At 51.2% G+C, this 137,021-nt stretch overlaps 9 protein-coding genes, 1 long non-coding RNA gene and 1 other non-coding gene across 18 annotated transcripts in view; 6 read left to right on the top strand and 5 right to left on the bottom strand.

The window, feature by feature from the left end:
* NR1D1 (nuclear receptor subfamily 1 group D member 1) overlaps positions 1-6,340 on the top strand; it is a 7,764-nt gene extending 1,424 nt beyond the window's left edge. The window contains exons 2-8 of the mRNA XM_047081241.1: positions 1,940-2,269; positions 2,525-2,613; positions 2,718-2,862; positions 3,231-3,871; positions 4,183-4,368; positions 4,916-5,126; positions 5,827-6,340. Of these exons, the coding sequence (XP_046937197.1) occupies positions 1,940-2,269; positions 2,525-2,613; positions 2,718-2,862; positions 3,231-3,871; positions 4,183-4,368; positions 4,916-5,126; positions 5,827-6,026 (1,802 nt within the window). The 3' untranslated portion in view covers positions 6,027-6,340. The remainder of the gene's footprint in view (positions 1-1,939; positions 2,270-2,524; positions 2,614-2,717; positions 2,863-3,230; positions 3,872-4,182; positions 4,369-4,915; positions 5,127-5,826) is intronic.
* A 1,818-nt stretch (positions 6,341-8,158) lies between these two features.
* On the bottom strand, positions 8,159-29,891 carry THRA (thyroid hormone receptor alpha). Its single transcript, XM_047081244.1, has 9 exons — positions 29,716-29,891; positions 18,976-19,317; positions 16,541-16,608; positions 15,847-15,947; positions 13,699-13,846; positions 12,881-13,086; positions 11,738-11,884; positions 10,581-10,839; positions 8,159-9,935 (listed from the first exon to the last, which is right to left on the bottom strand). Exons 2-9 carry the CDS (start codon positions 19,026-19,028, stop codon positions 9,685-9,687), a joined length of 1,233 nt encoding a protein of 410 aa, XP_046937200.1. The 5' UTR covers positions 19,029-19,317; positions 29,716-29,891; the 3' UTR covers positions 8,159-9,684.
* A 7,705-nt stretch (positions 29,892-37,596) lies between these two features.
* On the top strand, positions 37,597-61,655 carry MED24 (mediator complex subunit 24). 5 transcript variants are annotated; one of them, XM_047081238.1, is made up of 27 exons: positions 37,597-37,650; positions 38,036-38,221; positions 38,311-38,393; positions 47,588-47,626; positions 47,975-48,048; positions 48,400-48,632; positions 48,777-48,833; positions 50,273-50,384; positions 50,527-50,677; positions 50,981-51,094; positions 51,640-51,687; positions 52,074-52,156; positions 52,424-52,510; positions 52,940-53,051; positions 53,576-53,718; positions 54,352-54,389; positions 54,832-54,914; positions 55,267-55,445; positions 55,561-55,660; positions 55,977-56,152; positions 58,046-58,310; positions 58,702-58,883; positions 59,039-59,129; positions 59,428-59,527; positions 60,413-60,493; positions 60,776-60,924; positions 61,107-61,655. In XM_047081238.1, exons 2-27 carry the CDS (start codon positions 38,092-38,094, stop codon positions 61,221-61,223), a joined length of 3,027 nt encoding a protein of 1,008 aa, XP_046937194.1. In that variant the 5' UTR covers positions 37,597-37,650; positions 38,036-38,091; the 3' UTR covers positions 61,224-61,655. The 5 variants fall into 5 exon arrangements, with proteins under 5 accessions (XP_046937194.1, XP_046937192.1, XP_046937196.1 ...); XM_047081236.1 differs by having other exon boundaries at positions 38,020-38,221; XM_047081239.1 differs by having other exon boundaries at positions 37,611-37,650; positions 38,083-38,221.
* On the top strand, positions 54,650-54,753 carry LOC124513660 (small nucleolar RNA SNORD124). The gene has a single exon (XR_006962488.1). It is a non-coding gene; the product is annotated as a small nucleolar RNA SNORD124 (small nucleolar RNA).
* Positions 61,656-63,890: 2,235 nt separating the features above from the next.
* Positions 63,891-65,874, bottom strand: CSF3 (colony stimulating factor 3). Its single transcript, XM_047081504.1, has 5 exons — positions 65,778-65,874; positions 65,501-65,655; positions 64,966-65,073; positions 64,680-64,826; positions 63,891-64,322 (listed from the first exon to the last, which is right to left on the bottom strand). The coding sequence occupies exons 1-5, from the start codon at positions 65,788-65,790 to the stop codon at positions 64,158-64,160; spliced, it is 588 nt and encodes a 195-aa protein (XP_046937460.1). The 5' UTR covers positions 65,791-65,874; the 3' UTR covers positions 63,891-64,157.
* A 6,638-nt stretch (positions 65,875-72,512) lies between these two features.
* PSMD3 (proteasome 26S subunit, non-ATPase 3) lies at positions 72,513-87,391 on the bottom strand. The gene is made up of 12 exons (XM_047081235.1): positions 87,029-87,391; positions 84,621-84,811; positions 82,938-83,075; positions 80,771-80,907; positions 79,848-80,038; positions 79,604-79,707; positions 75,337-75,451; positions 75,114-75,233; positions 74,866-74,969; positions 74,443-74,598; positions 73,177-73,227; positions 72,513-72,968 (listed from the first exon to the last, which is right to left on the bottom strand). Exons 1-12 carry the CDS (start codon positions 87,240-87,242, stop codon positions 72,891-72,893), a joined length of 1,599 nt encoding a protein of 532 aa, XP_046937191.1. The 5' UTR covers positions 87,243-87,391; the 3' UTR covers positions 72,513-72,890.
* Positions 87,392-87,777: 386 nt separating this feature from the next.
* On the top strand, positions 87,778-117,692 carry LOC124513598 (uncharacterized). Of its 2 annotated transcripts, none has more exons than XR_006962457.1 (4): positions 87,778-87,920; positions 93,261-93,572; positions 96,200-96,396; positions 116,475-117,692. It is a non-coding gene; the product is annotated as an uncharacterized LOC124513598 (long non-coding RNA). The 2 variants fall into 2 exon arrangements; XR_006962458.1 differs by having other exon boundaries at positions 93,261-93,583.
* On the bottom strand, positions 90,611-100,790 carry GSDMA (gasdermin A). The gene is made up of 11 exons (XM_047081723.1): positions 100,577-100,790; positions 100,216-100,396; positions 96,793-96,958; positions 95,901-95,997; positions 95,328-95,375; positions 94,896-94,919; positions 94,365-94,385; positions 93,572-93,726; positions 93,030-93,144; positions 91,868-91,941; positions 90,611-91,146 (listed from the first exon to the last, which is right to left on the bottom strand). The coding sequence occupies exons 1-11, from the start codon at positions 100,788-100,790 to the stop codon at positions 90,904-90,906; spliced, it is 1,338 nt and encodes a 445-aa protein (XP_046937679.1). The 3' UTR covers positions 90,611-90,903.
* Positions 113,883-115,916, bottom strand: LRRC3C (leucine rich repeat containing 3C). The gene is made up of 3 exons (XM_047081724.1): positions 115,725-115,916; positions 115,298-115,347; positions 113,883-114,929 (listed from the first exon to the last, which is right to left on the bottom strand). The coding sequence occupies exons 1-3, from the start codon at positions 115,731-115,733 to the stop codon at positions 114,128-114,130; spliced, it is 861 nt and encodes a 286-aa protein (XP_046937680.1). The 5' UTR covers positions 115,734-115,916; the 3' UTR covers positions 113,883-114,127.
* A 9,610-nt stretch (positions 117,693-127,302) lies between the features above and the next one.
* ORMDL3 (ORMDL sphingolipid biosynthesis regulator 3) lies at positions 127,303-133,833 on the top strand. Of its 3 annotated transcripts, none has more exons than XM_047081234.1 (4): positions 127,303-127,405; positions 130,696-130,895; positions 131,615-131,766; positions 132,186-133,833. In XM_047081234.1, the coding sequence occupies exons 2-4, from the start codon at positions 130,722-130,724 to the stop codon at positions 132,319-132,321; spliced, it is 462 nt and encodes a 153-aa protein (XP_046937190.1). In that variant the 5' UTR covers positions 127,303-127,405; positions 130,696-130,721; the 3' UTR covers positions 132,322-133,833. The 3 variants fall into 3 exon arrangements, with proteins under 3 accessions (XP_046937190.1, XP_046937187.1, XP_046937189.1); XM_047081231.1 differs by having other exon boundaries at positions 127,334-127,405; positions 130,701-130,895; XM_047081233.1 differs by lacking the exon at positions 127,303-127,405 and adding an exon at positions 127,878-127,956.
* A 2,384-nt stretch (positions 133,834-136,217) lies between these two features.
* Positions 136,218-137,021, top strand: part of GSDMB (gasdermin B) — a 10,746-nt gene continuing 9,942 nt past the window's right edge. The window contains 1 exon segment of the mRNA XM_053722188.1: positions 136,218-137,021. This exon segment is cut by the window's right edge and continues 93 nt beyond it. Within this exon segment, the coding sequence (XP_053578163.1) occupies positions 136,880-137,021 (142 nt within the window). The 5' untranslated portion in view covers positions 136,218-136,879.

Below are 137,021 nucleotides of genomic sequence, written 5' to 3'. Positions count from 1 at the left end.
GGCGTTTGGGGCCCAGCCCGGGACTTGGAAGCCCAGGAGGGGCGGGACGGGGGCGGGGCTGATGCTCCTGATTGACGGGACGGGGAGGGGCGGGGCCTCGGGTTCCGGGGTTCCTCGTTGGGGAGCCACGTGCAGGAGGCACACGTGGAGTGAGGACGTGAGGCCGGCTGAGGGCCCGGCTCCCGCCCCGCCCCGCCGAGATCTGGGTGAAGCTGGGCTGACTCACCGCCCCCGCCTGCCTCTTTTTCCTGTCCGCCTGCCTGGGACGGGAGGGGGGTGGGGAACCTTCTCCCCATCCCTGAAGCAGAGTAAGCTGGAGCTATCCCTGACCTCTCATGGCCTCGTGTTTACACTCCTCAATGGTACCTCACATTTAGCCACTCTTGTCTCCTCGTTCCTTTTCTTTTTATTTTGTTTGCACCTACTTCATTTTACTGCCTTTAGACTCAGTTTCGCCACATTCCAAATTCTCTCTGTTCCTGGAGCATCTCTTACTCCTGCAAACACTGTCTTAACTCCCCACCCCCACCAAACCAGCAGCAGTCTGTCAGAAAGGACTTCCCCAGAACAGCTACATCCCAGAATCATTACTGAAAGTCTTTTTTTTTTTTTTTTTTTTGGTCACAGAAAACTGAGACCCAGAGAGAGAGGGAAGGTAACTTCCTCTAGGTCACAGATCAATTTGGTTCTGATAGATCTGGATCTAGAACTAGACTCTTTTGAGCACCCCCCCTCACTTCCAGGTTAGAATCATCTTTGGATGAAAGTCTTACTCCCTTTTAGGGGATGGGTGAACTAGGTCAAGTTCATTTACCACCAAATGATATCCCATCCCATCCTCCCCCCACCCAGCTCTGAAACTGTAGGAGCTGACCTGTTGTGCAACTATTTTATTGGGAGCTGGGTTCACCCTGACCAACCTTGAGCTATTTTAGGGTTGCCCTGCCCAGCTCAGTGTGTGTCAGTGGGTGAGCAAGACATGTGCCTCTGGATACACGGTGACATGGCTTGTGTTGGCTCACACGTGTCCTAGGATCCTCCCTTTTCCCACCCCACCCGTGGCAGGCCAAGCTAGGTGCTTGGCAAAGGTGTGGCAGGCAGGTCACCTTTTCTCCTGCTAATGCCACGGGAGCACAAACACCTGGTTGACAATGTAACCAGAGGGTCGAAGTCCCTTGAATGGCTGAGAGCCAAGGTCGTTGTCACCTGGCTGAGAGATCTAAAAGGGGAATTCCTAAGCCCCAGGCTGGACAATTTGTTTTTCATGTCCACCACCTGCAATGGGCATTGCTAAGTCTTCCCTGGACGAGGAGGGAGAGTCCACTCTGACTCTTGCTTTTGGAGGCCAGGGGAACCAGCCTGGGTAGTTTCAGTACCTTTGGAGAAACGTCTTCCAGTTTTGGGGGAATGTCACTGTCTTACTCTTGTAAGACCCTTACTCTCCTCACTGTTGGCTAGCTTGCCCCAAATAGTCTCATCCCTGGAGTGGTCTTGGTGTTAAAATTGGCAGCTTTTTTTTTGGAGGGTGAAACTGGGCATTCTGAATGGGTCTCAGCTGCTCATCCCATCCTCACATCTGCCACTAACGATGAAGTCATTAGCTAGCTTCAGTCCGTATTCCCAAGGAAGGCTTCCAGGGTAGCGGGGTACATATATGAGATGCCTGCAGAGGTCATGCCTTTAGGGAGGCACCTCACACCCAAGGCAGAAGTTGAATGTACCCTGCAAAGAGCCTTGGGGTGTCGGTTGGCCCTGTCATATCTGGTTTGCATTGGGGAGTTGCTTATTGTGGTTCTTCCTGGGACTCCAAGATTAAGGGTTCCACAGTTAACTTCCGAGCATGCAACAGTGGGAGGTAGATGGGGGATGAGCAGGAGTGGTGCCCTAGGACCAAAGATACATGGTGCTGACACCCCCTTCCCTTGTGTTCTCCTGCCAGGTGGTGTCATCACCTACATTGGCTCCAGCGGCTCTTCCCCAAGCCGTACCAGCCCTGAGTCTCTCTACAGTGACAGCTCAAATGGCAGCTTCCAGTCCCTGAGTCAAGGCTGCCCTGCTTACTTCCCACCATCACCCACTGGATCCCTCACTCAGGACCCAGCTCGCTCCTTTGGGAGCATTCCACCCAACTTGAGTGATGATGGCTCCCCTTCTTCATCTTCCTCCTCCTCCTCCTCCTTCTATAATGGGAGCCCCTCAGGGGGTCTACAAGTGGCCCTGGAAGATAGCAGCCGAGTGTCCCCCAGCAAGAGCACCAGCAACATCACCAGTGCGTAAATTTCCAGCTGATTTGGGGGAAGTCGGCCAGGACTAGGTTGGGACTTGGTGTTCAGATGACACGGTTATTCCCAGGGCCTACCCTGGCCTCAGGGATTTCTCCTAGAGTTGCACCAACCGCTGTCCAGCCCAGTCTGGATACTGGAGGAGCTCCTCAGCTTTTCCCCTAGAATTTCCAGCCCAGAAAACCTCCACATCTCTGGCCAGACAGCCCTCCTGCTCACCTGCTGCCCCTCTCTTCCCACAGAGCTGAATGGCATGGTGCTACTGTGTAAAGTGTGTGGGGACGTTGCCTCGGGCTTCCACTATGGCGTGCATGCCTGTGAGGGCTGCAAGGTGAGGCAGGTTGGGGGTAAGGGCAGAGAGGTATGACCTCATTCCCCCGGACACATAGGCCTGGCCTGGATGGAGATGCTCACTAGCTGCCCCCGTCCTTCCAGGGCTTTTTCCGTCGGAGTATCCAGCAGAACATCCAGTACAAAAGGTGTCTGAAAAATGAAAACTGCTCCATCGTCCGCATCAATCGCAACCGCTGCCAGCAGTGTCGCTTCAAGAAGTGTCTCTCCGTGGGCATGTCTCGAGATGGTAAGGCAGCACTGTTGCCCCACAAAGCATCCCCACAACTTCCCCCCCACTTCCTTCCACCCAAAGTTTGAGTTAATCCCTCCCTTAAAAAAGTCCCAACAGAGACACGTCAGACTGTGAGTCTCCTCTGTGTAGGGGATGCCCATCTTTCATCTTTTTGGATAAACACACTTCTTTACTATTCGCTCCTCTGGTCCCCTCATAGGGCAATCCCTACTTGGAAAACTCCCTCAAGGGGCGTGGCCTTGGTTTTAGTTTTGATGTCGAACCCCAAGCGTTCAGGGCCTTGCCCTTTCAAGAGGAAGGAAGGAAGAGAAGCGTGTGAGTGTGTAGGAGAACTTCCTGACGCTGCTCTCATCCTGTCACAGCTGTGCGTTTTGGGCGCATCCCCAAACGAGAGAAGCAGCGGATGCTTGCCGAGATGCAGAGCGCCATGAACCTGGCCAACAACCAGTTGAGCAGCCAGTGCCCGTTGGAGACCTCACCCACCCAGCATCCGACTCCAGGCCCCATGGGCCCCTCACCACCTCCCGCTCCGGCCCCCTCACCCCTGGTGGGCTTCTCCCAATTCCCACAACAGCTGACACCTCCCCGATCCCCAAGTCCTGAGCCCACAGTGGAGGATGTGATATCCCAGGTGGCCCGGGCCCACCGAGAAATCTTCACCTATGCCCATGACAAGCTGGGCACCTCACCTGGCAACTTCAATGCCAACCATGCATCGGGCAGCCCTCCAGCCACCACTCCTCATTGCTGGGAAAGTCAGGGCTGCCCGCCTGTCCCCAATGACAACGTTATGGCTGCCCAGCGTCATAATGAGGCCCTGAATGGTTTACGCCAGGCTTCCTCCTCTTACCTTCCCGCCTGGCCCCCTGGCCCTGCCCACCACAGCTGCCAGCAGCCCAACAGCAACGGGCACCGTCTATGCCCCACCCATGTGTACCCAGCCCCAGAAGGCGAAGCACCTGCCAACAGTCCACGGCAGGGCAACTCCAAGAATGTTCTGCTGGTGAGGGCACTGGGGGTGAGGTGGGCAGGGGGCCTGGGAGACTGGATTTAGCATAGGGCAGCTGGGTGTGCCTGGAGGCTAATGCAGGGATATCCTCTTCCCAGGGGGGAGGATGCTCAGCCTTGCAGTAAGGGCTGTGCCTGCAAATCCCTGATCTCCACCTGGCACCTGATTGCTCCTTTACCTAAAAGACCGATCCTCTAGGGCCACAGCCTCTAACCTGGGCAGAAGCTGGGGTCCAGCCCTGCTGGGGGAACCCACCTGAGCCAGTCTGGTTGATATTCCCCTCCCCAAATCCCTTCCTCCCCCAGGCATGTCCCATGAACATGTACCCCCACGGACGCAGTGGGAGAACCGTGCAAGAGATCTGGGAGGATTTCTCCATGAGCTTCACACCTGCTGTGCGGGAGGTGGTAGAGTTTGCCAAGCACATCCCCGGCTTTCGTGATCTTTCTCAGCATGACCAGGTCACCTTGCTTAAGGCGGGAACCTTTGAGGTGAGTGACCCTTTGTGCTCCCTGGTCTTGACCTTGGGAAGGATCCCGCAGAAAGACTTGGTATCTAGGATAGGGAGGGACTCTGAAAGGCTTTGGAACCCCAGTATCTTTGTCCTGGCAGCCTCTGACTGCTGAAGGAAGGGGCAGAATCCCTCCCCTTCCTGCGTCAGGTTGGCTGGGACTTCTGTAATCTCAGCTGGGGTCTCAACACATCCCATTACCTGGAAATAACACCTTAGGGCACATTGCTACCCCCATTCTAGACTCAAATTAATTTTGGTGAACTTTTGCGACCTTGTCCCAGGTCACGGGTAGTGACAAAGTTAAGGCTCAGATTCAGCCCTGCTGGATTCTAAAGCCAGGGTGATGTTCCCCATCCTTCCATCTCTCCCCCACCCCCACCCCACTGCCCATTCAGAACCCACCCCCACTCTTTCCCGAGAAACCTAAGGCGGTGCCAGTAAACCCTTTGGAAAACTTTAGGGGCAATTTGGCAAATGCTCCTCCCACCCCACCAGGGTGACTGTCCCTGTCCCCTCTCCCTTAGGTGCTGATGGTGCGCTTTGCATCGCTGTTCAACGTGAAGGACCAGACAGTGATGTTCCTGAGCCGCACCACTTACAGCCTGCAGGAACTTGGAGCCATGGGCATGGGGGACCTGCTCAATGCCATGTTTGACTTTAGTGAGAAGCTCAACTCCCTGGCGCTTACCGAGGAGGAGCTGGGCCTCTTCACCGCGGTGGTGCTTGTCTCTGCAGGTAGGTCAAGCTCTCTCCTGAGCCTGACCCTGGAGGGGGGTGGGGGGGAGGAGGCGGACGCAGTTCGATTCAACACACCTTTTATGGAGTACCTACTCTATGCCAGGCCCTGCACCGGGCACTGGGGATACAGACATGATTCAGACACAGTCTAGCTGGGGAGACAGACTCATGCCCGACTAATTATAAAACAGTGAGATAAGTGTCACAGTAGAAGCATGAACCAAGGGCTTTGGAAGCACAGACAACTATTTCTGCCTGGGGGAGCTGGGGAAGGAGGTGACACTTGAGTGGGGCCTCAAAGGACAAGTAAGGTATTGCCAGGCAGAGAGGGGGAAGGGCATCCCAGGCAGAGGGAACTACAGAGCAAAAAGCAAGGGAGCCTGGACACGTTTGGCCTGTTCAGGGAAGGAGAGTGGCCTTGTGGGATGGGAGGTGACCAGCCCTGCTGAGCCCATGCTCCCAGCTCTCAGCTGCCTCCTGCTCTCGGGGCAGAGGCCTGGGAGAAGGAGTTGCGCTCCTCTCCTCCTCCTTCCCCCGTGGGCCCTCCGAGGGGCTTCAGGGAGAGGCTGCACCGGTGGCTGGGTCCTCCTCCTTCTTCTCCTCCTCCTCCTCCTCCTCCTCCTCCTCGCAGACCTCCTCCGGTTCCTCCTCAGAGGAGCTCGGGGAGCCTGCCTCACTGCTGTCGTCTTCCCCACAGACCGCTCGGGCATGGAGAATTCCGCTTCGGTGGAGCAGCTCCAGGAGACGCTGCTGCGGGCTCTTCGGGCTCTGGTGCTGAAGAACCGGCCCTCGGAGACTTCCCGCTTCACCAAGCTGCTGCTCAAGCTGCCGGACCTGCGGACCCTGAACAACATGCATTCCGAGAAGCTGCTGTCCTTCCGGGTGGACGCCCAGTGACCCGCCCGGCCGGCCTTCTGCCGCTGCCCCCTTGTACAGAATCGAACTCTGCACTTCTCTCTCCTTTACGAGACGAAAAGGAAAAGCAAACCAGAATCTTATTTATATTGTTATAAAATATTCCAAGATGAGCCTCTGGCCCCCCGAGCCTTCTTGTAAATAACTGCCTCCCTCCCCCATCACTGACCCTCCCGTCCTCCCCTATTTAAATCACTCTCCGCCCCCCCGCCCCCCGCTTATTCTCTAGCCCCCCGATTTGTTCTATTCCTGTCTCAAATCCAATAGTTCACAGCTGAGCTGGCTTCTGTGGTGTGTGCTCGTTTTGGGGGTGGGGGTGGAAATATTGCCAAGGCTGGGGCACACCTCTCCATCTGGTCAGTTTGTGGGGTGGGTATTCTGCCAGCAGATGGGAGGATACAGGGAAACAGCACACAAGTCTAAGGGGGGGTGCCCAAGGGGGTTATTTTCATCATATATTTATTACATAAATATATAGTAAAATAGACGAGCAACAATTACCATAAAAATATCTTTCTTTAAAATCCTGACCCAAAACACAACGGGGTGAAAAATCGCACGTAACAGACATACTGATTGTCAACGTGGGGCAGGAGTAGGAGCCCCCCAAGTCACCCCTGCCAGTCCCCCACCCCTCCCTGGGGAAGGGACCTACCTCTTTCCCTGTTTCTGGCCACAACCCCCCTCCCCCCACCCCAGCACCAGCTTCTCATACATTCAGTAGCGCCTCCAGGGAAGTGCCCCCTCCCCCACCCAGGAGATCCCGGGGCAGGAATTACTGTCCCCCTTATGGACGGTGTCTGTGTCACACGCCCCGCCCTCTCCCAGCCCTGTAGACCCGCCACCAGGGGAAGGGGTAGGGGCTCCTCCACCCCCACCCTCCCCAAGGCTGAGCAGGGAGGAGGCTGGATGAGGTATGTGTGTTCTGAGTGATGGGGGGTGGGGATACTGAGATGGAGAGGCGGGTGGTGGGCACGGGGGAGTGGTCATGGCTCTGGCACCCCCTTGTCCTGGCCTGGCCCATTCCCAGCAGTCCCTCCTCCCACCAATACTGCACCTGCTGCCCCACCCCGCCTGCCCTAGTGCCCCGGGCCAATACTGGGGGAGGCATACTAAGCACCCACGTCAAGGCCATCCCCCTCATTAGCACCAATGGCCCCCAGGAGAGGGCCCTGTCCCCCACTTCCAAAGCAGGGGCTGGGACAGCTGCCTCTCTAGAGCAGGTGCGTGGTGCTCCTGAGTCCCCTGGCTCCTGCCCCACCACATGTACTTGCTCACACATTCACGCAGAGAAACGCACACATACACCCCACATCACCTAGAGTGAGGGGGGAGGGGTCAGAGATGGGGGGGAGGAGTAGGGGATCACAGCTCATATGATTGGGGAGGTGAGGGGGGATTCCCAAGTGCCTGTAAGAGGCCAAGCCCCTTTAAGGCCTTTTCTCTACCATGTTCATGGCTGAGAATGGGGATGGAGGGGTGGAGGTGGGGATGCAGGGAGGGAGGGAGGGAGGGAGGAGACAGCAGACAGGTCAGGAATTCCACTGGGCCCCCAGGGGTGGTATACCCCCAGAGGAGGGTACAAGAGGGCTTACCCATGGGACTGGGGTAATATAGGAATCAGTACCCCAGGAGAGAGAGAGGATAGAGACAGACAAAGACAGCAGGGGCAGCCCACGAGCCCAAGGGGGGCAGGGCAGGCACATGCACAGGTGACAGCAGATGCTCTTCCAGGCCCTCCACCCCTGTCAGAACACCTGGACAGTGGGGGAAGGACATGCCCTGATGGGCAGCATAGCATTGCCTTCCCGTGTGTGTGTGTGTGTGTGTGTGTGTGTGTGTGTGTGTGTATGTAGGGGGCTGTGGCAGGCTGAGGGTCAGGGTGGGGTGGCAGGTTCCCCACTGCTTAAGACATTTTTGCCCCAATAGTGCAAAGCGCAGGAAGCCCTGGCACCCCTCCCCCTGCCCCTGCCCCATTCCCCATGGCTTCCGGGGGCATCTATGTCCACCCATCCATCCCTGCCGACATGCAGCCCTGAGCCCAGGGCCCTCTGGTCTGTTCTGTCCCTCCCCACCCTCCCCCCCCCCACCCATGGGAGGGCTACCTCCTCCCTCCCTCTCTCCCCTGTGGAGTGGGCAGTGGGCGATAGCCAAAAGGAAGAGGAGGAGGGCAGCTCACCCAAGTGCAGACCAACAGAGCACTCCTCACCAGGAGGGTGGGAGGTGGCTCAAGCCAAAGTCCCTGAATTAGAGAAAAGAAGAGGGGAGGGGGTCCCAGGGGCAGAGGGGTGGCTGGCCTAAAGAGCTTCAAAGAAAAAAGGAGGAGCACCAACCGCCCCCTCCCCTGGGGCCCCAACTAAGTGCCATTTATCTAGGCACCCCCATTCTGGTGCCTGCCTGCCCAGAGTATGGGTTAGTGCATTGAGTGGGAGTGGGGAAGGAAGAGGGCAGAGGTTAGAGAGAGCCCAGAAGACAGATGGGGACACGGTCCTAAGGGGGTAGAGGCTCTGGGAGAAACTCACACACACCCCCCTAACTCCCCCCCAGTGCAGCAGCATCTGGATTATAGCTAATACTGCAGGTGTGAGGAGGGCAGGAGCTTGAGCCACAGTTTTTCCTGTGTGGGTGCCAAGGTGTGGAAGGAGTGGGGGGGGCAGGGAGAGGCCCCTGGGGCTGGGCACTTGAAAGGGGAGCTGTGTGGGCAGCAGGGCAGGCTGGTGAGGGGCCAGCTGGCATCCAGCGTGAGAGGTAGATGGAACTCAGCGGGCACGAGTGGCAGAGAGCAGAGGGAGCACTGGGCGGGGGGTGCCGAAGGGGCACAGGGGGAGGGGCAAGGCAAGGAGGGATGGCCAGGACCCTGTTGTGTTAACTCACAGCTCTGATCCGCAGCCCTGCCCTTGGGGACCTGGTATGTGGGGCAGTTCTCTCTGATTTGTGGGGAGGAAGGGCAGCTCTCAAAGTGCTTAGGGGTGGTAGGGGGCCAGCCTCGGTTAATAACTTAATATCATCTCTCTCTCTCTCTATCTCTATCAATCGCTCACTCTTTTTTTCTTTTTCTCTCTGTCTAGTTTTTCTTCATTTATCTTCTCCCCTTGCCTGGTTTCCAAAGTGCAGTTAGAATGACTAATTTTTAACCTCCAGGGGGAGGAGCCAAGCCAAGCCTTTCTTTGCACCCAGGCTTCTGGGGAAGCAGAGAGGCCCTTAGCCTGGAGGGGGAACCTCTGTCAAGGAACTGTGCAGGGGGGGCTCTCTCTTGTGTGTGTGTAGGGGCTGAGTTGAGGGCATCTTCCCCCACCCCACATTCTTCCATCCCCTACGGTCAAGATGGCTTGTCCCCTCTTAGATCTCCCTCCCTTCCCCTACCTTCTCAGAGGATGGGGTCCTGGGAACTGCAGGACACGGTCCCCCAGCCTCCCACACTGTCTTTTTCATAGCAAGTTCATGTGTTTGCCCTGTCCCAGGGCTGGAGGTTCTGAGGAGGGACGGGCAGTGCGGGGGGGTGTGTGTGGGAGCTGAATCTATCCAAGGATGAGAGGAAGGAGAGAAGAGGGGTGGGGGGCCTCCCTCAGCCCCCCAGCTCTGCCCCTTCTCTCCAGGCTCCTCCCCACCAGCTCCGCACACCCTCTGGCCGCCTGAGGCTTTAGACTTCCTGATCCTCAAAGACCTCGAGGAAGAGTGGGGGGAACAGTTCGGTGGGGCACTCGACTTTCATGTGGAGGAAGCGGCTGGCGTGGCAGGCCCCGATCATGCGGAGGTCAGTCACCTTCATCAGCAGCTTGGGCCAGAAGTGCGGAATGTTGTGTTTGCGGTGGTTCACGTAGTGCTCGAACGCCAGCAGGTACGCCTCCTGACTCTTCTCGATCTTGTCCACACACAGCAGGCCCGAGCGGTCTGCAGGGAAAAGGGGCGTGAGCTTGAGTGGGTGAAGGGAGATAGACTCGGAGAGGCTAGGGTGGGGAAGGGGAGGGAAAGAGACTGCAGCGTGTGCATGGGAGCAAGAGCAGGGTGGAGGAGGGAGGAGTCTGAGCCGCTGGGGGTTTCGAGAGAGGTAGTGAGTAAAAGAAGACAGAAGGACTGAGAGGTGAGAAGAGAGGGGAGGCTTGGAGACAGGGCAGGACTAGGGGGCAAAGAGAAGAGTTGGTGGGAAGAGGGGCAGAGGGGGGATAAGGGGCAGGGAGAGGGGACAGAGGAGGGGTAGGGGATAGGTGGTTGGGGTTGTGGAACAAAGGCAAATGTGAGTGACAGAAAGTGGGGGGGGGGTGGTGGTGGGCAGAGAGAAAGAATACAGTGAAGATGGAATAAGGGGCAGAGGAGACATGGCAAGAGATGTGCTTGGACATCAGAACTGAGAGGGGATGGGTAATAGAACAAGGGACAGGGGACAGAGAATGGGCCCAGTGATGGAGGTAAGCTTGGGGAACAGAGAAGCTGAGGAATAGAGAAAGACTGTAGAATTCAGGGAAGAGGATAATGACAGGCGCAGGGCCCAGCCAAGCCCTGGAAGCTTCTGAGCCCTCCCAGCCAGTAGGCAGGTACCTGTTGACATTAGCAGCACAGCCTGCAGCAGAGCCACTTCCGTATCATCCAGGTTAAAGGCAGAGAGTGACTTGCCCAGTTCAAAGATGGCGTCGGAGACTACGCCCAGGCCACCATTCTTGAGCTGCTCCCGCTTGACGGCCATCTCCCCACTCAGCGTCAGGGTGTCGCTTTCGGGGTCATAGCGGACAGCCGCCCGCAGGGACATGATCTCCATGCAGCACCCCTTCAGGAGGATGATCTGGTCTTCGCAAGGCAGCTGCAGAGTGGCAGGGCCACAGGAACACTCAGCATGCCCTTCCCCATGAGTGTCTCTTGTGGATGCCCTTTGGGAGCTGTGAGGCCACCACTCACCTCAGCCAGTAAGGTATACTCTGAACAACTAGCCTTGCTCTGGGCCACGGACATGCCCCTATGTCATTAAATCTCAAAATTATGCCTATGAGTTCCCTCCCATCATTATCTCCATCCCCACTGCAGATGAGGAAAGTGAGGTACATGGAATTAGGTACCATGGCCAAGGTCACACAGCTAGTAGGGCAGCCTGTACCCAGACTTAGTGCTCTTTAAAATGAGAAATTTGGGGTGCCTGGGTGGCTCAGTCAGTTAAGTGACTGACTTCAGCTTAAGTCATGATCTCACAGTTCATGAGTTCAAGCCCCACCATCAGGCTCTGTACTGACAGCTCAGAGCCTGGATCCTGCTTTGGATTCTCTGTCTCCCTCTCTCTCTGCCCCTCCCCTGCTCTCACTCTGTTTCTCTCTCTCTCAAAAATAAATAAACATTAAAAAATATAAATAAATAAATAAATAAATAAATAAATAAATAAATAAAATGAGAAATTTGAAGCTGTTGGAGCCAGGATAGCCATGTAGATGTTGGGGGAGAAGGACAGGGAGGGGCTGGGGAGGCCAGGCACTTGGAATATCTTGGTTCCTTAGGCATTCGCTAGCTGTGTGTGTGTGTGTGTGTGTGTGTGTGTGTGTGTGTGTTGGGGGTGTTTGGGTTGTGTGTGTTAGATGTGTGTTGACCTACAGGGATTGCTCCCTGTCCAGAGGACCTTCTAAGGTCAGCATATGCTGACACTGGGTGACCAAGGGAGCAGCCCCAGGTTTCCCTCTAGGGTGGCACCATGCCTCTTCCCATTTGCCACTCACCTCGGAGAACATGGGCAGTTTTTTGGCAAAGTCCACCACACGGGTGATGGCCGGGGTGATGATCTTGGTAAACTCGCTGAAGGCCTCTAGGTCCACCTTGTCTCCATCCGGCATGGAGACGATGGGTGACTGGCCGATGTCATCCGGCTTTATAAAGAAAGAGACAGGGGTCAGCTGGGGCTGCAGACCCCTTTCAACCTCTCACTGAGGCTCCCTGCCCACCAGGGGGAGCTCCAAGTCAGCTTGGGGAAGAGGGGCGGCCAGTACCAGGGGACTGCCCTGTCCCATGCCTAAGGCTTCTCCTTCACCTTAGGGCAGAGAATAGATCAGAGCCAGAGCTGCAAGTTGGCTAATAATAACAATGACCGTAACAGTAGTAGAAGTAATCTCATAATAATAGAAGCTATGTTTACTGAATATGTAACATATTTAATACGCAGCCAGGCACTAGGCTACATGTTTTATAGATCCTATTGAATCCCCACCACAACCTTATAAGGATGTTATACTTAACACCATTTCACAGGTGAGAAAACTGAGGCACAGTGCAGCTGAGTAATAAGCCCAAGGTCACATGACTAGTAAGAGGTAGAACCAGGATTTGAACCCAAATAGTCTGACTCCTCACCATTATACACACATGTGCTTGGTATTAAAGGCTGTGCTCTTAACACTATACTGTTCCACCCGCTGGGACACTCCACCAGGAACCAGATACCAGGTTCCTGCCTTCACTCACCATATACAATCAACTGTCCATCTCCTCCCGAGCTGCCCATTCACTTAGCACTCAGTTTTGCCAGGGTCTACCATAATGCCTGGTACCCATCAGGTGCCCCCAAATACTATTACATAACTGTGTCCTAACCCTCTCCTCCCAGTCACTGTGGGCAGGAAAAAGAGGAGAGGTTGCCCCTGCTCTCTAGAAATTCAATGGGGAAGCCCCCAATCACACTGAATAGGCAGGGCTGTGACAGCAGCAACACATACGCAGGCATATGAATCAGGATCACCACGTCGTAGAGAGCATTAGCTGTGGGTCAGATTAAACCAAGAAAGCTTTCTGAAGGAGACAAGACTCTGAGCTTGCTCTTCCTCCTGGCCACGTGGCTGCTGCTCTCCCCATGCCCCCTCTCTCCTTACCAGGAATTTCCGTCTCTGCTTCCAATGGCTGCCCTGGGCATTCGTGCTGCGATGGGCCTCTGTGGCAACATGGATCAGGTCCCACTCTTCCGGAGTGGGCTCCGGTCGCTGCTGCAGTGATCGGATCATCTCTTCCTTTCGTCGCCGCTCCCGGTTCTGCTCGATCAGCTTGCGCTTGGCCACCCGCTTTGAGTCATCTAGAACCACTGTCAACGACAGAGAGACACGATGCTCTCTGCATGGCACTCTCCACAACCTACTCAGAAGCTACTCTTCCCAATGTAAGGTTAGGAAACTGAGGGCCAGAGACGTTAAGTGACTTCCCAAATATCACCTAGCAATTGGGTGGCACAACCTGGATCATGATAATCACTGGGCCCATGTAGACTATCACGTTCTGGTCTAAGTGGTTATGGTGATAGTGGTTACTAGAAGAGCCTGCTACCCAATCCCCAGCCAATGCAAGATGCCCACTCTCACCCAGAAGTGGGGTGTCTTCTCTGGTAGTCAGGAACACTGTGCTAGGGTGAAGTACTCAGGACTCCTTTCTACCCAACAACTCTAAGGCCTTGGAGTGGTGAAAGGCAGGTAGGCACTGGGGCCCATGTGCAGGGCCCATTCAGGGATCCTTTGTTCCCTTTTCCCCAGGGATGAGGGCAGCAGGGACCAAGATCCTGAACATTCATTCCCCATCATCCTGACCTGGATTGTCACTCTGCACTGTGGGCCCTAAGGATACTCTGGCAGGGAGCAGTCATATCTGAACTCACCCCCACCCATGGCTGCCTGGCTCGACACCCACCCCCCCATCCCCTTACAGTCCATGGCCATGCCCACGGCGATGCACTTCTTGAAGCGACACAGCTGGCACTGGTTGCGGGTGATCTTGTCAATGACACAGCAGCTGTCATATTTGCAGGAGTAGGTGGGATGGAGGTTCTTCTGGATTGTGCGGCGAAAGAAGCCCTGGGGTGGAGGGAGATGTAGCATGTAGTGATCATGATCTCTCCTTCATGAACCAACCATGCAACTCACTGGGCGGGCGGGGGTGGGGGAATTAGTGAGGGAACTTGGCATCCTCCCGACACCAGCAAGGCCAGGATCACCTGGTGGGGCCAAAGGACTTTAGAAATATGGAAATATGTGCCCTCAGCTCCCAGGCTGCTGAGGCGCAGGGGCACATGGGGAAGGGTGGTGGCAGGGGGGAGGATGAGGAACCCAGTACACAGACATGAGCCTGGGATGGTGTCAGGTGCTATGATGCCTGAAGGAATAGCAGCAGCTTTGGAGGTCCAACTGATACCTTATTTTCGATCCTGCTAAACAACTTTGAAAATAAAACTGACTCCCAAACCCACCCTTATACATGCTGCCTGTTGCTCATGCAGGTGGAATTCTCGAAATGGGGGGTGGGGGTGGGGGTGGAGGTGGAGGCTAAAAATCAAGAAAAGGCACTGTGTATGGACACTAGTAGATTTAAAAGAAAATTTTCAATTCTGTGTATCGGGTTTAGTCTTTGCCCTAAAGAAAAATCCTCAAGAATCAAGATGGCAGCAATAACAGGAAGAGCTAACATGTGCTGAACCCTCACTATGAGGCACTTATAAGCCTTTTCCATGTGTGCATCATCACATTTGATGCTTATGTCCACCCGTGAGGTAGTAATGTTACTATCTCTATTTTGAGACTAGGAAACTGAAGTTTGGAGAGATTAAGCAATCTGCCCAAAGTCATATGGCTAAATGGGCAGGAGAGCCAGAACTGGACCTGAGGTGTGGGACACCAGTTCCGAGTTCTCAGATTCAGGGGTGTATTAAAATCATCTAGTGCACTTAAAAATTAAAACAAAAGAGAATAAAATAGAACAGAATAGAATAAAATAAAACAAAATAAAATAATCATTCACTGCACTTAACAAAAAATGCAAAGTCCTGGGCCTCACTCTAGACTCAAGATATCAGACTCTCTAGAGCTGGGGCCAAGGCATTTCTGTCTTTCTGGGATGCTCCTCTGGGACTCAACTGTCCTTGAGGGTGAGGATCCTTGCTCTCTGTTGTGCTGCTTGTATTGCTTCCAGGAACACTGCTATGGGACTCTGAACCCCTGGTGGTCTGGGCTTTGTTGATACTAAGAAAGAGAGGAATGTGAAGCCTTACTATATTTTTAAATACTTTCATTTCTTGGAAAGTCTTACATTTTCAGGAGGTGATGATCCTGGAAAACCCTTGCAGGTGAAAATGAGCTAGGTGAGATGTAATTAAAGCTCCCCAAGTCTATGACCTTGTCCCAACTGCCCACGGAGACTGTGTCATCCTCTCCAACTCTGGGCCCCACTGTGCCCCTCCCCCCGGCACTGGTTCTCACTCTTCTAGGTGCAGGGGGAGTAACTGGGGACCTGTTCCAAGGCAGAGTCCACAAAGGCCTCACCACACAAGTTCTGACTGAGTAGGGTTGGAATGAGGCCTGGAGATCTGCACTGAACTAATCCTGCAGGTAGTCCAGGGACCACATTTTGAAAACCAGTATTTGTTTCCAGTGTGCCTCTCCGGTAGACTATGAGCAGCTTGAGGGCAGGACACATACTATCTCCTTCACATCTGATCCGCCAAGTGGATGGAGGATAGCTGGGATTTATTGAGTGCTTCTTATGTTCCTGGCACTGTTTTAAATACTTTATGAATTAGCTCATTTAATTCTCGCAACAGCTCTATGAGGTAGGTAATGTGATTATCCCCGTTGTATAGAGGAAGAAACTGAGGCCCAGAGAAATTAAGCATCTTACCTATGAGTGGCAGAGCAGAGATTGTAAACTGACAAATGAATAAGAGAGGAGAAATGGTGGTGCAACAGGTGGGGTTTAGGTTAGGTGTCTATAGGGCTGTCTTTGCCAGGAGCTGAGGGCCTTCAGGCGGGTGAGATGGGGGCTCAGGTGGGGGGAGGGGGGGCAGGAGCTGTCTGGTCCATACCTTGCAGCCCTCACAAGTGATGCAGCGATAGTGATAACCGGTTGCCTTGTCCCCACACACGACACACTGCTCGTCTTTGTCCAGGTAACTAGGGATATACCCTGGGAGGGAGGAAGGGAGGCAGGCAGGCATGGCTTGGGCCCCCAGCAGAGAGGCTCCTACACTTCCTTCATCCCCCCAACTTTTCCTTTCTGGCCCATCCCCTAGCCCAGCCTCCTTAAAGGATTCTTTGTGTCCAGGTAGAATCCTGCAGACACATCAGAGTCACCTTGTCCATCCCCTTCCCTAAGAATATGGAGAATCCCAGTTCTTCCGACTGCCCATTTGGGGATTTTTCTCTTGCTGCATCTGAGGGGCAGGGGATGCAGGACATGTCAGCAGCTCATCTCAGGGGAATACAGTCCCTTGGCCAATTAGCCCCAGACCCTGATTCAGGGGCGCAGGGGGGTGGGGCTCAGGGAAGGGGTTTATCAGGGAAGAGAAGAGGTCCTTCTTTTTTGAGGACTTGTCCTCAAAGGCTGGAGCATGCCCTTATCACCCCTCTCACCTCCAGACAAGTTCGTCCCAAGCTCTCTAGAAGACTCTCCCCAAGGGTCACAGGAACTGCTGGTCCATGCCCAGGCCCCCAAAGAGCTCCAGGCCTGGTTTGGTGGGGTTGAGGGTAGGGAAGAAAGGCACACACAACCAGGCTCACCTGACATGCTGGTTTTCAGGGAACATTGGCCGTTCTTTCTTTTTCGCTTTCCATCTGGTGACCTGGCACTGGATGGGGGTAGAGTGGGCAGAATCACAGGGCAGTCTTTGGGCAGCCCCCTTCTCATCCAATAGGTTTCTATAATCTCCCAGGCCTGACTCCCTCCATCTTGTGTCCTCATTCCACTTCCACCCCCAGGTCAGCTGATAAAACTGAGAAGGGTCCAGCTATCTAGAAGCTTTGGGGTGAGAGATAAAGGGCTTGGCTGGGGGCACAGGCATGTTCTAGGGCCCCAACACACACACACACACACACACACACACACACACACACACACACACTATAGAACTTTAACACCCATAATCCACAGGATATCCACATATTTAAACCTTCAATACATGGAACTTATGCAGAAAGATCTTCAGGACATGCTTACAGCTATATAACCTTTAGGGCACACACATATGTACATAACAGAAGACCAGAGCATCTGTCTGTCTTCAGTATAAACCTAAGGATTATAAATAAGCACCAGGATCTATATATCTATGAAATTTTCAGGGCATTCTCAAATGCATTCTATGACCTCTAGGATATGCCCATGTGTTACACAACCCTCTGGACAGACACCTAATAATACCACCCCCACCTCCTAGTGAACATGTGGCTTGATTCCCAGGTCATGTACATGGTAGATAACCCGAGTGATTGAAAACATATACTGACTAGCAACTATAATCTATAACCTGGAATAAGAAGAGACTCCTAGAGCCACCCTGTTCATGGCCTTCACTTAACAAAGCAACAAACCGAAGCTCCATTTGGGCCTGGTGACACTGTGCACTAGAGTCAGAACCAGGACAAGGACCCTCCATGCAAGGTGTTAGCAACCCTCAACCACTGCACATATATGTTACCAACCTCGACCCATACATGTTACATAACCACAGCACACACAGGTTACATAAGCCTCCACATACGTGCACGGATTGTATAACCTCCCACACCCACCCTGCATGTGGCATGTTGCAGGGCTCCTCCCCCTGGAGCCCGATGCAGCTCCCAACACACTGACACAGTGACCTTGGCCAGGGTCGCAGTCATAGACAAGTCTGTGTTCCAGGCCCCCTGGGGATTACCCCTGTCTGATTTCTACAACCATTGGAGAGTCATATCTCCCTCCTGCCTCCAGGAGGAGTGGATGTGGGAGAACTCCAGGCCACCCAGCCCCCAGTTGAGCTGGTGGTTTTCAGCAACTACGATTTACAGGGTGCAGTCCCAGGAACAGCCACAAGGTGGCAGAGAAACGGGGTGGGGGGAGGGGATGCTGCCTTGGAGGGAACCAGGAACCTGCATTCCTGCTTTTCTTTGAGTTAGGAGCAGGCTCGCCCAGACTCACAGAAGTCTGGGCAGGGAGATAGAGAGGCTGCAAGTGAGAGCTATGCAGTGACAGGCCATATCTTCTTTTTCAGAGCCCTCCCCCGATCCTGGGCTTTGGGGAGGGATACCCAAGGTGCCCTACTCAACTGCCAGCCTCATCCACTTCCTCCATCCCTCCAGGGACCCAGACATGGGCCCCAAGGCTTTGCCTGGCCAAGCCTCTGGCCTCCTGGCTCAAGATCTGGTCTCCAAGGCAACAGCCACACTTCTCCCCAGAGCACCCCCACCCCCACCCTCTCCCTGGCCATAGGCACAGGCTGTACCCAGCTCCTGGGGCATCATGCCAACTGGGACAGAACTCTGTGCCACTTGGGGCTGATGGGAGAAGCAGAGACCCTCTGGGCTCCTCAAGGGCAACGCAGATCACAGGTAACCCATCCCTAGTTGTGTATGCAGGGCTGATTCCTCCTCCACGTGTGAGCAAAACCTTCAGAGTTGGCATTTACTTCCACTTCCTGGGAGGAGCCCCGTGGCAGTGCCTGCTCTTGCCCATGAACAAGGAAGAGCTTGTGGGGCTCCCAATAGATTCCAAATATAAGCATGGGCTATGACCAACAGTGACTGGTGCATGTGCTCTGAAATGTCATGTCCCATGCTTCTGGACCACACACTAGTCTGGTAGGGAGAAGAGGAAAATGGCAAGGCTGTTTGGATTCCACATGCTCAGGTGAGGGTGGCTGAGAGCCACTGGGAAGGCATCTGAGATCTCCCAGCACTGTCAAGAGAAGGGCCACGTGCCTGCCGCCTGTAATTACTGTGTCCTGCATCACCTCCCCCCTCCAAAATGGACATCTCTCAATCCAGGTGCCTAATTCCCTGCCACATGTGGCCATGACCTCATCTCCTGGGCAAAGGTAGGCAGCAAGCTTGTTGGCCCCATGCCCAGCCCTCCAGAGGTGCTTAAAAGGCCCAGGCTCAGCTCTCATTTGCCCAGCCAGGAGATGACCATGCCTGCTGCCTAAGAACTGACACAACCTAGTTGCTGGAGCCATTACCTGTTCTCCTCTGGGTCTGACCCACACTCCACCTTGCTTGGCTTCTGTTCCATTCACTTCAATTCCATCCAGGATGCCCTCCAGCACGCCAAGAGACTGGGGTGGGCACGATGGCCCCCCCGGCACACCCACAGGCCGCCCACCCCCTGCCACCCAGGCCCTAGGGCACAGCACCCATGGTGCCCCCCTCAACACTTGGCCTTTCACACCATGCCCTGCGCCCCAAGGGGGGCGGGCGGTGAGAGGGGCCAGGGAGTGGCAGGTGGTAGGGCTGAGGACAAGCTGGGTCTGAGGAGGGGTCTCGGGCTGGGGGAGTAGCTTTGGAGTCTTGTCCAGAAGTCCCTGCAAAGAGAGGAGAGAGGCAGGGATAAGGCAGTGCAATGGTGGCGGTGAGTGGCTAAGATTCCTTTGGTGGCAACATTTTGGGCTCTTGGAGCTCATAACAAGATGGTGGCAGGCATGGAGGGCAAGCACAAACGGGATCAGGACAGCCTGTCAGTTAACAGGTGCAGGAGGCAAGACTGGAGATACACATCCTAAGCCCCAGACCTGGAAAGGTATGGAGGAAAAGAATCAGGTCATCACGTACCGTGTCTCAATCCTGACATTCAGTCAAGTGCCAATCCTGACATTCAGTCAAGTGCCTGGCCTTTTGATGTGTCCATTGAATGTAGCTATTGTTACCACCCGTCTAGCCAAGTTTTTCTAAAAGTTATCAGTATTATAGGGCAAGAGGGGACCCAAGATGAGCAATTTTCAGCTCACCTGTAGGGGGTACTTGAGAAGGAAGGGTGGGGCATGGGGGCAGCACGCAGGGATCATGAGTGCCCACCCAAGTGCATTGATGGAGAGAGACTGTTGAAAACAGTGGGGAGCTGACCTCTCCCCTGCTGCTGACCAAATAACCACTCCTCAATCCCAGCTCCCCAAGGACCCTAGAGCTTCCTGTACAAGGTCCCAAATCACACTTCCCAGTCTGAGGACCAGACTTCCCAGTTGTTTAGCTGTGCTACCACCCACCAGGACAGCAAGGGCAAGGGGAAAGGAAGCAAACATGTGTTACCTGGATAGATAATATGTGCCCTCTGAAGTGGGCATCAGAACTTTACAGATGAAGAAACAAGCTCAGAAAGCTTGATCATTCATTCATGTTCACACAGCTAGGAAGCAGGTGGCTCAGGGAAAAGAACCTAACAGCCTGTCTCAAATGCTAGCCTCAGTCCACCAGCTGGGGTCCAGGGCAGTGCCAGCATGGGGCCACCATTCCCTCCACACTGCCCCTCTGACCACAGGCTACAGACCTGAGGTGTACTGTCTGCACACACAGGCAGGTGTGGGCATGTGAGAAGGGGACAAAGGGTGCAGTTCCCCACACACAACCTCCATCACGTGGCTGCTGTACCAGAGACCTCACCCCTGGGCCCCCCGCCCCACCCCCAGGAACTGATAAGGAGCCAGGGTGGGAGGGGAGACAGATAAGTCAGGTCATTGGGCAGGGCAGGGCAACCGGACAGGGCCTCTGCACCCAGGCAAGCCCCCAGCATGACGAGCATGGCAGGACCATTATGCCTCTGCTACCCCCATAGACTGGGCACTGGGGGCTGGACAGGAGACTGGGGTGGGGGGGGCAATGAGCGGGGAGCCTTAGCCCAGGGAGCCGTCAAGAAAGTAGGTCAAGTTTTTCTTGGCTTGTGAAGAAATTCCTGTTATAAATTTATAATGGCGTAGCCAGCCCTAAGGGGTGGAGGTAGGGGGAGGAGAAGGAGTGGGTGGGGATGCCCAGGGACTGGGCACTGGGGCCTGCTGCCCTCAGTCAGGGCACTGAGGGGTAGGGGGCCAGGGAAGTCGTGGGGGTTGGGCCGGACAATAGAGGGCTATTTTCTGTCGCTTCTGTTTCCACTTCTATCTGTGCCCAGTGAGGCTTCCTTTAGTCCCTTTAGTCGGCTCTCTGCATCTGAATGTCTGTCTCTCTCTCTCTCTCTCTCTCTCTCTCTCTCTGGGTCTGGGTGTCTCCCTGTCTCCCCCCTCAGGCTGTGCCTCGGTGCTTGGCACACCCTGGCTGCGGTGCTGCCCCCGCCTGTCTCCTGCCCACCTGGCATGCTGCCACCACTTGTTTACAGAAGCTGGAAAAATCCACTCGCCAGCCGGAGGCCCAAGCGCCCCCAGGGATGGGAGGAGGCAGGCAAAGGAGTGGGCATGCTGAGAGAGGGGCAGCCCTGGGGAGCAGGCCCTGGGGGCAGGCAACAGGGCCAGGGTGTATGGGAATGGGTATTAGCAGCTGTGGGCCAGGCCAGGCAGGGAACACCAGCAGCAGCCACATGGCATGGGCAGCTCCTGCCCCGGGCCATAGCTATGGAGGACCCCCTCCTCCTGCACCCTGCCACTGCCAATTGCTACAGGGCACACCTGGGGCAGTGCCAACCTGAGCCACCATGTTTATTTTCCCTTCCCCCTCCCCAGCCCAGCCTTAACTCCAAATGTGTCTGGGCACTGCCAAGGGCTTGCACGTGCCTGCTGGGGGGAGGGGCAGGCTCCCTCTCTGCCCCACCTCTGTGCTGAGCTGAATGGTGCCCCAGTGCCTGTCAGTGCAACCAGGCTCCAATGACCCCTGGCAATGGGCAGAGGAGCGAGGTGCTGCCTTCATGCTCAGGGTACCCTCATGTGGCACCGAGCAAGAGGCTGGAGAAACCCTGGGGACCCCAGGTCTCTAGGGACATACCTGGGCCTCTGAGGCAACACAGAGTAAGCAGACGGCCCAGCATGCAGGGAGGCATAGACCATGTGCGCCTGTGTTAGCTGTGGGCAGCGGGGGAAGGGGGGGGTATGATAAGTATGCCCACCCTGAAGGGCAGCCTCTCTCCCCTCATCCTGGAGTCTGGCTCCTTCCTGGCATATGCCCTGCAGAGACAGAGGCTCAGCCTGAAGAAGAGAGGGTGGAGCTATGGGGTTCTGAGACTGGGCTGGACAGCCGGAAGGCAAGACGCACCTGTCGGGTGGGCTGGCCACCCACTCTCTTTGTCAGATAAGAGCTGTTGGGTGGCAGTATGGGCAAAGTGCCCATGGAGGGGGAAGCATTTCATTAAGTTTAAGTGCTTCTGCAATGGGGGGACAGAGGCAAGAGGCCAATGCGGTATCCATGGGCACCATGCCAGGTTCCCACTGCTGGACTGCCCCACTCCGCAGTCCTGCAGACCCAGCGGGATTCTCTGCCCCCAAAATCTAGCCCCAGATTCTACACATGCTACTCCTCTGACTGTCCGCTCTTGGCTTTGGCCCCATCTGTCTGGGGCCCCTGGACTTTGTCCTTAACGCTCTAAAGAAAGCCCAGCCCTCCTCCTTGCCAACCACAGAGGAAAAGACACACACATAGAGGGGGCTGAGAAAAGTGGAGAAAGCAGAGAAGGAGAGGGGCAAAAGGGATGATGGGGGAAGACAGGGAGAAAGAAAGGAGGGGTAAGAACAAAGAGATGGGCAGGGATGGGGGGGTAGAGCTAGGATGACAATGAAAGGAAAGGCAGCGATGAGATGGGGGATGGGGGACAGAAGGGGTGAGGTAGGGAGGAGAGAAAAATGAAGGAGAGGGGAGACAAAGAGAGAAAGGTAACAAAGAAAGATGGGTGGGGGGTGCTTCATGCCCCGCCTAAGTCCCACCCCATGGAGGCTGGGGGAGGGGGGGAGTAGAAATGGTTTCCACGGTGACAGCTGGTTCTTGGTGGCCTGGCATGTGGGCTATTAATAGTGCTGTGGGTAGGTTCACGCCTCCCTTTCCCCTTCCCCTTTGCCTGATGCTAGGGTGGGGGGAGATACTTCCTCCCTCCCTCAATAACCTGGCATTGATGCCCTGACTCCACACCATGGGCGCCAAGAAGGGTGATGCTAAGGGGCCCCGGTGGCCACTGTAGCCCAAACATACACAGGGGCATGCACAGGCAAACACAGGCATCTGTGCACACACTAGTGCCTGTGCCAACGTGGGCTCCCACGAGCAGCCACAAACACCAACGGCCCCTGGGAGTCTGGCGAGAGTGAAAGCTGCAGCACAACACAGGCCCCCACGTGGAGAGGTAGGTGCGTCTTAGAGCCAGGACCTCTTTCTCCTTTCCCAGGTCACCCTGTTCTATTCTCAGGTATGGACTGAGTAGGACTGCCCCACCCAACTCACTGTTATCCTAGTGCCAGGAAGGAGAAGGTAGCGAAGGCGGGAAGGAAGGTACTACTTGGCAGGTATGATGGTAGAGGAATACACAGACGCAGGCACCAGCTTGGCAAGCGGAAGGGAAGAGGAGAGTGAGGCAGAACTCCTTGGTGGGTTCTCCCTGCGGCCCCCTGAGATGGGATTCTGGAGCTTAAGGGCAGTGACCCTTAATTCTGATCTCCTAGCCACCAAGGAACCTTGGAGGCTAGAGAATGGGAGATGGGGGTGGGGGATATGACATAGGGGGCTGAATGATTAAACAAAAGATCCTCTGCCCCCAAAGAATATAACAGGAAACTCCCCCCTGCAGATCAGAGACAGAAAGACATAAACAGCAGCCTTGACTTGGGCCAGATGCCCAGTATTAACATCAAAGACTGCAAAGACTGTACATCCCCCCACCCCACCATAACCTTAACCACCTGCTGCTCTCCTCTCCCTCTTCCTACCCCAGGCCAGCTCCAGTCAGGCATCAAGGTGGATGCCCAGGTCTAGAGGTCAGCTCCACCCCCCCATGCCCACAACCATGCTCAAAAGCTCAGCCCCTTCCCTGGCAACCCACAGAACTTCTTGCCTCTGCCCCAGTTCCCCTCAGGAACGGAAGCGGGAGATCCAAGTAGCCAAAAAGGCACAGTTCGGAGCACCCCCAGGCTGGGCATGGCACATTCTCCCCACCCTCCCCCCAGCAGCCAGCCGGGTAGGGTAATCGGAGCTGGGAGCTAGGGCAGCTGAATGCTGGAGGCATGAATGTCACGGGGCCAAGGCACTCGCTGCAGATGGCATGGGCACAGAGCTTGGGGTCCTCCCTTCTCTGCTGCCTTCCTCCCAGGAGACCATAGAAAGGAGTAGTCTGCAAGCCCAGGGGAGCACAGCCCAGGAGGGAAGAGAATGGTGGAGGCGAAAAGAAAGGCAGGGATGTTCTCCCAGGCACCCCAGGGACGGGAGAGTTAGCCCCCACCCAGGCAGAACTGGCAGAGGCAGAGAGAGGGGGCGGGGAGAGGGAGGGAGAGTGAAAGAGGGAGGGGGGAAGGGAGAGAGAGAGGACGAGAGAGAGTGAGAGAGACAGAGCCCGCAAGCGCTAGAGAAGGGGGAGAGGGGGGTGGGAGGGAATGGGAAGAGAGAGATTGAAAATTGTGTGTGAGTACGTGTGTGTGCGCGCGAAAGAGACAGCAGGAGAGAGCGAGAGAGAGCGCGCGCGAGCAAGTGAATGCAGCTGAGTCTCCGGCACACACACGGACACGTGCAGACACACACACTCACTCCGCATGCGCAGAGCCACGGGCTGCGGGTGCCCAGTTCCAGGAGATATTCAGAGCCCTCCCCAGCCCACACATGCACAAAACATGCACACATGGATGCGCGCACAACACACCCACTCACTGATGTGTACAAAAACGCCGATAGCCACCAATAGCCGATAGCCTCGGGTCCGCTTTCCCCTTCCCCCGCCTACGCGCCTGGGTAAAAGAGAAAATGAAACAGGCAGCTCAGGCTCTGGGAGCCAAGAACTCATCTCTTCCTTACAAGAGGAAGAGAGGAGGAAGAAGGGGAGGTGGGCTTGTGCTGCTCTTTGCCACTGATGGGGGTGTGGCTGTGCCTTTGGCCCTAACCCTTAACCTCAGTCCCTGTCCCCAGACTAAGTGCTCATCCTTAAAGCACTAGAGCAACCATCGCATTTCCTGGGCACCAACAAGTTCCACCTTGCTCTTCTCCTCTACCCAGAGAACTTCTAAACCTTCCCTCTGGACCACCTCATACAAAAGCATACAAGAGGGAGGCCCCTTTGTTACCACAACCTTGGCCTGCTGGGGAGGAGGGCAGGTAACAACGCATGTCTGAAAACCATGTGACCCCCCTCACTGCCCCCCCACCACTAGCCCCAGATGCTTCTCTCAGAGACTGGGAACTGTCCCTGGTTCCAGGGGGCATGGGGATCCGCATCCTGGTGTGTGCCAGATCTGGGAAGAACAGGAGAATCCACAGGCGTTGCTTACCCAGCCAGCATGCAACGCGGATTGAACACAGGTGTCAGGCCACATTATGTTATTTACCCTCACTCGGAGTGAGGTAGGCATCATTGTCTCCAGATGACGAAAACCCAGGCCAAAGTCAGCAACTGGTGAATGGCAAAGACCCAGCCTCCAACTCCCAGCCAGTGCTCTTTCTGCCACAGTCATGCTTCCCTCCTCCCTAGGAGGCACCAATCCCCCAAGCACCTTTGCGACCGTGAGAACTGGAGTTGGGACTAGCCTCCCAGCCCAGAGGCTCTCCAGTGGCCCACCACGGGGCATCCTTCCACTGTCCTTGCTGCATCTTGAAGGGGAGGGGCTGAAGAAAAGGGATCTGGGGGAGAGAGGGAGTCTTATCACCAGACTCACAGAGGAAGACAGGCAACCTAGGACAAGACCCTGGCCTTCAAGATGTCACACCCACCCACTGTTCCTTACTCAGCACTACCACCCTTCACACTAATGCCCTCTCAGTGCAGGGATGGGGAATGTGGTATCTATCAGCCAGGGCTAGGTCCTGGGTGATTGATTAATGGTAGGTAGTAGCTGGGATGCTGGATCCCCAGGAGTGAGGTAGGGTGCTGCACTCTGTGTGCAAGAGGTAGAGGGGCTCCAGGTTGCAAAAACTTGTAGGGGAGACAGATGTGACATGAAGGGTAAGGAGGCTGGAGATTAGGGACCCACTATCCTCCCCATCCCCCATCCTATTTCTATGGGAGAACCAATTCTCCACCTGGCTTCTCCAAGAAATCCAGGGGACCTCGGACCTACAGGCTTCCTCACTGTAACTGCCTACATATACAGTGCTTGTTATGCACCAGGCACTTTTAAAAGCATTTTATATATTCTAACTCCTCTGATCCTCAAAAAGCTGAATGAGATAGGTATTATTATCCCCAATTTACAGATATCGCAAGGTTCAATAGATTGCCCAAGGTTATACAACCAGCAAGTGGCAGAGCTGGGATTCAACACCAGGCACCCCAGCTCCAAAAAGAAAAAAGAAAACAAAACAAAAAACAAAAACAACCAACCAAACAAAAACCCTGCTCTTAACCATTACCTGATAAAGGAACAATACCTTGTTCTTTGATCCAGTTACTCTTCCCTTTGACTGAGCCTCAATTTTCCCTTCTATAGAAGCCTATGGATTATTTAGAGTAGAATCACTAAGAATGCCTTCTCATCCAAATAGGTCATGGCTACATGGGAGCTTGGCCAGAAATGCTTAGTGCCCCGTGGGCTCTGGGTTCCCTGCCCCACTGCCCCCTGCTCAAATTCCCACTCTGGGCTCACGCCTGCACTCATGGAGCAGGGCCTCACTCAGCCCCCCACATAGTCTGGGCAGCTGTACCCTCAGAACCAGGCTCTGAGGCTGGGCAGAGGGCACAGCTGTTGGGCATCTCTGAGGTGGATTTCAGCTGCCAGGGGTGTGGAGAAAGACCATTGTGAGTCCTGTCACTGACCCTGCTCAGTGGGGCCCTGCCAACTCCCGCCACTGCCCACGGTGGAGGGGGGACTGTTTTCTGGGTGGGTCAGTGTGGTGGGGGGCCTCTTCACTGGTTTGCTTAGGAGCTAGCTGGCTGTAGCCCACATACCCAGGGCTTCCACTGAGCTGGTGTACCCTTGGCTGAGCCCACCGGGTCTAAGAGGTCAGCATGAGCATGAGCAGTAGCTGACCCCCCTTCCCTTTCCCCCATTCTCAGCCCCCAAAACTTGCTGCTGCAGCTGCAGCACTGAGGAAGTGCAGGAGGATGTCCTGAGCAGGCAGCTGAGCCCCCTGCCCCCCCACCCCAACCTCTCATTGACCCCAGAGGCAGGGCGGGCGGGGCGAGGGGCGGGGTTTGAGTATTAACAACTGGAAAAGTATGAAGCTCATCACTGCCAGTTCCCAGCTCTGAAAAAAGAGGCTGTGACAGAGACAAGAACAGGGGTAGACAGGGGTAGCGACTGGGGGAGAGTTCCAGACTGTCAGAGAAACAAGCTGAGGGAGAATCAGACACAGCAAGACAGAGCAAAAGAGAGACAGCATTAGAGAGAAATTCCAAGTCAAAAATACACATCACTCAACCAGACACTCACCAGCACACGGCCTCCTAAGGAAGGCTTCCAAGTTTAGACGGGAGGGCAGAGGTGGGAAAAGGGGCCAGACTCATGATGGGAGGCAGGAACTCCGCCCAGGGGGCAAGTCAATGGTCCCAGGAAAGGCTCAGACATATGACCCCAACAGGAGCTTCTAGAGCCCACATTTGCTTTTAAGGTGGCATTAGGGACCGCTCCCTGAAAGCTGGCTCTCCCCAACTGCCTCTCCCCCTACACACACACACACACACACACACACACACACACACACACACAGCAGCTAGGATAATCTCAGCTGCTGGAAGTCACTGGACATTGCTTCAGCCCCATGACTCGGCCCTCTGGAACCCCCCTGCCCCTGCTCTCTTTGCTCTTGTTTCTCTGTCCCTCAAAAAGAGAGAGAGAGAGAGAGAGAGAGAGAGAGAGAGAGAGAGAGAAAGGCTAAGCCTAGAGGAAGAAGACAGGAGGAAGCTTGAGGGGAAAAAAATCTACGACACAACTCTGTGTGCATCCAGCGGTGTGCCTGACTGCACAGCTACAGTGTACACATCTGGGGTTGTCTGGACGCAGCTGTCGGCATAGACCTGTGACTGTGTGTGGACCTGAGCCCTGTGAATGCCTTCTGCACCTGAGTCCCTGGGAGTATGTGCAAATGAGTACACCTGTGTCCAGAGATTTCAGTCAATCAATTAACAAGTATTTACAGAGCACTTCCTGTGCTAGGCTCTGGGTGGGATCCAGAGCTCTTGGAGTGATTCTCCCAGGTCTCAAGGAGCTAGCTCATGGTCTAGTGGGGGTGGGGGGTGGGGGATGACAAGCAATAGAGACTCAGAATATTATTATGAATGCATGCCTTGCACCATTATGCAGGAATGTCTTTTCACAGAGACAAGTTTAATTTTCTTTGGAGTAGAGGTTTTGTTGTATACAGAACCTTAGAGATCCACAGTAAGAGTCCAGGAAAATACTTGTTGCTAAGTTGTGTATACATGTGTTGAAATGTAACTGCGTTTGCTTTTGACTGAGTGACAGCCACTGTCACGGCAGGCGATGATGTCTGTGTGACTGGGCTCATGCTAGCACGTGTGTGCCTGTGAGTGACAGGGTCTTTTGTAATGTGCGGCTGTGTGCAATTGCTCTGTGTTCATGCATGCGTGCGATAGTGACTTTTTCTGTGTGGGTGACAGCGACTCCTCCTTGCCCCTGTGTGTGACAGCATCTCCGTGTGACCCTGTGCGTGGGTATGTGCATGGGTCGGTCTCCCTGCTCTTGGTCTCCTGTGGGTGTGTCCCACCCCTTTCAGCTCCCCGGTGCAGCAGCAGCCTGCCTCTTCCCTTGTCCCTATGTGGGTGTGTCCAGCAGCTCCTGTCCTTGAGTCTGCCTGGGTGTCCCTGGGTGTGCATGCATGTGGCTGTCTGTGTGGGCATATCTGTGTGTCTGCATGTCACATTTGCTTCCCCTCCCTCATCATGGACAACATCCCCCTTCATCCCTTCCCCCTGCTGGAGCCAGAGCCAGCATTGAGGGGAGGGCTCCCATCCCACAGGCTTTCCTTCTGCGACCTCCACCCCTGTAAACGGTGGCACTCTTCATTGGCCCTATCATCCCTGTCCCCCCCTCCCGCCCCAGGCCTTTCTTTCACACCGGACAAGGGAGGGCCCCAGGCATAGAAGGGGCACCAGAGACACGTTTCAAGGGGGAGGAAAACGGGGCGGGGGGGGCACACCACACAGGTCCCTTCCTCCCTCTTCTCCCTAACCACACTAGCTTGCAACTCTCCTGATCATCTAGGGACCCTCAAATACACTCCCCCCTACACACACTCCCTCCCTTCCAAGCCGCGTTTTTGCAATTAAGGAGTGTTGCAACCAGAGAGGCATGCTCAATTGGGGAGGCGGGTGGAATGGGGGGGGACTTCCCTCTCCCGGGGCCTGTGCAAGCCCACCCCCCCCCCCCACACACACACACAAGCCCTCTCATACTGCCCTCCGCAGCTGGAGGCGTCTTTGCAAAGGCCACTCGGCCTCGGCCTCGGCCTCGGCCTCGGCGCTGGGGGTGGGGGCTGGGGGGGGGCAGGCCTCCGGCGCACCGTAAACAAACCGCGGCGGGCGGGGGAGCTCCGGCGGCCGGCAGCGGGGCCGGGCCCCGGAGTGCGCAGCAGACGGGCGGGACAGAGGCCGGGCGGGCCCTCGAGGGGGAGGCCTGGACGCCATCTCTGCCGGCGAACCCCGGGGCCCACCGACCTCCTAGCAACACCTCCCTTCCCCAGGGCGTAAGTTGCGAGCTCCCGGAATGTGACAGGGTGACCGGGGTGCCGGGGAAGGCAGAGGCTGGCAGCAGGTACCCCCGGGCGCCCCCCAGCCCGCCAGGGAGCTGGCCCTAGAGCCCCACGGCTTTGCATAATCAATCGCGAGACATTTGCATATTAATGCCCCCTCGCTCCCTCCCCCTTACCTCGGCGTGGCGCGCTGGACAGGGCTGGGCAGCGACGCGGGGTCTCAGCGCCCCGTGCCGGGGGCGTCCATGGGGGGCCGGTGGGGCCCGGGCCGCCCGCCTCCTGCGCCCGGGTGTGAGTGCGAGTGAGCGCGGGGGGGGGGGCGGGGGGCGAGTGTGGCGGCCCCGCGGCTCCTCCGGCAGAGGCGGCGGCCGCTCTTGGCTCCTCCCTCCCCCGCCCCGCTCAGGCTGGGGCTCGGGCTCGGCGCGCCCGGCCGGCTCGCGGCTGCTCCCTGCAGGCCGCCTCGCCGCCGCCGGCCCCCGCCCCCCGCCCCCCGCCGCGCCCCGGGACCCCGGCCAGCCGCCCGGCCGCCCCTCGGCCGCCTCTGCCCCCGCCCCGCTCGCGCTCGCCCGCCCCACTCCAGGCGCCACAGACAGCAGTGGTGCTCGGTGACATATTTTAAAAAATAGCCTTGGCTTGCTGGAAGAATCCGAGGTTTTTGGGTTTGCACCGTGGGGATGGAGAAGGGAGTATCGATCGGCCGCCTGCACCTTATAAGTCGGGGAGAAAGTCTAAATACCAACCCCCTATAGGAGCTTTAGAGTTTGTTTCTGAGTTGGGGCCCTTCTTTGCCAGTAACTCAGTGTGTGACCTTGAGCAAATCACCACCGGTCTCGGGGACAGAGCTTCCTCAACCTTAAAATGTGAGGGTTGGGCAAGTGACCCCTCAGGTCCTTTTTACCTCAATCATCTCATGTTTTTAATCTTTTTGGAGGTTCACTCCCCATTACCTCCCTTCCCCTCTTATTTCTAACATTACCTGGTCCACTGCCTCCTCTTTCAAATGTCACCCTCTTCCAATATAGGCTTTCTATTCACCGTCACCAGCTATTTCCTCAACAGTCTGGTTCCCTGGTGAGCAGGGGAGGGGGCAAGGCTTGCCCTATCTTCTCAACTCTCAGTTTCACAGAGGTGGTATTTCCTCCCCTGCGTGCCCCCACCAAAATCCACATGGTACCAGGGCCCATCTAAGGAGGAGGGCAGGCTGCATAAAAATGGATCTCCTTCCCCAAAGGAGAGGTCTCCACCGTTCCAGCCCCACCCCCCATGTACACACACACACACACACACACGCACACACACACACATGCACACACCTGCATTCATGGACATAAAACCATCTCCGTGACGCCAGAGCCCCTTTCATCTCGGGATCTCCCAGCGCCAGGCAGAACCCTAATTACCCTAGCACCCCCCCTGGCCCCACCGGTTCCCCCACTGTCATTAGCCCAGTTTTACCAGCGGGGGCCATAGCCTTCTTTTGGCTCCCAGGGCGGGGCCCTGTCTCCACAGTCTGCTCTTGGGGAGGGGTGTGTGTGTGTGTGTGTGTGTGTGTGTGTGTGTGTGTGTTAAGGGAAACTGCTCTACCAATTGCCCAGTTTATACTGGGCAGAATCACTTGCTTATGTGTGGGGTTCTGGCCAACAGCCTTTCCTAGTTGGGCTGCCCTTGCTCATGTTAGTCTCAGGCTCCTGCATCCTCAGCTTTGCTGGAGCCTTTTCTCTTAGGGGAGGGGGAGTGTAACTGGGGTTTGTAATGCATGGGGGAGGGGAGGGTGCCTCCCTCGGGACCCCTTGGAATTATGGGGATGAGAAAGGTAGCTGGTATGAAACCCGTGGGATGCAGTGTGGGATGCAGAGTGGGTGGTGATGAGGGGTCTGCAGTGGGTGAAGAGAGCCTGTGGGGTGCAGTGGCAGCTGTCCTGGGGAGTCGAGGCTGCATGGTGCAGAGTCAGCATGCAGTAAGTAAACCTGTGGGTTCAGCCTGGGCTTGCAGTGGACATGCAACAGCTGCAGCATGGAGCAGGAGGCTGCATCGTGCAGAGTCAGGGCAGTGTGCAGTGTGAGGTGCACTGAGGGTGGCTGTCTGCCAATCAGTGCCACGTCCTCTCCTCGGTGATCATGTTTGGCTGAAACCCTGGGGAGCAAGGCTATGCTGTGCTGTGCAGTGCTTAGGGGCGCGTGCTGTACCCTGTATGGAAATAGTCTCGGGATTGGGCTGCCCAAGGAGTTGAGGTAGAATCCTGATGCATGGGATACATTTATGTGAGATGAGATACAATTTTACTCTGCATCCATCAGACAGAACCAAAGAGGCAATGAGGAAGTCTAGCAGTAATCTGGATTAGGACAGGGTGACTGAGTCCACAGGGGGAACACAAGAGTGCTACGGTTTTGTCTCCCTTACATTCTGGCTTCCCCCACATCTCTCTGACGAAAGGCCCTAAAGATATCTGGTGAGGGAGACTTTTTGAAATCCTAGACCCAAAGCCATAGAAAATGAAGTGCTTCCTGATCCACCTTCCTCCCCACCCCCACCCCCACCAGGGGCAGACTGGGGCACTTTGAACTCCAAGACAAGAGTTTACCATTCCCATCTTCTCCTTACCTCACTTCCTTGGCTCCCAGTATGGGCTGGTAACAGACCTAGGCAAGGGCAAAGTGAAGGGCACACACTCTCCAAAGCCGGCATCCTGCCAGATGCTGGGATCCAGCCCAGGTCTAGGCTTATAGCCCCTGCCCAGTGTTGCATCACCCCTCTTTCCACCCCACTCATCCTGCCTACCCCCATTTCTTGAAGCTTCTAGCTCCTCTCAGAGTCATTTCAGCCCCAGCTTCTGTTGTCTTCTTGCCAGGAAACCCCCACCCAGGCTGTCTCCTCCCACCCCCCCCCCCACCTCTGTTTCAGGGCTGAATCCCTGGGGAGAGCAGGGAGGTGGGGCACAAGTGAGTATGGATACAGACCCTCCAAGGGGATATGCCTGACAGCCCCTTCCCTCTCAGATTTTGGTTGCCAAGGAGGCAGCAGGAACAGCCTGTTCTCTGCGCTCTCATCAGAGCAGCTATGCCTGGGCCCCGCCCTCTCTCCCTTCCTCCCTCCTTCCTTTCCAGACTGTTGCTAGGAAGCACCCCAAGATTTCTCAGGGTCCCACCCCTAGAAACCAGGGGATCCAGATATCTTTCTGAAGAGCCTCCCCCAAAGCCTAGAAGTCAAGACCCCACACAGCATCCTCCACCCCTGCCAAGAAGCCCCAAAGGGTTTGGGGAAACAGGGGACAGGCCCTCTACCAGCCTGCCCTGGAACTACCTCTGTGGCCTGGGCCACAGTAATCCCACCCCTCCCCCATCCTGAGCTCCTGGGCTCTGGGTGATGTTAGCAAGTGATGAGGTGTTCAGCAGACACCCCTGGACTCTGGAGACATAGCCCCACTTATTGGGGAGGTCTGGAAAGACAGTGGAGGAAACCTAAAGAGAACCCAAAACCCAGATTTTTCTTCCTCTTAGAGATCTTTCAATCAAGAAAAGGTAGTGGAAATGGAGAAAAGAAAGGGGGGACAGTTTATGGAAGTTGGGGATCGAGTGGCTGGCAGAGATGGGAGACTGGGAAATTTACCAACAATTGCCCTCCTATGGGTAAAATGGCAACTTAATGTCCCCCTACCAATCATCTTTGTCCCATCAGGTACCCTGGGTACGGGTCACAAAACAGAGAGCTAGGGAAGGGACTCAGGCCTGGCTGAACCTGGCCCTTCGTAGCTGAGGCAAGAAGTAGAAAAAGAAACTGACACCTTCTCCAGGTTGTTTTTCAGAGTTTCTCCTACTTTTATTCATTCTTTTGATACCTTTTTTTTTTTAAAGCATTTAATATGTGCCAGATATTGGACCCCCTAAATTTTCCAGCTTTTGGTCTCACTCTTGCACTCATCTGGCCTTTGCCAGGAGAGAGGGGAGGAGAGGTAGGGGCGCAATGTCTTCTACCATAGAGTTTGGGCCTTACTGTATTGCAGCCCTCCCCCGCAATGAGAGGAGATAGAACAAGCTGGTGTGGAAGCCAGGAGTATAGAGTGGTTAGTATAGAGTGGTTCTCAGGGCCTAGAGGGAGGGGTGATGCAAAGGAAATGGCAGGCCGGCTTCTTTTCCCTGCTGCTGTCCAGGCCTCGGGATCACAGCACGTCTCTTCTCCTCTGACATGGGCGTGTAGAAAGGGAAGGCATCCTTCAGGGTGTTGGGAGAGGAAACTGCTCCAAGGATTCAAATGCTGCCTTCCATTGTCCTGGCTGGTCTCTTGCTGGACCTCTATGGGGCAGTGGGAAGACAGACACACGAAATGGTAGGAGATCCAGGACCTGTCCCTGAGGTGGGTCCTTTTGGTAGGCTTCTCCCCCATCCTCCTCTCCCCTAGATAAATAGAAAGTAGGGATTTTGATGTAGGGACTGGTCAGAGAAGGGAACTGGTTTGGAACCAGCTGTGTATGAGTGTGTAGGAACAACTCTTTCTTTGTCCATCCACCTGCTGCCAAGTAACTCCCCATAGTGGGGGGACCCAGGCAAGCTTCCAAAGGAAAATGGTTCAGCTGGGGAGGGGAATGACTCAGTTTCCCTGTGGAGAGAAAGGAAACTGAAACCTTCTGTGCCTTGTATGCTTACCAAGTATTTCAATGTTTCTGGGTCTAGACTCTTGTCATTTTTCCTTATACTTCTTTCTAGCCTAGATAAGGAATGTTCCCATCCCTTTGGGTACCCACACCCCTGTTCTCCACAGCCTTTTTTTTTATTTGAGAGCGCGCGCGTGCGCACGAGAATCTTAAATAAGCTCCACGCTCAGCTCAGAGTCTGACATGGGGCTTGATCCCGGGACCCTGGGCTCATGACCTGAGCTGAAATCAAGAGTCGGACATGCAACCAGCTGAGCCACCCAAGTGCCCCTCTCCACAGCCTCTTACCCCAGCCAAGACCCCACTCTGGCCTAGCTCCTTTTCTGCCACTGCTCCAGTGTTGCCATGTCACTCTGTCTGGCTGGCTTCCACCTGCCCCTTTTCTCCAGCCAGACCAGCCAACAAGATGAAGACATTGGGGCTTGGAACTAAGAGAGCAGGGTTGGGAGCTCAGCCTTCACTGGTGCTGAGGGGGAAGAAATGGACAGCAAAAGAAAGTGGGGTAAGAAAGGTTTTTGAGAAGAGTACCTGGGTGGCTCAGTCAGGTAAGTGTCTGACTTCCGTTTAGTTCATGATCTCAAGGTTCATGAGTTTGAGCTCTGCATTGGGCTTTCTGCTGTCAGCACAAAGCCCGCTTTGGATCCTCTGTACACCCCCCTGCCCCTCCCCCACTCGCAGTCTCAAAAATAAATAAATAAATAAACATGAAAAAAAGAGGTTTTACAATTTTTTTAACATATTCATTTTTGAGAGACAGAGAGAGACATAGTGCAAGCAGGGGAGGGGCAGAGAGAGAGGGAGACACAGAATCTGAGGCAGGCTTCAGGCTCAGAGCTGTCAGCACAGAGCCTAGTGTGGGGCTCGGACCCACGAACCATGAGGTCATGACCTGAGCTGAATTTGGACGCCTAACTGACTGAGCTACCCAGGTGCCCCAAAAAGGAAGGTTTTTGAGAAGGGCTGTGTGGAGGAAGGGTTTCCTTTATATCCAAAGGGGATGTCTCTTACCCACAGGAGGATTTTCATAGAGTTCCATGCTTGGGGAGAGAGGATCCAGCTAGGGAGCCTGTGGGTTCTAGAGAGCTAATGTGGTGTGGAGGAAAGAGGTGGTGTATGGAAAGGCTGTCTCTGATATTTACAGATCAGAGAGGCAAGACAGTCAAAGTAGGGAAATTGAAGATGGCCCGTGTCCACAACTAAGGGAGCCCTCCTAGTTCTTTAGGAGTCCAGTTCTTGGGGGGAATCCTGCCAAGCCTAGAAAAGGAGCTGCTGGTGAGAGGTGGGGGACAGGGAAGGCAGATGGCCTGACTACAAAAGCCGCCTCCCTGCCACTGTGAAGTGGGAAGGAGGCACCCCTCCATCCCCCAGAGATGTGCCAGGCTTCCTGCCAGAGAGGGATGGTTTAAGCTCAGAATACCACTATCCTCAGGGCCCAGATATTCCCCAAATGTACCCAACACCCACTAACTCAGTCACAAAGTTGACAGCTTCTCTCTAAGAGGGGCAGTTTGGCCTATGGGGGATGGGAAGGGAGCTGTAGGATCCAGGAATGGCCCAAGGTGGGGGCCCTGGGCTGCTGTAACCAGGCAGGAGTGAGAGGAAGGAGCAGGCAAAGGTAGAGTGGGGGCCTGGGAGAAGGGAGGTCAGGTTCATATGAGGCTGCAGAGTAACAGGGGTTGTGGTCATCTCAAGTGTGAGTGTATGTGTGTGTGGCTGGGGTCAGTTTGAAGGTTAAGTGTGAGGAGTCTGGGTTCTCCCTCCTTGCTGCTTCAGAAGCTTTGGCTCCATATATTTGGCAGCTGTTTTACAGAAACACTGTTTCCCAGTGGTGTCACTTGGATAGGCACAAAGGGGGCCAGAATGGGGGCGGGGTTGGGTATATGGGGAGGCAGAAAGGCCATAGGGAGTAATGACCTTAGAGAGATGTGATCTGGCCCTCCTTCAGCTGCACGCTACCCCTAAGAACAGGGATCCTTGTCTCCCTGTTGTAATTAGGCTCTGGATACCCAGGATCCTGTTATTCTCTGCCCCAAGGGCCACAAGTTTGCTTCCAGAGTCTGAGCACACTGCTGTCCCAGATTCATTACCCTGATGACGGATTTTGCCACTGAAAGGGTGGCCAAAGAATGATTGCTGGGGAATATGGGCAGAACTTGGCCTCATGGACTGGGATATCAACCCCCTTAGGGTATGGGATGGGGGAGCTGAAAGTAGGGGTGGCAGGATACTGGCTCGGGCCTTCATGTTTACTCTTGTCCTCGGTTATAAATGTTAGGGACGATCTGTCCATAGGACAGGGCAGGGACAAGGGCTATATATAGGAAGGGTCAGACATTGGAGCCAGAGGTGGATAGCACTTGCTTTTGAGCTTCTCACTAGAGGGGGGAAAGAAGGGCTCATGCCCAAAGCCCTGAACATAATTATGTACAATATTGTTCCATAGGATAAGCGAGACATCATATTGTTTTTAATAAACTTAAAGAAAAAAGAGAATAGTTTAGCTTTACAGGAAAACATTTGAGGATAGTAGAGGGTCCCTACATTCCCCATACCCAATTTCTCCTTTTATTAGCCTCTTACATTACATTAGTATGGTATTTTTTTTTACAACTAATGAACCAATCAATATTGATTATGTTGTTATTAACTACTGTCTGTGCTTTACTCAGATTTCTTAGTTTTCACCTAATGTTCTTCTGTTCCAGATGACATCTGGGATACCAAGTTACATTAAATACTTGTGTCTCCTTAAGCCCTCTTGGCTATGACAGTTTCTTAGACTTTCCTTATTTTTGATAACCTTAACTTCAGTTTTCCTTCTTACTTTCCTCTTTACTTCTTCCCATATTCAAGCAGTGTGCAAGGCCAGGAGATTCTGGGAGGACTGCCAGATTTGGGGGTTAAGTGGTGATGTGTGTAATTGATCAATCCCTAATGCCGCCTCTGGGATAAAGGTGTGGAAATAAGAACTCTGGTAGACTCAGGGGTGTAGGAACACCAAAAAAAAAAAAAAAAAAAAAAAAAAAAAAAGACCAGGAAAGAGAAAAACGTATTGCTTAACGAATGCCACGCCCCTGCTATGCCTAGTAACTAGCATGTAATGAAAGGGTGTCAGAATATCATTTAAACGCCTGGTCGACAGTGACGTCTTGGGGCTACGCCTGCTTGCTAGCGGTCTTTCGAGAGCTCTTCCCCCTCGGCTCCCCGAGTCTCTGTGATGCTTCAGCTCTTACATATTTTTCCCTACAGCAGAGAAACAATGAGGGCAGACTAGTTTTTAGTTTCTTAGCTTCCTCTCTAGCCCAATCCAAGGAACTACAATTCCCAGAAAACATCGTGGCGTGACCTGTCTCCTTCTGCGTTCTTATTGGCTCATGTTTGTTGCTCTCAGCCAATAGAAGTTAAGCTCTTTGATAAGTGCCAAAATGGCGATTCCTAGGATCTAGAACTAACTTGTACGGTAGGCTTAAAATTGGGAAGGTGGTGGATGAAAGGGAAATAGGGAAATATAGTTTTAAGGTTGGGGAAGGTGGAGGAGATGGAGGATTTGGGGTGGTAGGGGCTGAGGGACTTAGCCAGGGCTAAGGGCGTAATTAGGCAATCGGAATAGGCTTAACCCCTTGCTCCCACCTTTACTCTTTGTACTAAGCGCCTTTGACCCCCTCTTCTTAGTCCTCCAGTTTAAGGAAGGGATGGTTCAGGAGGGAGGAACTTGATAGAATCTCTACCTTGTCCTTTCTCCATTTTTATCGTAGTTCCTTTGTCTCCCTTAAATCTTCCTGGATCCCATTTCATTCTGTTCTGCCCTCCCCTGTTCTTTCCCTCACAGTCTCTTCTTCTCTTAGCTCAGTTTCACCCACCTCAAAGCTTACCTCCATCGGCCCCTTCTCAGAGTGAAATCATGAAGGTGGTGAACCTGAAGCAAGCCATTTTGCAAGCCTGGAAGGAGCGATGGAGTGACTACCAGTGGGCAATCAACATGAAGAAATTCTTTCCCAAAGGAGCCACCTGGGACATTCTCAACCTAGCAGGTCTCATATCAAGTAGGAAGGAAGGATGGGAGGGCTAAACCCAGAAAAGTTATAACCACTCAGTCTTGCTTTGTTTATTCCCCTTGCAGAAGCGCTACTGGAGCAGGCCATGATTGGACCTTCCCCCAATCCTCTCATTCTGTCCTACCTGAAGTATGCCATTAGTTCCCAGGTAAACTGTCCCACCTATTCCAGAGAGTGAAGATTTGAAGGTAAAAGTCTTGGAGTAACGTTGTCAGCTCACACTTTCTAGGCGAATTTGTTTGAACACATCACTTCTCTGAGCCTCCATTTTCTTTTGAAAATAATACTTCACTGGTTGTGATGAATGGTACACTAACTTATTCTATCAATAAATGTTCATGAATGCCTGTATGCATCAGGGAGTGGTGTAGGCCCTGGGGATATAGCTGTGAACAAGACCTGATCCCAGCACATAAGAAAGAACGAAGTTATGGGTAATAACAGACATGGAAATAAGCAGTCAGTCACAGGATGGATTTATGATGTAGATTAAGACAGTACTATGGGAGTACATGGGAAAGGCAAATAATTCAGTCTGAGCAATCAGGGAAGGCTTTCTGGAGAAAGTGATGTTTAAACCAAGACCTTATTATTAATAAGAGTTAGCCAGGCAGATTGGTGAGAATACACAAAGCAGAAAGAAAAGCACATACAAAGGCTGGGAGGCAAAAATCACATGTTTAGGAACCAAAAATAATTTGTATGGCTAGAGCAGTAGTTTTGGTCTCTGGACCCTTTTATGCTTTTAAAAACCATTGAGACTCCCACAAAGCTTTTGTTTGTATGTATTATATCTATCCGTATTTACCATTTTAGAAATGAAAACGGAGTAAGTTAAAAAATATTTATGAACTTATTTAAAAGCACCAAAAAGTAATGTCTGTTAAATAAAGCCTGTTATGTTACATGTTAATATAAATAACATTTTAATGAAAACTGTATTTTCCAAAACAAAAAAGCTAGTGAGGAAAGTGGTATTGTTTTACGTTTTTGCAAATCTATTTAATGTCTGGCTTAATGGAAGGCAGCTGAATTCTCATATCTGTTTTTGCATTCAATTGTTGCAATAGGCTATTTCAGTTGAAGTGTATGAAGAAAATCTGGCCTCACACATCAGATATTTAGTTTGAAAAGGACAGAGTATATTAATAAGCTTTTCAGATAACTGGATATTCATTGATGTACTAAAATTCAGCAGGTGATGTGAAACCACATCAATGAACTTTAAAAAAAAATCAATTATTTTTAAAATAAGCTCTACACACATGAGGGTTGAACTTACGACCCTGAGATCAAGAGTTGCATGCTCTACGGATTGAGCTAGCCAGGTGCCCCTCAATGAACTTCTTACACACTGTTAACATTAAGATCTATTGGTCTTTCTCTTGCACTTTTACTCATGAATGATTTTATAATATCATGAATTGATCATGTGGAAAATACCCATTACTGAATTACATAATTATTGAGACATTTAATTATATGATTTACATGTCATGGAGCCTCTGGAACATTCCATGTTCAGTTGTGAGAGAATGAGAGTAGAAAAAGCAAATAACATCTTAGCAATATTTAAAAACATAGTTTTTTAAAAAATGTTTATTTATGTATTTATTTATTTTGAGAGAGAAAGATAGAATCCCAAGCTGGCTCCCTGCTGATCAGTGCAGAGCCCAATGCATGGCTCGGTCTCACAAATGGTAAGATCATGACCTGAGCTGAAATCAAGAATCAGATGCTTAGCTGACTGAGCCACCCAGGTGCCCCTAAAAAATAGTTTTAATCTCACAGATTCCAGGGGTCCCTGGATCATATTTTGAGAACTGCTGGGCTAGCACTTCAAGAAGGAGGTAGAGAGGGCACAAAGGACCTGTGAGTGATGCTAAAGAGTTTGGACTTTATCCTAGGGTGACAAGTAATCATTTAAAGAGTTTTAAGTGGAGGAATGGTATGATAGTGATAGGATATGTATGTATGTGTTTGTATAGACATTTAACATGCAATAAAATGTACAGATCTTAAGATGAATTCAGTGAGTTTTAGCAATTGTAATATACCCATGTCACAAACATTCAAAATAAGATACAGAATGTTTCCATTCTCCCAGAAAGTTGCCTTGTGCCCCTTTCTAGCCCAACCTCTTACAACCACTAAATGTTTTTTGTCACTGTAGATTAATCTTGCCTATATTTGGATTCCATAGAAATGGTATCATCCAGCAATACCCTGTACTCTGTCTTCTTTTGTTTAACATAAATGTTTTTGAGATTTATCTATGCGGTTGTGTATGTTAGTAGTTCATTCTCTTTAAATTGCTGAGTAGTAGCCCTCAGTTGGCATGTATTTCTTATTTCTTTTTCCTCTTGGCTTATGTCTGCTTTCCATGTGAGCACGTGTTCATTTACCTTATTCTTTTTAACTGCTGCGTAATGTTCCATGTGTACTGTATTTTAGGTTGCTTTTAATTTTTTACTGTTCTTATTGATGCTTCATTAAACATTCATTCTTATACTTAGCCTGTCTGCACTTCTGGGAGTTTTCCCTAGGATAGATACCTAGAAATAGAATTGCTAGCTTGAAGCATTCCCACATGTTAAATTGCAGTAGATTCTGGGGCGCCTGAGTGGCTCAGTCGGGTAAGCACCTGGCCTTGGTTTAGTTTGTGAGTTCACAGTTTGTGGCCTTCACAGTTTGTGAGTTCGTGCCCCGTGTTGGGCTCCATGCTGCTGGTGCAGAGCCTGCTTGGGATTCTCTCTCTCTCTCTCTGCCCCTCTCCCACTCGTGCTTTCTTTCATTCTCAAAATAAATAAAAATTAACAAAAAATTGCAGTAGATCTTGCACATTGCCCTCCAAAAAGGATGGTATCAGTTTATACCCCCTCCGTAGTGTTTGACGGTGTTTCTCAACACCTTTCCAATGCTGGATAGAATAAGCAAAAAATTCCTTCACATTATAATTTGTATTTCCATAATTGTGATGTTGAGCATTTTTTCCATATTTACTGGCTCCCTGTATATCTTCTGGGAATTGCTAATGCATACCATTTGCCTGTTGTCCTAATTTTTTTGTTATTGTAAAAGCTTTATTGAGATATAAATCACATACTATACAATGTATCCATTTAAAGTATACAATTTATTGGGTTTTAGTATATTCAGAGTTGTACAGCCACTACAACAATCAATGTAGAACATTTTTATCAGCACAAGAATTCTTACTGCTTTTTAAGTGTCTTAATATAATTGATCTTTTAATCCTGTTATGGTTTTCTATCACTTTTTTTTTTTTTTTTTTACTTTTTGGTTTTATTTTCTTAGTATGCAGAAATTTTTAATGTTTTTGTTGTCAGATTTAACCATTTTTTCCTATATGGCTTTTGTCTTGCTTAAGGGCTTCCTTCCCTGCTCCAAGGATCAAAATATATTCTTCTCTAATTTCTGCCAACACTTCACTTTTGTTTTTTGTATTTATTTTGTTGAATCCATTTAGGATTTATTGTGGTGTGAGGAAGAGATCCAAATTTATTTATTTTTCCTAATAGGTGGACAGTTGTTTCAATTGCCTTTATTGAATAGGCCATTCATTGTCATATCCTAAATTCTCTTACAAAGTTCTATTTCTTTTTCTTTTCTTTTTTTTTTTTTTTTGACAAAGGTCTATTTCTTGGTATTCCAGTTTAATTCATTGATATATTTGTCCTTTCTTGCACTAGTATTTGACTGTTTTAATTACTATACCTTTATGGTATGTTTGATGTCTGGTTAGGCAAGTCTTCCCTTAGTTTAATTTTTCAAAAATTCTTTGGCTGTTTTCAGGCATTTTCTTTTTTTCTTTCTTTTAATGTTTATTTATTTATTTTGAGAAAGAGACAGTGCATGTGTGTGTGCACCCCTGTGTAAGTGGGGGAGGGGCAGAGAGAGAAGGAGAGAGAGAATACCAAGCGGGCTCTGCACTGCCAGCGAGGAGCCCAACACAGGGGCTCAAACTCAAGAAATATGAGGTCATGACCTGAGCTGAAATCAAGAGTTGGATGCTCAACCGACTAAGCCACCCAGGCTCCCCTAGGCATTTTCTTTTCCAGACATTTTCTATTTTTAATATTTATTTATTTATTTATTTATTTATTTATTTATTTATTTATTGTTAACTTTTTTTGAGAGAGAGAGAGGGCACAAGTGATCTAAGGGCAGAGAGAGAGAATCTCACGAGGGGCAGAGAGAAAGAGAGGAAAAGAGAGAGAGGGTGGGGCGCCTGGGTGGCGCAGTCGGTTAAGCGTCCGACTTCAGCCAGGTCATGATCTCACGGTCTGTGAGTTCGAGCCCCGCGTCAGGCTCTGGGCTGATGGCTCGGAGCCTGGAGCCTGTTTCCGATTCTGTGTCTCCCTCTCTCTCTGCCCCTCACCCGTTCATGCTCTGTTTCTCTCTGTCCCAAAAATAAATAAAAAACGTTGAAAAAAAAATTAAAAAAAAAAAAAAGAAAAGAGAGAGAGGGAGAGAGAGAGGTGGGACTCACCCAAAGTGGGGTTCGTGTTTTACCCTAAGTGGGGTACAGTCTCACCCGAAGTGGGACTTGAGCTCACCCAATGTGAGACTCAAACTCATGAACCATGAGATCATGACCTGAGCTGAAGTCAGATGCTTAAACAACTGAGCCACCCAGGTGCTCCTTTTCCAGACATTAAAAAAAATTTTTTTTTAATGTTTATTTATTTTTGGAGGTGAGAGAGATGGAGTGGGAGGGTGGGAGGGGCAGAGAAAGAGGGAGACAGAATCTGAAATGGGCTCCAGGCTCTGAGCTGTCAGCACAGGGCCTGACTTGGGGCTTGAACTCCTGAACTACGAGATCATGACCTGAGCAGAAGTTGGACGCACAACTGACTGAGCCACCCAGGCACCCTGTCCTTTCCCAGACATTTTAAAATCAGCTTGTTAAATTCTTGTAAAAATCCTATTATATTTTAATGGGGATTTTTTTGACTTTCTGGATTTGGGGAATTTGTGGATTAATCTTAGAAAGATCACACTTGTAAAAAAAAAAGATCACTCCGGTTATAGCTTGAAGAATGAGTTGGAATATACACGTGTGTGTGTGTGTGTGGAATATACACACACGTGTATATACGAGCTGGAATACACGTATATATACATATGAGATGGAATATATATATGTATGTATATGAGTTGGAATATGTACGTGTGTGTGTGTGTGTATTTTTAAGTTTATATATGTATGTATTTCTTTAAGTAATGTGTACACCCCGCATGGGGCTTGAACTCACAGCCCTGAAATGAAGAGTTGCATGCTCTTCCACTGAGGTAGCCAGGCGCCCCAGGCTTTTTTTTTTTTTTGCCCAAGGACCAAATAGTAATACTTTGCAGGCCATGTGGTGTCTGTCACCATTATTCTGTCATTATAGCTTGAAAGCATATATAGATGGTATATAAGTAAATGGATATGCCTGTGCTTTGATGAAACTTTGTTTAAAAAAAAAAAGATAATGGGTCCAATTTGGCTTGCGAGTCATAGTTTTCCAACCCCTGATTAACCCTTATTGCAGTAAATTCAGGTAAGAGATGATATTAGCATAAACATGGGAAGTAGCAGCAGAAAAAAAGATGAATTCAAGAACTGTTCAGGAGGTGGCAGAGAGGACTTGGTGATTACCTGGATGAGGCACATGAGAGAGAGGAAGAAATCATGGCTAGTGTCTAGGTTTCTGGTTTGGACGACTCGATGGCTGATGGGATCTTAAGGAGACAGTGGGAAAAGAGTAGGGCTGCTGTTAAGGTTGGGGTACCGCTGAGGGGTGGAGATGACACTGATTTTGGCCTTGTTAAGTAAGGTGCCTGTGTGGGCTAACAAAGAGAAGATACTCAGTAGGTCCTTCAACATATGTGTCCAGAACTTAGAAGAAGAGGCCTAGACTGGCACTGTTGATTTTGGAGTTGTCGACTGTAGATGGTGATGGAAGCTGTGCGCATTGACAGGAGTGCCTAGAGAGGGTGGAGAGTAAGTACAAGAGAGACCCAAGCCAAATCCCTGAGGAACCAATCACAGTCGTAGAGAACACGGCTAGGAAAAAGATGCCTCACAGGAGTCTGAAAAGAAGAGATCAGTGAAGAGGGAAGAAAAGCAAGAGAGCGTGGTATCGAGAGAAGCCAAGAGAGAAGAGGATCAAAGAGTGAAGAAGTGTTTCCTGGTGTTAGGTGCTGCTGAGAGGTCTGTGAGATTGGAACTGAGAAGTATCCATGGGGTTTAACCAGTTTGTTGATGAGCTCAATGAGGAGATTCCTACAGTGGTAAGGACATAAGTAATTGGAGTGGGTGGAATTGTGAACGGAAGGTGGGGAGGTAGAGACAGCGAGTGTGGAGAACTCCCATCTGTGGAGAGCAGGATAGAGAGAGTGGTGATTAATTGGAAATGGGGGGGAGGGGTGGTCTGCGGGAACTTCTTTTTTTTTTTTTTTAATTTTTTTAACGTTTATTTATTTTTGAGACAGAGAGAGACAGAGCATGAACGGGGGAGGAGCAGAGAGAGAGGGAGACACAGAATCGGAAGCAGGCTCCAGGCTCTGGGCCATCAGCCCAGAGCCCGATGCGGGGCTCGAACTCACGGACCGTGAGATCGTGACCTGAGCTGAAGTCGGACACTCAACCGACTGAGCCGCCCAGGTGCCCCCTGCGGGAACTTCTCTTAAAAATGGCAGAATCTTGAGACATGTAAACACTGATGGGGAAGGCAAGAAGGAGAACAAGGCCAAAGTAACAGTGAGAGAGAAATAAATATATATGCAGGAGTTTCACTACAATCAGCATTGTAAAGTGCTGTGCAAAATTAGTAATTGATTCTTCCTTCCAAGTCCAGAGGCTCTTCAGTTCAGTGCTGTGCATGGAGAGGGCACTTAGGAGTAGCTGAGGGTGTTGAATATGAAGAGGAGAGGAGAGAGCAGCCGCAGGGTCAGTCTGGGCTAGCCAGGTGTGCAGCGGACACATAGACGGTCTTCAGCCTCAGAGTCTGGTGGTAGCTTAGAGCTTCTACACTGATAGACACAGTAGACTGGAATAGGTTAAATCCTGCTGTGAAAAACAGTTCGCCGTGTGGAAAGTAGTTCTAGGTCTCAAGGGTAGCAGTGCTTTCTCGATATTGTTAGCTAAAATTTACTGGACAGAATTCTGAATTTGGAGACCATAAATACATTAGAACATACTGCATCTCTCAGAACGTAGAAAATTGGGGGTTTCTCTTCCGGGAGTTTGGGGTTAGTTTCAGTGGGAACATCCAGCTCCCTCTTCAGGTTGGTATCCAACAAGGTTCATTTCTCTGCCAAGCTCTTGCTATGGGGACATCAGTTATAAATAAACAAATACTTGTCTGGAACGTTATGGTCATTCTGCCCAGGCAGGCTCCCAACTTTCTGATCACCATCAGACACCAGCTATGGCTTCACAGAACATCTTGCTGTGAGTTGTACTAAACACTAATTGTGTATTTAAGTCCTCTGTGTATTTTGCTCTTGTTTATTTAAGAATACTAGTTAAATGTGTCTGAACAGAGAGCACTCTGTTCACATGATGGAGAAATTATACACAGAAGGCATTGCCATGCATGTAAAATTCACCATATTAAGGTCATTGAGGCTGACTTCACTTTCCTCTTGAATCTCTGGAAATTTCTATTCCTCTTGGGAAGACAACCCACGAAGCAGGTGATTATCCTGACAGCTGCTATCATTGTAATCTTTTTTATTACAGTGTATTTTGCCACTGATTTTTAACTACTTTCTAAAGTATTATTTATATTTTATCAGCATGCAATAAATTTTTTTTTAAATATGACAACTTAATAGACTTTCTCTAGGTTTTAATTTCATGCAGGACACATTGGTTATTTCTTTTCAACTACATCTCCAATCCTATGGATAGGTTTTACTAATAGAGATTTATTTTAAATACATTTTTTTTTCAGAATGCTAGTTCCTAGAATTCACCAATCCAAAGTAATAAAAGCTTACTGAGGACCTACTATGTGCTAAGCCTGGGCTACATTCTAGAGAAACAGATATAAATTCACCACTGTTTCTGTTCTCAGCTCACTGTTCAGATAGGCTTTCTCTTAGTCAGATAAGCTTGGAAAGTATTATTTACTGTTTCCATTTATCTTAGAGGTTCTCATTATATACAAGCATATTATGACTCAGCAAAGCTAAGCAAAGAAAGCTATTTAGTCCGTGGTTTCTTAAATTCATATCACACAAAAGCTGTGTGTGTGTGTAAAGTTTCTTAACATCTTGGGGAATCTTTGGAAGAACATCATGCAATAAATATTTCTACAGTAACAGAAGTGCTGTGTATCTGTGCTAAAACGGTAGCCACTAGCCACATGTGGCTGTTGGGCACTTGAAATGTGACTAGTCTGACTAAGGAACTGAATATTTAATTTTATTTAATTTAAACTTAAACAGCCACTTGTGGCTAGTGGCTTCCCTATTGGATAGTGCAACTTTGGAAGCTACTTTGAGAAATGCTGATCTAAAGGTGTGTTTTTACTTATTCATTCTACCAACATCATAGCAAGTTCATGGTGGTCACTGAGTAAAAGCATCCTTGTCCTCAAGGAGCTCCTAGTTTGGTGGGGGCAACAGGTACCTGCTGTGTAATGATGGGTATAAGGGGATTAATTACTTGGAGCACATGGGAAGGAGGTTGGGGTCGATCAGAGAAGGTGTCCTGGAGGAGTCCTAGAGAGTAAATCCTAGAGAATCAGAGTGTGTATCATGAAATTCACTACAATTTCAGTGTGCAGGTATTACCTGTTCATTGCAGGAAATGTTTCTTCATCTCCAGTTGTTGTAAATAAAAGTACTCTGAGGGCACCTGGGTGGCTCAGCTGGTTAAGCGTCCGACTTTGGCTCAGGTCATGATCTCACAGTTTGTGGGTTTGAACCCTGCACCAGGGTCTGTGCTGACAGAGCCTCTCCTACTCTATAGAAGCTGTAGGAGTAAAGTAACATAACCTCATTTCTATCCTTTCTTCTGCCTACTAGCAATTATTTTAACCTTGTATGTAGTGGACAATGAGTGGCATGTGAACATGAAACACGGCATTTTGGAATGCCCACCCTGATCTTAGTGGGTGTATGCTCATGGTGTCATTTATGGTGATTTTGATAGAAGCAGGGATGGGGACAATGTCTAGTTTTCCTGCCTCTCTTTTCGTGGGTTGAGGAAGGCCTGTTGAAGGGGTTGAACTTTTTGAGCTGCAGAAATTTGAAGTGTCAGTGTTTGATCCTGTCAGCTGTGACGCTAGTTGTCTGAACTTTATCTTTCTTCTTTCCATCCAGATGGTGTCCTACTCCTCTGTCCTCACAGCAATCAGTAAGGTATGACCATAGCCATTTATGAGCTAGGTGGAGGGCATGGGAGCAGAGAGATGATAGTGACAGATGGGACCCCCTCTGTTCGCCTGCGCGGTCACGTACACTCTGAGACTGGAGAGGCAGCACGTGATGCCTCTGGATGGCATTGCTGTGTTCCACTGGAGGGAGGGAGATCCTGGGAAGTGGGGGGCTGGCAATTAGGAGCCAACTTCCAATGTTGAAAGAATGCCGAGTCTGAAACCTGAGGTTGGAGGGAAGATGAGTAGGAATTCTGAATATGCCGTCTGCCTCATGTGTGAGACCAGAGGTCAACTGGGATGTTTGTGGTATCATTAACTGTTCTTTCTGCAGTTTGATGACTTTTCCCGGGACTTGTGTGTCCAGGCTTTGCTGGATATCATGGACATGTTTTGTGACCGGCTGAGGTAATGGCAGGGCTTGTTAACTTCCGGTATTATCCTAGCTTAAAGGAGAAGCTCCAAGCATGTAGACTGAGGCCAACTCTGTGGGTTCCCACACTTCTTTCCCCTCTGCTCTTCTGCACCCACCCACCCCCATCCTTTTCTACTTAGTCCCTTGGGATAAAAGACCTCTTCTCTTTGGAGTAGCTCATTTGAAATCTTGTCCAGTGGAAGTTGGGGCTGTCTTCCCTAGGACTTTGCTAGCTTCCCAGCTCTCTTCCCTCATAGGGGCGTGCCAGCCACTCTGGGGAAGATTGGTGTGGGTCATATTTCAGCCTTTGGAGCCAAGACAGATTTTGCATCCTTTCCCGGTAGCTGTCATGGCAAAGCAGAGGAGTGCATCGGGCTGTGCCGGTCCCTTCTCAGCGCCCTCCACTGGCTGCTGCGCTGCACTGCAGCCTCTGCAGAGCGGCTCCGGGAGGGGCTGGAGGCCGGCACTCCAGCAGCTGGTGAGAAGCAGCTTGCCATGTGCCTGCAGCGCCTGGAGAAGACCCTCAGCAGCACCAAGAACCGGGCCCTGCTCCACATCGCCAAACTAGAGGAGGCCTGTATGTCCCCTGGTTCCCCTGAGCCCCACCTTCCACTGTTCCCATAGCTGGTTCTTTAATTGAAAGGGGAGAGGCAGGATGCCATCCCACTTCTTTCCAGGAGGATCTGAAATCATCCCACTTCCTTTTTTTTCTCCCCATAAGCATTGCATACATCCCAGGGACTTGGGCAGGGTGGCACCCGAGCCAATCAACCAACAGGTATTTACTGAGCATTATTGTATGCCCAGCACTGTGCCAGGTGCTGGGGATGGGGGGTGGGGGGCTACCAAAGGAGCATGTGGCAGGGTCCCTGCCCTCAACAAGCATACATGCTAGTGGGGAGCAAGACTAGTATGTGATAAACATGGATGAAGTTAGAGACAAGAGAAGTACACCATCCATCCTTGTGTTTGTCTCCGCGCTACTCATCTCCTGAAAGTAAATGACTCTTGTTTTTGAGTGTTGCCTAACATGTCCCTTTGAACATGGTACCTGTCTGCTATCAGGCCTGTTGTATCCTACACCGCTTGACTCAAGTGCAGATGTTAACTCTTGAAACCCTCCAGAGCCTGAAGGAGATAGATCACCCGGTGGGAGGGAAGTACTGGTTTTCTGGACATGTTGCCCAAGACCACAGTCTTGTGGCTTGAGACCACCTAAGGATCTCTTGTTCTCCAGTAACAACAATGCTAGAATGGGTTACATCCAGGTCTTCAGGACATGTTTGGAGAACTTGTTATAGGATTAGTATATTTGTTAACTTTTCAAAGTATGTTTTATTGCCTGTGAGAAGTCCAGAAAGATGACCTGTCTATAAAAATGGGCCTTGTTGACAGTATCTTACCTATCTTGAACACTTGACCAATGTTTAGTGGCCGAAAAGTGAATGAATATTTAACTTAATTTTAATGGATCTCAGGTCTTATTTTTTTGTTTCTTTTTCCCATGCCACATGGAGGTTAACGGGCTAGTTGGTGCCAGTATTCATCATCATTTAACCCTCTGGAGTTGTAACTAGGATAAGTGACTCATAATTAAGTGCTAAATAATGTAGCGGAGACCATGAGTTCAAGCATTTAGGCAGAGAGGTTAGCGGGTTGGACCAGTTGGGTGTGTTGTCAAAGGATCCAGACATGAACAAAAGCTAGAGGAGAGTGGTTTGAGAGGTGGCGATGAGTTGGGGCACCACAGAGGGGGAGAGCCGTGAGAGCAAAGGCCTCGACAGGGTGTGGGTGAACCCAGAAGCCTGGTTAGGAATCTAGCTCGACTGGGGTAGAGAGTGATGGCCACTTGCAAGGCTGGCCACTCCTGATGCAATTTGTGGCCACCTCCCTGTTCCAGCCACTGGACTCCAACCCCCCTGTGCCTCTCTTTGCCACTGTCTGTGTTGAACTGTACCTAGGCTCTAAAGTCAGCCACGTGCATCCCCTAGAAGGCAGGCCTCTGGGAATAGTTTCTAGGGACTTCGGTGTTGGTGCTCACTCCCCTTCTAGAAACAGTGCATGCTGCCCTCAGGCCCCTGGCCTCCATGTCATCCTCAGGGGAAGCCTCTGTGCGTGGTTTTGAGGTCCCAGGGGGGCCAAAGTCGAGGAGCTCAGGGCCATTGTCTTCCTCTCTTCTTTTCCCATTGTGTGTCTGCATTTCCTTTTCTCTGCCAGCCTCCTGGACTGCCATTGAGCATTCTCTCTTGAAGCTTGGTGAAATCCTGGCCAGTCTCAGCAACCCCCAGCTCCGGAGCCAGGCTGAGCAGTGTGGCACACTCATTAGGAGGTACCAGGCTCCCAGGCTGATTGTAGTGGAAGGAGCAAGGAAAGGCCCTGGGTGTGGGTAGGGAGATGTGACCCCTGGCCCCCACCCTTCTGCTCACCTGCCCTCCAACTCTTTCTGTCTCCCATGTATCCGTTCCCTTCAGCATTCCCACAATGCTGGCTGTGCACTCTGAGCAGCTGCACAAGACTGGTTATCCCACAGTCCATGCGGTGGTCCTGCTCGAGGGCACCATGAACCTGACAGGCGAGACGCAGCCCCTGGTGGAACAGCTTATGATGGTGAAGCGCATGCAGGTTGGGGTTCCAGAGTTGTTTCTCTGCCAGCATGTTGGGCTGGCCACTTGGGGGCAGTGGGGAGGATTCTTCTGGTACTTTTTGGGAGAACTGGGTTTCCTCTGATCGGGGTGGAAAGCAGATGGCTGTCAAACGTGGCAGTGCCATTTCGCCTGACATCTCTTGTTCTCACACTGGGGTTGGGGAGCACCCTTCGTACACAGTCTCTGAGCTTACCTGATCAGCTCCTGGCCTCCCCGGGGCCTTCAGAATATGAAAGGGGATGGGCACCCTTTTAGGCTTCTCTCTTGGGTCTTCTCACAGCATATCCCCACCCCACTTTTTGTCCTGGAAATCTGGAAAGCTTGCTTCGTGGGGCTTATCGAGTCTCCTGAGGGTACAGAGGAGCTCAAGTGGACAGCTTTCACCTTCCTCAAGGTACCTGGGACAGGGGAGCAACAGAGAGCCGAGTCTAGAAATGGTTCTCAGGAAAAGCAGTGACACCCAGGATCTCTGTCCCGCATTTCTCCCCGCTGGCATTGTCTGCAGCCTGCTGGGTCCCCCAGTGCAAGTTCCCATTGATTCTTTTCTCTGAAAGTCCCAGGGCTATATTTAGCCTACTTGGCAGGCGCCCTCCATCTTTTAGCACACAGGTGCTGTTTAGCTCAGTCATCAACCAGATTGGTGCAGGGCAGTTATGGGAGCCAGGGAAGTGGCCCCGGCCCTTGAATCGAGTTCCCTTTTGCTTGTGGCATTTCCTTGTGGAACCAGCAGAAGTGAGGGGTCCCTGTGTCCTGTAGACTGGGGGGCACCGGGCACTTGGATGCCTTTCAGCTTTCTCATTTGGCCCTAAGAGTGATTTTATTTCCAGGGTGGGAGGGTTCCTGTCTCTCTACTCAGGGCAGGGGGATGGAGGGGATGCTGTTTTTCTGGGTGAGAGAAGAAATTCATCTTCCTGTTTTTCCTCTTGTCTCACCCTCTAGATTCCACAGGTTTTGGTTAAGTTGAAGAAATACTGTCACGGGGACAAGGTTGGTTGAAGAAATGAGATGGGGAAGGGGCACAGGAGCTGGTGAATCCTTGTTTCCACCCTGGAGACACAAGGGCAAGGGAAGGGCCAGCCTTGTGTTCTGGCCCCTGGGGGAAGGCTGGAAGCGTGTGGGCACCTGAGCGTCACGCCCATCCTCCGCGAGGCGGCCAGGCCGCACCAGGGGCAAGGTTGCCCAAGGTGTCCCGGGGCCGGTGGAGGGCCATGGTGCTCTACACTCCTTCCTGTCATGTCACTGGAAGCCTGTGGTGGGTACAGCCGACTTGTCGGTGTTTATATCCAGTGGGGTGTCCTTTTAAGTCTGCATCACAGGCTGTGGGGTGTAGTGGAGGACCTAGAAGCCAGATGGCACCTTCTGGGTCTTTGTAGGACTTCACCGAGGATGTCAATTGTGCTTTTGAGTTCCTGCTGAAGCTCACACCCTTGCTGGACAAAGCCGACCAGCGCTGCAAGTACGAGCTCCCCTGCTCACCCCCACTGCACCGGAACATGTTCTGGGCTCTCCCCCCTGCTCCTCTCAGGAGACTGTCTCCTGGTTTGCTCCCCTGGGCAGGAGGCGGCAGCCCTGTAGCTGCCGAGTGCCTGCGCCCCTCTAGCGTCCCTCAGGCACTCAAACATCCTTCATCCTGAAGGAGGGAGGACAGCAGGCAGGGGCCCATTGTTCCCACCCTTCAGTAACCCCTGCCCTGCTCCCCCGTCATCACCTTTTCTCCTCACAGCTGTGACTGTACAAAATTCCTACTCCAAGAATGTAGCAAGCAGGGGCTTCTGTCTGAAGCCAGCGTGACCAACCTCATGGCCAAGCGGTAAGTGTGCGCTCCCTTGGGCTGGCCCATGGGCCGCTTGCCCTCCTCCTCTCATGTCCAGTCCAGACTTCCCGGTGCCTTTTTGCCCTCTGTCTAGAGTTCGGGTTGCAGGTGCCTGGGGCCAGGCCTAGGGATCCCAGGAACAGCAGATGCTGGTTTCTGCACCCTTAGGTGCTGCGCTTGAACTCCCACCCTCCTTTGCAAGCAAAGTAAAAATCCTAAATCTTCCTTTAATATGAAGTGAGCTTTCAAAATTGAAGTAACGATCAGTGATAAGTTGAAGCAATCGTGGTCGTGAATATGCTTTCATAAAGATCACCCCGGCCACAAAGGTTCTCCTGTGCTCCCCACCTTCTCTGGGCCTTTGCTTCTGTAAGTCAGGAACTTACCTCTATTTCTTTTCCCTTCTCCAACTGCTTATGGCCGCAGGGCAGCAGACCGGGAACACGCGCCCCAGCTGAAATCCGGAGAAAATGCCAACATCCAGCCCAATCCTGGGCTGATCCTCCGGGCAGAGCCCACTGTCACAAATATCCTCAAGGTGAGTGTGCCCTTTCCTTGCTTCCAGGGTCACGACTTCCTTTTTTCCACTTTTGCTTCTACTTCCAGATAAATAAACAGAGGTCATAGACTTCTTTGTCTTCCGGCTTTTATACGTAGTTACTTTGGAGGTAGAGAAAGGGGGAAGGCGGGGAAGCTGCCATCGAAAATAACCTCTGTTGAGCTTGAGCATTACCTGTAAGCCAGGCACCCTGGTAGATGCTTTCACCTGCTCTTGCAGAAGCAATGGGGAATCTCATAGCAGTGACCTCACCCACCCCACCCCCACCATCACCACCATCACACCACCACCACCATGATCCCAGTTTAGTTGAGAGGGAAGGATTAGAGAGCAAGGATGGATTTGGGGAATGGTTTTCCAGAACAGAGTCAGAAAGATGTAGATCAAATTTCAGGTTGTAGTATCCCATTTAATGGAGACATACAGAGAGGGAGACTGTGGTTAGGCTGTATCTGGGGGGTGTTCAGTATTGTTCAGGACTTGATTTCCTGTCATATCCCCAGACGATGGATGCAGACCACTCCAAGTCCCCAGAGGGGCTGCTAGGAGTTCTGGGCCACATGCTGTCTGGGAAGAGTCTGGATCTGCTGCTGGCCGCTGCTGCTGCCACTGGGAAGCTTAAATCCTTCGCCCGGAAATTCATCAAGTGAGGAAGGCTGAGCCCCTGGCTAGGGTTGGGGAGGCATGTCTGAAGGAGGATGTAGCAGAATAGGGCAAGGCGCTGGAGTCTGGGTCTCCCTGGAGATGCCCAGGGCAAGGCAGGCCATCCCCACGGGAGATGCTGGGGGAAGGCCCAGGTCTCTGGATGTGAAGTGCTCTTTTCTCTGCAGCTGAGCATGTTGATGAGCTGAGAGGCATAAAATGGCAGGCGTGGAGGGATTCAGGTGCACCCAATCATTAAGAAGGAGTTCTCAAACTCTGTTAATTGTTTTGGTTGACCTGGAATTTGATATGTAGAACTTGGCTCCGTCCAGTGAGCCATTAACTGGGTCTTGGAAATCTTTTTTTTTTTTTTTTTTTTAAGATTTTTATTTTTAAGTAATCTCTACACTCAGTGTGGGGCTTGACTCACAACAGTTGCATGCTCTTTAGACTGAGCCAGTCAGGTGCCCCGCCTTGGAAATCTTTTAAAAACAGATAGGAAGAGTTCTTTTTTGTGTAGTGATGTTCATTTTAAGTGTAATCCCTAATTCAGACTCTAGTGACTGCCTTTCGGGACAGGTGTAGCCCCCTGACTCTTTGCCCTGCTTGGTGCAGCCTGTCTCCATTCCTCCCACAGTTTGAATGAATTCACGACACATGGCAATGAAGAACTTGGTAAGTCAGCTCTGTGCACCTCCAGACCCTGCACTGCAGGAGGGGTGGTGGAGGCAGAGAATAAGGGAGGGCAGAGGGCCTATTGCTTATCCTGGGGAGGCTGTTTTCTCCCCTGAACAATGACGGACTGAAGCTTTTGGGGAGCCTTGAAAGAGGGGAATGCTGGGAAAAGGATTCTTCCCAAACCACCTGTTTGTCTCTTGCTCTGCCCCTTTATGATTTGGTTGGGTACTGAGGAGAAGGAGGGTATCAGGATTCTTTGATTCTAAGGAAGGGATGATGTTCCAATCGACACTCAAGAAAAGGATTCTGAGCCTCAGAGCTTTGAAGAAGCCACTTGATCACTGACCTTCCTTGAGGCAAATCCTGATCCCCTCCCAACCCAGACAAGGGCTTTGGGCCCTGCCCTAGGCAGTGGGGTCAGCCTTCTCATTCTTCATAGCCAAAGCAGCCTCAGTGCGCGCCTTGCTCTTTGACATCTCGTTCCTCATGTTGTGTCACGTGGCCCAGACCTATGGTTCAGAGGTGAGTGAGAGGAAAGCAGCCAGGATTAGGGGCACCAAGTGGGCGGGGAAAAGGGGAAGGAAATGGCCAATAACTAGGGTCCCCTCTCTCCCACTGGTCTCCTAAGCCAGTTGGTTCTGCTGGCTGCAGAACTATGGTGCCCCCACCCCTGGTGGGTCAACGGATGCCCCCTTGGTCACATCCATAATCCTTCAGTGCGACCTCCACACCCACCACTAGGTGGCAGCATAGCCCCCTCATCTTTCTCCCTTAGACCAATTCATCTTCAGTTCTTCAGGCTGGAAAGTAGAAGCGGTGGGGTAGGAAACGGAGGGGCGGGGCACTGGCTGCTGATGCTCCCTTCCTTTCCCAGGTAATTCTGTCTGAGTCGAGCTCAGGAGCACAGGTGCCCTTCTTTGAGACATGGATGCAGACTTGCATGCCCGAGGAGGGCAAGATCCTAAACCCTGACCACCCCTGCTTCTGGCCCGACTCCACCAAAGTGGAATCCTTGGTGGCCTTGCTCAACAACTCTTCAGAGATGAAGCTGGTGTCAGTGGCCGGGTGCCCGGTCCAAGGGTGGTGGCGGGGGTAGGCCAAGACCCTCTCCCTCAGCCCATCCCACACTCCCCCGTGGTGATTTTCCTCTCACTCCCACCCCTTGCAGGCAGATGAAGTGGCATGAAGCCTGTCTGAGCATCTCAGCAGCCATCTTGGAGATCCTCAATGCCTGGGAGAACGGGGTCCTGGCCTTCGAGTCCATCCAGGTAGCCCCACCTTTCCAGCAGCCTTCTCTTCTCCCTGAGACACAGAGCCAGTCTTTGATAGCTTGTTACATTTTATAAGAACACGAAGACCCTTAATCCAGGAGCTCATGTTTGGATGTTGATCTTTCTTGTAATTATAGGCTTAGCCACTCCCTCCCACCCAGGCAACTTTGGAAAAAGCATATTTGTGGTGAAAAGAGGTGTGGGATGTGGTCCAGGACTCCACCTGCTGCACTTAGCTGCCCACAGAGGCTGGGGAAAGTGATGGTCAGGGAGGGGAAGATAGTGGCCTCAGTCACCCTTTCCCCTCCCCCAGAAAATCACAGATAATATCAAGGGGAAGGTGTGCAGTCTGGCAGTGTGTGCTGTGGCTTGGCTTGTGGCCCACGTGCGGATGCTGGGGCTGGATGAGCGTGAGAAGTCTCTGCAGATGATCCGCCAGCTGGCAGGGCCACTGTATAGTGAGAACACCCTGCAGTTCTACAATGAGAGGTCAGTAACCCGTCCCCTCGCTTCTGGAACTCTGTAGGCCTGTCGTGAGAAGCCAGCACCTCCAACAACCAATATCCCCCTCTTCTCTTACCTTCCCAAAACATGCTGCTCACTCACCCACGTTCTTATTTACGTGTTCACCCACTGACTCAGCAAGATTTAGTGTGTGTCTCTGCGCCTGGAGTGTTTATAATCCAGTACCTGCTGTGTCCCAGAAATACAGACCCCAAATAGCTATGATTCCTGTCTTCAAAGACCTCAAGATCTGGAGAACTAGCTTACCAGAAGAACAGAGTGGTTATCTTAGCTCTATCACTGTCTAGGAACTATGAGCCCATCTGCAAAACTATAAGCCTTCAGCCTGCCTACCCTCGTCATCCCCCTATCTGGCTATCTTTTGTGACATTGCCCTGCCTTGGCTTTTTAGAGGCTTGGAGGACCTCCCTGGTGACTTCAGACGTTGAGTTCAGTGGTGTTGGTTCCCCCTTCCGATAACCTTTTTTTAATATAATTGTGGTAAAAATGTAACCTAAAAAAATTTGTCTTAACTATTTTTAAGTATCTAGTTCAGCAGTGTTAGGTATTCACATTGTGGGGGGTGGGGGGTGGGGGGAGGGGGGCGGAACAGATCTGCAGAACCTTTCATCTTGTAAATCTGAGACTTTGTACCCATCATGTAACAACTCACCCTTTTCCCTCCCCCAGTTTCTGGTAACTACCATTCTACTTTGTTTCTATGAATTTGACTACTTTAGGTACCCCATGTAAGTGGAATCATACAGTGTTTGTCTTCTTGTGCCTGGCTTATTTCACTTAGCACAGTGTTCCCAAGGTTCATCCATGTCGTAGCACATGTCAGAATTCCCTTCAGAATAATATTCCATCATATGTATATGCCACATTTTGTTTATCCATTCGTCGGTTGATGGACGCTTGGGTAGCTTCGCCTCTTGGCTGTTGTGAACAGCGCTGCTATGGAATAAGCATGTACAAGCAGTAAGCTAGGAGAGAGGACTCACCAGGTGGCCCTCAGGATGCTCCTAGAGGGAGGAGGTGGAAACATTGAACCAAAACACGGTTGGAGAGGGTCTGTGAGATCACATCTTTTTTCCTCACATCATTCTCTATTCCTTTGTCCCTCACATCCATCCTCCCACAAGTAATGGAGGGTGTGCTCTGACGTAATCCACGCTAAGCACCCTGACTCCTATCTGGGTGAAGAATAGTCAGAAATCTGTGGGTGCATCATGCAGGTGGGAAAAAGTGGGCCTGAAAGTCCTAGCAGCTTTCCCAGAGCTGCCCAGCATTCCAGGAATAGTTAGCGCTCAGACTCCGGACTGCATTCACGGTTGAAGACTGTGTATGAGAAAATTCCTGGACATACGCTTCTATTTGCCCAGCTACCAAAGGCCGGGAAGAGTCTTGTGGGGCAGTCCTAGGGCCATTGTCCTGGAAGTAACAGTTTACTTTGGGAGGAGGCCAAGGCTGGGCGGGACCCCCCCCCCCCAGCACTCAGCCCAAAGGGAAGTGATCATATTTATTTATGTCCAGGGATTGGCAGGGCCCCAGCTCTGGGGGATGGGGGAAGTTGGAGACAATGAAAAGAGAAAATAGGAATATATCGTTGGAATAACCTGGGGGAGGAGAGCACCCCCTCCACGCACAGGCTTTGGTCCCATCAGGTGAGAGGCCTCCCAGGAGCAGGACTGGTAGGGGCAGGTCTGCTAGGGCTTTGTGACTTCTTGTCTCCTCCCTCAGCATAGAATGGGGTTAGTTCCCCAGGAATATTTCCGTAACTCGAGTCCTGGGAAAAGTCTGGCCTGGATGTTTGCTCCACTCTTGAACCTGATATTGCCCGAACCTGAATCTCACGTCCTCTCCCCCCTCCCCCAGGGTGGTGATCATGAGCTCGATCCTGGAGCACATGTGTGCTGACGTGCTGCAGCAGACAGCCACCCAGATCAAGTTCCCATCCACGGGCGTGGACACGATGCCCTACTGGAACCTGCTGCCCCCCAAGCGACCCATCAAGGAGGTGCTGACAGACATATTTGGCAAGGTGCTGGAGAAAGGATGGGTGGACAGCCGCTCCATCCACATCTTTGACACCCTGCTGCACATGGGAGGCGTCTACTGGTTCTGCAACAACCTGATTAAGGTACCTGGGGTGCAGCGGGTGTGGGCCAGACACCCACCCAGACCTAGGCTGGGGAAGCAGGTATCCTCGAGACTCAGGGAGACCTCTGAGAAAATACCTGGTAGCACCAAAGTCAGTCCTGTCCCCGCATTTCCCTGCACCCAGCCTGGTCAGCCGGGCTTCTCTGAGAGGCCTCTTAAGTGCTGTGAGAAGATTCCTTGGAACACAGAGGCAGGTCCTGGCCTCGGGGCTCCTGGGCTCTGAGGGAAGCCCCCTCTTCAGGGAGCTGTGGCCAGGGGCTGACGCGTAGTGAGGGATGGAGCAGTACCCGAGGCTTCCCCCTGTGTGCTCTCCCAGAGAACCCCGTGTTTGGAGCCCTCAGCTGCTAAATCTCCCTCCCCGGCCCCTCCAGGAGCTGTTGAAGGAGACGCGGAAGGAGCACACACTGCGGGCGGTGGAGCTGCTCTACTCCATCTTCTGTCTGGACATGCAGCAAGTGACCCTGGTCCTGCTGGGCCACATCCTGCCTGGCCTGCTCACCGATTCCTCTAAGTGGCACAGCCTCATGGACCCTCCTGGCACTGCGCTTGCCAAGTAGGATTCTCTCAGAGCCTCGAGTCCCCACAGCATGGGGCCCGGGGGGCTGGGCTGTGGGGAAGCCCTGTCAGCTGGGGCCTGATCAGCACCGGCACGGAAACCCTCTCTGGGGCCCTCTGACTTTACCTTCTTTCCCTGGAACCCTTTGCCAGGTTAGCTGTCTGGTGTGCCCTGAGCTCCTATTCTTCCCACAAGGGACAGGCATCCTCGCGCCAGAAGAAGAGACACCGTGAAGATATCGAGGTAGGGCGCATTCATTCATGTGCTCAGAGGACATTTACTGGGCCTTCTGTGGTAAGAGACACCTTCCTTGGGTGGCTGCGTCAGGGCTCAGTTGGCCGAGCGTCTGTAAGGGTGACTGTGTGAGGGGGTCTGTCACTAGGGCTGTGGGAGGGTAAGGGAAGCTGGTCCTGCTGGAGATGCCGGCTGAGGCCTATGGGGAGCTGACTCTTCCTCACTCCTATGTGAGCTGCAGCTCTCCTCCCTGATGACAGGGAATTTGGGGACTCAAGGGTGTAAAAGTGACTCTCCCGCCCTCCAGGATTATATCAGTCTCTTCCCCTTGGATGACATGCAGCCCTCGAAGCTGATGCGACTGCTCAGCTCCAATGAGGAAGACGCCAACGTCCTTTCGAGTCCCAGTGAGTCCCAGTGAGCGTGCGGACGGGGCTGGGCGGGCTGCTCCTTTCCTGGGAACTCACCCCCGCCTGGGAAAGTTGCTTGGTGTGGTCCGTGGCTGCCTCATATCTGCGGGTCAGAGAGAGTGTGGGGGAAGTTTGTCTCATCCCGCTCCCCACTGCGCTCTGTTTTCTACCTGCCGAGAGCCCAGGGTTGTTGGGGACCTCTTCCGAAGGACTGATGCTCTTCTGCCCAGACCCCAGCCCAGCCCCGCATGCACCACTGTCCCTTCCCCGTGCCTTACTCACCACAAGTGAGTTCACTGCCTCAGGCACAGTCTGTGCCATTGACTCACCAGCTCTGGCCTTCCTTCCCCTGAAACGGCCCCTGAGGTCTGGGCTGGGACACGGGGCTGCTCCCCACTCTTCCTGCCTGAAGAGCACCCCTTCCCCTCCAGGCCCCCTTTTCCAAGGGCTTCTCCTGTGGCACTTAATTTTTCCTGTTTCCAGAGATTTCTCTTGAGTCTAGACATTTCTCTAAGGCCTTTTAGGGATTAAATCACCAACTGTGCACTTGGGCAGAGGAAAGATGTTGAGGTCGCCACCTACAAACCCTGTGACCTTTGGCCACTCAGCAAACCTGAGTCTTGGTTTCTTTGTAAAATGGGATTGCGAGGATTAAGTGGCCTGATCCACGTGCAGGCCGCAGATGGGCGCCTGGCGGTGTTCACCAAATGTACTCTCTCCTCTCCCTGTGGGATGTCTGTATTCGGGGCCCCTCTGTGACTCTGGATCCAGGACCTTTCCCGGGCAGGCCCTCCATGCCTGACGAGTGAGGGCATCCCCTGGGAAGGGGGGTTTTGAACGCAGGAGGCCTTTTCCTCAGGCCCCCTCTGCCTGGCCCCACAGCCGACCGCTCCATGAGCAGCTCCCTGTCAGCCTCCCAGCTCCACACGGTTAACATGAGAGACCCGCTGAACCGAGTCCTGGGTGAGTCCTCCCACTGCGCTGCAGCCGGAGGGGTCCTCCTGGTGTCCCTTCACTCCTGCTATGTTGCCCCATCTCCCCGGCCGCTGGCTCTCCCGTCACCCCGACTCCCATTTAGTCCCGCTTCACTCGTTTTCCTTTCACGCTTCCTCTTTTGGACGCCCCCATTTGGGGGGCATCCTGAGCACTTCTTTCCTTTTGCTTTCTGGTGCCACCACCACCTCCCAGCCTGATTCCTCTCAGCCCCTTCTCACGGAGTGCTCACTCTCCCCCCATCCCGCACAGCCAACCTGTTCCTGCTCATTTCCTCCATCCTGGGCTCGCGGACCGCCGGCCCGCACACCCAGTTTGTGCAGTGGTTCATGGAGGAGTGTGTGGACTGCCTGGAGCAGGGCAGCCGCGGCAGCATCCTGCAGTTCATGCCCTTTACCACCGTGAGTGCTTCGTCTCCAGGCCCGGCCGGTCCCCACCTTCGGGCTCAGATGGGGCAGCGAGTCTTAGTGGAAGCCTGGGGTTCAGTGACAGCCGTCAGAGTAGGAGGGGCCTCCTTCCTCCCAGGACACCGGGGCCACCACCAGGTAGCCCCAGTGAGCGGCCGTTTGTCCGTCTGTGGCAGGTATCAGAACTGGTGAAGGTGTCAGCCATGTCCAGCCCCAAGGTGGTTCTGGCCATCACGGACCTCAGCCTGTCTCTGGGTCGCCAGGTGGCTGCCAAGGCCATTGCTGCGCTCTGAGAGGCTTGGAGTGGCTGCAGGGGTCAGCCGGGGGGGCCCACGGCTCCAGGCGCCTCAGAGGGGAACAGTGAGGAAAGATGAGACATCATTGCTCATATCCACGTGATGTAAGAACCCTTTGTCATTTCCAGATCATTCCCCTACTCTTGACATCTGACCTCTAAGACGTCTCCCAGTTTCTTTCTTTCATAATTTCCTCTCCCCCTGCCGGCACCTGAAGAATGTGAGCAGCCTGGCTCTTAGCCCAGGGCCCTCCACACCCCACACCCCTGCCCTGCCCGCCCCGCCCCCCCCTTCCAACAGTAGATGTACCTCTGAGGAATTTTTACAGGTGCAGAGTGTATATATACATATATTTTTGTAACACATGAGGGAAGTTCACCTCAGCTCATTTGTAAATAAAGATCTTTGTGGGTCCCTGTGTGACTCCAAGTGGTGTCAGTGTTTGTCCCACTGGGGCAGGGAACATCTTCTTGGAATCCCATATACTGTGCCCCAGGCAGAGACTCAGTCCTGTGGCTGAGGAGGTCTGGGCTCAGGTTCCTGTGTTTGTCCACTCAGCAGGGGCAGGCCTTCCCTTCCTCAGACATGCACTGGGCGATAAGGAGTCAACACACGCCCGCCGCCTGCCCCCACACCCCAAAGTCAGACTTAACTCTGAAAAGGGAGAGGTTTTGGCTAAAGGCCCCACTGTCCTGTCCTGATGCTCTCCCACTAGGCCCAACCCCACCCAGAGTCTGACTGGCCTGGAGTTTGATCTGTGCTTTCCAAAAGAGGACTGGGGGGTGAGGGCAGGATCTGTTTAACCCTTGCTTGTCTTCTCCACACATCTCAAGCCCCGATTTCTTCAGGACCAAGCAGAGAGGGAGGGCTCTGAGCCACGTGGCTGGGGACTCTGGCCCTGCTCAGCCAGACCTTTCTTTTTTTTAATTTTTCTTTAGTGTTTATTTTGACAGAGTGGCCCCGCTCAGCCAGACCTTTCTTTTTTTTTTCTTTTTCTTTTTCTTTAGTGTTTATTTTGACAGAGTGTGTGCACATGTGCACATGAGTGGGGACAGAGGATCTGAAGCGGGCTCTGCTGACAGCAGAGAGCCCAATGTAGGGCTCGAACTCACAAACTGTGAGATCTTGACCTGAGCTGAAGTCGGATGCTTAACCAACCAACTGAGCCACCCAGGTGCCCCCATCCTTTCTAAGGAGCCAGATGGGGAAGGGAAGTGAAAGATGCTCGAGGAGCCAAGGGGAAGCCTTGAGATGGGGGACTGGGGACCGGTTGGCCATCTGAACTTTCCTGAGTCTGGTGGAGGCACCCTGGAACCACATGCATCTTCAGCTGAGGACACAGGATTGCTTCCAACCTGCGGTGTGAAGCAGCCCCTCCAATCTCTGCATCTCTCTCTCTCTGTCTCTCTCTCTCTCACACACACACACACACACACACACACACACACACCTGCCCACTCACCCTGTGAGCTCAACAGCCCCTGAGGCTGAGACCAGCAGAGAAGTGGCAGCTGACCTGAGTTGCTCCCTGTCAGATCGGAGGCAGAACTTGAGGGAGAGAAGTACAGGGCCGGGAATTTGAGTTCTGACCCAGGTTGTCACCCTGAATTCAGATCCTAATCTGTAAAAGGCACTTACTCTATTGTTGTGGGCAGCTGTGAGTATGGATGGGCTGGAGTTTATGGAAGATGATAAACTGACCAGCTCTGTGCAGACATTAAATCCTCCCTTGCTTTGGGCCAGTGTCTGTCCATGTCTGGACTATTAAGACTCCCCAATCCCACGTTCTCTCCCAGTATGGTTGTCCATCTGCCTTCTGTCTTCCCACTAGGCTGTGGCTCCTTGAGGCCAGGGACCATACGTGCCTTGCCCACTGCTGTGTCCCTAGCACTTAGCTCAGTGCCTGCACAGAGCAGGTACAAGAGAAATCCATGCTAAAGGCGTGAATGTTGATGAGCTAGAGGACGGCCCTCTTCCTCCCTGCACCTCCTCTTTCTCTCCCTCTGGCCTCACCCCCCACTCAGCCCTCCCCCATCCAATCCCTGGCTGGGCACCAGCTGGACTCAAGAAAGAGGAAGAACGTTTACTGGAGACAAACAAAACACTTTATTATCACAGTTTGGCTACAGTGAGAAAGTGGGGGCAGAGGTGGAGGGTGAAGAGTTGAACGTTCCTCTCACTCCATCACACAGGCCCCGCACTCCCAGTCCCCTTCCAGCGAGGCCGGTAAGTGACTCTCTGCCCGGCCCTTGAGGAGTCAGAATCCTGACCCTGGTGAGGGTGGGGCAGGCATTAGAAGCCTGTCATTGTCGCTACGAGGCATCCAGAAAGATGAGAAATGTCAGCCATGCCTGGGCTCCCCATACTGGAAGTCAAAATATTCCCCAAAACATCTTGAAAACTAGATTCCCCAGCGAATTCGTGGGACCCCAGGGTCAAGCTTTCCGGCTCTGGCTGCCTCTGCGGGCTTTACTGTGTAGGAAGGGGACGTGAGAAGCAAGGCCTAGCCCACCTGGCATGCGCCAGCCACTTCGGTGAGGCCAGAGCGAGGGAGGACCCGGTAGGGGAACACTGCTGTTTAAATATTAAACAGGGTTGTCTTGTCTCCCACTTGGGAGACTTCCTGATGCTTCCGAGGGACTCAAGGTGGGTACCCTTGGGCTAAGGGGTTCACTGGGGTTCTTCCCAGTGCCCACCACAGAGCCAGGCCAGGGAGCAGTCATAGAAATCAATACGTGGTATTTACCTATCCGCCTCCCAGTCCCGGGGACAGATTTTCTCCCTGCTACAAGCAGGAGAATGAAACTCAGAGGTGGCAGGAAGGACCCAAGAGTCCAGGGCTCCTTTCTGCTCTTTCTTGTCTTTAAATACTAGGTTTAAATAAGCATAAATATTAAATAAAGATAAATACACTCGTGGGGGAGGGTTTTTTCAGGGCTTGGTGAAGTGGCGCAGAGCACGGTATGCCACCTCCAGGAAGCTCTGCAGGTTGGAGGCAACCAGGGTGCCTCCTGCCCGGCGCTGGAAGGCCGAGGTGAAGGTTGGCATGGTGCCCTGGGTGGGCGGCACTGCAGGGGCCATCCCCACGTCTTCCATCTGTGGGGGGGAAAGACGAGATCAGCAACCAGGCAGGCCCTGCTGCAAGCACATTATTAAATGAGGAAACGCAAAAGGCTGATGGGCTGTGGAAGATCACACGGTTAATGGTGGGGCCAGGCCTTGAACCCAGGTCTGTTTCAAGGTCCGGTGATCTGTCTCCCGCCCTCATCTAGAGAGTGGGGAAGGGCCAGCAGCGAGGGGAGCCTGGGATGAAGTGGTAGCTCCTTACACACATGCCTGGGAGTGCTCCCATCCCGTTCCTAAAGAAGTGGGATACCCAAGCCTTCAGCCCAGTCTTTGGGGACCAGCTCAGTCCAGGCCCCGAACACTTGCCATTCCCAGCGAGGCTCTCACCTGCTGCCAGATGTTGATAGCAAAGTCGGTGATGTCCAGCTGCAGCATGTCCAGGGTGGGGGCTAACTCGGGGGATATCCCTGCCAGGGCCTGCAGGAGGCCCTGGTAGAGGAAGAGGCCACTGTGGAGTTGACGCAGGCAGCCCGTCTGCGGGACAGAGTAGGGCGTCAGAGGTTGCTGCCCGGGATGCTCCTTTCGGGGCCCCAGATTGGAGCCTGGAGATCCAGGGAGACTTCCAGACCATCCTTCCCTCCCCTCATCGCCCTCCTCCCGTCCAGAAACTCACCAGCTGCAGGGCCTGGCTGGAGCAGCTGCTCAGGGGAGCCTGGGGGATGCCCAGAGCATGCCCAAGCAGCACCAGCTCCTCAGGGTGGCACAGCTTGTGGGCGGCGCACTGGGGACAGGAAGGATGCTGAGTGAGGGGGTCCTGATGGGGCTGGGCTGCTTCTGCTTCCCGAGTCCAAGTCCTCCCCGTTTCTCCAAGATCTTCCCCTCCCTCCTGGTCCTGCCAGGCTGCTCAGCCCCATTCTGCCCTCCTCTGTGATTCCAGGCAGCTGCTCCGAGAGCACCAAGAGCACCGTCCCCGCGACGTTCTCTCCCCCCAGTTCCTGGCCAGCCTTCCGTGGCTCCACCTCTCCCTAATTTTCTCCCCGTTCCCGCTGGGTCTCTCCTCTCCCATGTCCCTCCCTGATGATGTCTTCCTAGTATTCCCGTCCCCTCCCTCAGCTCTTGCCCCTTCCTCCCTCCATGCAGCCCTCTGGGTCTTCTTTCCTCCACCACCCCTCTCCAGCATCTTTGTCCCCTCCTGGCCTCTCACTCACCAGCCTCTCCTGCAGCACTGTGCCATCAGCCTGGACCTTCCTCACTTGTTCTAAGAACTTGAGCAGGAAGCTCTGGGGCAGGGAGCTGGTAGGGCCCAAGGGGGTGGCTTCTTGCACCATCCAGAGTGCGCTGTGCCACAGCAGCAGCTGCAGGGCTGAGGGCAGATAGGGGCTCAGGAGACATGCTGTCCACTCCCGCCGGGGTCCCTTTCCAGGGCCCAGGTTCCCCCAGCCCCTCTACTACTCCATCCTCCCTCCCTGGGGCTGGGACACTCACCGGTCAGCTTCATGGGGCTCTGGGCAGCAGGCTTAGCAGGAGGTCTGGGTGGGTCTGCAGGCTCTGGGCTCTGGCAGGGATCAGCTCCAGAGGGCCTTTATACGTAAGCCCATGGAGGCCTGGAAGGAAATTACCTGGTGCTACGACTAAGGCTTAGTAATAACTTTATGCAAATTTGGCGTTCAGGACAATGCAGGGGGGCTGGGACAAAAAGCTGTTTGCGAAAGTTTTGTGAAATTGTGGAATCTCTGATCCTTCTTTGACGTCCAGTCCCCTTCAAACTCCCTTCCTCCCCTTAGCCCCACCCAGGCCCGAATTGCCCCAGGGTGTTTGATCAGAACCGCTGAACAAAGGCCGAGCCACTGATAAAAGCCCTGGAGGCTGGAGGCTGGTCAGACTGACTGGGGAAGAGGCCAGCCTCTGGGCAGCCCCTCCCTCCCTCCCCTGGATCTGCTGGAGCAGTCCCCTGGCACTCTCCCTTGGGATTCTCAAGCCACCTGCTCCCTAGGCCCCAAATTCTGGGAGGGAAGAAGCTAGTTTTACCCCCCAAACTCCCAGGAGGCTGCCTTCCTGAGTCCCCTCCTGATGGGCCAGGGGCCTGAGATAGGGACATTGGGGTCTTGCCTCCCATCTCCACCCCACACTTTGATGGGCATCATCCCAGGCTCCTGTCACAAACTGGTTAGCTGGGAACCCCCCAATCCCCCTCCATGACTCATTCCTTTAAGCCCCCGGAATCCTGGCAGAAACCAGAGGAAACCGGATGTCTGTCCCAAATGAAGCAAGACCTTTGAGGCTCTGAGTCTCTTGGTTCACCTGACCCTGCCCTTCCTCCTCCTCCCGCACTATGCCTCCCTCCAATGGTGTCCACCAGCGCTTTGGAATTGGGGGCATCTGTGACACACGGCTTCCCAGGCCAGGTTCACTGCCAGAGTGTGTGCTGCCCTGAGCTGGAGAAAGGCTGGGAGTGAGAAAGAAGAAGCTGCCCCGGCCTCAAATCCTAGAGCCAGGCAAGTCTGGGAGTCTGTTCTGACCCCAGTGAACCGGCGCCAGAGAGGAAAGTGCCTTGCCCAAGGTCATGGATAGCAGAGTCAGACTCACAGTTAGTCTAGGCCTCTGCCTCAGGCTTGAGGGTTTCCCACAGGACTTGGGGCCTGACCAACCACACCCAAGGCTGTCACTTTCTGTCCCAATTTACCTCACCTCAGGCCAAGGAACAGATTTCTTTGGATGAGGAGTAGGTGTGTCTGCCTGGGTGAGGCCACCTCTGGGGCTGGGGTGCCCCCTGGTGGCCACCGCTGGCAGGGACTTCACGTGCCGATCTGTTCACATCCTGCCTCTGGTCTCCTGTCCACCTCAGGCTAGGCAGTTGGCAACCAAGCACTGACTGAGACCAGGTGTATGCCCAGCTCTGTGGGAGCAGAGGGGTGGGTTTAGAACTGTGGAGGTCAGGAGACTCATTTGCAAAACGTGCCCCTTCACCGTCCCCCAAAGAATCTCCAGAGGGCTCAGCTGGCTTCAGATGTTGTGCCGCACACTCTCCATACATTATTGAGTGTATTCCTTTCAACAAGCCCAGGAGGAAGGTACTAGAACCATTTCCCCTTTTACAGAAAATGAATATGACCTTGAAGAGGTTAAGTAACCTACCCAAGTAGCAGAACCAAGGTCTGCCCTGTGCCACAGTCTTAAACTCTTAACCATGGAATCTTTTTTTTAAAGCTTACTTATACTGAGAGAGAGTGAGAGCGAGAGCGAGAGCAAGAGAGCACGTGCAAGTGTAGGAGTAGAGCAGAGAGAGAGGGAGAGAGAGAGAATCCCAAGCAGTCTCCACCCTGTCAGCCTGGAGCCTGATGTGGGTCTTGATCTCACAAACTGAGATCATGACCTGAGCTGAAATCAAACACATAACCAACTGAGCCACCCAGTGCTTCAACCATCAAATCTCTTAATCAATGTGTGGACTTCCTCACCTGTGGCCAGGAAGTTCTAGACCCAGACTCCTGTCTTTATCGACAGTCCAAGTGTGTAGGGTGTTTGGTTGGGTGGCCAGAATGGTGAGAGGGCTCAAAGATCACAATTTGAAGAAAACAGGCTGTTTTGATTGGGGAATCAAAGGAGGGGGTTGTTGCCTGGTCTCAAGGGCTGGACGTGGGACAAGGAGTGAAAGCCACAGCCGGCTAGTTTCCAGATCAACAGAAGTGACTAGCGGTCACAAGTGTTAGAAGATGGAGCGGGCGGCTTCCAGGGGAAGTGAGTGGCCCATCCCAGGAAGTGTTCTGGCATCCATTCCACAGGGAGAAAATCCAAATGTTGGCTGGCAATCATTGGGTACCTCTTATCTGTCAGGTACCTTCCATTACACTTTTGTCATTTCATCCTACAAACCAAGTGGAAGGATGTGGATTATTCTCATTATAAACAAGGGACAGACTCAGACAAGTGAAGGGTCTTGCCCAAGATCACAGAACTGGTCAGGCGGTGGAGCCAGGCAGGATTTGCAGTCAGGCTTCCCTGTTGTTCCCATTACACTACCTTCCTGTTCAGATAAGCTGTACCTCTTGGAAAATGGCTCAGTCCAGACTTCGGCCTTACCCATGGGAGAATAAAGACCAGGTAGAGAGCCAGGGCTAGTTACTGGCCATGACGCACAGGCTGAGCTGGACCAAAACGATCTTGGGGCAAAGGGCCTGGCTCTGGAGACCCTTAGCTGTCATTCAGTCTTCCAGCTTCCAAAGGCTTTCCCTGGTGTTTCTTAATGGCCAGAACTGGCCAGCAACTTCCCCTCATGCTTCCTGTTTTCATCTGGTGCTGGACTTGAAGCATCTTTCTAAGGGCTGTGGAGTGACTCATTTGTTGCAGACTCGGCCTGTGAGCCAATTTATGTACACCTCGTGTCAAGAAGGGGTTTTACGTTTTTAAACGGATGGGCAACAAAAGAATATTTCATAACATGTATACATCATATGAAATTCAAACTCCAGTGTTCTTGAATAATTTCTTTACATATTATTTATAGCAGCTCTGAAGGGCAGAAGTGAATAGTTGTGACAGACTGTATGGCTCACGAGCCTAAAAAATGTGCTATCTGGCCCTTTGAGAAAAGGTTGCAAACCATGTGCACAGTGCCTATGTGCTAGGAGACACACAGTGATGTCCTCTGCGGCACTGTTAATATTAAACCAGTGCACATCAGTAGGGGAAGGGCTAAATAAACTGTGGTCCATCCATACCACATAGGCTTCCTTCCCCCCGAGCCCCTCACGGAATGAAAACTCAGTGAGGAAAGGAATTTATTGCTCTTAATAAAGCTGAATTGCTTTATTTAGTTGTTTCCCAGTGCCTAGGACAGTGCTGTGCATGGTATCACCACTAGATCTCAAAACCAATGGCGAGTGAAAAGAGCAAGTTACATTCATGTGATACATCATTTAAAAGATTTAAAAACACACAAAAATGCTGCAGCAACTTCTTACTCAACACGTTTCTGGAGGCAAGGGAAACAAAAGCGAAAATGAACTACTGGGACCTCATCAAAATAAAAAGCTTCTTCACAGCAAAGGAAACAATCAGCAAAACTAAAAGGCAACCGACAGAATGGGAGAAGATATTTGCAAACGACATATCAGATAAAGGGTTAGTATCCAAAATCTACAAAGAACTTATCAAACTCAACACCAAAAAACAAATAATCCAGTGAAGAAATGGGCAAAAGACATGAATAGACACTTCTCCAAAGAAGACATCCAGATGGCCAACCGACACGAAAAAATGCTCAACATCACTCACCATCGGGGACATACAAATCGAAACCACAATGAGATACCACCTCACACCTGTCAGAATGGCTAACACTAACAACTCAGGCAACAACAGGTGTTGGCGAGGATGCAGAGAAAGGGGATCTCTTTCGCATTGTTGGTGGGAATGCAAGCTGGTGCAGCCACTCTGGAAAACAGTATGGAGGTTCCTCAGAAAACTAAAAATAGAACTACTCTACGACCCAGCAATTGCACTACTAGGTATTTATCCAAGGGATACAGATGTGCTGTTTCGAAGGGACACATGCACCCCAATGTTTATAGCAGCACTATCAATAATAGTCAAAGTATGGAAAGAGCCCAAATGTCCATGGATGGATGGATGGATAAAGAAGATGTGGTGTGTGTGTGTCACACACACACACAAACACACACACAATGGAGTATTACTCAGCAATCAAAAAGAATGAAATCTTGCCACTTGCAACTATGTGGATGGAGCTGGAGGGTATTATGCTAAGTGAAATTAGTCAGAGAAAGACAAAAAATCATGACTTCACTCATGAGGACTTTAAGAGACAAAACAGATGAACATAAGGGAAGGGAAACAAAAATAATATAAAAACAGGGAGGGGGACAAAACAGAAGAGACTCATAAATATGGAGAACTGAGGGTTACTGGAGGGGTTGTGGGAGGGGGCATGGGCTAAATGGGTAAGGGGCACTAAGGAATCTACTCCTGAAATCATTGTTGCACTATATGCTAATTTGGATGTAAGTTAAAAAAAAATAAAAAATAAAATAAAACCACAAAAAATAGTGTATTTTGTAGAAGATAAAGTACAAAAACATAAAGCTGGAAGGCTACTTACGGAATTCATCAGAGCGGCTGCCTCTAGGGAAGTAAGGGAAGGGCCTGGGAAAGAAACAAGATGGGCTTCTGACTGATCTGTAATGGTTTTCCTTGGTTGAAAAAAATGACATGACAACCAAATGTCACCATTTATTAAACTTGGGTGGAAAAGTCCACGGGTATTTGTTAGGTCATTCTTTCTGCTTCTCTGTAGTTTTGTAATTTAAAGCAAAACTCAAAAATCAAAACAAAAAAAAACAAAAAAAAAAAGAAAAGAAAAAAACCCACCCAACCATAAAGTGGAGAACACAGTGAACTCTCCAAGCATAAAAAAGACACTAAGCTTCTCCAGGAAGAGAAAACCAAGCCAATGGGAACGAATTAAAAGAAACTTCCAGAAAGTGAGCAGAAAAATAGTCTATCATAGAGTCAAGGTGGGTGAGAACCAGGAAATCACGTCAAATGACCCCAACTCTCTGTAACAGGATGACATACTCTCCAATCTGTTACCAACCAGGAGAGGACCTGAGGCACTCTGGGCCAGGTGCTGACTCTGAAATTTGTTAGCATTGAGGGGCACCTGGCTGGCTCAGTCATTGGGCATGTGACTCTTCCCCACATTGAGTATGGAGACTACCTTAAAAAAGAAAAAAGAAAAAAAAAAAACCTTGGGGCACCTGGCTGGCTCAGTTGAAAGAGTGTGCAACTCTCGATCCTGGGGTTGTGGGTTGGAGCCCTACCTTGGGTGTAGGTTAGTCTTTTTTTTCTGAGAGAGAGTTTCATTACACTTGGGAGGTGGCAGAAGCTTCAGGGCAAGTGGGCAATGCCAGATTACTGTGATCAAGGCTGGGATGGGACCAGGACCCAAAACAAGGCCAGTCAAAAACATGCCTTTAATGGAAATTAGGGATACTGCAAGATGAAAATCTTCAGTTGGTAATGAACACACAAACAAGACTTCATCAAACCCAGTGTGCCAGGTACTGGGCAAAGCCCCGGGAGGACAGAAATGCCTCTTCATGCTCTCGAAGAACCTACAAGCTAGCTGGGAAGATAAGTCTTTCACACCACCTCCTGAGAGGATCTGATCTCGAGCGAGTGTTCCAGATGCCAGGGGGATAAATCACTGTGAGGCAGGAAGCCTGGGGGAGGTGTAGAAATCCTCGAGGTGGAGAGCCAGAGCGTGGCAGGAGAGGGAATGCAATTAAGCAGAGGCAGAAACCCATGAGGCCGTGTTCAGATAACAGCGTTTGGCAGGAACAGAGAACATGTACAGCAATGTCCCAGGCGCCAACAGAGAACAGCAGTAATTCAATGACCCGAGATGGGGAGCATCCCCGTCAGCGGCTGGGAGACGTCAAGACTGAGGCAGACACATTTCCCCACTATCTGCAGCTGGAGCCACAAGGAGGCCCCTCCGGGCTGACCCAACTCTCACTCTCAGGGAACAACCCGTCTCCCATTCAGTAAGGCCAGCTGGGCAAAACCTGCTCTCAACCTGCTGCTGCAGCCTCATCAGAGACCCTTCTCTCCTCTTGCAAACCTCCCGAGGGTCAGACCCCTGCCATTTCTTTGATCCTCTAGAGGTCTAGATTTTTTTTTTTTTTAATGTTTATTTCTGAGACAGAGAGAGAGAGACAGCATGAGCGGGAGAGGGACATAGAGAGAGGGAGACACAGAATCAGAAGCAGGCTCCAGGCTCTGAGCTGTCAGCACAGAGCCTGATGCGGGGCTTGAACTCACAGACCGCGAGATCATGACCTGAGCCAAAGTCGGTCGCTCAACCGACTGAGCCACCCAGGCGCCCCTAGAGGTCTAGATTTTTAACTTCAGAGCCAGGTCATGGAATCTTATCCTTTATTGGACAGATGTGGGAAAGGAGATGGAGAGGTTTAGTGACTTGCCCAATACTGGCCAGCCAGGTAGATGGGAGAGAGGCCCTCCTGATGCCAGATCAGCAGCTCTTCACCCTGCCCTTGGCCTCATTCTCATCCACAGTCACATCAGGTCCCCAGATTACACTGGGGCTGGCCCTCCCAAGACCAGGAAGGAAAAATCTGGGTCTGTCAATACTGTAGGTATGAAGAGTGCAGTCTAGTTATTAAATGATGCACAAAGAGCTTTGGAGAACTTTTTATTGTTTAAAAATCATAATTGAGGCTTCAAAAAACATACAACCCAACACATGTCCCGATTCCAGTCCCGGACTTCCGGGAGAGCACAGATTTCCTCCCATCTTGCTGCCCACACCACTAGCCAGGACCCTGCCCTGGGGAGGCTGCCTGCCCACCCTCCTGCCCACCATGTGATATGTCACTGGCTGGGGAGAGGTCCTGGGGTGAGGTGGGGGTGACTGGCTCCCTGCACCCCTCACCCCCTGCACATATGCTGTCTGTGAGACATGTATGGTAAAGGGGCCAGTTCCCTGGGCAGGGGGCCCCAAGGGGAAAAGATAAAGAGCCATTCCCGACTCACCCCACTCCTCCCCAGCCCCCCAGCTCAAGGGAAGCTGTCATCATCATCTTCGGCCATCTCCTTGGCAAACTCCAAGTCCTGCTGCTCTCGCTCGCGCCGTTCCTGGGGCAAGAGGTGGGGTGAGAGCTGGGCTGCTGGGGACCAGTGAGGCTCTCTCACACAGTGCTTCACAGAGCCCAACCCACCCCAAGGTCAGGGACTGCCAGAGCTTCAGAACTACTCCCAGCCCTTCCAGAAACTGCCCCCCACTCTTCCCTCTCTGTAGGGAAGTTTGAGCTTTCAGTCTTATCCAAAGCAGAAAGCACCTTACCTCTGCAGACTCCAAGTCCTTGTTGTACGATTTGGGAGGAAACCTCATGGCCTGAATGAAGCACAGTAGAGACAGGAGCAAGATAAAGACAAGGCATGCACTGAACATATGTTTATTGTGCTCCTTCTGTGTACTGGGCACCACAACATGAATTAGGCTATTCATTCTCTAGTTTAGTCTAGTGAGGAGCTAGACATAGAAGGTAATTACTACTATACCATGTGGCAAACACTGGAAATGAGAATCAAGACATTCTCACTGGCTAGGGAGGGGGACTGGCAGTGAGGAGGAAAACAGAGGAAAGGAACTGACTGCTTGCGGGAATGGAGGAAAGGCATTCCAGGCAGAGGTTTCAATGTGTGAAAAGGCCTGGCCTGAGTTCAGTGGGGCCAGCCGGGGGGTGGGGGTGGAGAGGGAGGAGAGGAAGGAAAAGTGGGTAGAGAGGAAAAGAGCACCTGGGAAGTGAGCCTAGAGACAAGGGGAACCAGGTCACAGAGGGCCTTTCATGTCTCCCCGAGAACAACATTTACCTGATTTTAAGCAAGGTAACAACATCCCTAGTTTCTTGGGGCAAGAAGAGGCCAGGAAATTTGGCAAACAGAGGGCACCTGGGTGGTTCAGTTGGTTAAGCATCTGACTCTTGATTCCGGCTCACGTCACGATTTTGGGGAGCCCTGGGTTGGGCTCTGCACTGACAGCACAGAGCCTGTTTGGGATTCTCTCCCTCTCTCTTTGTCCCTCCCCTCCCTGCTCATGTGTGCTCTCTCTCTCAAAATAAACTTAAAAAAAAAAAAAAATTTGGCGAACAGTACCAGCACCCAACTCAGTGCCTGCCACAGGATAAGAGCTTAACGACCTTTTGAGGAACTAGATACCCACCCTACCTTTTCCACAATTCAGACTTCACTAAGTGTCTTAAGACAGTGATTTCATTTAATGTCCTCAACCCTGCAAAACAGACAGGGCAGGTAATCTCCCCATCGGTTTCATAGATGGAGAAACAGAGGTTCAGACAAGGTGAAGGACTCAGATTTGGAAGCAAATCTGGAACCCTGTACTGTGAATCCATCTGGTTCCCTCCCGGGCAACCAGACCCTTAGAAGCAGGTGAAGGTCGTATAGGCCCACATGCCAAGTCCTTCATTCACTCTGGGACCCCCTGCCCTGCCATTCAGGGACTTTACAGAGATGGTCTGGGATCTAGGCCAACCTCCTCTGAGGAATTCGCAGGTGCTGCTAACCCCCCTCTACAGCCCCGGCTTCTCACCTTGACGGACATGTTGTGGATATCTAGACAGAAGGAGATGCGCTGGTGGAAGGCCAGCTGGGGCTCACGGGTGGAGTAGATATCAATCATCTCCTTGGACTGGACGTAGCCCTTCTCGTGGTTGATGCTGGCCTCAATGACACCATCCCGGATGGCCTGCCGGCCCCCAAATAAAGGAAAAGTCACCAGAAAGCCCATCTTCTAAATCTGAGAACATCCTGTCCTGTCCCTCTCCTCCTCACACTTGTACACTCACTCACGTACACACACTCTCTGGCAACTTCCTGGCCTCATTGTAAGGCCAGCACTCCCTGAAAAGACCATGCCACTACTGAACCCATTCCCTTCCTTGGCCAGTCTCCCATTCCCACCCCTTGAAATATGGCAGGAGGGTAGCAACTGCAGTCCCGGAACTGGCTCCACCTTGGCAACAATGAACTCTGCATCCTCTGGGCTATCCAGCTGCAGCTTCTGGGCGATGTCGGCCAGGGAGATTCGGGAATAGGAAAGGCTGATCATGCGCACACCTGGGAGAGGAAGGAGCACTGGGGTGGGCAGGGTGGCCACAGACCCTCTGCCCACCCATGGACACCCACAGGGTTGCCGCCATCCCTTGCAGAAGCTGATCTGGGTCCTGCTCTTCCAGCAGCTTCTCAGACTCAGATCCACACCTGTCTTAATGACGTTGTGCCGTAGTCGGATGATTAGGGTATAGGTCCCATCTGCTTGAAACTTCTCTCCAAACTGGTCCAGGACCTGGTTGAACTTGGCAAGGTTTCCGGTCCTGACAGCTGGAGCGGGGAGGAGTGGATCAGATGATGCAAACGGGCAAACCCACTGAAAAGGCCACAGCGCTAGGGGTCTGGCAAGCTCTGGGAGCGGGACCACCCTTACCTTGAGTAAGAAGGAAGTAGGGCATGAGCGAGCGCTTGAGAGATGGCTGACGGAACTGTAGCCGGTCTGGGATCTCCCCAAGCAGCAGCTCCACCACAATCAGAAGCTTGTGCACCTGGCAGTGTGTGACACAGGAACACAGTGGGCAGGGAGCCCCAGCAGGAGGGAGAAGGGAGAGAAATGGGGCTTCAGTGCAGTCAGACGCATTGGGAAACAGGGAAAATGGCGCTGCGATTAGGCCCATGCAGAGCTGGGCGTGGAATTGAAGATCTGCCTCCAGAGCCAGGTACTGGGAAGATCTGCCTTTTTGCCCACACTGAGCCCTAAATTCCAGTTAATCTGGCTAATCCATACACACTGCTCTGCCATGGCAACAATCTGGAAGTACAGGCCAGATGGGTATGTCCTGTGGCTCCGAAATAGTGAGAAAACAGGGCTTAGTGGCCTAGGGAATGGAGTGTGGGTCAGCCAAAGATGCTGGTTAGAGAGGTGGATCGTTCCTGGAGGAGAGGAGGTGAATGTGTAGAACAAGTTATCTGGGTAGAGGCAGAAGCTCAGGAAGGGGACTGGCAGAACCTCAGTGAATGACCCGGGTATGGATGCAGAAGGCTGGCTGGAAAATTTGGCCCTTCCTTCTCCATAAAACTGTGAGTACCTCTGTGCGCCTACCATGGATTCAGTACCATGGGAGGAAAACCGTAAGAGGGGTGACGCCTAGCAATTAAGGAGCTTCCTACCAAGTGGGACGAACAGGAACACAGACAGCTAGATCGTGTGATATCAAGAGTCACAAGAGAAGTAAGGGGTTAAAATGGGTAGTGGGCTGGGGGCACCCGGGTGGCTCAGTTGGTTAAGTGTCCAGCTTTGGCTCAGGTCATGATCTTGCGGCTCGTGAGTTCGAGCCCCACCATCAGGCTCTGTGCTGACAGCACAGAGCCTGGAGCCTGCTTCGGATTCTATGTCTCCTCTCTCTCTGCCCCTCTCCTGCTTGCTCTCTCTCTCTCTCTCTCTCTCTCAAAAATAAACATTAAAAAAAAAATGGGTGGTGGGTGATCATGCCCACACCCACCCATATAATATCCATGATGTTGCCCAGTTCCCTGGAGTAATCCATGAGTGAGGGGAAATGCAGGAAAAAGGCTAAAGTTAATATACGCCATAGGATTCTGATGAAGCAGAAAAAGGAAGGAGGTTGTTTCAGTCAAGGAAACAGATTAGAAAAGAGGTGGGTAAGTGTGAGGACACACCCCAAGAAAGTCTGGAAGGCAATGAAAGATGATGGGCCAGTCTAAGGACGTGCTGTTTTGAAAACCAGGCTGAGCTCAGAGTTTGGAGACAGTATGCTAGTATATACTCACTAGCTAGGAAATGCTGAGTAACGAAGTCCTTGGTATCCTAGTCCCTAAAATAGGTGGCAGTGGCACCGGACCGTAATGCCCAGCCTGCCTACCTCACGAGACTGTAATGCTCTATTGTGCAGGTAAGGCAGAGCAATGCAAGCTTTCTGGGCAAGGCAGGCACGGGCCTGGAGCTCTTTTTAGTTAGGCAGTTGTGTGGAAGCTGGGTTGATAAAGGGGAGGATGATGACCAGAAATGCTAGTGGCCTGAACAAGGGCACCAGTGATACCAGAGAGGAGACAAATACAAAAGACATGGGGACAAATCAACAGATAACTTAGTGATGTGGAAGGAGGGGTGGTGGTGGTGGTGAGTCTGGGATGATCCTGAAGCTCCTATCTTGATTGGGAGAGCAGAAGGAAGGACTGGTAAGGGGTACTCAGAGGGGTTTGCTTTGGACAAGCTTTGTGTGAGGAGTATCTATACAGAGATGTGTGGTGGGAAGCTGGATTTGTAGATCTGGTGTTCATAAGAGGGATCAGAATTAGTATCAAGCTGAAGTCTGAACCCCCAAACTCATATGTTGAAGTCCTTAACCCCTCAGGACCTCAGAATGTGACTACACAGGCACCCCTCAGCGATATCACAGGTTCGGTTCCAGATCACAACAAAGTGAGTATCACAATAAGGCGAGTCAAAGGACTTTTTGGTTTCCCAGTGCACACAAAGTTGTTTACACTGTACCATAATCTATTAAGTATGCAATAACATTATATTAAAAAACAAAAAACACTATATGTACCTTAATCTGAAGATACCTTGTTAAAAAACGCTATCATCTGGTCTTCCAACAAGTAGTAATCACTGATCCCGGATCAGCATAACTGATATCATAATGAAAAGTTTGAGGGGTGCTTGGGTTGCTCAGTCAGTTAAGTGTCTGACTCACGGTTTGTGAGATCAAGCCCTACACGGAGCTCTGCACTGACAGCAAGGAGCCTGCTTGGGATTCTCTTTCTGCCCCTCCCCAGCTCATGCACGCACTCTCTCTTAAAATAAACTTAAAACAAACAAACAAACAAACAAACAAACTTTGAAGTATTGTGAGGAAGACCAAAATGTGACACAGAGACATGAAGTGAGCAAATGCTGTTGGAAAAATGGCGCCGAGACACTTGCTCATTGCAGGGTTGCCACTAACCTGCAATTTATAAAAAAGCGTGTATGTGCGAAGTACAATAAAACAAGGTATGCCTGTATTTGGAGACAGAGCTTTTAAAGAGATAATTAAGGGGCATGAGGTCATATGAGTGGGTCCTAATCCAATATGACTGGTATCCTTATAAAAGATTAGGATACAGTCAGGCAGAGAAGGAAGACCATTTGAAGAGATTAGAAGATGACGGCCATCTATAAGGAAGAGAGGTCCTTAGGAGAAACTAAGCATGCGGACACATTGATGTTAGACTTCTGGCTTTCAGAACTATGAGGAAATAGATCTCTGTTGCTTAAGCCACCCAGTCTGTGGTAGCTTGGTGTGACGGCTCGAACAGACTAAGATAGTTAGAAATGGATTCTGGTGAAGCATCATGGAGGTCTGTGTTGAGCCATGCAAGCAAGGAAGCTCACCCAAGGAGAGAATGCGAGTTTCACTATGGGTGAATAAGCTTTCAAAGTGCTGTAGACCCCACTTTAAACCTGAGGCCTCTTTTTACACATTTTCCTTCTCTCTGCTTTACTTCAAGCTAGCTTCTCTTTTTCCATCCCTTCCTAGCTCCTCCAAGGCCTTGGCCCATCACCTGTTTGCTTAAGTCCCTCTGGGTGGAAGTTTCCCTAACTCTGCTTCTTCCTCTCTCAAGCAACCACTCCATCTCTTTCCTGGCCAAAGATCTCTCACTCTAGCCCTTTCTGCTCCTTCCTGCTGCCTGGCTCCACCACAGAAAACTCTGAAACCTTATCCATCTTTACCAGAGTAAAGTCTGGTTTGAGAATCCTACTTTACCCCACAATGTCTCTCTCCAGGACACAACAATTTATATGCTAATTACCTGTGTTTTCAGAAACTTTAGTGTATGTCCTATGTTGTAAGTAATCAACATTCTGCACATGTACTGTGTATGTCTGAAAAGCCATTCCCTTCTGGAAAATTCTACCAATTTGCAAGCACCAGATTAAATTTAACTTTTTAAAGATGTCTTTAATTATTTGACCAAAATCAAACCTGTCTTTCTTTGAACTTCTGAACAGAAACAGACCAAATCTCAACTACACTGACTTAATCATTGTACATTTTCATCCTCTCCTCTTTCAAGCGCACTAGGAGGTAGAGGTCACGTTGACGTGGGAACAGAGGTTTGTAGTCGAGAAACCTGGGTCCAAATTCTGGCTACCAGGCTCTGTGACTTTACAAAGGTTCTCAAGCCTTTCTAGGTCAATGTTCTTTACCTATCTCACAGTGCCTAATACCAAGGTCACTACTCAAAAAAAAAATACTAGGGTGACTGACAGCTATTAGGTGGCCAAGGTTTATCTCCACCCAAACCAGTCAGCCTTATGGAGATTTTCTGGATTCCCTGGCTACAGAGAACACTGCTCCCAAATGGGCATGTGAGAAACCAGAGAAGAGCCTGGGAATTGTCAACATAATCCGGGCCTGTGCCTGGAATGACTGTAAAGAGCGCTGGGGCAATGGGAATATTCTAAACCTATCTACCAAGGAGAATACTCTCTCTGAACATAACCACCAGAGGTGCAGCTAGTATCTGCTTAATGTGCTTTGACCAATGTTATTACCCATAAATGCACTATGCACAATGATACACCTTTTGGATAATGAAGGTTAGGGACACCTTCCTTGGCCTGTGTAGGGAAAGAGAACCAAAGCCTTATCAGATGAGTAAGTAGTGTAGGGATGAGAACTGCTGCTCACCGTCTGTTTGAAGCCGACAGCTGTGTGCTGAGGGGCCTTGCGAAGGGCATTGGTCATTGTTCTCCGGGCCTCTGAGTACTCCAACTGAATAGCTTTGATTCGCCCTGGGGGTAGAGAAGGGAGTGGGTCAAGAGAATGCCATCATCCAAAGCCCCTTGCAAACCAGTGTCAAATGGGTGTCTCATGCACCAAGTCAGCCTGAGACACCTTCTGATCTGACTTAAGGGTCGGGCCCATCGCTCACCTGTGTAGTAGAGGTACCTGGCCCACTCATTGTTGTTGGCCTGCTCGGGGAACACGGACTTGGACACCAGCTTCTCAGCCTGGTCGTACAAGCTGTAGTGTAGGTAGTTCCGCAGCAGGAGGTTCAGCAGGGTGGCCTGCCCATCCGCATCATGCCGAAGGGTGGCTGTCCGGAGCCGAGCATGCAAGAAGCTTCAAGAAGGAAAGAAAAGAGATATCAAAGGGCTCAAATAAGAACTCTTTGAATTGCTTTGACCTCTCCATTCTCTCTCAATTCCAAAAAAAGTGACACAGACTGCTTTTCTGGTTTTTCACTGAATACTCAACTATTGAGTGCCTGCGGCGTGAAGCACTATTCTAGGTGCACCAAAAGGACACAACTCTGCATTCTCGTGGGGGTGACAATGATCATGATAAGTAAGTGTATTACTTAGCATGATAGAAGGAGATCAGGGCTATGGAGATAATGAGGGTAAGTGTAATAGGGAACACAGGAGGTGAGGAGGATGGGGTTGCAATTTTAAATAGCTTGATCAGGGTAGGACTTGCTGAGAAAGGAACAATTAAACGAAGGCTTGAAGGAAGTAGGGAGAAGAGCATTCTCGGTAGAGAGAAGAGCGTGCCTGTCATGCCCCAGGAAGAGCAGGGAGGCCAGTGTGGGGAGTCAGGCGAGCAGAGGGTGCTGGAGTCAAGAAGGCAGTAACAAGGGCCAGAGCACATCAGGCTTTATGTGCTATCACGAGGACTTCAACTCTTCCCTGAGGAAAATGGGGAGCCACCACAAGCTCTAAGCAGGGGAGTGAAATGTTTTCTAGCCTGGCCTTCCACCCTTGACCTACCAGTCAGTACTCCCTTGATGTGGAGTAAAGGGAAGAGCCTGGGGGATAGTTCTTAACTTTAGGGTCAGACCTTGGCCACCCGTACCTGCGCACCACATCCAGCTTGTCCAGGAACTCATAGACCCGGGCATGATAGTAGTAACACTTTGCGGCCACAAGGTCCAGGGCCCGGCGGTTCTGAGTGCTGATCTTCTGCATTAGGTCATCAGAGATCTTCTGTGCCTGGGGAGGCAGCCAAAAGAGAATCTAGTGGCAGTTCCTCAAAAGCTTGGACATGGAGCAATCACATGAACCAGCACTCCCCTTCTACGCATAAATCCAGGAGAATTGGAAACATGTTCACATAAAAGCTTGTATGCAAATGTTCATAGCAGCATTATTATTACCAAAAAGTGAAATGATCCCTCCAAGTGCCCATCACTGGATACATGGATAAACTAAATGCAGCATATCCATACAATGGAATATTATTCACCCACAAAAAGGGCTGGACTACACATCCACACTACGACATGGACAAACCTACAATATGTTATGCTAAGTCAAAGAAACCATACATAAAAGGCCATGTATTATATAATTCCATTTACATGAGATGTCAGAATAGGAAAATCCATGAGCCAGAAAATAGAGATGAGTAGTTGCTGGAGGCTGGGGGGAATGGGGAATGACTATTAACAGCAATGGCGTTTCTTTTGGGGGTGACGAAATTATTCTGGAATTAGACAGTGATGATGGTTGTACAACCTTGTGAACACACCAAAACCCACTGAACTGTACACTTTATTTTTTTATAACTGTTTTTAAAGTTTATTTATTTTGAGAGAGAAAGAGCCTGAGTGAGGGAGAGGCAGAGAGGGAGAGAGAAGAGAATCCCAAGCAGGCTCTGTATTGTCAGTGCAGAGCCTGACACAGGGCTCAAATTCACAAACTGTGAGATCATGACCTGTGCTGAAATCAACAGTCAGACGCTTAACTGACTGAGCCACCAGGAGCCCCATAATTGATTTTATTTTATATCTTCTTTTTTAAAAGTTTACTTATTTTTGAGAGAGACAGAGAGACAGAGAGAGAGGGAGGAAGAGAGGTGAACTAGCAGGGAAGGGGCAGAGAGAGGAGACAGAATCTGAAGCAGGCTCCAGGCTCTGAGATGTCAGAGCAGAGCCTGACGCAAGGCTCAAACCCAAAGGCTGTGACATCATGACCTAAGCTGAAGGAGGATGATTAACTGAGCCATCCAGGCGCCCTTCATTTTATTTTAAGTACTCTCTGTACCCAATGTTGGGCTCGAACTCATGACCTGGAGACCAAGAGTCAGACGCTCTACTGACTGAGCCAGCCAGGTACCCCTGAATTGTACACTTTAAAGGGGGTGAATTATGGGGCACCTGGGTGGCTTAGTCAGTTGAGCATCTGACTTTGGCTCAGGTCATGATCTCACAGTTCATGGGTTGGAGCCCTCCCATAGGGCTCTGTGCTGACAGCTCAGAACCTGAGCCTGCTTCAGATTCTGTGTCTCCCTCTCTCTTTGCCCCTCCCCCACTTGCACACACTCTCTCTCTCTCAAAAATAAATATTAAAAAACTAAAAAAAATTAAATAAAATAAAGGGGTGAATTATATTTAGAAACAAACAAAAACCAACTCAAGGCAAGGCAAGGAAAAAACAAAAGAGGAAATTGAGAGGGACCTGTCATTTCTTAAGCATGCTCTTGGGACAGTGGCTGTGATGGAAAGAAGTCGGCCCCAGTCAGAGGGAGAAGTGGTAGAGCAGTATCCATGGAGTTGTTCAGTCCCATGAAAAGAGCTGCTACTTATTAAAATATTGTGAAAGCTTACTATATGCAGATCATTGTGCCAGTATTTTACTTAATGCCAACAATGATCTTGTAAATTGGGCACTATTTTCCCCATTTGACATAAGGCCAGGAGAAATTAATTTGCCTAAGGTATAGCTGGGATTTGAACGTTGGTTTCTATCTCCAAATCTCTATCCTAACAGAATCCACGACACCGGCACTATGCCACAGACAAGCACAGAATGGTGGCCGCCAGCCCCTTCCCATGGTGTCTGAATGGGAGCTGAGGGGGCTTCCTGGATGTGGAGTTAGGTGTGTTCCCACATGGGGTAAGAGTCTGGGGGGCTGTTTAAGAGCCCAGTGATCCTCTCCATTTCTTCACCAGAGACAATCTCTCCCACAAAACCCATGCACTGCTTGGGACATGTTAACCTTGCCCACTGGCCCTGGATACCTCTTTGTAGCGTTTGCTGTTCATCAGGAAGATGACCACGAGGAGCTGTAGATAGGCTTCCACCTCAGGCAGGAGGGGTGCTGATGCAGCTTTTCCTGTTCGGGGACGGAACTGTAAATCAGCTTCGGTGTCCATGGGCTAGGAGAAGACATGAATTACTGTGGAAAAGCTCAGTCAGATCAGCCAACCAAGAATTTACTAAACACTCACGATGAATGCCTACTATGTGCAAGATTTTTCTAGGTATTGGGGATACAAAAATAAAGATGGCACAGAGTCACCTTCTGAAAGAAGTCAAGGAGGCTGGCAACAGAAACAGGAAAAGGGTTACAGGAATGTAACAGACATCTTTACAGAATATAATGGGGACAGAAAGGATGATGTAAGGACCCCTCAAAAAACCTACAATCTAAGTAGAGATTAAACCACCACACCTGGAACCACTGCAAATTTGATCAGATAGGGTTTAATAAAGTAACATTAATTCTAGAGATGAGATCAAGAATAATGAGATATAATTTTTTTTTTGTGGGAACAAAGGAAATTTGGGGGAAGTGACATATACATAGTACTTATTATCAGATCTAGTCACCAAAGCTGGAATAATATGCAACAGCTCAAAAAGCAAACATGTTGGGTGAATTTAGAGATATAGGGTTAAAAAACATTCCAGGTGAGGTTGGGGGGAGGGTGCTTTCTTGTTCCCAGACAATACACTCTTCTTCATCATTCCACCTCAAGGGATTGAGTTTTCACATCTATGGAACAGCCTGTGAGCGTATAGGATTTTAGTGAGATGAAGGTGGCTGAAGGGACAACGTGGTTTGAGAAGGGTCAGGACCTGTACATAAGGGGGATTTTACAGCCGGAAAGGAAAAGGAGAGGTCTTTCGTGGCATGGAGACCACTGCCTGCACCAAATTTCATCACCATTCACTATGTGCCAGGGAAGGTTCTAAGACATTCCTTTACTCAGCCTCATCCCCCGAATCTGTTCACTACATTTAACAATGAAAATGAGGCATAAGGAGGTTAGGTCACTTGCTCAAGTCCCACAAGTACCAAATGGTATAGCTGGGGTTCAAATTTGACTCCACCTCCAAAACCTGTATTCTTTTTTTAACATTTTATTTTGGTTTTTTATTTATTTTTTGAGAGAGAGCACACTCACACAAGATGGGAAGGGGCAGAGAGAGGGAGAGAGACAATCCTAAGCAGACTCCACCTCACAAACTGTGAGATCATGACCTGAGTTGAGATCAAGAGTCAGACGCTTAACTGAACCACGCAGGTGCTCCCAGAACCTGTGCTCTTAACCACTGTTTTATACGTCCTCCTCAGTGAGGATTCAGAGGTGGTGGTGGTACCTTCTCCTAGGACAATGGAGACACCACCCAACTGGAGGAGAGTGCTCGTGCTGAGGAGCAGCGTTAAGTGAGTTTGGTTCAAAGGGTCCTGATTCCCAGTTTTTTCCCCTGACTCAGAAGAATGACACTATAGGGCAGAAAGATGGTTCCCTTGTTAGGGGACAAATGAGTCTTAAAATGGGCTGCTTTGCTTCACTACTCAGCTACAGCAGGTAATCAGACAGGTCTTCAGGATGGGAAACATTACATCAAGGGGTGGGGTGGGGGGATGTGGTCTGAGACCAAGCCTGCATCCTTTAAGCACCTGACTCACTCACCTCTTCCAGGAAGGGTAGCAAGAAGTCTCGAGTGGCATTATTTGAGGTGAAGAAGCCATGTACAGCCTTATACAGAACGTAGTGGTTGAGGCGACGTGATGTGGAAGGGAGCATCCGCAGGGCCCTCAGCACAAATCGAGGCTCCTTGCCCGAAACTGCCTTCTCCAGCTGTTTCACATGCTCTTTAATGTCTGTGGAGGACCACAGAAGAAAACAATGTTACTTCCAATTCTTCCTATTCCCTCCCACCCTCCAGGCAAGTAGTTCTAGGGAACCTCTTATAAAAGGGCAAGATGTAGCCAACCACTTCTTTTGCCTAGTAGGGTTAAGCAATACTTACAGATGCCAAATAATGATTTTAAGACATAACCAAGAGACAAAAATTAAAGCTGGGGTAGGGGAAAGGGTAGAGGGTGACAGAAAGAGGAAGGTAAAGAGAACAACAAAAAACAAGACAAACACATGGAGATTTAACAGATCTCTATACAGGAAAAGACTTTCTAAATGTAAACAATGGTAGAGGGGCACCTGGCTCAGAAGGCTCTTGATTTTGGCTGTCATTATCCCATGGTTTGTATAGGACTTGGCACTAACAACACGGAGCCTGCTTGGGATTTTCTCTCTCCCTCTCTCTGCCCCTCCCCCACCCTCTCTTTTTCTCAAAATAACTTAAAAAAAAAAAAACGCAATGGGAGAAGTCATACACATACACACACGTGCGCGCACACGCATGATGAACTCCACTCTAAAAAATCCTTCCGAATAACTGAACAAACAAAAAAAATATTTGCAACAAATGTGACCAGAGAGTCATGTTCTTATTTTACAAAGAACTTGCATAAATAATTAGGACAAGTAAAAATGAACACAAATGGGGCACCTGGGTGGCTCAGTCAGTTAAATGTTTGACTTTGGCTTGGGTCATGATCTCACGGTTTGTGGGTTGGAGCCCAGCATCGGGCTCTGTGCAGACAGCTCAGAGCCTGGAGCCTGCTCTGGATTCTGTGTCTCCCTCTCTCTGCCGTTCCCCCACTCAGAGTGTGTGTGTGTGTGTGTGTGTGTGTGTGTGTGTGTGTGTGTGTCAAAAAAAAAAACATTTAAAAAAACCACAGACAATACAAAAAGAAATATAGCTAACTGACATGAAAATACATTTTACTAGCTTCTGAATAATTGCAAATGGAAATGTTTTCAACTACCAAATTGGTAATATTTAAGAAATCATAACAGTTACCAGTGAACAGGATATTTCTGTTGGGATAACATAAATCAGTACAGTTTCTCTGGACAATACCTACCCAAACCTTAAAAACGCCTACCCTTTCAATTCAGGCATATTTAGAATCTATACTGAAGAAATAATTGTAAAGGTAGACTAAAAACCTGGTCACAAAGATGACTGTTGAAAAATTATTTATAACAGTAAAAAACTGGAAACTAAAGTGTCTAGGAATAAGGGAATACATTTCATTGGTAGTTTCTTAGTTACCTTTGTACACTTAGCATAGGGTGCCTGGGTCCCATCAATGACACAGTAATGATAACTGCTAACATTACAGAGGGTTTACTATGTGCCCATCATTAGAGAGAAAACCCAATGAACAATCTGGTTCCACTTGATCCAGAGCTGGGAAAATAGCACAAGGGTCACAGTGGGAAGCTCTCAGTCTACCCACTCCAAATGTGGACAGGATCTCTAAGAAAAATGTGAATTTGGAGGAGCAAGAGGGCTGTAAGAAACTGGAAGCAAGCACTTAGGAGAAAAGAAATGGAGGAATTGGTTCATATTTTAGGTCGAAGATATTAGGAACTCAAAGATGACACCTAAAAACTTGCAAGTCTGTAAAATGTTTAAACTCTTTAGAAACAGGAGTAAGGGAGCAGAAGTACATTGGGATTGTTGGGGAACCTTCGTTACAGAAACAAGAAAGCAAGATACTGAGTAGAAAGTCTTCTCTTAGGTGAATTTACTAGAGATAGCTAGCAAAAGAAAACTTTTGTAGTCTTAAAATTCAAGGGCCAGTATTCTGCGTCACCCTGACACCCTTTATACACAAATACAAACACTGGTTTCTGGTAGGATCAATCATATGCTGGGGGCGTTAAAATCAGTTCGGTGGATGTAAACAGAGTAGGTCAGAGAAGACCTAGAAGAGGGAGTCTACAGGCCCAGTGAGACCTACTTCTAGATGCAACTCAGGCAGAGGAAGGAGGTGTGTGTGAAGGGAGGAGTCCGGAACCTGGAGACAAGGTTCAGTTAATTGGGACTGGGGTCGGGAGTGTCAGGGGACTGGAGGTGGGCACTGGGGATATTCCTAAAGAACCGGGGATGGTGGAAGCTGCGCTGCGGATCCCGAGGAGCGCTGTCATCCGTGATCACAGCACGTCCCCGGCCCGGGCTCTCGTACCCTCCAAGGTGACGGTGTCCAGCTCTCGCTGGGAGTGCTCAGCCGCCGCCGTTTTGCTGTCAGCTTCTCCCGCTGACGCGCCACCCGCCGCCGCCTCCTCTTTCATCTCCACATCCTGGGGAGTCGGGGGCGGCGGTGGTTCTTGCTCCCCTCCGCCCGGCGGCGGCTTTGCCTTGTCCGCGCCGCGGCGGCGCCCCGAGCCCTCCTGTTTCATGGTGCCCGGGGTCGCGGCCTAGTCCGGGGACAGAGACCGGGGGTTCGCGTGAATCCTCGCACCAGAAATCAGGAACCGAGCCGGGCCTGCACACGAGCGCGGGCTCGCGACGGGCCGCACGATGACTGAGCAGCTGCAAACCCTTTCCCGGCGCTGGGCCTTCTGGGAAACGCCAGGCCCGGCGGGCCGAAAGCCGAGTCCACAAAAGGGAAAGAAATCAACAGCCGAGGTGCAGGATGGAGGCGGATCTTCGAGGAAGGAACGGGGAGGAGCCTGTATGGGTTTGCCCCGCTTTCTTTGGAGTGCTTCAGTGTGTTGATTTTCTTGTGTTCCTCTCGGGTGCATTTCCACGCACGTCCACGAGATGTCCCCTCAGCCTCCAATCTGGGTTACCGCGGACTCTTAACAGCGCCCGAACCGACGTGGAGTAGGTAGGGCCTATCGTAGAGCAGGGCGTGATGGCGTCATGAGTTGCCGGGCGGTTTCTTGCCCCCACTCGCTCAGTCTGCCCCCAGTTTAGGATAGCGATCGAGATTCTCGAGGCTCGTACTCAACCGCCGTCCAGTGCATCCAGCGCGTGGGCAGAAGCTACGAAAGAGATATGTGAGCCCCGAACTGGAGAGTAGGAGGAACTCAATGGGATTCAGACTTCTTGTCAGATTTTAGCTAGTGCCGAAAGTAAGGCATAGAATCTTTGTAGCCTGGGAAGGCGGATGGGGGTGGGGTGGGGAGGAGAGTACCCTTGTGTACAATCACTCCAGTATAAAATATACGGGACCACTCTATGTGTGGCACAGGGCCAGCATGTTCGGGGCGCGAGGTTATAAAAACAGCCCTAGAATGTAGTCTGCTAGAAGCTCCGCTCTGCCGTGTATTGTGAGGCGGGAGGAAAGCCGGTGGAAGCCCCTATTGGGAGAGGCTTCAGGGAGTCTGCGGGGTGCCTGTTTGCCTCCAGACACTGTAGTGAAACGGGGAGCAGAATAATAGTGTACCTAAAGAGAATCTAAGAATCCCCAGGGGGATGAAGTTGAACCAGAAACCCTGTCCACTTATTTTTCAAAGGAATCCTCCAGTGATTCTGCAGGAGGAGGATACAGGTTCCAACTTTTTAAGACAAAAAACAAACCAAAAAAAACCCTCCCTCCCTAACTTGGAACTTGTATCTCTTCTCTTGATGGAAGTCCTGAGGTGTTTGTTTGTTTTTTACAGAGCGACAGAAGTATATTAATAGTTAATGTTTAACTTTGTACATAAATCTAGTTTGAAAAAGATATATTAGTAAATAAGTACCTATTTTTTCCCAAACTTTAAAAACTTACACGAAACCTGGGATAAATGTACTGAAATTAGATTTCCTAGGCAGCACTAGAAAACTGTGTGGTGGAAGAGTATTTGCAAAGAGGAAAGCAGCTACAAAATGAGAATTTCAGAACTGGAGGATAATCGACTAAGCTGTCTTTCAGATACGATTTGTGTGACGCTCTTTTCCATGTTTTGGTCCCTTCCAAATTGTGTTATTTTCTAGAAAATCAGAATATAAGACATTACAGATAATGTCTTATATAAAGATGTCTTATATGCTGATTTTCTAGCAAATAATACAATTAAAAATTACTCCCCAGAGCAAAAATCTGCAATAAAATGTGTAATAGCTTGTGTATAGTAGCTAGTTTAATAAAACATTATCCAAATAATCAGTTACTACTGTTGAAAATTTATAGTAAGAAATATTAAAAACAACAAAAGACTATCTCTGTTCCAAATTTAGGCCTATTTAAATGATTTTCAATATAGCCTAACTCAATGTAGGGGTTACATTTAATAAAATCTTGCTGACCAGACTTCTAAGACTGTGATTATGTAGGTGGTCCACTAGGATCAGTTGGTTCCCTTGCTTAGCTGAATTATATTAGATTCCTACCACGTGTTTCTCAAATTGAGGAGAATCATTAGGAAAAGATCCATCCACATGCTCACATAAAGCCTCTCTCTCCACCTCGTACCCATGTCCCACTCCCTGTAATAAAAACTGTAAGTTAGTTGTGGGAAGTCCTGAGTTTTAAACCAAGTCAGACCCTACAAAACAATCTAGCTCTGTTGTAAGGTCATAGAGAGCAGAGGAATATGTTTTGACCATATTCTTTATATTCAAATGTAGAAAGGATATTGTCTCCCCCTTGTCATACTATTGCTGCAAATAGCTCCTTGCACTAAATGGAAAAACATGTCTGATTTTAGGGAGCATGTCTTGACCAATTCCTCCCTAACTGTCTCTGTGCTGCCTTGGGCTGTGGGATGGATAACAGAACTTTTGAATCATCACTGGAATAAACTCGTTAGAGCCTCTTCTTTATAACACCGTATCTGTCACTCAGGTGGGTGAGAAGGGTAAAGGAGAAAACAGACAAGCTTTGTTGTTCATCCTTGTGAAGTTACCTTTCTGGATAGTTAGGGTGTTAGATCATCTCTTTATTAAGTATACATCACAAGAGAAAAACAACCAGGTCAGCAGATAATTACTCAGGATGTCTTTGAGCAATGTAGTGAGGCATTGAAAGATGCCCCAGAATGGGGGAGGATGGCTTAACGCAAAGCTTTTGGCAGTTGATCATGAATTCTTGTTGAGTGAGGGAACCAGTCAGGGGAGGGGGGTGGCTAAGGAGGGGAGAGTCTGGCTCCTGGGGACAAAAACCTTGGAGAAATTATTCCACCTATAAAACTACTTTAAAAGAAATTGGTGAAAGAGGTTAAAACCCAGCTTCAGGCAGAGGAGGATGGTATGAACCCAGTAGTTATATAAGATTGCAGTGTCTATATTTGCAGGTCCATATTGTAAGCCCACATTACTTCCTCCCACAACCACCCTGAATTGAGGGCAGAAGAGAGAAAGGTGAAATAAGATAATATCACAATTTCTTTTTAAAAGTTATGGGTCAGTCTTATTCTTGGGTACTTTTTTCTTTTTTTGAAGACGCATCTGTATTTTCTATTTGGTACACTTGAAAGTTGTCCTACCCTTGTTTTGGGTTTGTATCATGAACAAGCCCGTCCCAGTCTCTCAACCCAAGTCCAGAGGACCCTAAAGCCTCCTCTTTGAAGACAACCTGCTTTGATGATCTTCTCACTTTAGAAGCTAGATTCCACATTCTATACCCTCATAAGTTGTTTTCTGGGCATTTCCCAGAATTATACTGCAGGCAGTATAATAGTATTCATGTATATATGATCTATATGTAGTGTGATAAGGTCTACTTTTTTTTCTTTGGCAGAAGTTAAAAAAAACACCAGAAGACATTTCACCCAAAGTAAAATAATATTTTCCATTAATGCCAGTAAAACTTGAGTTTTGGAAGCATAAGCAGGAGGGATTGGGATAAGAAATGAATTCGTTTTGGTTTTGCTGAAATGGTTCATGGTTCATAGTTTTAAAAGTTTGAAAGTTTCTACTTTTCGAGGATTTAAGCACCAGCAGATGGGTTGCGGAACTGCAGGGGGAAGGGGAGAGATAGAGCTGGACAAGTGGAAATTGCTTATCTTAGGTGATCAGCTAGGTTTTCTGTCATCTTCAGCCTGGTGGCTCTGAAATACCCTTGGGTGATAAGGACACAGCACAATGAGGTAGGGAGGCATTCAGGAAGCAGGGAGCAAGCGAAGAGGCAAGTTAGGAGGCCTTGGTCAGGAGCTGCAGGAGGGAGAGGCCAGCATAAAGGGCACAGAGGCGGGGCAGGGTGTCTGGGTCCCACATGTACTGGGGGCCCGATCTCTGCACTTCAAGTCCACTCAGCCCCACTAGGGCCTCTGTGAGGGTCAGTTCCTCCTCCCCAAGGGAGGAGAGCAGGTCAGGCTGCAGGGGGAAAACACCCTCTTTATCCTGTAGGAAATTCTGTTCCATTGTGCTCTCCACCTGCAAGGAACCAAAATAGCATGAAAAGAAAGAACTGGAAACGTCTCTTCCTTTCTCCTAACACATAACCACAAAGAGGGCTACCTTTTTCTTATTATAACTCCTTTCATTACATTACAACTCCATGTGGGCCTTTTTTGTTTTTTTAATGTTTATGTATTTTTGAAAGAGAGACAGAGTGTTAGCTGGGGAGGTGCAGAGAGAGAGGGAGACACAGAATCTGAAATGGGCTCCAGGCTCTGAGCTGTCAGCACAGAGCTCAATGAGGGGCTCTAACTCATGAACCATGAGATCATGACCTGAGCTGAAGTTGGACGCTTAACCAACTAAGCCACTCAGGCGCCCCTCCATGTGGGCCTTTTAAAAGCTCTGTACAGTGGCCAGTGCTTTTCTTTTTAGCCCTATTGTACACATTCAGAGACATTAAGAGATTTGCCCACATCACTTGGCTGTGAATAAGCAAAACCAGAGTTTTCTGACGTCTCAAGCTGAAAAACTTAGATAATGGCACAAAATTTACTCTTCTACTTCTGGTTATAAACTAGCAAAAAAAAAAAAAAAAAAAAGGGAGAACACGGAGAAAAATGAGCGTGGGCATGAGCCCCTGTGATACGACAGAGGCCCTTCAGGACAGTCTGTCATTAGGCTCAGTCTGTGTCTTTCCACTGGTTCTAGCTGACTCCCTCCCAAACTCTCTCTAGCACTTGCTGTTTTTTCTCACCAGCTTTAGCTGCACAGGTAGGATCTTTTTCTCCATCGATTTTACCAGCAGCTTCTGTTGGGCTTCACTTAGCTCTGGAGGGAAAAGAAAAGCAGAGAAACAAATGTGTGGTGTGGGTACGAAGGGGACTACAGACTCGAAATGGATGCCCTTCCAGAATGTCAGTGTTAGTTAATCCACACATTTATCCACGGTTGAATGCTTGCTGCTCTATGCTAGGCACCTTTGCTGGGTGTGTCAGCAAAGTCATACCCCTGCATTCAGGGAACTTGCAGTGTAGTGGAGAAGGCAAAGCCACGTGCAGTGACAATACAGGGTATTAAGGGAGCGATGGAACGATAGCCGAGGGGGTCTATTTTGGTCTTGGCATTTGAGGGCAGACTTTTTAAGAGGACAAACATCTCAGCTTACTCCTGAAGGACTAGAGCATTTTTCTAAGGGGCCATGTTTCATGCAGAGGGAAGAAGAGAATTCAGGGCAAGATCAGAAGATGTTACTCTCTGAAATTAGAGCTAACAAATTTCAGAGTGCCTGGATGGCTCAGTCGGTTAAGGGTCCGACTTCAGCTCAGGTCATGATCTCACGGGTGGGTTGGAGCCCCGCGTCAGTGCAGAGCCAGCTCGGGATTCTCTCTCTCCCTCTCTCTCTCTGCCCCTCCCCCACTCGCGCTTTCTCTCTCTCTCAAAATAAATAATAAAATCAAATAAAACTAACAAATTTTGATACAAAAGTGATGATCTTAGCCATATGTAGAAATTTTAAATACGTGGCTGGTAAAGCCAAGGTTACTTCCCAACTTCTATTAGCAAGACTAGGCCACCTTCCCAGACTATCCAAGGTGCCCAAGTGATGCCTTAGGAAGGCGAACAATTTTTTAAAATTTTTGTTATTTTATTTTATTAAAACAATCTCTGTGCCCAACGTGGGACTTGAGCTCATGACCCCGAGATCAAGAGTCACATGCTGTACCAACTGAGTCATCCAGGCACCCCTATAACCAAATTCCTTAAATGTAGGTATATACTACTTAACTGTGGTATAATTTGCCTGGCATTCATTCATTCATTCATTCATTCATTCATTTGTGTATCTGGGGATTCATTCAGTGATTCATTCCTATCGCCGAAAATGTATATAAATGAAGACCTTATTCTCCATTTACCTGTTAGGGCTCCAAGGAAATAGAGGATGGCACCCATAGCCTCCTTTGATAGCAAGACATCTTTTGGGAGTGCCTCCAGGGTCACTTCATGTCCTTTGTCTAGAGCCCCTTCAAGCTGTGGGGAAAGGTGGGCAACTAAGTAAGATAACACAATGAAGGGGCCAGACATAGTGCCTGGCACATAACAGTCCCTGGAGATGTGCTAACTCATGTCCTTGCTTCTTTATCAAGGTACAAAGTCATAAAAAGTACTGGACACCTTGGATTTCTTGGTCCCTGAGCCTTGGACTCTGCAAAGGAAATGTTCCAGTCCTCTTTCTAAGAAAAGGGCCTGCTGGCCTGCTGCCCACCCTCTGTCGTGCCTTGAGGGAATCTGCATCGTTTGCCCTTTTCCAGAGGAATGAGGGAGCAGTGGCCGCCTGGCAGTCTGGGGGGCACCTGGACATCCACCCACTGGAGGGAGACATCCACCTACTGTTGACTCCCCCTGCCAGTTGTGACACCCACACGTGTCTACCAGCAACCTTTCTCTGCGACCTCACCGTGAGTTCCAGGTCTTGTAGCTCCTTTTTCTTCCCGAGAAGTTTGCTGAGGGAGGTGAGCAGGGAGCTTTGCCCTACTTGGCTCAGCCTTTCCACTTCTTGGATCTCTCTTTGAACTTCTTCTTTTAGTGTCTTGAAGTCCTCATGTTCCTCCCCTATTGGGATAGTAAACATGGTAAACAAACCATCTGCCATCTGGCAGCCTGCCCATTCAGTCAGCATTCTGCCTGCGGGGCTCCTTCACTCAGCCTCCCTCAAGTCCCTGTGCTCTGCTCCCAGCCTGAGCCTCGCCTCTCTTTCTTCTTGACCAAGGAACAGGATTGTGAAGTTTCTGCTAGCCTTGACTTGTGGAAGGAGTTGTGGTGATGGTCTGGGCAAGGAGGTGGACCAGGACCCGCATTAATATCTAAGGGGGGAGTTGATTGTCCCTGGGCTCTCAAGCCCCATTCTGCAGCAGTAGACAATTGATTCCCCTTTCTTCAAAACTCCAGCTAAAAGTTGAGAAGGAAAGTCTATTTCTCCTTCTTATGAATTAGTTGACAAAGAATGACTTTGGTGACTGAGTGAAGGCTAGCATGGATGGGTCTATATCCATGGACGTGGGTAGATCAAGGTTAGCTTGAATCTTGGCCTGACTCTCCAGGGGCCTCGCATCCTAAGAATATGTCCTGGAGAGTGGCTTCCTGGAAGTAGCTCCAATCACCAGGACCTGGGACTCAGCACTTCCCTTTCCCTCCCTTCACCCCACTGTCTTCATGCCAAAGTCATGGGAGAAACTTACAAAATTCCTTACCAGCATCAGATGCCAGGATAACTGAGGGGGAAAACAAAAAACAAGAATGTACTCCTCCGAAACAGTAGCCATACCCAGGGGATGACACATTAATGGGGGTTAGGAAACGTGTCCTGTCTCCTGGGATATCCCAGCCATCTTAAGGCTCCACCTGCTCCATTTGTGGGAGGCAGGAATGGGGCAGGAGAGAAGCTAATGCAACGTGAAAAAGGGCTCCCGGATTGACTGAGTTGGCATCATGGTGACTCAGTGGCTCCCGTCCCGGGTGCTGGGTGTGGATGGCAGAGTTGCAGATGTGCGTGGGACAGGTTATAGCTAAGAAGGCCCTTTGAGGCATCAGACCACCTGGGTATCCTGCCCAAAGACTTCCCCCTTCCACCACCTTTTCCTAAGCTATTGGAATTTCTGCCACATTTCGGGGACAGTTGTTTGCCGAGACCTGCTCTGCCATGTTCCCCGTTGTCAGAAAAAGACTGGAGTTTTAAAAATCTGTGTCAAGAAGGTTGCAGCGAAATGAGAGGAAACACTTACGGGTGAGCTTCTCCTCTGGCTTTTCTGAAGACAGAAACAATGCACATATGTCAGTATAAAACCTATTTGTGCTTTTTTATCTAGAGTGGATGTCAAGGTGGCTTTATCAGTGATCATTATAAAAACACACAGAGATTATGTTAGCTCACCCCCCCCCCCAATTTGGGAACACACAATGCCTCCAAGTTTCATTTCTGCTTCCAGTGGTGCCTTCTGGTCTGTCTTTCTGGTTCTCTGTCTCTCTAGGGCCGTATCCATGTGCTTCTATCTGTCTTGCCTAAAGTTGGGGATAGATATTTTTGGGGACTTGGGAAACAAAACCAGGGGCTCCTTGGGGGACTATGGTATATGCTGTTAGAGGGTACAGGATTTTAGCAGATGATATCAGGGTTGGGCAGAAGATATGGGAAACCAGGTAGCAATTTCACTTACCTCCAGGAGGGAAGGTTTGCATGTTATCATTGTAGATATGTGGAATATCTGTAAAGGTGCAAGAGAGGGGAGAACAGGAGGACCTTTAACAGCTACCCACCTTCCTTTCTCCATTCTCAAGTCCATGGGCTCTGCTAAGGGCCAGGTAGGTCCCTGTCCCTAAATGCCTCACCTAACCCCCGATCTACCTCTGTTGCTAGAAGAACCCTTTTCTTTCTCTGTAAATCCTTTCCCATGACAACACTATTTTCTGCCTTGCATCCTAGTACTGGTGTCTATGGATGTTTCCTCCACTGGCCACAGACTTCTTGAGAGCAGAGGCTGTGCTTGTTCATCTCTGTGTCCCCTTTCCCCAGCTAACACAGTGCCTAGCACAGAGGAGGTGCTCAGAACCCAGGGATTCCTTCACTTCCTCTCCAGAGCAACCTCTGCAGTTCTGTCCCCGGCAGCTGGGCCACATTACAGTACACTCCTGCACTATTCCCTGACTTGCCACAAGACGGGACCGGGATGCCTTAGTACTAATGTGGGTAATTCTTGTCTTGAGGGGAGAATATGCCAGTGTCTGCTCACCCCACTCATCTTTGCCTTTGACCATCAGCTGTCTCACTCGAAAGGCCAGGATGCAGCCCTTGGGGATGGTTACGGCCTCCTTGTGGTTTATGGATCCCTAGGATCAGACAATGAGGATTTATGAACCTGCAGAGATTCTGAGACATGGGGTGGGGGAGGGGGAAATGAGGAGATAAGAAGTTGAAAACCCTTTACTGGTGTCCCAGATTGTCTTTCCACCAGTCTGGACTTCATGGAATGAGCTTCAAAGCTCTTTTGCATCATCCCACTAACAATCTCTATCTCTCTTCCTGGTTCAGACACATGAAGGAAGTGGCCAGACCTGCTCCGTCACCTGCCTGTGCATCTCTGTCCCACCTGAGAGCTTCCACAGGCCCCGGTGCCTTCTTCCTCTTCGCCATCTGTCTTGTGCTCATCTCCTCCGAGAAGCCTTCCATGACTAATCCTACTCTCAGCTCCAACTCATCCCTTGAAGATTTATACAAACTAGATTTAGGTATGTAGACCATTACTTATTTATGTCGAATTTTCTAAGCCTGTATTCTCTGGGCTTTAACCTGTGTGTCTCCTCCATGAGACTGAGAACTTTCTAAGAGCAAGGGTGTCTCTCCTGTACGTTGGGAGCACCATGAGGGAAAATCCATGACTATGAGTTTCCCCTTCCTTGATAGCTCCCTGTGGCATTTGGCACAGGGATCTGCCCACCCAGGGCACCCTTGCCAGAGAGAGGATTTGTGTCTGGCCGACAGGAGCCTGAATCTTGAAAAGCAGGAAGAACGAGGGGGTCCTTTTTAGTATCCTGAGTGGGCACCGATAAGGTAAAGTTAATGTGTTAACGCAGCCTCTAAAGAGAGGCTAAATGTAAGTGTGTGTGCGCGTGTGTGAACCAAACCTGTAGTCCCAATGGGGCGAAGAATGGGAGGGAGAAGCAACCCTCCGCCTTGCCAGCTCTCTCCAGAGTGACCTCCTGCACGGTCTCCACCACCTCCATCACCACATACAGGTTCTCCCCTCGGTTTCGCATCTCCTTCAGGAACGGGTGCTCAGCTGACAGCTTCCTGTGGCAGAGGAAGCATTAAGGAATCAGCTAGAACCTCTCCAGGCATGGGCCATGGGCTTCTCTTTTCTTCGGTCATTCCCAGGAGCTAGGCATGGTGGCGTCAGGGAAAGGGTGAGGACTCTGGAGTAAGACCGAGGCTGAAGCCCAGATCTCCCGCTTACTAGCAGAGCAGTTACTTTTGAGTCTTGGGCGCCTCATCTATAAAATGAGGATAATTACCCTTCCCTGCAGAGTTGCTGAGAGGGAAACTGGGAAATCAGCTGGCACAGCTTCTGGCCTGGAACAGGCCCCTCTGGTTGCCCTTTCCCCCTTTTCCCTCTGCCTTGGGGTGCCTTCCCCTCTTTCCCCCCACCCCGTTCTTAGCCCTGTTCATCTCTCCAGGGGTCCTTTGTCCCCATCTCTCATCCTGTCTCTGCTATTAACCCTAGTTCCTTTGACCCCATTTGCTTGCCCACATAAATGTGTGCTTTGATCTTTCTACTCCCTCAAATTACCATTCCATTTCTTTCCTTCACTTCTTTGGCAAGTATCTGGAAAGCTACGCCCATACACAGTCTTTACTTCCTGTCCACTCCTAAATTCTTTTATAATTTGGCTTCTGGTTCTCCTCCTCCACTGAAATCCCAACGACCTCCTGCCCACCAAATTCAAAGACCTTCCTTAACTCTGCACAACACTGACCCCTGCTGGCCAAAACCTCCCTGTGACTCTGTCTCCTCGGGGCTTCCAGTCCCACTGTGCCACCCCGCTTCTGCTCCCACCCTTTGGGCTTCTGATTCCTATCCGTTCTGTCTACATGTCCTGTGTTAGTTTCTTTGGTTCCCTAAAATTTTACATTCTCTAAGATTCTGTTCTCAGTTCTTTGCTGTCTGAACTCTCTCGAACATCCTCCCCTGCCCCCAACCCCCTTCCTATAGTTTTCATCTTTATATGGCTCACCACCACACAGGGATCTTCACCTGACTTCTCTCCTGAGCTCTGGGCCCTCATTTCTAACTGCCTTAAAATTTTTCTTTTAGGGGCACCTGGGTGGCTTGTCGGTTGAGCATCTGACTCTTGGTATAGGGTCAGGTCATGATCTCATGGTTTCGTGAGCTGACAGCATGGAGCCTGCTTGGGATTCTCCGTCTCCCTCTCTCTGCCCATCCCCCACTCACGCTGTATCTGTCTGTCTCAAAATAAATAAGTAAACTTAAAAAGTTTTTCTTTTAAACTTGAGATATAATTGACATATAACATCATATTGGTTTTAGATGTCCAACATATGCAATGCAGTGTCGTTAACTGTGGCCCCTCAGCTAATGTCTCACTGGACCCGCAAACTCAAAACGTCCAAAAGGGACTCACAATCTTTCTCTCCAAATACACTTCTAAAACCAGGCTTCTTGTTTCTGTTAATGTCATCACTTGGGTCAAATCTTAGAGTTATCTTTTTAAAATTCTCATGTATTTAATTCATTTATTTATTTTGATAAAAGTTGTATACGCTTAAGGTATATGACATGGTTTTTTTAAGTTTATTTTTTTAGTAATCTGTACACCTAATGTAGGGCTTGAACCCACAACCCCAAGATCAAGAGCTGCACGCTCTTCCGACTGAGCCAGCCAGGTGCCCCACAACATGTTTCGATGCATACATAGAGAAATGATTACTACAGTTGAGCTAATTAACATAACCATCTCCTTACATAGTTACTATTTTGTGTGTGTGTGTGTGTGTGTGTGTGTGTGTGTGTGTGTGTGGTGAGAGCACCTGAAATCTACCCTCTTAGCAAATTTCCAGTGTACAGTATAGAGTTATGAACTGTCGTCCTGCTGTACATCATATCTCCATCTTTGATGAAACCTTCTCCCTCACCCTGCAATCGGCTGTCAAGTCCAGTCTATTCTGTCACCCCAGAGGTCCCCCAGCCCCAACGGTTTCCCCCTCTTTATTCTGACTGCTCTTCCCTCATTTTATATCTCAGATCCTCATTTTGTATCTCAGATGGACAATGGAACAGTGTCTTGCCTAGTCTGCCTCCTTCCAACTCCTGTCCCTCCTCCTCTAGCTTCCTTTCATGTGGCCAGATTAATCATGACACATCAAGGTGTCATCAGGGTCCCCCTGAAGCCTACAGAATAGTTCCACCTCCTTGACCAGACACCTGGGCCCTCCATGGTCTAGGCCTCCCTACCACCTCCCACTTGCTCTACTCTTACCTTTTCTGCTCCTGCCAAACCAGCTCTTCATTCTCCCTAGAGGTTCTGAGGTTTCTCACCCATGTGCCTTTGTAATGTCCTTCTCCCAGACTTGCATGTTCAATTTCTACTCATCCTTCAAAGCCTAGATCATGGGCTGCCTCCTCTGAAGTCCTTCTTCATTTCCCCAGCCAGAAGTCCCTCTGGCCTGCCACAAAACTCAGGCAAAGTCCTCCTATGGCACTTACTACTTCTCACCTTGGATTGATTATAGTCACTGTTGTACATCTCTCCTGCCCCCAACTCCTAGATTGCAAGGTTCTTGGACAAAGATGTCCTAGTGCACCCTGGCACCTAGTAGGGTATTTTGCACTCAGTGAGACTATATAAATATTTACTGGGTGACTTTCTAAGCACCCCAGCCCTTCCTTCCTGCCTCCCCAGTCCTCATCTCCTTCTTTCAACCACTACTTAACTAACTTAAAAGTTAGTTCCCTGTCAAGCCAAACATCTGAGATGTCCAGACTACCACATCGACATGGCATCTGCCACACCCCTTGTGTTGCTGGGGCAGCATTCCCGAGGGCACCTGGTGTGTGGATGGGACTGAGCAGATGGCTTGATTTATGAGAGCAGAATGCTGTGCCCAAGCTTCACTAGGGAGCAGTTAAGACCCTTTCCTTTTTTAGTGTATTTTATAGAGTCATAGTTTAGGAAGGAGCCCTAGAGATTTTCGTCGAACCCCATCGTTTTTCAGAAAAGAAAACTGAGGTTCTGAGAGGACAAGTGATTTTTCCAAGGTCACACAGCAAGTTAACGTGACCATACGCATCCTCATGTGTGTATATGATAGTAGAGGGGTGGTACTGGAGGTAACGGAAGGATGGGGGGAATGGTTAGGGAGTGGCCTGGAGGCACTCATGGGCCAGAAGGGTCATCTTCAAGAGCTCTCCTGTGGTGACCACATAGGTGAAGGTCAGTGTGAAGGCCCTGCCCTTTAGCTCAGGGCCCAAAGCACCCTTTCCAGGCACCACCCACCCCATCCTGGTAGCCCTCCAGCCCTTTCACTCTCACCTCTCCTGGTGCAAGGTCTCCAGAGCCTTAGGAGCCACACTGAGTGTCTGGACCTCCAGGGTACTGCTTCTGGACAGCCCTGCAGTCCCCGTCACCTTGACTGTCTTTGGCATGTCCACTTCTCCCTCCACTCGGGCATCCAGCATATTCTTAAAGCTAAAGTTCCCAGAGTCTGTTGGATCTGCAGGAGAGAGAAGATGAAAGGGGCCAGGCTGGCAGGCATTCCTCTTCCCTCGCCTTCTGGGAGAACTTTGGGCTACAGGACACCAAACCACATCTGGGCAGAGGGAGCTTTGGGCTCCTCCTCACAAGCCAGTGCCTGGTCCCACCCCTCTGTCCTCAACCCCGTGTCCAGACTAACCTGAAGGTGAGCTGCCAGGCTCAAGCACATCCAGGAGGGTGTAGTCAGTGCGGACGTATCGGGCACCCCAGAAGAGAGTGCTCTTTCTCTTCCTCAGCACCAGGCAGAAGGGATGGAAGCGCTTGAAGTCTATGAGGCTGTCAAGAGGTGTCAGGTCCCCTCTAGGGTTTAGCTGTCTGGCCAGGGCCCGGGTGACATTTTCAAATATGGTCATTTTCTCTGTGGGGGGTGGGGGGAGACAGGAGAGTGACAAGTTGGGAGACCAGGACATGGGAAGGCCCCTGCAGAGAGAGATGGGGCTCAGGGTGTATGTGGGGGGTGGGGCTTCAAGATGCCTGGATTCTAGGAATGTCAGAGCTGAAAGGAACTAAAGGAGTCTTCTCTTTACGACGAGGAGACACAGCCCAGAGAGCTGAGACAACTTGCCCGAAGTCACAGGGCTGCTTAGAGAAGCCAGGCCTTCCCTCTGTTTGCCAAGGGCTCTTTGCTCACCCTGTATTCATTTTCTTCATGGACTCAGAGCCTGGCTAGAGCATTTCATTAGCGCTGCAAGTAAAGTTCCTCTCATACAGCTGTGCCCACCTCGTCTTCCCCAGAGAACTGTGACAGCGGGGACCTGGGATGCCAGGGAAGGAGGCAGCCACCACTGGTGCCGAGGGCCCGAGGAGGCAGATGCTGTTTACCTGCCCCGGTTGTCCTTCCTTTGGGTGGGGGGTCACTTCCCTGTACCCTGTACTTCCCTTGTGCCCACCTCCTGGTTCTTGGGCGCGAGTAGACCCACTTCCCTCCAGGTGCTACCCAATACACCCAGGCATTTGCCTTTGCTCCCTCTGCTTATAATATGCCCCCTTCCAATCCCTATTCATTAAGATTCATTTTGGGTCACCTCTTTGGTGACTCCCTTCTCACTCCTCTCCAGGCAGCTAGTGACTCTATCCTGTGTCCCCAAAGCACTTTGTACATGCCCTTCCGAAACACCTGCAATGTCATGTTGTTGTGATCTGTGCACCTGACTCTCGCCTACTTGATTGTGGCCTCCCAGAGGGCAGGAAATGGGTCTTAGTCATCCCTGTAGCATCAGCACCAAGCACAGTGCCTGGTGCAGACCTGGAGCTTGGCAAATGTGTGTGGAAACAATGAATGAAGAAATGAATGAATGTGGCCCTGGGAGGCACAAACTGGGGTGAGAGGGCCCTGGAGAATGTGGGGTTTGCAAGAGCCTGACCTTCAGAGTCTTAGGTTTCTGTCTTTGAGGTTCAAGTCCAGGTGCTTTGGCTGGGTGGCCAGCTGGCACAGCTGGATTATTCCTGTGGCTGTAAGAGGACACAGCAGCTGGCCTGGAACTGCCTCACAGCCCCCATGGGCACCTCACAGAGTCAGGGAAGCAGGAGGCACACGTACAGGTGCCTGGGACCAGCCTGCCAACCGCATGGGCTCCAGTGTGCCTTTTTTACTCCTCATTCCTGGAAGGGCCAGGCCAGGCCAACCTCCTGGGGCTAGCCAGATGCCTTTGGGAAGGGATCAGGTGAGTGCTGTCTCCTCCTCACCAGAGAGGAGCTCACAGGACCACTCCTCACTTCTCTCTCCAAGGCCTATGAAGACACCTACCCCCCAGGGCTCTAGGGGACTTCTAGGCCCTTCTCTTCCCACCCATGTTCTTGTTCATCCCTAGAACACCCCCCACCTCCCCTGCTGTCATCAGGCTCTTACCAGAGAGCAGTTCTAGGTTCTGTCCAGCAGCCGGCTCTCAGTCTGTAGGTTGAGAGAGTGACTGTCCCTCACCAGGACAGGCTGCCGCTTTATGCTTCTCTGGAGGCAAGGATGTAGGCTTCCAGGGACCCCGCCTGCCCCAGTGACCCCACCCCTATCCTGCTCTACTTCCAGGAGAACAGCATCAACCTGTTCCACGTGTGCCCTGCCCCGGGCCCTGGGCCCTGGCCTCCTGAGGGCTGAGGGGGTGGGGAGCTGCCAGACAGGTGCCAGCGTGGGTGGAGGGAGCCAGACCAGATAGAGGTGGCCACTGAAGGTTGGCTTCATGGGCTGAGAGGAGAGGAAAGAAGGCACGTTTGGGAGAGGGGCAATAGAGAGGCAGTGGGAGGTGTGCGCGCGCACGCACGTGTGTGTGCGTGTGCATGCAGGTGTGATGAAGGCAGCATCTCTGTTCTGTCATCATTGTGGTCATCAGGAAGTATGTAGGATACATGGTAAGGCCTTGTGGGCATGATAAAGGGATAAGAAACCCCGTGTGTCCACAGATCCCAGCAGAAAGAGCAGCTGAGAAGCTGTCCCGCATCTCTCTGCTGGTCTGCCTGCACATCACTCCCTCCCTCCCTTGGTTTTCGCTGCATATACATATCTGTGGCGCTGCTAGCTGCCCGTGCTTGTGTAGGCAGAGATGCAGATAGACCAAGGGGTTTCCTGCTGCTCTGTGTTCAGCGTGTCTGCTCCTCATGGAGTATCGTAACCACACTTACACGCACAGGCAGAGGCAGAGCGGAATTAGTGGCAAGGCTACAGAGCATGTCTGCCTCGGGAGTTGTTCTTAAGTCTGTGCCTAGAAGGAATTTCAAAAGGGACTTTACACACCTGGTTGGGTTTCTAGATGACAAATCAAGACATTTCCAAGCAAGACTCCTTTAGTGTTGGGACACGAGTCAACGTCTGCATGCGTATATAACCTGAATACTGTTTTCATGCTCTAACTTTGAGGCTCTCCTCAGTACCACTCATCCAATAGGAAATGCAGCCTTGAAAACCATGAAGGGAAGTTATATGTTTATTGAAAGTTTTCTTTCTTTTTCTTTAAAAAAAAACTTTTTTAAAAAGTTAATATATTTTGAGGGAGAGAGAGAGAGTGTGAGTGTGAGCAAGAGGGGCAGAGAGACAGGGAGAGAGAGAATCTCAAGCAGGCTCCATATGCTCAGTGCAGAGCTCGACATGGGACTCGAACCCATGAACTGTGATGTCATGACCTGAGCTGAAATCAAGAGTTGGATGCTTAACCGATTGAGCCACCCAGGCACCCACCCTGTCTGGAGGTTTTCTTGAGGGGCTGGTGGTTAATGGGGGAGATCAGACCACACCACACTCAGCAAAACTCCCTAAAAACTGAATTACAACTCTGTCTCCAAAGTCTCATTCAATATGACAAATGCTCCCAAATCTCTCTGTGTCATAAAACAAAACCTTCTGGGTCTCTAGTCCCTGCCCCCTATCTTCTGGCTCACCTTCCTTCCTGTACCCCAGACCTCTCTTGTGGGGCCATCTACCACTTCCTCCTTCAACAGCTCCAACCAAGGGCTTGGCTGTGTGGGAAGGCTGTCTTTAGTCATTCAGTCCCTGTCACATGGGCGCATGTGTGCAGAAATAGGTGTATGTGCTATATTCTTTCCATCTCTACCTGTTTTCCTGGTTCTTCCTGGATTTCCATCTCTTCCTTTCTGTGGCTCTTAATCACTGCATTGCTGTGACTGATGCCACTGCAATCCAGCATATAGTCCTAGGCTGTGCAGTCTCTCAACCTTTATTTTTATTTTTTAAAAGTTTTTTTTTTTAATTTATTTTGAGAGAGAGATAGAGAGCAAGTGGGAGAGGGGCAGGGAGGGAGGGAAACAGGATCCCAAGCAGGCTCCGTGCTGTTAGCACAGAGCCCAGTCTGGGGCTTGAACTCACAAACCATGAGATCATGACCTAAGCCAAAGTCAAGAGTCGTAGGCTTAACTGATTGAGCCACCCAGGCACCCACCCCTCTCATCCTTTAGATGGCCCCCTCCCCATCTTCTCACTGGCCCACCATTGCCTCAGTGAGACTTGGGAGTTTCTTGTTGGTGTCTACCCTCTTTCCACTGGCTGCAGGGCAAGGTTTCCAGTCCAGGCCATCCTCCAAAGATCCGGAGGGCAGTGATTTCAAGAAGCCACATGTGTATCTGCTCTCTCTGAGGACCTCAAAAGCCATTTGGCCAGTTTTCTCTCCTCTGACCTGGAAGTCTTGCTCCTTTCATTTCTCTTGCCCTCCTTCATTCATTCTGGACTCTACCAGACTTGCCCTTGTTCTCCTCATGCCACTCCATTCCACCTCTGTCTCATTGAACCATCCGGCAAACTGCCTAATGGCATTCAGAAAGGGTGGCTTTGAGGGTTCAATGCAAAGAGAAGAAATAAGGGCTTGCGGGGTCAGCTAGGTTAAAGATCTTGTGCTTTGAGAATAAAAATAACCATGTCAGGCTTGTTCCTGTGTTGCTCCTCACCCCCCCCCCCCACCTCCACCCCCCACCCCCTCCATCTGGATGCTTTGTAATTTTTGTTATTTTCCCGGTCCCCCTGCCTCATAGTCTTACGGATCAGGCCTCTTCCAGAGGCTCCTTTTCCTCAGAGTCCTGGTTTACAATCAGAGGTATCTGGGATATAATTTAAATTGTGCTGGAAGAGATTTAATTTAGACTAATTTGTAAGAACTCTTTAGGTGAATTTAAAATGACTTACTGAAAACAGGAGGCTGGGTGGTGCTTGGTGCTGTTTTAGGCGGCAGGCTTTGCTCTCTATCTCCCTCTGGTGGTCACTCAACAGAGGTAATGGCGATAATCACCCTTACTGTGGGCACCAAGCTTGTAATTTGCATGTAGTTGCTAGGAGATGGGGATGAGGGAAGGGAGCTGGCCTAGGGGAGGAAGCCACCTGTTCTCTGGGAACCTGAATGCCTCTCTGACCCATAGAGTGCATTGCAGACACAGACATTGGGACAGGTTGTTATTTCCTTACCCATTTTCCTTTTATTATTGTTGATTTTCTTAAGAAGAGGTCAAAGAGGACAGAGATGAGGTAGGCTGGTGGAGTTCAGAAGGGTGGAAGGTACTGATCCTGGCAAGAATGGGAAGAAGCTGGCACAGACATACTGCCAGATCTTCTCTGAGTAGAAAGAGGTGAAAGGGCTAGGGAGGAAGGCAGGCTGAAATGGAGGTGTAACCCTCTGGTAGAAGGGCAGGAAGAACATGCCTCAGAGGCATTGTATTTTATATTTCCTATGGGAGGTTGGAAGTTTTCGGGTGTAGATTGCAGACTGGGAGCTATACTTCCATAAATTCTCCTTTCTGAACAAAGTAAAACCCCCATAATTCTTTCTTATCCCCTAAAATACTTTGAGGGTTTTTCCCAAATTCCCAAATCAGCTTTGGAGCCCAAGACACCTCCAAACTCCTGGCTGAGTAGACATTGTTCAGGGTCTTGTGACACTTCCTCAACCCAAAGTTGTACTGAAGAACTACAAAAGTGTGTCAAACTTCAAGGTGTCAGCCCTCGTCGTCCCCAGCCCTCCGCTGCCAACCCCTCTATGAGGTTGGTTTGGGCAAGGAGGCCACTGCCAGCACCCAGCCCAAATCCAGAGATGCCTCCTCTGTCAGCTGATCACCCCCAGCGCCCCAGCTCTTCCTGAGTCCCTCAAGATGTACCTGGGGTAGGTGTTGGAGCTCCTGTTCATGTCATGGTTGACAGAAGAGAAGCTCTCCTCCTTGGCTGTGATTGCTAGGCCCCTCCTGATAAGACAGAGCCCCCAGATCCTTGTAAAAGATACTGGGTGCCAGATGGAGCCTTTGAAGGTCTGCCTCCAAGAGAACTTGGAGCTGAAGTGCCTGTCCATTTCACCAGCTCCCCTGGGTCTGTGCAGAGCCCCACTCTGCTTTCCCTAGCCCTGGTAGGGGAAAGCGGATGTTCAGGCCTTTCAGCACTTGAAAGACAAGAGGCATACAGGGCACAGAGTGGTGACAAGGCATTGTGGTCTCTGGTATAGAGGGGTCCATCCCTGGTATGTCAAGGCTGCAGAGTCCCACCAGGGCCTGGATCACCTTCAGCTTTGGCCAGGAAATCCCTGAGCAGTTTGAAGTGAGGGCGGAAGAGCCCTACCACCCCCTAGAAGAAATTCTGGTCCAGAGTGTTCTCCATCTGCACAACAGAGAATAAACATCACGGGATGGTTTGCATTTGGGGAACCACCAGCTTCAGAGGTGATCTGCAGTAAAATTTTAAGTTCTAGCCCCTGACCCCACCCTTGACCCCCTCTGCCCATTAGTGCTAGAGTTGAGCAGAAGCGGGCACAGATTAAGAGTCTGGAGACCTGAGTTCCATAGACAGCTCTGCTAGGAGCCTGTTGTGTGGCCCCAGAGAAGTACCTTCCTCTCTCTGGGCCAGAGAGGTCATCTGTGATGGAGGGGGTGGAGCTGCATAAACTTCCGGATCTCTTCTAGTGCTCAAACTCCATTTTACCCTAGTTGTCATTCCTCACACCTGTCCTGCAATCCCCAGGCCCCTCACCAGCTCTGTCTGTAGGAAAGGACTTCTTTCTGCACAGACATAGCAGCGGCTGGTGCTCCTCGCTCAACGCTGAAGAGGGAAAAGGAGAGGAGGTGGTGTGAGAGACATGAGCATGTTCTCTCTCCCTCTCTTGGTGGGCAGGAGATTGTAAGGCAGCTCTGGGGGCTAACTGTGTGTGTGTGTGTGTGTTGGCTGGGGCAGCAGATTCACTCCCCTCCAGGAGAGAATGAGAGAAGATCCCTGTAAGAATATGTATTCTCCTTTCTTTGGGGGAAAAATGAGTGGAGGCTAGATGGGCTTACACCTTTTGCCTTTTCCTTGGGAGAAGGGAATGACAGGGGTTGGACCCTGATTGATCTGCTTGTAGCTTGGTTGCATGGGCATGCAACCTATGAAGTCACACAGGACCCCAGCTTGGTTTAATGCTTTCCTGTTGCCATCTTGAAGAATAACTCTTTTTTTGTTTTAATTAAAGTTTATTTATTTATTTTGAGAGAGAGAGAGAGAGAGAGCAAGAGCACACAAGTAGGGGAGGAGCAGAAAGAGAGGGAGAGAGAGAATCCCAAGCAGGCCCCATGCAGTAAGCACAAGCCTGCTGGGGGCGCTCAAACTCACGAACCCTGAGATCATGACCTGAGCCGAAATCAAGAATTGGAGGCTTAACCAACTGAGCCACCCAAGCACCTTTTGAATAATAATTCTTAATCATTTTAAGCAAGAACTCCTCTAGGTTTTATTCTTCACTGAGATCTGTAAATTACGTTGCAGGTCTGGCTTGTTACCACTGGGTCTAAGCCAGGAGGCCTGTCAGTCACATGAGGGAGGGACCCCCAACCCCACTCCCGCCCCTCAGCAGAGCCCCTAGCAGGTAGAGGATGTACCCAGCAAGCATGGTGTTGAGTTGACTAGAAGTCTCCAGCAGTCATTCAGAGGACTGAGACCCTGGCCCTGCCCCTTGGACTCCCAGAATCTCTGGGTCACCAAGATCCAGGACCCCATCCATCAGGCAGAGAGTATGGGAAATGATCAGCTAGATACTCCTACAGCTGGAAAGACAGGGAAGTTCCTGAGGAGAGGGAGAGTTCTCCCTGCACAGAGAGCAGACTCCCTCAGGGCAGGGCCCCAGTCTCTCCCTCAACTTAAAGGAGCCTTCCTCCAAGTGCGCTGAGATCTCCCTGGAGAGGCAGGCGGGTCACCCCATCCAGCCCACAAGGGCCCCAGCTCCCTCAGCTCCGCCCAGGCTACCAAGCCACGCCCCCACCATCTTAAGCCCCGCCCCCGCCCCCCACCATGCCCACCCGGGTCCCGGTCCCGCGCTCTATGCTCACAGTCTGGCCTCACCACTCTAGCCTCCTCCAGATCTTCCATGTCACCCCTCCCCGGCCTCCTACACTGCGCTGGCCCCGCCCAGGCCCCTTCCCAACCCCAGCACCCCAGCCCAGCCCCCGGGTCCCCCTACTCCCGCAGCATCCACTCCTTAGCTGGGCAGCCGCTGTTTCGGGTTTCAGTGCCAGCCGCTCCTCCTCCCCCTCAGCCCGCGGCGCCAGATACTCCGTGTGTTCCCGGCTCAGGCTTAGGTGAGTGAGGGTGCAGGACAGTGGTGACCAGGACCCCATCCCGCTCCACCAGTCTCGATGTGACTTCACTCAGCGGGTCCCCCGCCCCCAGGCACAGAGACCACCTTCTGAGCCTTGGCGTTCCGTGCCCTCCCGCAGGTACCCCTCCCCAGGGGAAGATGATCGGGGCTGGTCTGGTGTTGGGTGCCCGGGAACTCAGCTCCTTACGCTAGCTTCCAGTGGGCACTGAAGATCCTGCAGAGGGCAGAGGGACACACCCCGTCACCACGAGTGGCTGCGATAGAGCAGTCCCACGAAGGGTTGGGGACAGCTGAAGATGGGAACGGGACAGAGGGTGGAGCAGGGAAGGAAAGCCCAACTGAGACCGGGAAACCTGGGTGCACCACTGGACTTTGCCCAGGTAGTTTCCCAAACACTCCGGGGTGGGGAGTGCAGATGCACTGTAGCCCGCCTTACAGGATTCCAGTGAGACAATAGATGGAAACGTCCTCAGACCTTTAGAAAAGAGAAGAGGGGAGTTGTAAAAGATGAGGGTGCTATTATTAGGGGAACTAGGTGAGAGGCAGGTATGGAAGAGAAGAGGGTAGGTTGCCCTGATGGTGGGCAGGGATGCAGGGGAGAGTGCAGGGCTGTGGGAGGGGAGGAGAGGGGCAAGTTTGAGCAAGGATGGGGGTGGGACAGGGGAAGCATCTTGGAGATTGCCAGCTTGGAACCCCACAGCAGTGGGGAGGGGGATGGAATGCCCCCTCCAGCCTTGCCCTCCTTCTCCAGGGTGGCTTCCTCCAGCTCCTCCCCAGCCTTGGCCACCTCGAACATACAGGTTCTGCATCATGCTCCCAAAGATTCTTCAGCTCTTGTGGTGGGTGGAGTGGGGCCGGCTCTGAGTGGGCGGGGCCCTCTTCCTAGCCACCTCCGGCTCCCTCACTTGCACCCCTGGATCCACCTTGTTTCTCCCTATCCCTCCCTTGTCCCTTCCCCTTAGAAGGGTGTGTGTGTCAGTCCCAGAGGGATGGGGGCCCTGAGGTTCAAGTCCTGTTAATTTCTTCCCTGACTCCTTGTATGACCTTGGGCAACTCACCACCCCTCTCTGAAGATCACTGCCAGCTCTGACAGCTGGTGCTGCTCTCGTGGGGGCACGCCCCTGGGTGCCAGCCCCTCTCACCTGGCCTGGTTCCTCAACCTGCTTCCCTACGTCACTTCGCCGTGTTTTCTTGGTTCTAGAGGACATACATGCTCTTGTGCTTGTTCCCACACATCCCTTGCAAGAAACTTCCTTGATGGTCTGACTCTGCATGATAAAATTGTCCCTGACCCCAAAAGTGAATGAGAATTGAGAGTTGACCTCAGACATCCATTTGAGTACAGGACGCAAAGGTTTTGTTTGTTTGTTTGTTTGTTTAGCATTCTAGAAGAGGAAGATAGTGATGGCCCGGAGTGCAGAAATGAGTATTGTGACCGGGAGCAGATAAGCTAGATTCCAGGGACTTGGAGATGTGTGGGCGTGTGGTAGCAGTAGACCTGGAATGAGGAGAGAGAGATAAAAACTGAGAAGTACCGTAATGTGCTAACTCGAAGTATTGGAGACACCAGAGCCATCTTCACCCATCCAAAGGGCTGTGGTGTCCAAGAGAGATGGGCTTGAACCTTAGTGTTTTCAATGCCCCTCTGGGCTCACATGACCCCTGTGCCTGCCACTATCACCCGGGCTGCCATCACTAGCCTGTCAGACCCCCAAATGTGGATACCATGATGTCCTCATCTTTGTATCTGCAGTGCCTGGCATGTAGTAGTAACTCAATAAACGTTTGTCGAATGCATGAATAGGCTTGTCTTGGCATCTGTTTTGGGAGCTCAAGGCCTCGCTCTGCTTTGCTTCCTGCCTTCCTGATTTGGGGGAGCTGTTGCTCATAGGCAGCAAGGTTGCTGGTGACAAAGACCCAGCAAGATGAGGTAAAACTGTTTGTAGTTGGAACTCCCCTGGGTCTAATGGGGGAGGCACAGCCCTCCCCTTGGAATAAGCTGTTGGGTTGCTTCTGGTTTTGATGTGGATATGCCCTCCCCTCTGTAGGAGAGCTCAGTGTTGCACTCGAAATGTCTGCATGTGAGCCCAAGACAGGAAGGGTGGGGGCTGCACCCCACCCATTGCTCCTTAACTGCCTCCCTCGGCTCCTGGGTACTCAGTCTGCCCTCTGTTCACTTCCTTTTGTAGATAACGTGGCTTTGTAGATGCTCAAGTCTCTGTGTCTGGGGTAGGTCTTGGTCTCCCCAGCTTCAGAGCTCCCCAGAGAGAAAAGACCCTATTTCTTCCATAAGCCTGGGAGTTCCCCGAGAGTTAGGTTCCTGTCTCTCCCCCTCAGACCGGGAGCTCCCTCAGGGCCACCCCAGGCTTCTGCTCTGCAGGGCAGGAAGAAATTGGTTTTGGAAGAGCTGAGCGAGGGACTCCTCTTCTCCCACACCTACATACAGCCTGCTGGCTCCAGGATGCTGCATGTGGGTGCTAAGCTGGGTCCTGCCCCAGACCTCCCGGGTTCTTCTGGACCAGGTGTGTGGCTGGGCTCTCTTGGCACCTGGCAGCTTCGTTCCTGGCTCCCGCATGTCCCGGTAGGAGAGGTTGGTCTTGATGGAGTGCGTCTGTACCAGCCAGAAGTGTGAGAAGCAGACAGCAAAAATGAAACCGGCCAGCTGCCTACTTGGCATCTCAGAACATGGGTCCTATGATCTTTGGTCCCCGGTGGAGATAAGGATGGGGGAGAAACCAGTTATCTTACCCCTTGCTGCCTGCCTGGTGGACAAGCACAACTCAGAGGCCAGAGTGCAGAGGGAAGGGCTGAGGGCTTCAGTGATTGTTGCTCTGGGAGGGAGCATCTCTGAGTCTGTGGAGGCCCCACTCTGTCCAGCGTCCTATAATGTGCTGAGCCGAAGCTATAGCTTCTGATGCCCCCCTCCCACCAATTTCCAACTCAGGGACCCCAGCTGACGGGGGTAAAGGGGTCTCTCCCTAGGGAGAGGAGCCAATGAAGCATCTCCCCTGCCATCTCCATCTTCTGCCCCACTTGCCCTCCCTCTCCCTCTCCTGCCCTAGAACGCAAGAGGGAAAGGAATTTGAGCCAGAAGGGGCCATGGGGATAACTACCAAGATGACACTATCCAGGGCTCTAGGACCCTTCCTCACCTGGGTTCCAGGCAAAGTTTCCCTCCCTGGATCCTTTCCCATCTGTGCTCAACTCTGAGAATTGGGGTTAGGTGTCTGGGCAGGGGAACCAACTCTGCAGATCTTAAAGGTGTCGTTTCTGCTGCTTGGGATGACAGGAAGTCAAATGAGTCTCCAGAGATGGACACAGATAATAGAGACTCGGGGCCCCACCTGTCCCCCAGGCTCCCACTCCCATAGGCCTACACAGTCTGTTTCCCAGGATCCAGTGAGATGTGTCCCAGCCTGATTCCAGGAGCGGGTGGGTGAGCAGAGTGGGACAGACAGTGGCAGGGGAGAAACTGATGGAGGGTATGATAGGATTTGGGCCAAGATTCCAAGGCCCAGGCCAGGGTGTGGCTGGGGTGGAGGTCAAACTTCAGCCGGAAACTGTCCACACTCTAGTTCTTTCCCTGTCCCTGAGCATCCCTGGAAGTGGGGAGGCCCATGTCTCCTGAGAAAAGGGGATAGGGGGGTGGGTCTCAGGTTTTTCTGAAATGAGTCAAGTTGAGACTTCCTGAATGATATGAGGGACCTCAGCCTTGGAGTGGTGGAGGGAGCCTCAGAGATGGCAAGAGAAGGGGCTGGGGATGCTGGAAAGGAGACAGGGAAATCAGGGTGGGTCAGAGGGACTGGGGAGGTAGTGGATTCCTCTTTGCTTCTTTAAAAAAAATTTTTTTTAACATTTATTTATTTTTGAGACAGAGAGAGACAGAGCATGAACAGGGGAGGGTCAGAGAGAGACACACACAGAATCCAAAACAGGCTCCAGGCTCTGAGCTGTCAGCACAGAGCCTGACGCAGGGCTCGAACTCATGGACTGCGAGATCATGACCTGAGCCAAAGTTGGCCACTTAACCGGCTGAGCCACCCAGGCACCCCTGTTTGCTTCTTCTTGAGCAGCCTCTCCATCTGTCCCAGAATCTGCCCCAAGCTGGGTGGAACCGTGGTTCAGTGCTTCTTATCTTCAGCTTCTGTTGGAGTTCCCATGAGATTCCCCAAAGCAGCAGTTTCCTCCACGGAGGCTGCATGGGTGGATCATGCTGCATGAGGGCAAGGGAGGGGGTGTGTTGACCCCTTTGGTCCCTTGAGAAGCCCATTTGGTGATAGGGATATCTCATATGGCCCCCCTTCTTCAGGCAACTTGGTCTCCTCTGCCCCACGAGTTCTTTCATTAACTTTGAGCACATCTAGTTTCTCTGTACCCCCTGCTCAGATTCCCACTGAGAGAAATGAGAGATTGCCAGGAGGGTAACAGCTCCCTTTCCCTTTGCTTCCTATGCCCCGTCTAACAGACTGGAGGCTGCCAGCTGATCACTGATGCCTGGACCTTGCCCTCCTTCCCTCCTCCCTGTTTGTCCTCCCTCTAGCCTCCTCCCATTCTCCATTCTGGTTCCATTATCATTAATTCATAGGCCCTGGCATCCCTAGCAGATAGACTCTGGTGTCAGGAACTGGGAGGTAGGAGGGGAGAGAGGAGTTGGCATCCAACCCAGCGGGAGCACACGCCACCAAAGTGGTGGCAGAGGCCGTGGTAAAGGGCTCAACACTTTCCCACTCCTCACTGTCAAGCCACGTGCATTCAATGAAATGAACAATAAGGAAGAGATCAGGAGCCTTAATAAAAGTGACTTTATTGAGTTGTCCAGTGATATTCTGGAGGTGGGAGACCTCCTCGTCCCTATCCCCCTCCGACTCCCGGTGACCCATCTTCAGCTCAGACATAGAGGAGACCACTCTTCCCCCAAGGGAAAGGGTTCAGAAAGCCCATCAGTGTATAAAACAGAGAGAAGAGAGATGGAGAGTCTCTGGAAAAGGAAGCAGAGGACTCTAAGCCAGGAGGCCCCCAAGAGAAGACACAGGGAGAGGAGCCTGGGGTCAAGAGAGAGGCAGGAAGTAAGGGGGAGCTTCTCCGTAGATGGAGAGAAGAGAGCAGGAGCCCACACAGTCCTTCTCAATCTGTCTGCACCCCAGTTTCTGACTTCCCCTCCAGCTTGGCCCACCATCCCCTTGCCCCTCTTTGCATCCTCTATTCCAGCCGCCAGGTAGGTCTTTTTGGTGCCCATACCTTCTAAGTTGTTTGCATCTTCTTTGACTTTGTTTACTGCTTTTTCGCTAGGGTCCTCCCTCTTCTGCCCAAAGCCCTTTTCATTCTTGAAATGTCAGTTCAGACATCCACACAGCCAGGCAGAGGCTTCCTCCTCCATGTTCTGCCCGCACCCACCTCTGTTCTGTTGCCCCCCCCCACCCACTGTGGACTCGGGAGCTTTGGGTCTCTGAGTCTAGCACAACCAGGCACAGTAGTCACCAAAGATGGTGTTGATTGAGAGAGAGAGAGATCAGGTGTTTAGGGGAGACAGAGGAGGAAGTGGGGAGGAATTTGGGGGATGGGGGGCTGTAGAGGAGGCAGAGGGTTAGAGGAAAAGAGAGGGCACGGCGGTAGGAGTGTGGGGCATGGGGCTGGAGGAGTGGCCCTGGTCCTCAGACCACTGTGCTGAGGGTAGAGGAGTCCTCAGAGCGCACGGGCAGCACGGGGGCCGGCTTGAGGGGACGTCGAGTCTCATCCCGGTTCTGCCACACGTAGTGCGCCAGATAAGCCACCACGAGCACCAGCCAGCCCCCCATGGTGACCAGCAGGGCTACATCAGTGCTCCGCTGGGCCCCACCCCGCCCCGTCCCACACAGCTCTTCCTCCCCTGCCAGCGGCAGGAACTCTTGCCCCACGAGGTCTGGTCGGGCTCCGGGGCCACACACGATGCCTGTTCCAGTGTCCGGTGCCAGCCTCACCTGCCTGAGCACCTCCTGGAGGGCACAGTCACAGCGCCATGGGTTGGCGGATAGATTCACTTGGATCTTCAGGCCCACGAAGGCCTCCACAGGCACCGAGGCCAGCTGGTTGGCAGAGAGGTCAAGGTGGCGCAGACTGCCTGCCAGGCCCTGGAAAGCAGCCCCTGAGAGGTGGACAAGGGCATTATGGGACAGATCCAGCTCCTCCAGGACAGGCAGGTGCTGGAAGGCTCCAGCTGGCACTGATGCCAGCCGGTTGGCATCCAGGTAGAGCTTGCGGGTGTCGTTGGGGATGCCGGTGGGCACAGCACTCAGGCCTGCCTGGCTGCAGCGGAATGTCCTCTCACCAGCTTCTTCTGCCACGTAGCAGCCCTGAGGAGGCACCCAGGGGCTGGGCACCGTGCCACCTGTGCCTAGCACCAGCAGGAGAGAGAGGAGGTGACTGGCTGGTGGGAGCATGGCCAAATATTGGCATAGTCCTGGAGTGCAGTAGGATCTGGGGAAGAAAAGCCCCATAAAGGAAGAATGAGTCAAAAGAATTCCATTCCCCACTGCCAGCTCTCTCTTCCGGAGGTCCCCTGTGGGGTCTCTGTGGGCGGGGGCCTTCCTTTGGGGGTTCTGTCAGGCCTGGGTGACTTTAGCTTCTTCTTTGGGGTTTAGGGTTCCTTTTTCAGGCCCTTTGGGTAAAAGATTCCCCTGGGCCTGAGATTTTTCTAGCGTCTCTTTGATTCTGGAGGGCTAATCTATGAAGTTCCATGGTCCAAGGCCCTGTTGGTCACTCTGGGTCTGGGAGCTCCTAAGGCTTTGCTTCTGCCCATGTACTGATTTCCCTTATTGGAATAAAGTCTTTTTCTACCAACCTACCTGGGTGGCTGCCAGGTGGGCTCCGTAGGCAGCTGAGGGCCAGATTGGCACTAGGGTGAAGGAGACAAGGAAGACAGATCAGCGAGCGGATGTCAGGGCATTCAGCTAGGCTAGGTGACTACGCCTGCTTTCTGTGCCCGTCTCCCCCTTTTCCTGGAGCACCTGCCCCCTGCCTGCCCCAGCTTTGTCCTCTCCACTCTACTCTTCCTCCCCCCCACCCTCCTCCTCTCAACCTCTCACCCCTGTTGGTGGGAGAGTCTTCTCCTGTGTTCCCTCTCCCCGGAAGTAGTCTCCCTGCTGCCCGGCTCTAGAGAACCGCTTCCTTCTCTAGAAGCCCTGTTTGCTCGTAGCTGCTGGAAGTTGGGGGCTGGGCCCCAAGAGTGTTGAGTTTCCTGGCATGTGACTCCGGGCCCCAGGTGTCAGATACCTGAGCCATGGCCTGGCCAGGCGATGCCAAGACAGGGCAGATCCTGGACCCTGATGAACTCTGTCATGGGGAGACCAGGCCCCAATTCCTTTCTCTGCTTCAGGCTCCCCTCCCAAGGCCTTGACATTGTCGTCTTCTGTGCCTCTTCTCCCAGCTGAGACTTCCTCCAGGCTGAGACTCCGCCTCTCACAACCTCTGCTGCTTGCCCACAGCCTGGCCCAGCAGAAGGATCCCTGCTTGGCAGGCCTGGGGGGCAGAATTGGGGTGGGCCCCATCTCACACCCATTGCCTCCAGCAGCCATCTCCCCCAATTCGGTCCCTCCCTCACTCTCCTTTTCTGTCTTACTGTGTCCTATGCCACCTTCTTCCACAGTGAACAAACTTCCCTCAGTCTTTTCCTTGGAAATCTTGTCTGTCTCCAGAGGACCTCATCTCCTGGCTCCTCTCAGAGTGTCCAACGCTCTTGCCTGATTGGCAGGCCTCCCTGTTTTAGTTTGTTCTCTGCACGGTTGGTAGATGGCCCCTCTAGAGTTAGAAGGGGTTCTTCAAGGCATCTGAAGTCATATGGTCACTGCAAGTTTTCCTGATGATTTTCTGTGTTGGGTTGGAGCTGACTCCAGTTGTCTCTGTTTGCTAGAGCCTTGGGCCCCCAAGTTGGTCCTGTTAAGTCTCCCTCACGTCTGGGAGGGCTCATTCCCCAGGGTCTCTTGATCCTAACTACCATTTGCAGCCCATGCCATCCCTTTACAGCACCTTCTCGCAATGCAGTAAAAGAGGACAGGAGAGCAGCGTGTCACAGAGACTTGCACAAAGGAGACTAAGGTCATATGCTGTGGAGACCCTTCTGAGAAGGAAAACCTCGCTGGATTTTGTAAGAGACTATATGAATGACCAGAGCTGGACACACAATTTCAGGGCCCAGTGCAAAATGAAAACATGGGCCCCTTGTTCAAAAACTGAGAACTTCAAGATGGCAACAGCAGATTGTAAAACCAAGTGCAGGGCCCTTCTGAGTGTGGGGCATGAGGCCCCGTGGGACTGTACAGGCCACATGTCCGTGAAGCTGGCCCTGGAGGTGACCTTTGAAGAAGCAGTTTCAGAAGCGTGATGGGGGCCAGAATCCGATATTGGATGATATCATCTCTGGAGATAATTCACCACTGACTCATTCTTGTGACGTCAACAGGGGCATTTCTCAGACTCACACTTGTCCAAGAAATCAGATAAGACACATTTTCTACACTTGGGCAGGAGAAGCAAGAATTTTGTCTGTGGATTGCTTGTTAGTTGCTTGTTAGGCACTCTGCCACTGAATGCTTGGGTGTCCGTTTTGGGATTGTGGCTGAATGTGGAACAGCAGACATTTGGAATCCTACCTCACACTCTTGTTCTCTCACACTGGCCAGGAGTTTAGCTAAATAAGGCACAAGAGTTGAGCATGGCTGTTGATAGAGCGATCTTCTCAGACTAGGGAAGCTTCCAAGGAAGAGCAGGCCTGGCGTGCCCAGCACAGCAGCTGCGGGAGAAGTGGGCAGTGTGTGTAGATAGGAGAGTCCAACTGGAGCATTCATGTGGTTAGTCGAGGGTGGCTAAGCGCAGTGCTCAGCGGAGAAGGAACTGAGAGGGAGGGGGAAGCACACAAGACGGCGCACATTGTAGGCCGGGGGTTGACAAAGTTGGGGCAGAAATTCTCTGCCACTCATTCATCCGTTCAGTGAGGATTTCCTGTGTGCCTCATGTTCCAAGAACTGTGCTCATGGAAGGGGACACAGACCCTGCTCTTAAGGTGCTGGGACTTCAGCAGTGGTTAACCCAGCCTTCACATCAGAACCACTTGGAGGTCTCTTACAAATTAGTTGTGCTTGGGCTTCGCCAGGACCAATTAAATTCACATTTCTGTGGCTAGGGTCTAGGCACTCAAAAACTCCCGAGGCATTTCTGGGGTGCCTAGGTGGTTCCGATGGTTAAGCATCTAACTCTTTTTAAAAATTTTTTAATGTTTATTTATTTTTGAAAGAGAGAGACAGAGAGGTAGAGAGAAAGGGAGACATAGAATCTGAAGCAGGCTCCAGGCTTTGAGCTGTCAGCACAGGGCCTGACGCAGGGCTCGAACTGACAGACCAGGAGATCATGACCTGAGCTGAAGTCAGACGTTTAACCGACTGAGCCACCCACGTGCCCCAAAGCGTCTCACTCTTGATTTCAGCTCAGGTCATGATCTCACCGTTCCTGGGATCAAGCCCCATGCTGGGCACTGCGCTGACAGCACAGAGCCTGCTTGGGATTCTTGCTCTCTCTCTCTCTCTCTCTCTGCCCCTATCCCCCTCTCAAAACAAATAAATAAACTTAAAAAAAAAAGAAAAAAGCTCCCCAGGCATTTCTAATGTGCAGCCTGAGCTGAGAACTGCCAGTCTGGAAGTAAACATGGGCTTGTTGATACATGCCTCCGAATGTATTAATGTGATGTGTGTCATAACTGACGTGTGTACGAGGAGCTTTAAAGCCCAGAGAGAGAATAAATAACACTGAAAGAATCTGCTGTCTGTCAAGTCGGTATTGTAGGGGAGGTGACATTTCCCCTCTTCCCTCTTAGAGCTTTTCAGCTGGGCCTGAGAGTTGAACTCTAACACAGATCAAGAGGAGAAAAACACACATTTATGTAAGCATTATGAGACACAGGAGCCCTTGACAGGAAATGAAGACCCAAAGAGGTGGCAAATTGCAAATACTTCTCTACTAGGTTGAATAAAGAGAGGGAATTGTGGAAAAGTAACTAAAATATATGGGGAGGCTAGAGAAAGATAAAAATTATTTTTTTAACAAGTTCTGTTTGTACAGAATTGTCTCAGCTTTGACTCCCTATTGAATGTTCCTTTTCTCCTTATACAGGAGGGCATCTTTCACTTGGGAGTTTTGTCTCCTGTTTTCAGGGGAAAAGGGGGGGGAGATTAGAATGCCCTTCTTGCCATCTTTTGTTTTTTTTTTTTTTATGTGAATTGAGCTCAAAATAATCCTAATGTCAAAGTGGCATATTTGGGGGTGGCGTCATTCTGCCACCCTTCAATATCCATGCGTTATTTCCTTCCTTGATAACGCCTGCTGATTTGGGAGTAGTTCCTCCTGATAGAGCCTGATTGGTCCTCTCGGTCTATCAGAAATCCCTTTGCCCATTTTCCCAGCCTCCTTTGTGGCCAGGGGTGGGGGTGGTGCAGTTTTGATCAATAGCATCTAGGGGGAAGTCTGCTGAAGGGGTTTCTGGGACAGTCTTTGATTTGTTTATAAAAGAGGATGGACTAAACCCTCCCTTTCTCCCTGCGGTTTTCTCCCTGCTTTGAACAGGGAGGATCAACCACAGCTATCCTGTGACCCTGAGGCAACAAAGCAGAAAGGAAAGGTCAAAAGCATCACTGAGAAATAGGCCTGAATATCACTGAGCCACTCAACCAACACTAGCAACCGCCAGCTACTTTCACTCTGTGAGAAAAATAAACCCCTGCTTCAAGTGCTTTTCAACTTCGCTTCACATTAGACTATGGGAGGTTTTGAAACCTACTGGTGCCTGTGCCCACCACAGAGATTCTGATTTAATTGGTCTGGCATGTGTCCAATGGACAGGGACTTTTAAAAGCTCCTTAGATGACTCTACTGGCAACTGAGGGTTAGACTCATTCCTTTGCTTGGGTTTTCCATGCTTTCAGCTGGGAGCATTTTTACCTGATACACTAACTTTTCCAGGCTATCAGGGAAGACTTTACCAAGAAGTGACATCTGTGCTGGGTCTTCAAGGCTGAGTTCATCAGGTGGAGAAGCGGAGTATGTACAAGAGCAAGGGAGCATGAGAAGCTTTGGCTTCTCCTAGACGATAGAATGGAGGAGTAGTAGCAAAGGCCATGGTTAAAGTGGAAAGTGGAAAGGGACCTGATCCTTTTCATCTTGTATACCATGTAAGAATCGAGACTTGATTTAGTGACTGGTAGATTACGGGTTTTAAAATTAGCTTTGAGGGGCTCCTGGGTGGCTCAGTTGGTTAAGCGTCCAACTCCTGATTTCAACTCAGGTCATGAAATCAAAACTTTAAAAATAAATAAATAAATAAATAAACTTTAAAAATAAATAAATAAATAAAATTAACTTTGATAATTGGATTGCTTTCTGGTTGTGTGGAGGATGTATTGGTGGAAGAAAGACTAATTACTGCGACAGTCCACGTGGGACATGGTAAAGGCCTGAGTGGAAGCCATGACACAGGACTAAAGAATGTTCCATTCTTTGCCGTGTCTTCTGGGGTGTGTGGGAAAACTCTCGGGTCAGGCCCAAGACCATTTGCTCCATTGGGTGCATCCCTCCCCAATCCCCTTGTGCCTTTGGTGCTCTGGATCTCATGTTCTCTGAGATCTCTTTCAGCCTGAAGTTCAGGGTATCTATGATGGTGGGGCAGGGAAGAGGTTGAGGCATGGCAGGGCCTGGCTCCCAAGTTCAGGGCCAAGGAGAGTAGGCCTCCAGGGCCCCATCTTGGGTGGGCTGTGTCAGGGCTCCTCCTTCCAAAGGCAGTAATTCCATTCCCCTAAGATGTGACCTTGGAGGAAAGAAAGTAGGCCTCCTGGTCCCTGTCTCCCTGATATGGGAAGTGCCCACATACAGCCTGGATAGAGGAAGATAATTGAAAGGAAAGGAGGGCTATATATCTACTTTACCTATCATGTCAGCAAGGGACCCCTCTAATGCCAGTTTACTGGGTAGTTTGGCAGGAGGGGCGACAAACTTTCCTTTGCTGGAAAGTTCCTTGTGGAAAATGGCAAAGGGGGGTGTGCAGTTTATGCTCCCATCCATCTGTCATTTGTTCAGTGCACACCTGCTGGGCCTCTTAGTCATCAGGGGATGCAGAGAGAAGTAAAATGCCCCCTAGACAATGGAGGAAGACAGACATGTGCACAAAAACAGCCCCCTGATAGCCTAGGGGTGAGCTGTAGCTGAGGTGTTTACAGAGGTCAGAGGCATCTGGAAGTCAAAGCAGGATACTCTGCCTGGATAGTTGGGGAAGGCTTCACAGAGAAGGTGACAGGTGAGGGAGGCCTTGAGGTGACAGGTGAGGAAAGGAGTCTACCAAATAGAAAAAGATAGGAGGAAAAAGCGTTATAGACTGAGATAAGAGCAAGAAAGAGCAAGGTATTTCTGACAATGGTCAGGAGCTCAGAGTGGCTGTATCTGGGATGTGTGGATCGTTATATCCTTCAGCTAACATTCACTGAGAACCCACTGTGTGGAGGAAACGCATATGAGTAAAACAGAGAACAAGCAGTCCACCAGGGGAAGCGGGTGTATAGCAGATAACTTAAATATAGCACCCTCGGTGCCAATAGAAGGCTTTACAAGGCACCTATGGGAACATGAGGGACATGCTGGACAGGGGGTGTGGCCAGGAGTGGATTAGGGGAGAAATATCCCTTCCTTAGCTGTGTGAACTCTGGTAGAATATTTATTTATTTATTTATTTATTTATTTATTTATTTATTTATAACATTTATTTATTTTTGAGAGAGAGAGCCAGACAGAGCACGAGTGAGGGAGGGGCAGAGAGAGAGGGAGACCCAGAATCCGAAGCAGGCTCCAGGCTCTGAGCTGTCAGCCCAGCTTAACCGACTAAGCCACCCAGGCGCCCCTGGAATATTTAAACTCTCTGTACTACAATTTTCCCATTTGTAAAGTGAGGAAAATAAAAATATCTATTTCACAGGGCCGTTTTAAAGATTAAGAGACGGTTAAGCGTCTGAGTCTTGATTTCGGCTCGGGTGGTGATCCCGGGGATATGGGATCAGGCTCTGCACTCAGTGAACGGCCTGTTTGAGATTCTCTCTCTCCCTCTGCCCCTCTCCTCCACTCATACTCTCTCTTTCTCTTTTTCTTTAAAGTTAAAAAAATACATATATTAACACATGTGTTTATGTATTTATGGATGTGAAGCCCTTTGCCCAATACCTGGAACACAGCCAACACTGAATAACGTTAGCTGTTACTGATGGAGGAGTGGGCGTTAGGGGAGGAAGGTGATCTGGGGCAGCTGTCACAGTGGATTTCTAGAGAGGTGGGGCCTGATCCCTCTGGATGGGCACTAGGGGACCTCTTATAGTCACTGTTGATCTGTAATATTTGCAGTTTTCTAGCCTACTTTTTTTCCCCCCAGGGGAGAAAATGTCAATTGTCCATACCAAAGTATGCAGATTGAGGGGTGCCTAAAGAACAGCCCTGCTCTTGGTTCCCAGACAGAGGTTCCGGATCCCAGGCCTTGGTTCTGGCCCTGGCCTGCTTGGCCCTTTCCCTCAGCAGCCCCAAATAGCCAACCACAGGGCTGGGTGAGGGGTGGAGAGTGAGGGCCTGGCAATGCTCTCTGTTTCTCACCAGCTCAGAGCTCTCACTCAGTGTTTCTTTGTCTGCTTAGCATCACTGCCCCCCACTCCACCTCTGCTACCCCATGCCTGGGGTGCCCCCCACCGAAACCCAAACTCAACTGCCAATGAAATAAACAGCTTTTTTTTCCCCCTTTGTATTTGCTCTGGGTGTGACCTCTACACCTCCCCTTCAGGAAGGAGGGAGGTGAGGTAGGGAGAGCAGTGGGGGAAAGGAATGAATTGGAGGGGAGTGAGAGGTGGTTAAGAGTGGAGGGGTGCCATGATTTCCCCCCAGGGGTCAGGGAAAGGGGCTCTGTTTCTTGACGCCTCACCTCCTCACTTCTCATCGTCTTGGGAATGTGCTCCCAGTTTATTTCTCCGCCCACGTTTGCTATCTCGGCCCACACGGTTGTATCTGTGGCAAGCAGAGGCCATGCCACCCCGCCAGATGGAAACACCAAGGCTGGGGAATGTGTCTATCTCAGCAGACTAGGGAGCTCCCAGAGGGCAGGAGAGCCTGTGAAAGTGACTCATTGGGTTTTAAAAACACAAACACATTTCATAAAAAATTTAAAACTAATAATTTCACATTACACAAAGATTGACACTGGAGAGTGAAAAAGATCACTCCCAACCCCTCCATCCTAACACAAGATCTGTTTTTATTTTGTCGAAGTTGCATAGCCTAGGAAAGCAGATGTTCAGATTCCATGGACATGCACAATGGATTAATAAGAGGTAATGATGCAGAAAAGTTGGGGTTTGGAGCTGATGGCCAAGAAAGAATTCTTGAGACATCTTCGATGTAAAAAGGTGTTTTTATTAAAGCACGGGGACAGGACCCATGGGCAGAGAGAGCTGTACTTGGGGCATGAGGAGTGACTGATTATATAAGATTTTCTATCTTGTGGAGGGGAAGGTGATGACAGAGTTCCATGAAATTGAATCTATAGGTTTCTGTAAGTTGGCTATTGATAAAATTGCTTTTTTTCCTTGTAAATCATTAAGATAGTTGTAAATTGATGGAGACTCATGTCCTGCCTTACTGTGATTTCTATCGGTTAACCACTTGTTTTTCTCTTTCCTCTGTTCTTGGGCAGCAGGAGAGCCTTAGGAAGGTCACACGCATATTCCACCTCCGGGGGATTGGGTTGGGTGTTAGCCTGTGCTTTGCCCTCAGCTTGCCTTTTGCTCCCTCATCAGTAATACAGAGCACTTACTATGTATCAGCAATTGTGAAGTGCTACACATCTATTGAGCCATTTATTCTTCCCAACGATATGAGGTAGGCATTATCATGATCATCACCATCTCTGTTTAGAAAGAAGGTAACTGACAGGGTACCTGGATGGCTCAGTCGGTTGAGCGTCCGACTTCGGCTCAGGTCATGATCTTGTGGTACATGAGTTTGAGCCCCGCGTCGGGCTCTGTGCTGACAGCTCAGAGCCTGGAGCCTGCTTCAGATTCTATGTCTCCCTCTCTCTCTGACCCTTCCCCACTTGCACTCTGTCTCTCTCTCTCAAAAATAATTAAACATTTTTAAAAAGAAAAAAGAAATGAGGTAACTAAAACACAGAGAGGTTCAGTGACTTGCCCAAGGCCACACAGCTGGTAAGTACAGGAGCTGGTTGTTGAACCCTGGCATTCTGGTGCCAGGATCTTACTGGTGTTGCTCTACTTTTTCTTATCATCATCACTAGTGCATATGCAGGTTTAGAGAAGCTTTTTATTATGGACAATTTCAAACATAAAAAAGTAGAAAAAATAATATAAGGAGTCCCATGTCCCCATTTCCCAGTTTCAACAATTATCACTTCATAGCTCATCTTGTTTCTTTTTATTCCCCCAAGTCCCTAGCCCAGATTATTTTGAAGCAAATCCAGTCATCGTATCATTTCATCCACCTATATTTTAGTATATATTTCTAAAAGATGAGGAGGACTTTTATTTTTAAAAAATTACAATGCCTTAAAAATTATTATTCCTTAGGAGTGCCTGGGTGGCTCCATCTGTTAAGTGACTCTTGATCTCGGCTCAGGTCATGATCTCACAGGTCGTGGGATTAGCCCTGAGTTGGGCCCTGCGCTGATGGTGTGGAGCCTGTTTGGGATTCTCTCTCTCCCTCTCTCTTTCTGCCTCTCCCTTGCTTGTGCTCTCTCTCTCTCAAGACAAATAAACTTAAAAAAATTAAAAATAAAATAAAATCTTAAGGGCGCCTGGGTAGCACAGTCGGTTAAATGTCTGACTCTTGATTTTGGCTTAGGTTGTGATCTCACTGTTCCTGAGATCAAGCTCCAGTCTCCAAGTTGGGCTCTGTGCTGACAGCAAGGAGCCTGCTTGGGATTCTCTCTCTCCCCCTCTCTCTCCCCTCTCCCATGTGCGTGCTTGCTCTCTCTCTCAAAATAAATAAATAAACATTAAAAAAAATTATTCCTTAATATCATCAATTTGAAGAGTCAGTATTCAAATTTCCCTGATAATAAACCCCCCCCCCTTTTTTTTTGAAGTTGGTTTGCTTCAGTCAGGATCCAGATATGGCTTTTGGCTGAAATATTGCTTGATATAAAAAAATTTTTTTTTAATTTTAATTTTTAGAGAAAGAGAACACAAGTGGGAGAGAGGGGCAGAGGGAGAGAGAGAATCTCAAGCAGACTCTATGCTCTGCACAGAGCCTGATGGTGGGGGGGGGGGGCTCTATCCCAAGATGACACTGGGATCATAACCTGAGCCGAAATCAAGAGTTGGACGCTTAACTGACTGAGCCACCCAGGCACCCCAAATTTGTTTTAATCTGTAAGTCGTTTCCTCTTTTTTTCCCTTTCCAATTTATTTGTTAAGGGAATTGGATGTTTGTTCTAGTTTCCCTTTTCCTGGATTTTGCTGACTGCATCTGGGGGAATACTCATGCTATTTTCTCCCCCTGATATTTTTATATAACCTAGCAAACATTTTCCTATACTGCCCCATGGTTTTCACAACCGTTAACTCTACAGCCTCATAGTATGCCATCCAGTGGATATACAATAATGTTTTTCTCGGGCATTTAGGTTGCTTTCCATTTTCCGCTGTTATAAAAAATGCTGGAATGAACATCCTCCCACATAGTACACGGGATGTACTTCCTTAGAATATGCTACCAGAAATGTAATCATAGCTCCAAGGCCTGAATGATTTTTCAGCCTCTTGGCACATATTACCAATGGTTTGTCCAAGGGGTTGTGCCTTCCCCAGCACCGCATAAAAGTGCTGTCACTCATTCAGTACTTAGGCCTATTCAGGGCTGGAGGATGTTTGGTAAAGACAGGGTAATTATGAGGGCAGAGAGCTAGAGAAGGAGAAAGATGATGACAGGGACTCAGGCTAAATTAAGCAGAGAGTGATCTACAATTTACCACAGACCTAGAGTGAGTCAGAACTCTGTTCATTCCCATTGTGAAAAAAGCTTGATAACAGGAGTTATTAATAGGGCATGGCATGTCGGGTAATCTTTCCGTTAGACTACGCATTAGTCAGGCCCTTATTTGAGACGTAGGTCCAGTCTGGGTCACTGAACTTTGCAGAGGTGTGAGGAAACTGGCAAAGATCCGGAGGGTTCGAGCAACTTGAAGGATGATGGAAGAATTCCAGAGAAAAGTCAAAGGAGTCAAGTAGGCTCACTTTGGAAAGAATAAAGACATCTTTTTTTGCCTCAGTGCTGGGAGGTTTCTGTAGAAAGGCCAACACTCAGTTGTTGGCTCATGTCTTCAGAAGGCTGACTACACAAAATGGGTGAAGCAGGAGAAACTTCTGTATAAGGTAGAACTTTTTCAGACTCTGGGGTGATTATTTAGGTCTTGGGATGAGTGCTCTTTGGCCATTGGCCCTGGAAATATTTGAGAAGATTCCTGTTCTTCTGCTCCAAGTGGTTCAGATATCCACCTGCTTCCTGCCCACTAGGTGCCTCTGGGGGCCCCCTCCAACTTGTGAAGGCTGTTTCCTGGCAGTCTCCTGGGGAAGGGTAGGTGAGGTCTGAGAGAAGTGCTCCCCAGCCTCCCTGTCCTTTCTGTCCCCTCACATTTATTTCAGGTGTGTTTACAGCTCACCAGGCTGGCATGTCATGGTGTCATCTGATCCTGCTATTCCAGCCCTGCCATACGGAGTGGACTTAGAAGCTGGGTGGGGGCAATGAAAACCACTTAAACCAGCCCCCTTTGGTGGCATGAAGAGTGGGACTGACCCAGGAGACCTGGGAAGCCATTTAGTTCAACTTCCTACAGAATAGCTTCCTACCATGCAACAGGTGCTTTACATACATTCTTTTGAATTTCACAGGTGTAGAATTGGAGATGAAGACAAGTTATTTGCTCGGGGTCACACTGCTGGTAAAGGTGTGCCTATGTTATGCTGGCCTGGAAATAAAATCTGTGCCCTTGCCTTTGGGGCATGCAGCTGTGAAACCTGCTGCCCAGAGGTGGAGCCTCCCACCCAAAGCCACACAAGCTGACCTGGGACTGGAATTAAGGCTCCTAACTATTCATCAAGGAGTCTTCCCAAGAGGTCCTCTTCTGAGGCCTTACATGGGGAGGCCAAGAATGTGGCCTGGCCCATGCCAGCCTGGCTCAAGTTAAATGAAGAGTAACCAGTCTCTGGACAAATGCTGCCCATTGGCTACATTATCTGCCCTCTGGACTGTGATCTTAACCAACATAGTGAGAAGCCAGCTTCCAGGAAGGCCTGGCAGGGCAACGGGCCTGCTAGTCTGTTTCCCTTGAAGCTAATCTGCGGCCAGGGCCGAGCCAGTTAGGTGTTAAGTGGAAAAACACTGACGTGGGGTCAGAATCTCTGGGCTCTGGTCTATGCTGGGACCCAGCAGGGACCTATGGCAACTTAAAACTCTGAATTTCCTGATCTCAAAACCAAGCAAGAGTAAATCGCACTTGGAGCGCGCTGACGCAAAAGCGGGAATTGTTACACCCCAAAGCAATACCACCCTCTGATGTTAGTTTCCCGGGCTACCGAGACGTCTGGCCCAGCAGCCCCAGCGAGGCCAAGACTGCAGCAGAGGCAGAAAACTACAACTCCCAGGAGGCACCGGTCCCCCACCCCGCACGCAGGCAGGCTGAGAAACTACAACTCCCAGGAAGCACTGGGTGGGACGGCGCTGGGCGGTGACGTCGCGGGGGCCGGCGCGGGGCGCTGATTCGGCCCGAGCTGCCAGCGGGGTGTCTGCCGCCGCGGGTTGTTACAGCTGCTGGAGCAGCAGCGGCCCCCGCCCCCGGGCACCCCTCCTGGGCCCTCGACCGCCCGCCCTGTGCGGTGAGTCCCGGCGAGTGGCTTCGAGGTGGCCGAACCAGAAGCCTCCTCTTGGGGCTAGAGGCAGGGTGGGAAAGAAAGTGGGGGCTGCTGGGGAGGCGCCCGGGGCTGAAGGGGACCCGGGCAGGGTGAGCGGAGGTGGAGGGGGTGCATCAGCCGAGGGGGTGCATTAATCGAAGGGATGCCCACAGGGGAAAGTGGGGGCAGGAGACCGGGTCTGGGCCGTCGTGGGGGAGTGCTCCGGCTGGAGGAGGGGGGCGGGGAGAGGCTGGGCTTCGGGGATAAATTGGCCGCCTCCAGGGCTGGGTGAACGCGTGGAGGTGGGGGTGGGGCTCCGGACCGGGCTGGGCTTGAAGTGCGAGGTCCTAGGCTGGGGAGCGGAGCGGGAGGCCCCTCTTCGGCTTGAGTCCCGCTCGGATAATCCCAACAATAGCGAAGACTCCACCTCCTCTTTTTCACCCTCTTCCCCTGCTAGTGGGGGTTCGCCCCGGTACTTGCCGTCTTTCTATTTCCACCGTCCTCCCCAGTCCGGGAGGCTGGGCCAGAGCTGAGAGGTGAGCGACCGTGGCCCCGCGGATTGGGCGGTGGGGAGAATGAAAATGGCATTGTGGAGGGTGCCAGGGACCCCATTGTTGGGGTCCAGGTTGTGTGCTTGGATGTTTTGTGCTCTTCATCTAGAAGGCAAAAGATTTGCTGCTTAAGGGGCTGCCCTTACTTGGGGGAAAGAGTGGGAAGCGCGCACCTGGCAGCTGGGCTGGGGCGCACTGTGGCCTGGGCTTAGGTGCCAGACTGGGACAGGGATATTTGTGTGTGGAGCCAAGGGGGGAAGGGAGGGAAGGAGTAGAAAACAGCTACCAGCAAGAGAGTAGTTAACAGAACAGAGTTGCTGCAGGCTTTGGTTTGAGACGGGTTATGAAACCACATCAGGCACTGCCACGGCAGCCACCTGCCAGCTAGGGCGGCCAGAACTTTTCAGCCTCAGCTGCTGTAGACTTACTTTACCGGGTTCTTCTCCCTATTTTTCCCCTTCTGGGTGAGGGGCAGTTGTTTTTTGTTTTTTGTTTTTGTTTTTTTACTCATGGAAGTGATATGTACCCTTAGTCACACAAACCTCTTAAGAGTGTTTCCTGGCTGCCAATCTTTTTCTTAGTTTCTTGATTTCTCCTGTCTTTTTGAGGGTCTTCTGGGATTTCTGCTGTCAGGGGAGCTAGTGTTCAGGAAGACACTTCCAAGGGTATCAGTTTAGGTCCTAGGTCTCAGCCCCTCCTGGACTCATCAGGCTTCATTGGATACCCTAGTTCAGCCAGAAAGGAGTGTAGGATGATCTGGAATTCAGCAAGGCCCGTGGTATTGCTGGATAAAATACGGGGGGACAGCTACAGGTCTCTGTACTACCACACCTTTATAGGTCTAGGTTAGGGAGAAGGGGGAGGGGCAAGCAGTTTCTGGTCTGACTTGGGGAACTCTGCCTCTCTCCTTACTAGTAAGTCCTTCAGAGGCCTCACTTCCTAGCCAGCTCCCCACCGTCCCAGGCTTTTGCGTAGTAGTAGGTGTCCCAAGAGCCATGTTAGGGTAACTGAAGCTCCAAGTCCCTGGGAACGTAAACAACTGATTTAGTCTCGGTTTTCTAGTTCCTTGGGTTTCTGTTAGGCCCAATTATCCAGCCTAATGGGCTGAGCTGATGGGCCTCAGGAGCATTACTTCCAGGATGCACCCTGGGACATCTCACGCATGTTTGCATGTTGGGAGAGAGTGTTGTGGGTCACATTTCCCTTGAGGTCTCTTAGCTTGGGGCTCTCTGAGAAGAGGAAACTTGTTCTCATTATTCTGGAAGTAAGGAACTGATCCTTGAGAATCCTGGCTCCCACACGGCTTGGCTGTGATCCTTGCCAGAGATAGATAGCAACCGACTCTGAGGGGATTTGTTGCAGCAGGGTGAAGGAGGTGGCCTTCTGGGCACTTCCAGGATACCTCCATCTGGGAGCCCTTTCTGCATCCCCAGGGAAGATGGGGTTGTTACCATGGTGATGACCTTAGGGTCTTTACCAGGCAGGACCTCCCCTCACCTAGGGAGGTGAGCCAGTAGAAAGGCACAGTCTGTTCCCACCCCTTGCTGGTTACAGGGCCCTTAAGGATTTGGAACAGCTGAGCTCTAGACAAGGGGGCTGCTCATTCCCCTCTTTATGTGCATCCAGGAATGCAGCTGGCTTGCATTGTTTCTTGGGCATCAAGGGCAGCCCTCCTGGTTCCTCCTGCTGCAGGGCTGTGCCATTGGAACTGGGCAAGGGGGAGCATGGTGGTAACTTACACCTGGAAACGGGCTTGGAAAAGAGGCTGAGGTGAGGATGCGTGGGGCGGAGAGGAAAGGGGCAGGAGAGAGGCCCCAGGTGTAGTTTTGTGTCCTTGGGCAGGGTGTGTTGATGTGGGTTTCAGCTGCCCGTTGGAACTGTAGATGTTGGCCATGTTCTCTATCTTCACCTCTCCTGTTTTGGGGAAAAGGGCCCTGGTGGTTTGGCAGCAGAGTGGGCGGCATCACAAGGGTTAGCTTGAGTGGCTGCCAAATGGACAAAACATCTTGCATGGGTTGTTTTGTGTCACCAAGAAGGAGGCCTCCAAGTCTGGGCAGAGGTTGTCCCTAGTCTGTTGTTTTCTCTTTCCTTCCTCCCACCCCCGCAACTTACCTGTCTTCCTGGATCAGGGTTGGGAGAGACCCAGGATTGGATAATTAGGGGAGATGGGTAGAAGCAGTGACCCCCAAATATTTCATTCACTGCTGCCTGTTCTCACCCCACCGCCTTTTATTAATTTTAATGGTGGTGGGAACACGGGTAGGAGATGCCCCTTATCAGGCCCTCAGCAAGACGGTCCAGCAGGGGTTATATTGAGTGATTCTGAGGGGACAGTCCTCTTCTCCCCTCCCCTGAGCTTGGTGGGAAGAGGGTCCTCATCAGAATGCTCTGGAGGATGAGATTGGGGAACAGGCAATGGTTTCTTTGCTCTGGGCTGGATGTCTCTTGATGACCTATCCACTGAGGCAGTCCTGGTGCCTTGAGGGCCTCTGTCCCGATTGGACAATGTGTAGGGCAGCCTGGTGTTTATCCCAGCCCGGCAGTGGGAAACCAATGGAGCTGAGTCCACGCGGACTTTCTTTGTCCTCTTTGCTTGAGAATCAAAGCAGCAGAACTGCGTGGAGTTCTTGGGGAAAGCAGTGCCTCCCTCCCTGTGGGATTTGGATGGGGTGAGGGGGCAGGGAAAGTGGTGTGACCTGTCTCACCTGTGCTGCTTGTTTGCAGAGCAGCGGCAGGAGAGGGGCAGCAGGATGAATGTGGGCACGGCACACAGTGAGGTGAACCCCAACACGCGGGTGATGAACAGCCGCGGCATCTGGCTGTCCTACGTGCTGGCCATCGGGCTTCTCCATGTCGTGCTGCTCAGCATCCCCTTTGTGAGCGTCCCTGTTGTCTGGACCCTCACCAACCTCATCCATAATATGGTGAGGGCCTGCCTGCTGCCCGTCCCGACCATGTGGGCTGCTCTTTGGTGGGGCGGAGGAGTAGGAGGAGCCCCCCAAACATGGGCCAGATGTCAGGGTGACACGCTGACAACATTTGTCACCCAAGCCCGGACCCAGCTCTCATCTCTGCTTTGTCCCCACTTCTGGGTGCCAGCCACATGCACTCTGATAAGAGGACTAAAATTTGCAGATTTGTCCACACCTTCAGGATGTGGACCTGGAGGGAGGCCCGCTGGGAACTGAACTAAGGCCTCCAGAGAGTCCCCAGGACCCAGGCGCCCAACCTGGCACAGAAATGCCCCTCTCCCAAGTCTGGATCCCCAGCCATCTTCCAGTCTGGTGCCTCTGCTCCCTCAGCTCCTGCCTGCTAGCTTGTACCCTTTGGTAGGCAAGCAGGGGCCGTCATCTCATCCCCGCCCAGCTGGCACAGGGAAGCTACCACTGGGCCGGACGGGCATTTCTGCAGCTGAGTTCTCTCCATGCCTTATCCTCATGCCAGGCTGTCCTCTCACCCGGTGGGCTCCCTTCTCCTCCTGCCAGGCTCCCAGCTGCCCCATCCTGACCTCCAGCCCACATCCCTCTGCCCCTCAGAGGGAGGCTCCACCTAACCCAGAGCACAGTTCTTTGACTGGGGTGGTGGAGCTGAGCTGGAGGGCCTTTTGCCTTTTGTGTCCTCTAATGAAGTCCCCTTCCTCCAGGGCATGTACATCTTCCTGCACACGGTGAAGGGGACACCCTTCGAGACTCCGGACCAGGGCAAGGCGAGGTTGCTAACCCACTGGGAGCAGATGGACTATGGGGTCCAGTTCACAGCGTCTCGGAAATTCTTAACCATCACGCCCATCGTGCTGTGAGTGCCTTGGGTGGAGGAGGACGCCAGCAGGCAGGCCAAGGCCTGGGGAACCCTGGGCCCTGCCAGGCTTAAACCCGTCCCCAGCTCTGGCTTTTGGCATGGGCATGAGCAGAGGCAGGGAAGTTGGAGCATCCCGGGCTCTTCTGCTGGGCTTAGGCCTTGTGCCTCCCTGGCCCTGTGTTTCACCAAATGGGCCTTCCTTCCTGCCAGTGACGTAAGCCCACAGACCTGGGATAAAGCAAGGGGACTGGGTCGGGAGGGACCTCTAGCTGGGGAGATCTTGCCACCCTACTTCTGTTCTGGGGTGTTTCCCATAACTCCACACCTGTTGGGGATCTGCCACTCCCCACCCAGGAGTGAGGGAGGAAGGGTCGTCCAAACAGAGTCTTACGCTTCTTCCCAACCTTCCCACCCAGGTACTTCCTCACCAGCTTCTACACCAAGTACGACCAGATCCATTTCATCCTCAACACTGTGTCCTTGATGAGTGTGCTCATCCCCAAGCTGCCCCAGCTCCATGGAGTCCGGATTTTTGGAATCAATAAGTACTGAGGGTGCCGCCCCTTCCCCTGCCTGGGATGGTAGGGGAGGGGTAGAGGCCTGTGCTGTGAAGCTGAAGACAGAAGGAGCCTCTGGATCCTGTTAGAGATGGGGGTCGAGCCTCTGGGCCCTAGTTTCCCCTTCCAATTTCCCTGGTAGCCGACTTGACGTAGCTTGTAGTGGGGTTCAGGTGGGCCCCCCAGGTCTCTGACCCTTTCTGATTTTTTTTGATCTTTTCCTTTTGCCTTTTGGATAGAGACTCCGTGGGGGCAGTCATGGGACGGGCTGGGCTCCCAACCTGTGAGGCTGGGACAGGAGAAACCCCCTGCTCACTTGCTCATCCTCAGACTGCTAAAGCACTTTAACCCCTGCAAGAAGAGCAGGGGGGACGGTACAGCTTCTAGATTGGTTCACTTTAATTCTTAAGTTTTTAGGATGACACTCAGTGTGTGCTCGTATGTGTAAAAGCAAGTGCACGACGATGCCTCATCCCTCTGGGTAGAGAACTGCCTGTTGCAAGTCTCATGCTTTTGGCAGCTCCCCTACAGCCCACCCGGGGCACTGGATGGGAGCGGGGAGGGTAAGGAGAGGGATGGTGGGGCTGGGTGTGGATGGCCTGGTCTCAGAGGCGAGGGGGCCATGGCCACTCTCATCTTGGGCCTGGTGGAGGCGGGGAGGATGGTTTGGGGGGCGGGGATGGGGACAGTGAATTGAGACTTGGAGGAAGGGGCCGTGTAGCCACAGAGATTGGTATAAGGGAGGAGTGTGGGGACAGAAGCCAGACTCAGCCTCATCCTTTGGGAAGTGGTCAGGCTCGGAGAGTTAATTTCCCCAGGCATGGTGGTGATAGTCGGAAGGGAGGCTGCGGGGTCGGAGGTGGGGGTTACAGCTCCGGGGTTAGTGTGAGGAGTGGAGAGGGGTGGAAGAGGCCCATGAGTCATCGTTAGCACGTTAGCACATGTCCGCTTTGACACTGCCCTGTGCAGGGGTGTGAGGGGTGTGGGGAAACCGGGACAAATGATGAATGGTGGGGCCCTTCTGCAGCCTTCACCTCGTAGCCTCCTCATGCAGACTGGAGCTGGACGGGGCCTCTTGTGTGTACATGTGGGGCTATGGGGCCACCCCCAAGTGGGGTGGGTGGGCCACAGAATGGTCCCTGCTCGAGCAGGGTAGTAGAAGGAGCCAGGAGTGACCTGCGGGCACTGTCTCCTCAGCCTGAGGGCGGGAGATGGGCAGGAGCCTGAGTGTGGGCTGGAGAGGAGCCGCCTTTTTCCCCTCCCCAATCGGACCAGGGTCTGTGTTACTTTTGAAAAGGTGTGGGTGCCCGTGCCCCCTTCCAGGGCCCTGAGGGAGGAGGGGAGGACATTGGTCCTGTTTCCTGCCTCCTGGCCCCCCTGCCCCCCACCCCATGTATCATAGGGAACTTTCACCTCGAAATCTTTCTAAGCAACGTGTGAATAGGATTTTTACTCCCTTTGTACAGTATTCTGAGAAACGCAAATAAAGGACAATGTGTTCCTGTTTCCCCTGAGTCTGGCCTCTGCTTCCTGGAGGGCCCTGGGGGAGGGGACAGGGGTTTGGGCAGCAGTTCCTGCTGAGGGCAGTGTGAGGGGCTCTGGGGCTGCTGGTCTTCCTGCTGCTCCCAGGGGAGAGAGCGGGAGAGAGCCTGAGGGGCTGATGGGAACTGGCAGAGGCAGCAGCAGAATCCTGCTCTGTGACCTGGCCTGGCGGTTCATCTGTCAGAACTTCTACCTCTGGTCTCCGTGGGCTGGCTGAGTGATGGCTTGTGCGTGGCCTGGGAGGGGGTCAGTTGGGCAATGACTTCATAAATGAAGGCGGAGTCCTGAGGGGTGCCCAGCCCTTTCCTCAGAATGCCTTTCCCAGCTCTCACTTCTCTCCCCCTAGTGCTCTTTCCCTGGGAGGGCTGCATTTCCTCCTGGCCTCTCTGTCTTTGGAGGAATCTTCATGCTTCCTCCCTTCTGCCGTGAGCATGAGTGGGAGAGGAAGAGGTAGCCCCCAGGACTTATTTAGGCTCCTGGGGCCAGGAAAGGGGAGGAGTCCTTTAGTGGAGGAACTCTGATCTTTGAGGTTCCGGACCACTCAGTGTGAGCTGTGGCAGTGTTACGTGCTATTCCTAGGACAGGTGCAAAGTCCCAGGTAGATGGGAGGAGCTGCCTCAGGCAGGCTGGGCTTCTCTCTGGCTCTGGGCCAGCGTCACAGTGTGTTTGGAGTGGGTGTTGGGAAGAGTGCAGGGTCTTTGCCCACGTCTGCTGAGTGAGGCCCACACAGTGCTGGGAGGAGCAATACACCTCCCTGGGCCCAGTCCTGGGGGTGGGGGTGCCCTGGGAGCTTCCATGGACCTGCAGAAGTATAGTCAGGGTGAGGGGCTGGGGGCACATCAACAACAACCAGCGTTCAAATCCTGCTCTGCCACTTACTAGACTTGTGGCCTTGCCAAGTTACTTCTCTGAGCTTCAGTTTCTTCCTCTGTTGTAGAAGGATAATAGGCATTAGGGCTGTTGTAGGATTAGCACAACACCTGGTATAGTAAATACTGAACACGTGATAGCCACATTAGTATCATTACTGTCGTTAACTACCGCCATAATTTCTTTACTGTTGTTTTGGAACTGAGGGATAAGGGGGCCAGGAGACGGGCCAGGCTTGCTCCGGTGGTTTATCTCTGAGGACTGAGGGGTGGGGGCCAGAGGCCTCTGTCTGGAGAAGGAGGTGGGTGGAGAGGACAGGTGGAGGCGTCTCCCTGAGAGGGCTATGTGGGAGCATGTGTGGGGAGGAAGGCTGAGTCCTCCTTGCTGGCCAGCCTGTTCCCCACAGATGTTGGCTGCTTTAGCTCTCAGTCTTCAGCCTTGCCCACCGCAGCATGGCAGCATGGTAGCTGTTTCCAGCTCTATCGCTCTCTTCATACCCCTGACACGACCATAGCCGTTGCCTGCTGGCACTTGGATTGCATGGTCCAGTATGCCTCCTGCACCATTTTCTGGCCCCAGACTCACCTAGAATACATACCAGGTAAAGATTATCTATCTATCTATCTATCTATCTATCTATCTATCTATCTTACCTATCTTACCTATCCTACCTATCTTACTATCTTACCTCTGGCCTTATCTGCCTCCAGCCCAGCCATAATGTGGCTTATCTAAAGGCCTGAGAGATGGGGCACCTAGCCCTACCCAGCTTTCCAGTTCTTTCCGTTCCCTTCTTAGGGTTTCCTGAGACACGGTGGCCAGGACCTGTGCGGAGCTCTTACAGAGGGGATTCTCACAACCTCCATTCCTCGTGAGCAGCTGAGGTGAGTGGCCCCCAAGATAGGCCTGTGGGCCCTGGGCACTGCCTTTCCAGGCAGCCAGAAGAATTCCCAGGCTGAGACTGAGCTGAGAGCTGGCCACCATGATGGGGGCAGGGAAGGAGAAGGGAGCATGGGTGAGCAGATGCCTGGGCCAGCCAGAAGGGACTTAGGGGAAGGTAGCCAGATGTAGGATAGGGAAGTGGAGACCAGAAGGCTTGTGAGGGGAGTCCTGGCCCCAGGAGGAAAACAGAGGAGCCTGAAGAAAGGGAAACATCTCAAGAGGAAGGAGTTGCAGAGTGATTGATGGAAGGGGAGAGGGAGAAGGATTTGGAGGTAAGAGTGCGGGAAGGGTCTGGTGTGGTGGGGACAAAGAGCTGCTGCTCAGTAGGAAAAGGGAAGGACCGGCTGTATCAGGTTGGATTTGGTAATGAGCCTATGGAGGGTCCTGCAGGGGAGCTTGGGGGGGGGGGTACAGGGGCCAACTGTAGACCAGGAGAGGGTGAAGGGGAAAGTGGGTGGGGGAGAGGCCCCAGGTAGAGTTTTGGGATTCATTTTATTTTTCCAAGAGTAAGGGGACCTTTCAGATGGTGACCAGTAACTGAGGAGACAGGACCTGGGGGTGGAGGGCTATCCAGGGCACCTACCCCCAAGCCACTCTTGCATTCCATCCTTTCTCTTTCGTTTTTTTCTGAGGCAGAGTTATCACTATCTCATTGGGAAATGGTTGGTAGGAGTACCCATCCCACTACCTTGCAGAACACAGCAAGGGAGGGAGGCCCAGGAGTCAGAGCCAAGGGAAGAAGTAATCATGGGGGTTGGTAATGTGAGTTCTGACAGCCATGCCTCTTATCTTTTCCTGGGTCCTCTTTTCATCAACACTGTGGGGGTCTGGCTGGAAGATGGTGGGCCTGCCTTCCTACCCCTCAGGCCCTTCTGAGCAAAGGGGCAACTCTGCTGTGGGAGAAAACACACCTCACTCTTACTTTCCTTTTGGGATAAACACTGTTCCATCTTTCTTCCAGAAGGGTTCTATGAAGGGCAGAGGAGAATCTAGCATTCGTGATGGTTACCCTCCTTAGTGTATAGTGACCACCTCACATTCTAGAAACAGGGAAGTCAAATAATTCCAAGTCCTGATTGTTCTAGAACCTTTGGATCTTCATTGACCCCAGGCTGCCAAAGGGAGATTTAAAAACCTGAACCAGTATCTCCTTCCCCAAACTGAAACTGGCTTCTTTGTCTCCAGTTGGTCCAGGCACAATGTCCAGACTATTTGAGGAAATCACGAGTTGTGGTCCAAGAGATGGAGCTGGAGGGGATATGATTGCTGTCAGAAGCATCCTTGACTCTGACAGATTTCACTGCTTCTCTTTGGTGAGTGGGAGGAGAAATTTCCGGAGAT

The sequence above is a fragment of the Lynx rufus genome, unplaced genomic scaffold (genome assembly GCF_022079265.1).
Source record: "Lynx rufus isolate CCGP_SWC_20201006 ecotype Redwood Valley unplaced genomic scaffold, mLynRuf1.p SCAF_18, whole genome shotgun sequence".
NCBI classification, from domain to species: Eukaryota; Metazoa; Chordata; class Mammalia; order Carnivora; family Felidae; genus Lynx; species Lynx rufus.
Note: the sequence above shows the minus strand (reverse complement) of the source record. Positions and strands in the feature narration are given on the sequence as shown.

Coding starts and splice junctions, on each gene's coding strand:
- THRA (XM_047081244.1), bottom strand. CDS start 19,028: ATGGAACAGAAGCCAAGCAAGGTGGAGTGTGGGTCAGACCCAGAGGAG. Junction 11,885..12,880: donor AGCAGAGACGGAAATTCCTG/GTAAGGAGAGAG, acceptor TTCTTTATAAAG/CCGGATGACATCGGCCAGTC. Junction 9,936..10,580: donor TGTGCTGCTAATGTCAACAG/GTACCTGCCTAC, acceptor TTTTCCCTGCAG/ACCGCTCGGGCCTGCTGTGT.
- PSMD3 (XM_047081235.1), bottom strand. CDS start 87,242: ATGAAACAGGAGGGCTCGGGGCGCCGCCGCGGCGCGGACAAGGCAAAG. Junction 84,812..87,028: donor GGACACCGTCACCTTGGAGG/GTACGAGAGCCC, acceptor GGTCCTCCACAG/ACATTAAAGAGCATGTGAAA. Junction 73,228..74,442: donor TCCACAACATGTCCGTCAAG/GTGAGAAGCCGG, acceptor TGCTTCATTCAG/GCCATGAGGTTTCCTCCCAA.
- MED24 (XM_047081238.1), top strand. CDS start 38,092: ATGAAGGTGGTGAACCTGAAGCAAGCCATTTTGCAAGCCTGGAAGGAG. Junction 52,511..52,939: donor ACCAACCTCATGGCCAAGCG/GTAAGTGTGCGC, acceptor TTATGGCCGCAG/GGCAGCAGACCGGGAACACG. Junction 60,494..60,775: donor CCCGCTGAACCGAGTCCTGG/GTGAGTCCTCCC, acceptor CATCCCGCACAG/CCAACCTGTTCCTGCTCATT.
- GSDMA (XM_047081723.1), bottom strand. CDS start 100,790: ATGACCATATTTGAAAATGTCACCCGGGCCCTGGCCAGACAGCTAAAC. Junction 96,959..100,215: donor GAGACCTTGCACCAGGAGAG/GTGAGAGTGAAA, acceptor CCTCTGCCACAG/GAAGCTGTCAGCTGAGCACC. Junction 95,376..95,900: donor CAAAGGCAAAGATGAGTGGG/GTGAGCAGACAC, acceptor GCACCTTTACAG/ATATTCCACATATCTACAAT.
- LRRC3C (XM_047081724.1), bottom strand. Junction 114,930..115,297: donor CCCACCTGGCAGCCACCCAG/GTAGGTTGGTAG, acceptor TTTCTTCCCCAG/ATCCTACTGCACTCCAGGAC.
- ORMDL3 (XM_047081234.1), top strand. CDS start 130,722: ATGAATGTGGGCACGGCACACAGTGAGGTGAACCCCAACACGCGGGTG. Junction 130,896..131,614: donor CCAACCTCATCCATAATATG/GTGAGGGCCTGC, acceptor CCCTTCCTCCAG/GGCATGTACATCTTCCTGCA. Junction 131,767..132,185: donor ACCATCACGCCCATCGTGCT/GTGAGTGCCTTG, acceptor CTTCCCACCCAG/GTACTTCCTCACCAGCTTCT.
- CSF3 (XM_047081504.1), bottom strand. Junction 65,074..65,500: donor CAGTGCTGCAGGAGAGGCTG/GTGAGTGAGAGG, acceptor TCCTGTCCCCAG/TGCGCCGCCCACAAGCTGTG. Junction 64,827..64,965: donor CCAGCCAGGCCCTGCAGCTG/GTGAGTTTCTGG, acceptor TCTGTCCCGCAG/ACGGGCTGCCTGCGTCAACT.